Source organism: Phalangium opilio, unplaced genomic scaffold, assembly GCF_054372755.1.
Source record: "Phalangium opilio isolate 3A_F unplaced genomic scaffold, DU_Popi_V2 ptg000537l_1, whole genome shotgun sequence".
Lineage (NCBI taxonomy): Eukaryota > Metazoa > Arthropoda > Arachnida > Opiliones > Phalangiidae > Phalangium > Phalangium opilio.
Genome location: NW_028324243.1, coordinates 2,650,494 through 2,793,844, shown reverse-complemented (window position 1 = coordinate 2,793,844; position 143,351 = coordinate 2,650,494). Strand labels below are relative to the sequence as shown.

The window sequence follows — 143,351 nt, the reverse complement described above, 5'->3', positions numbered from 1 at the left end:
GCACTACATTCCCTCTCTGCGATGTCTGAAGAAAAAACTACATCCATGACCACGGCCACTAGAAACGACGCCGAATGTAGAATCCTAAGATCCTACATCCACGATGGCTGGCCTAAACACAGGCAAAGGGTACCAATAGCAATCCAACAATACTGGCCCCATCAAGAAGAAATCTACGAGGAGGACGACTTACTCTACCGAGGCAACACCCTCATCATCCCAAGATCACAACGCGCAGACGTAATGAAACAGCTGCACATGGTACACCAAGGAGCAACATCATGCATAGCTAAGGCTAAATTACATGTCTTTTGGCCACAAATGACATCCGACATAACCAACTACGTCGCACAGTGCTCAGTATGCCGATCTCGAGATAGGATGAACATCTCCTTGCCAATGACGCCCCATCCCATACCAACGTTACCTTTCGAGGTAGTAGCAACAGATCTTTTCCACCTAAACTCTAAGAATTACGTGATACTGGTGGACTACTATTCCAAGTACATCGAAGCGCAAGAACTACCGAGCACGAACGCTGAAGCTGTAACAGAGTTCCTGGCCTCCAACTTCGCTAGACATGGTATACCTCGACAGCTGATATCCGACAACGGGCCACCGGCCACCCTACCAATCACACACCTTCAAGACATTCATGGCAAAATGGGGAGTACAACACACCACCTCAAGCCCGTACTATCCTCAATCCAATGGACTAGCCGAACGCAACATTCAAACCTTAAAGAACCTGATGATAAAAGCGAAAATGGAAGGGAAGAATCTGTACGACATTCTACTCGAGCTCAGAACAACTCCAATACACCAGCTCGGGTTCACTCCAACAGAAATGCTTATGGGGTGAAAGATTCGCACGCACCTCAACACCTCAAACCAAGCGCTACAACCATCATATCCAACGACAAAGTTCGAAGAATCGCTCCTTGCCAAACAGAAAAACATGGTCCAAAACCAAGCACAACTAAAGAAGGAACCAGAACCAATGCGAAAAGGGGACAAGATCTATTACAATAACGGACCACGTACTTGGCTCCCGGGAACAATAATTGCCACGGCGTCAGAACCCCGGTCGTACATAATCGAGACTGAGAACTTAAAGACAACAAGACGAACGCTACAACACATAAAACCAAGAGCGGAAGGAAGGACACCAAGCCACCAACCACCCCTCACAGAGCCAAACAACATTCCAATCACGCGCTGAAACCTGGTGACATTGAACACCGGCAGTCCAGCCGTCACGTATAACAACCGACGGAGAACACCTATCACACTACAGAACGTCCCTCTTCAACCTCAGCCACGACCTAGGGAAGCCGACCTAGTTCCACGACAAAACACTAACCATCATGAGAGAACCACTTCCCCGCATCAAGAAGACCAAACTTCACGGAACGTCACGGCTACGACACCCCCACCACTAAATCAACGAACCACGCGTACCGGAAGAATCATCAGGAACGTAAATCGATTGAACTTGTAAAAAAAAAAAAAAAAAAAATAAGAAAGTTGTATAAAGATCTCTCCCACTAAAAAAGTTAGGCCTACAAAAAACTAATCTAGCATAAAAGATAAAAAACAACTTCACCTAAAACAAACCATATATAAACTAAACGCAAGACAAAATTAGAACGAATTGCTATGAGATGACTCGTCCTTAAATAAAGTTTTAAACTCTCGACTCAATTGACTGTTTTTAAAACTATAACAAAATGGTACCAACATATCTATGATTTTAATATTTTCATTTTTAAAATGCAGAAAAATCCTCCGACTGGAAATGGAAAGATGGTGTCGACAAGACTGACACGATAACAGTTACGCCAACGACCACAGATGATCCAATCTCAACTACCGACATCACAACTCTATCGGACAATGCAACAGCCCTAGTGACAGACGTAGTCGAATTATCCCATATCAACAGCAACGATACTGTACCGATTAACGGTACTGACGCCGATGCCTACGACTCAACTTCCGACATAACCGGAAGAAGCGCCGGAAGTTTCGGACTAACTCGTCAAGGTCGAATCGTTAACGACAGTGGGAAGAAACTGAACATCAAGGGTTTCATTCCAATTGTTACTTTGGACGACGATGACGACGATTACAGGGGAAACCGTAAACTAGAAGACCAAAGTCAAAGTCAAACTCACTCCGGACCCTATCCCCCACAACCAATTCCTCAAAGACCGTCCTAAAAATTGGTAGATGAGAGGCAACAGTCATCTTCTTACCAACAATCATCGTCTTACCAACCTTAACCTGTATACAAACCGTAGTCTCATGACAAACCCACTGTTTCTTACCCCGCTCCGGCACCATCCGTTGTTCAAAAACCAGTGGACGGATACCAAACTTTATCATCAAGTTTTTCGTCATTTAAACCAGTCAATAGCGGATCCAACTACCAGTCTGATCAGTCATACGGAACTAGAATGTCTACTTCTCAGGGACACTACAAACCTCAAACTTAGGACTCGAGCAATTACCCTGCAAGAACCGTAGTTTCGTCTCAAAGCTCACCCGGATACCAAAGTTCTCAAGGTTAATACATCAATGGTGCCAGTTACCCGCCACAACGTGACGTCAAGTACGTCGGTGTATTGTCGAATGTGCAATCGAATGTACAATCGGTGTCTCCATCAGTGTCCAGACCAGTTTATCAAGACCAGAGGGCTAAGGGTCCAGCACCGTCAACCTCATCGGACGGACGACAATACTATCAAGGTCAAGATGGCATTTATGAAGTAGCCAATACCGGACACGTGCAACAACAGGAACTCTTCGACTCGAAGGAGCCTTGCATTTGTGTACCATTTTAATTGTGTAAGGATGGATATTTGAGCAATTCCGCCAAGGAAAGTGATGGTCCGGCTGTAGACATTGATGAACGGTCTGCTAGGAAGTCTAATGTTACCAGAAGAAGTTTTCCAGCTAATGACGTAAGTTTAACGGCTAAATTTCTTTTTTTTTTTTTAAGTTTATTCAATACCTTGTACTTAGAGATGTTTATGATTCTTTGAACATACTTAGACTGAAATACCAGCTTACGCTAGAGATGTCATGTCCCGTTTCGTTGGAGGATCCAACAGTTGCGGTCTTCTCCGAAGGTGCTGCAAGGTCCCACCGTCTGGAGAGTTTGAGAACCTACCTAATGGCTTCCAAGGAGGCGTTCCACAAGGATTCCCTCAAGGTTTTCCACAAGGCGGCTTCCAACAACATCAAGGATCTGATGTTCAGAGCGATTTCCAACACGAGTACGTCCCCGTTCAAGAGCACAACCAAAACCAACAACATGGCGGCCCCGTTTTCCGACGACCCTTACCCGATCACATTGTTGGCATTCAATCTGGTGGACACCCACCACATCGACCCGGACAAGGCATCTCGATTAACAACTTCCCTCATCGGCAACCTCAACATATCCAACACGTAGATCAAGTTCAAGGAAGTTACAACCAACACCACCAACAAAATCAACACCAACAGAGCATCAACAGACCAGTTTACGAATACGCAAATTCCATTCAGAGACCCATACCTCAGTTCATTCAAGATGATAAAATTCATTGTCCACTCATATCCACTGCTGCCATTGGACCAGGAGCTCGACAAGGTCACGTTAAGCCTTACCAGAAGTCCATTAAATTAGCCTAGATGGGGTGGTAGAGGCGGTAGATGATGTGGTTGTTTCGAGGTGTGGAAAGTGGTTAGGGTTCCCACTGCCACAAAAACTGACGGTGTAGTATTCGCGCGGGTGTGTAGAGGCATCTAAAGATGATAGTGCACAGGCTTTACCATAAGTTTATCATGCCTCTAAGTAAAGAAATGGCTGCTACTCCTATGGCAATGGTGTTTGTCTGGCTCCCTTTAATGAAACCCTATACTCTCTCCGTATCATTTACCACCTCAACTTCAATACAAAATTGTACTGCCTAGCCTAGCGTTTCTTTTATCCCTTTTAGAATGTATCAGGGCTGAAACCGCTTCTATCTCACGAGAGAGAGGGATTTTAGGGGTTGCTTAAGTAAAATTCGCCCCCCCCCCAATGCCTGCCTATACGAAGCGTAAAAATCTCCTTTATTCCATTGGATGATTTTTTTTCATGAGACCAATTTAGTAATCGTCTCGACCGCTTGGTGGCTGCACCACGACAGAAATTTCAAAATTTTCTCTCTTAGGATCTTAGCGCTATACGAGTTCTGACGTCACAGTAGCCTGCAGAAGATGCCCATTTGTAACCCATATTTGTGTACTTATAGGCATGATAAACTGTTGGAAATTGTTGGCGATGAACATACAGTACATTAAAAATAGCTTTTAACCCAGAAAAAATTGAAACAAAGCTGATAATTTCAGACCTTATAGATTTTTGGGCACTCTTTAACGTAGTGTGGTCTCCCACACTATCCCATTGGTGGAATTTCCGCCATATTGGAAAATGGCGGACAAAATCGAGAAAACGTTTAATAACTCTGGTTCTACTCAACCGATTAACACGTAACTAGGCTTCAATTGCAGATTAACTTCAAAGACATATTTCATCTTTTAAGATATTTTGCCCTACAACTAACCAGAAGTTCACAATCTGACCCTGAAGATTAGCCTCATATAAAAAATGGGAATTTAAAGCATTTTATGGTTTATTACAAATAAATAATTCTGACAAGAGTATATTTGCTGAAGTGTTTTATTTTGGGAAGAAGCGATATATCTAAAATGGTTGATAAATAGAACAAATTGTACGTTTGACCATAAGCATATCAAACCACCCGTAAGCGTGAATTCACAATAAGACCACGGGTAATCACCATTGTACAAGGGCGCCAGAGAGAAATTTGAGATTCTACGCCACCTAGAGGGAAAACGAAGCAATTCTCTCCTTCCCGATTCTCCCTACCACCTAATAACCCGGAAATCTAAGCAGTCGTCTGCTTCTGCAATAAATGGCAGCGGTAATTAGTACGGGCTCTTAAGACTTACGTTGTTTGTTTAAGATTAGGAACAGCAAATTATCTCGAATTTTTAAAGAAAATTTGAAAAACTCTTAGTGATAAGTGTAGACAATACAACAGGTTTCTTATGAATAGGATAAGTACAAAAGATAAACGTGTAGGTTGCCGCATGCCTTTATTACGCGAACTTCAAAATCCACGTTTTAGCCCCACTAGCAGACGACAATGTTTGTTATGATTACAAGTATTAATAGAGGTAGAGCTTATAATAGGTAAGAATAAGATATATATTAATCCTTGTATTTATTCCCAAGCTTCCGGTAGCATCCCTTGCGCGATTTGAATAAAGTTTCCCTTTTGTGCCACCAGGAAGACTTGTCTCCCGAGTTTTACCTAGACAATGCCTGTGGCTAATTTCCCGCCGATTCACGCTTACGGGTGGTATGATATGCTTATGGTTTGACTCAAATGGGTTTGTCATCTAAAGGTGTAATTCATAAACGTCGGACGCAACGAAATTTAGTACAGGCAAAGGCAGGGCGTCATGCGCAAACTTCCGCCTTTTGCGCACGACGCCCTGCCTTTGCCTGTACTAAATTGCGTTGCGTCCGACGTTTATGAATTCCACCTCAAATCTTTTCCATATTCATCATTTAAAAATGTTTAGAATTTGGGTAACTGTCACAATAAATCGAACTATCGCCTCCAGTAGCGTTTAAAGTGCTAAGTTTATAAGGTTTCTTTTTGGTAAAGGTTTTATCCATTATTTGTCCTCCTCGGACTCGGACTTGCAACTAGTGGCCCGTGTTGCAACCTGTTTTAATAGAAATTTGCAGGTTCTTCCGAGTCCAGCGCAAGGCTAGTAACACCATAGAGACTAAACCCCAAGGAGTGGCAGGAGTGCCTCAACTTGTTGCCCCTTAAACCGGTTTTTCCTGGTACAAGGCGACTTCCGCTAAGCAAAATTAAACGGGCCGGAAGCTCTCGTGTACCAATTTAAGAGCAACATCATTATTTGCGCTTGTAGAGCGGGGGACCTGCCACTCCTTGGGGTTTATAGTCTCTATGGTAACACTACTAGACGAGTCCATTTTTCCCCTATGCGAGTCTTCTTTTTTTTTTCTCTCTATAGTCCCGACTCGCGTTTACACGAGACACTTTGAAACCGTTTTAGAAAGTACAAAAGGAATATTACGCTGTTAAAAGCAGAGATCTTTCACGTCAAAATGCAAATATTACTTTTCAAAAAAAGTTAGGCCTTTCCAAAACGGTTGAAAACGGTTACAAAGTGTCTCGTGTAAATGCGGCTTATTTTTGTTGGGCAAGTGTATTTCTTATTCGCGAGGGATCAATTAAAGCAGAAATATATAACCTTACACGAAGTTCACTTCAATAATGGTTAGTACCGTGGACATCATCTATGAAGAGAAAACCCGAAAAAAAACCGGTTTTTTCAATTCCGGAGCACCGGTTTTTCCCGGTTTTTTAATTCTTCGGTTTTAATCGGTTTTTTAAAATAAAAACCGAAAACCGAATCGGTTTTTATTAATTCTCAAAATTAAAAGTTTTCCATTTTCGTCACTTAATATTACTTAGCTTCGGTTGGCTGCTAACTATCTACCACCATGGAGCAATATCAAAGGAGACATAGATGCGTATAATGCAATTTTAATGGAACTTTCGTTCTCACTCCAAGAAAATTACTCCAACTATCGAGTAATTTTTCATTGGCCTATTCTAGAATGCCAATGGAAAACGGCATTAGTTAACACCTATTGGTACTAACTACTCGGTACTAACATTTGGTCTTTGATTTTACGTTGGAGTATCGCATTTTTCAACATTTATCATGAACGACCGGTTAAAAACCGGTTTTTTGAAAAACCGGTTTTTTTGGCCAGTTTTTTGAATCGGTTAAACCGGCCATTTAAATATACCGGTTAACCGAAAACCGGTTTTTTTCTGGGAAGTTGACATCCCTATTTGCAATAGTGAAGAGGCGTGAATTATTTCCCCCTCCCGACGCGCGCTAGTCGCGAAGGGACCATTTTTCCCTCTCTCGAGAGAACTGTGACGATTGGCCACAGCCAAGATAATCTGACGTTTCCTAGAAACGGCGGGATTCAACTGTATTTCGAGCAAGTGAGAAGCCGCTGCATAAGATACAACCATGATTCGATTGTAAGAAAACTGGTTTTACGCACATTTTTCTCACTACGCGACGCTAGTGTTTTTATTTTCACTTCTCTGCCTCGCTGTTCGGGAGGAACGGTCCCGTTTCTAGCCTGTAAAAATACTTCATAGATGATGGCCGACGCGAGGTAGGAAGAAGTGAACTTCGTGTAAGATAATATATTTCTGACTAAAGCAAGCTACACGATCGGAAGTAAATAAGTGACTATTTAATTTAGACTCATAGGACTCAGTAAAAAATTTTGGACTCGCATTGGACTCGATTAACAATTTTTGAGTTTTTGGAGGACTCGCTAGAACTGGAAACGTGGACTCGAGAACTTGGGAGTACTGGAAAATTGGACTCGAGAACTCGCGAGTACTGGAAAATTGGACTCGAGGACTCGCGAGTACTGGAAAATTGGACTCGAGAACTCGCGAGTACTGGAAAAATGGACTCGAGGACTCGCGAGTACTGGAAAATTGGACTCGAGGACTCGCGAGTACTGGAAAATTGGACTCGAGGACTCGCGAGTACTGGAAAATTGGACTCGAGGACTCGCGAGTACTGGAAAATTGGACTCGAGAACTCGCGAGTACTGGAAAAATGGACTCGAGGACTCGCGAGTACTGGAAAATTGGACTCGAGGACTCGCGAGTACTGGAAAATTGGACTCGAGGACTCGCGAGTACTGGAAAATTGGACTCGAGGACTCGCGAGTACTGGAAAATTGGACTCGTGGTCTCGCGAGTACTGGAAAATTGGACTCGAGGACTCGCGAGTACTGGAAAATTGGACTCGAGGACTCGCGAGTACTGGAAAATTGGACTCGAGGACTGCGAGTCCAGTTTTCCACGACTCGCACTTGGACACCCAAACCTATAGTTCTAACATATTTAAATGCATACGTTGACGACGTAATCTTTCAGCAGCTTGTTCTCTCTCGTTGCATTTGGTTTTGTCGCCGACGTTTTCGACTTAAGTTGTCATGCAGCAGTTCCATATTAAAATAACTAGGGTCACTGCGCCGTTTCTCCCTACGTATTCTTCGAGTCATGTTGTCACGCAGCTTTTCCATTTCACGATAATTAGGGTCATTACGCCGTCTTTCTCTTCGACGTTCAGCATCACGCTGTCCCTTTGACTTACGAGCGTGTATCTGATTAGCAGCTTGACCTTGTAAATTAACGTCAGGCAAACTTATTGGTATGTGTATTTTGCCTATACATTGACATAGCGTTTAGTAACAATGGTAGTCACTAGGTGGCGCGTAGATAGTATAGAAAGGATGTAAATTCTTTTCTCCTAACTGCGTAGTAGAGTCTTTTTGTAAACACATCGAAGTAGATGTAAAAGCCCTATCTTCTTTTTATTAAATATTTTTCTAAGTCGAGAACGAGTTTATTTAATCTCTAAACCACACACATATAACAACAATGGTAGCAGAGCGTGGTTAACACTTAGTTAATAATTTTATTTAAATTATTTGAATTATAAACTCAAACATAAGTATAAGTCAAAGGCTTAGAAGAATGGCGGAAGGAGGCTCTCTTTTCACACTGGGGCAAGTAACAAAGTTAACATCTACAAATTATCGGACATGGAAATTCGAAATGGAAATGGTTCTTCGCGAGAGAGGTGTTTGGGGAATCGTAACTGGAGACGAAAATTTACCTATAGGAGCAACACCAGCCGATCAACAGTCATTCACATTGAGGGAATCAAAGGCTTATTCATATATCGCCATGGGTCTGAGTGAAGACATGAGGCATGTTCTTGAAGGCTTTGATGACGCTGAAGATATATGGAATCATCTTCAAACCATATTTGAACCGAAGTCAAGAGCAAGAATTTCCGTTTTGCGCCAACAGTTTTATTCAATGAAATATACACCCGAGGTTGGCATTCCTAATTATATTGGACAAATAATGGATCTACGTCGACAGTTAGAAGATGCTGGACGATCGGTAGATGACGATGAAGTTTCTTATCAAATGATAGGATCTTTACCAGAATCTTATGAAGTAATAGTACAAGGATTATATCACGCACCTGATACTCAATTTACTCCAAGTAATATCAAAAACTTATTAATTGCCGAGTATAATCGACAAGAAGAAAAAGAAAAACAAAAGGATACGGTGACCGCTTTCACAAGTCAAACAAGGTACCAAAAACAACCCCAAGAAAGGAAACGTGAAAGTAAACAATACGAAAAGAAAACCTTTCAAGGAACCTGTCATCAATGTGGACAGAAAGGGCATAAGCAAAGGGATTGCCCACATGATAAGTACAAAAATCAACAGAAAGTAAAGAAGAAACCTCCAACAGAGAGAGGAGCATTTTTAGTTGCATGTTATCCTACAGAAGAAGCATTAAATGAATGGATTATCGACTCTGGAGCTACTCACCATTTCTGCCGACATAAAGAATGGTTTAGCACCTACACATCTGTTGAAAAGGAAATCAACCTTGGAGAAGGAAAAACCCTAGCTCAAGGATTTGGTAACATATGGATTAGAGTTGAACATGACAACAAAACTGTTGAATTATGCCTTAAGGAAGTATGGCACACACCAAATATGGGGAAAAACCTAATATCTACACGACTGATGGATGTTGCTGGTTATAAAGTAATAGTGGAAAAACAAACGTTCATTGCATACTTTCCTCCACCACAAGGACAAATTGCCTTTAAAGCTAAATTGCGCAATAACTTTTACATACTAAAAACAGAAATTTTCAAAAATGGACCAGAAGCACATCAAACCACACAAGCACCTAGCAGTCACAATATAGAACTGTGGCATCAACGTCTAGGACATGTAAATGAACAGGATCTTAAATACATGGGACAACACGAGATGCTGCGTGGAATAGATGTTTTAAGGGACAGTTAACGACATGTAACCCGTGTAAAGTCAGTAAAAGCACAGCGCAATCTCATAAAAGCCTTACTGGAATTCGAAGCACAAAAATTTTGGAACTCATCCATTCAGACGTTTGGGGTCCCGCTCCTATTACATCATTAGGGGGAGCGAGGTATTATGTATCATTTATCGATGACTACAGCCGTTATACACGAATTTTTACCATGACAAGAAAAGACGAAGTTCTCAAATGTTTGGAACTATTCAAGAAACAAGTGGAGAACTCTACCGGAGAACGTATTAAAACAATTCGTACAGATAATGGTATGGAGTTCTGTTCCTCCAAATTTGAAGAATATTGTAACCAAAATGGAATCAAACACGAGCGCACCAACGTATATTCACCCGCTATGAATGGCGTTGCAGAAAGAATAAATAGAACCCTGATTGACATGGTCAGAACTATTTTGGAAGAAACCAACTTGCCAAATACATTATGGGCAGAACTTGTTCATACAGCTGCGTATTTAAAGAATCGACTGAAACATTCTCAATTAAAAAATCAAGTACCATTAGAGCTCTGGACTGGCAATAAACCCAGTGCAAGACACTTAAGACGCATTGGATGCCTAGCTTTTGTACATATTCATAAGAAACAAAGAAAACACAAGTTCAATAAACGGGCGAAAATGGGTGTTCTTATTGGCTATGCATCACAAACACAAGGATACCGTGTATGGAATCCAGAGGATAAGAAAGTCACAGAAACGAAACACGTAGTATTCGATGAAAACATTCTAGGAATGACTAACTTTCCTCAAGTTCAAATCCATGACAACCTAAGAAGCACTCAATGGTATATGTTTAACGATGAAGATAAAGACAAAGAAGAACAAGTTGTTACAACGGATACAATAAATGAAGCACCCCAACCACCAATTGACAATGATGATCAGACACCTCAACCAGTTGATGACCAGATACCTAACCAAGATAAACCGTCTTTACCTCCAGGTTGGTCACAGGAAGTGGTTATGCGAGCATCTGGCGCAACTGCAGGGCAATTGGACATATATTATAGAAATCCGGAAGGAAAACGACTACGTTCTACACCAGAAGTTAGAGAATATTTACGAGAAAACAACCTGACACATGACATCAAACTTTTCAGTTTCTCTAAGAAAGATTTACAAGCTTCAATGAATACGTATCTACATGATGACGAAGATGAGGAAACGGAAGAATTCTGTGAAGCTTTATGTGCTGACATAAACATTCCCAAGACGTATACAGAAGCGATTAATTCTCCACAAAAAGACCTTTGGGTTAAGGCAATGGAGGAAGAAGTTCAAACAATCAAGGAGAGAAATGTTGCAGAAACTGTACTTAAACCCGAAAACACAAAAATTACTGGCTGTCGATGGGTCTTTGCTATTAAGAAAAATCAAGCAGGTCAAATTGTACGTCACAGAGCACGATTAGTCGCTCAAGGTTTTGATCAAATACCAGGCTTCGATTTTGAAGACACATTTGCACCAGTCATACACTTCTCACTTATTCGTCTATTTATGGTCATTTTCATTGTACTTTTGGGTTGGAAACATTGTCACATTGACATCAAAAATGCTTACTTATACGGACAATTAGATCACGAAGTATACATGAAATTCATTCCTGGATTTGAATTTGACAATCCACAGACTCATTGCCTCAAATTAAACAAGGCACTATATGGGCTTCCTCAAAGTGGACGAAAATGGTTTGATAAACTGGACACAACCTTTAAAACATTTGGTTATCAGAAAATCAAGGGAACCAATTGTGTATACTATATCCCAATGGAAGCAGTAATACTGGTTTACGTTGATGATATCGTGATATTTGCAAGAAACGACAAGATTATACAAAAATTATATAACCAATTAGCAACAGTCTATGAAGTAAAGTTTCTTGGCCCTCTTCAGAAACTATTAGGAGTTCAAGTAGAAGAAACAACGGATGGTTTAACATTACATCAAGGTCAATTTATCGAAGACATCGCCAAAAGATTCAAAATCACCAGTGAAATCCCGGTATCATTACCCTTAATTCCGAGTGCAAAACTATCAAGAAATGAATGCCCGGTTGATTCATCAAAGGAACAAGAAGAAATGAAACAATATCCGTATAGAGAACTCATTGGATCACTTTTATTTCTGGCGCAAAGGACGCGTCCAGACATATCATATGCCATAACAGCATTATCACAATTCAGTTCTAATCCTGGATATACTCACTGGTAACGTCTTTGTCAATTAACTCGTTATATCATAACTACCAAAGACTACAAATTACGATATCACAAAGAAAAAGGACCAACATTGACCCTCTACTCGGACAGTGATTGGGCAACTGACACAGATTCAAGAGTATCAACATCAGGATACATATGCTACTTGGGATCATCTCCTATATCTTGGAGATCAGTTAAACAAAAACAGTCACACTATCAACAATGCATGCAGAATACATAGCACTCACAGAAGCAGTCAAAGAACTTTTATGGCTATCGCCTATTCTGAATGAACTCAAAACCGCATTTCACTTAAACATCGAAAAACCAACTTTTTTTTGTGATAACGAATCAGCGATATTTTATACGAAGAATGCAGCGGAAACACAACGATCAAAACATATTGACATAAAATATCATTTCGTGAAAGAACATTATGAAGATGGTTTATTTAATCTGAAGTATGTGCAGTCAAAAATGAATGTTGCTGACATCTTTACCAAGGCATTACATAAGATTAACTTTTTAAACCTTATCAGTTTACTTAGATTGCGTTAAAATATGTTTGTGTTAACTATTTTTTTGTGTTTATTCTTATTATGTAGTTGTATATAGAGTAAACGGTATGTCAAAGTGGGGGAGATTATTGGTATGTGTATTTTGCCTATACATTGACATAGCGTTTAGTAACAATGGTAGTCACTAGGTGGCGCGTAGATAGTATAGAAAGGATGTAAATTCTTTTCTCCTAACTGCGTAGTAGAGTCTTTTTGTAAACACATCGAAGTAGATGTAAAAGCCCTATCTTCTTTTTATTAAATATTTTTCTAAGTCGAGAACGAGTTTATTTAATCTCTAAACCACACACATATAACAACAAAACTATTGGACGCGTCACTTCTCAAAGTGCAATTGCTTTCATTAGTCTCTATATATTGTAAGGTAACATATGGCAATATAATCGAAGTGTCACTTCTCCAAGTGCAATTAGATTGATTTGTATCTTGACCTTGTAATTTAATTTCAGGCAAACTATTTGACGTGCCACTTCTCAAAGTGCAATTTCTTTCATTAGTCTCTTTTTCTTGTAGGGTAACATTCGGCAATTTACTCGAAGTATCACTTCTCCAAGTGCAATTTGATTGAGTTGTATCTTGATTTTCTAGTTTAACGTCAGGCAAACTAAATGAGGCTGACTTGTCACTTGTCCAAGTGCAATTTGATTGAGTTGCACCTTGATTTTCTAATTTAACGTCAGGCAAACTAAATGAGGCTGACGTGTCACTTCTCCAAGTGCAATTCGAGTGACTACCATCTCGATCTTCTATTTTAACCTCAGGCAAACTGTTCGACGCGTCATTGGCATTTTTCGAAGTGCAAATTTGCTGGTTCGTCGTATTCATTGCTACAAACTTCATCAAAGCGTTTTTCTTAGCGGCGTATAGTAACCGTCTTCGTTCATTCTCTTTCTTTCGAAATTCAGGATTCATTCTCAGCCGCCTCATTCTATGGGCTGGGGAATCGTTTTCAACTGACATTTTAGTTATATTTCAGTTATTTTCCTCGGTTGACACATTTGATTGTTTGGGGTAATGGGGTTTACGCGTTTGAGGCTTATAGCTTTTACTACCGCCGTCGATTTGCCAGAACGTAGCAGACGATATGAACAAAAAAAAGAAACCAAATATTTTGCTGGACTCGCGACGGTAAAATTGTCAAAATTGCTTCCAGACTAATGAAAAAAAATGTTCGTTTTAGAACTCAACGGCTTTAACTGAAAAATGCATTGAGAAATTTATGATAAATTTACAATAATTAATCGAATTAAATTTATCTTTCCAATGAACCTAATTTCATTTAAGAGAGACAACTCCTTCATATTTAAATCAACTAATGAAGTTAGAAGGAAAGTACATTATCTCGGAAAAATGGGAGGGGGTAAAAATATCTCGCCCCCCTCAAGGTGAAATCTTTTAAAGGAAAAGTAGGTAACATGACATCATACCTTAAAGGGACGGCCTTTTTCTATGTATAAAAGCAAAAATATTAAAAAAATGATTAGCGTTTAATTAGTCTTAAAAACGTGGATTTCTGCGCGGCCATTAGTTTAGTGGCGTTTGTTAAATCGAACCACTTACCCCTATTGGTGTAACGGAATTGGTGGAATTTTCACAGGCTGAGAGAAGTAAGGGGTAATCTAAAAAACCACTCCGTCTGTTATTACTAATTATTATTAAAAGACCTGGGAAACTCAAGGAAGTTTATGGAAAAACCCAGGAAATGTATGGAAAAAAAGCCTGGAAAACTCAGGGAAATATATGGGAAAAACCTGGAAAACTCAGGGAAATCGGTTTTCCAAAAGTTATATGAACCCTGCATTCAGTCGTTAAATCGGGATTGCTTAATAAACATCCAAACTCACAAGCTTCTACATTCCTAATATTTGTAGGTTTCGTACACCGGTGTATTGCAGGTAGAAGTTCTACAGGGTTCGATAGTAAATACATTATTAGTTACCCCTGCAAGTTCGGCACTACAAATTTGGCGCACTTTTCGAAAAACTACGCGTCCATTTTTGAACACATTTAAATATTGGTAAATTCCGCACGCTTTAATAATTGACAGCGTTACGATTCGTGACAGTCGACAAAATTCACGAATGCGGTAAAAACAATGCCGCATATAAAACGGCAGCAAACCGTAGTGAAACTTGAAATATGAATAGCGCGGGCTCGTGGAGACCATGGATTAACTAACGCTAGGGATTGTTTGCTCCCCCTAAAAGATAAAGCATGCGTGTTCCAAACGCCTCCTAGCCGTAGCTACATTCCCTAACAGGCAGTTATATGAAAATTAGACCAAATATCACGTGTCCTATAACGTCAAAATTAAAATCCAGCCTAAATTAGAAGCCGCCATCTTTAAAATCCACAAAACCGATTTATGTTGCCTAGAGATGGCGCTATATCTACATCCGTTTTGGTCCAAAAAATTGAGGAAATGAAGAGGGGAATCAAGGAATGATTCGCAACATGTAGTTGGCGACAGTATTACATGGGAAACACTGTTAGTGAACAATCCTTAGCGTTAGTTAATCGATGTGGACCAAGGCTTAAAGTTTATGTTGAAAATGCACCAATAGAAACCAATAGATTTTCGAAGACTTCATGGTCTTTGTAAAAACGTTCGCTTTTATCATATAAATAAGGATTAAATCAAACAAATTAGTTAACTATACAACACAAACGCCTTCAATTAAAAAAATGGCGTCGAATAAAACATGTCGAAAGTTAACCAAAACCAAGCCTATAACCAAAAATAATTATTTATAACGTCACGCATTCGTTGATTCCTATTGGCCAACGCTTTCCTTTCAAACAGTGAAAACCAAGCGTAAGAAAAGAAAACAAATGCATCAAAATGAAATGAAACACAATGTGAAAGAAAATTATTTACTGAGTTTGTTTTTCTGTACAGTCAAGTTAATACACGCTATTTTCAGTTTTTTTTAAGTAGAAATGAAACACTTTTTCATTCGATCAAACCATTTTTTTTTGCATCGATAGACGATTGCGGAAGACAAAATTAAAACGTTACTTTATTTGTCCAATAAATTCGTTTTACCAATGCATGAATGGGCAGTTGCGAAATAGATTTACTTAAAATATTTTACCAAAATACTCGAGGCACAAAGACAAAGGCCGACGATATTTTTGAAAGTGTTATTTCCTTTAATTTTCCTATTTACTGTTTCACCGAAACATTCCTGAGTCCCGGTGACTTCGATACCGAACTATTTCCCAACACCTATATCGTACATAGATCTGACAGAGACACGCACGGCGGTGGTGCACTCATCGCGATTTCACGTGACTTAAAGTGTCTTAGAAGGACTGACTTAGAATTAGACTACGAAGCTGTTTGGCTCGAATTTTTCTTACCTGATAATCGTAAACTTTTACTGGGGAACATATACTTGTGCCCCAATTAGGGCTGTGCGAGCCTTGAATTTTTGGTTTCGAGTCGAGTCTCGAGTATTGAAATTTTCCCTTATCGAGTATCGAGCCGAGTCTCGAGTACTCGAATCGAGTATCGAGTAGTTGGAAAATTTGTTTCGAGTATTTATCGAGTAATTGGGAATTGATTTTGCAGTATTTCAGCACTTTCTGTTAATTTATCGCTCTCATAATATACATTTAGTGTAATTTTGATCATCGACAACTACTTCAAATAATTCCCGGACGGTATTAGTCTTCTTCCCTTTAAATTTAACAAACTTAATTCCTAATTTTCATGTTCTTCGCAATCTCATTCCTCACCGAAGTCACTAGCCATTGTTATACTTCGAGCAAAGTCTCAAACGAAAATTACTAAGCTGAATTTAAAAATAAATAAAATAAAAGAACAATAATAATAGTCAACGCGCCTTTAACTGTATTTCACTACTTTTACTTCCACTGTTGAACCAGCCAGGAGCTACTACCCCATTACATTACACTGGCATTATGATCTAAACTACCCAATCAGCACTGACTTGCGTCTGTTAACCATAAAGAGTGACTTTCTAGTAGATTTTTAATTTTTTATAGCTACTACACCCCATTTTCAGAGCTAAAGGCCTTCCAAAAGCAGGTTCGAGTATTTATCGAGCCTTGGCTTGATACTCGAAACTTTTTCGAGTCTCAGAAAATCTCTTATCGAGTATCGAGCCGAGTACTCGGCTCGATACTCGATCGAGTACTCGAGTCTTATCGAGTACTCGCACAGCACTAGCCCCAATACACCCGTCATTAAATACGAACAATTAGCAACATTTTTAAAGTCTAAACTATCGTCTTTTGATGGCGACTTAATATTTTTGGGCGACTTTAACGTTGCCAAGGTTGACTGGTCGCAGTTTTCTGTCAATCGTTGCGCCTTCTATACCAAACAAAAGGCTGAATTCCTTATTGACCTTTTAAATCATTTCAACTTATTCCAAATTAATAATGTAAAAAATGTACAGGGTAATCTTCTAGATCTATGTCTGGTTAATAATTATAGTACAACTGTCGAAAGCTGCTGCCCTGTAGTCAATATAGATCCGTATCATCCCGCATTCTGCATCACATATTATGGCAACCTCGATTACGCTCTTAAAACCCCTGGCACATTCTACGATTATAAAAAAGGTGACTATCTTAGTCTTTACCAGTTCGTCGCTTCTTTGGACTGGTTCTCCTTATACTCCAGTACTGATGTGAATGATTGCATCGATATTTTCACACAAAAATTACTATCCGCTCTGGACCATGCCGTTCCCAAAAAAACTATTAAAGCCTCTCGCGTGCCGAGTAATAAAACCACCCAGGCCTATCCACACTGGTTTGCCGAAGACACCATTAAAGCTCTTAAAAAGAAAAAATATCTTCACCGCAAAATGAAGCTCTCGCCTGGCAGCGCTGCGACCATCAACTTTCGACTTCAACGTACCTTAACCAAACGCCTAATCTATCGCGACAAATCAACTTACACTAACCACATATCGGGCTCTGTCAGTAGAAACCCTAAGGTATTTTGGGAATATGTCAACCGCCGAAGGAAAAATCAACGTCAAACGATTACGTTAGTTAAAAACGACACGACACTTACCGATAACAATTTAATCGCGCAAGAATTCGCTAGTATCTTTTCCAACGTCGCCATCGACACATGCACAACTGATACACCTATCAGTGACAATCCCCTAGTGAATAACTTCTTTAAACTTCATATAACCGATGACGACGTTACTCGATCCATTAAAAAACTCAAACCTAACACATCATCGGGGTATGACGGCATACCCAATTTTCTACTTAAAGGCTGCAGCGACCTTCTAATCAAACCACTTTCCTTCATCTTCAATCTATCATTGTCCTCTGGGGTATTTCCAGCCGCCTGGAAAACGGCCATATTATCACCCATACATAAGAAAGGTTTCAAAGGTGACCCGAAGAACTATCGACCAATATCCGTCCTGACGTCTCTCGCCATGGTCTTTGACTTCACTATGGAACGTCATCTCTACAATTGGTTTAAACCCCATATACCCGAAAGCCAGCACGGTTTCGTAAAAGGCCGCTCCGTCGAAACGAACCTTATGTCATTCGTTAACTATGTTGATCCCTTGGTCACTAACCGCGGCCAAGTTGACACTGTATATATAGACCTATCAAAAGCCTTTGACAGGGTATCGCACCCCCGTCTTATCCAGAAATTGGAGTACCATGGTCTTTCCGGTTCCATCTTGCGCTGGTGCAAGGATTACTTATCCAACCGTGTTAATTACATCAAATGTAACAATGAGTTGACGAACGTTCACTTCGGTGTCAAATGCGGAGTTCCCCAGGGTTCATCCCTGGGCCCCTTGTTGTTTAACGTATACATTTATGACATCCTATCTGGCGTTAAGAACGCCAAAGTACTTCAGTTGGCCGACGATCATAAACTTGCACAAAACATTCGAACTATATCCGACTGCACTTCCTTACAACAGGATCTAGATTCCCTCCATTCATGGTGTACCAAAAATAATATTCCGATTAACGCCGAAAAAACCGTTGTTATGACCTACACTAAAAAACTCACACCAATTTCCTTTAACTACACCATAGACGGCGTTCCACTTAGTCGCGTCGACACTGTCAAGGACCTAGGTGTTCACTTCGACAGAAAGTTACTGTATCAAGAGCATATCACTCAAACAGTTGCCAAGGCAAAAAGGATACTGGGCGCCTCCTATCGCATCACACGCTTACTACGTTCGAAACACTGCTTTCTTACTCTGTTTAACACACTAGTCAAATCTGTCTTAACGTACGGTTCAGTGATCTACAACGACACTTGTGCTACTAATATCGGTAAAATTGAGACTGTGTTTCGCAAATTTACTCACCTATACAAATGTTTTAGCAATCATAAGCTCTCCGATGATTATTACAATAACCTTTCATCCCTGGGTCTAAACTCCGCCCGCGTTACCCTTGTCAAAATCGATATAAAATTTTTACATAGACTATTCACTTATAAGATAATTTGTACAGAGCTTTTAGAATGCCTAAACTTAAACACAACCAACTTATGGTCAAGACGTAGAAACCTATTCTATATTAGAACTAAAACCTTACGAACTATTAATAGACTGATGGACAATTATAACAAATTTGGCTTTCAAAATGACCTCAATACTATTACAAAATTGCAAAATAATAAAATTATTTTATCAGGTCTTAAATGACCATTTTACATGTCAGTCGCAGTCCCTAATAACAATTTAATATAATCCTTCGACTCGACTTGACTTTGACTCTTACAGATTTTTTTTTTTTTTTTTTTTGTATTTCAATTATTTTATCATTCGCAAACTTGACTCGTGTGGCTCAACTAGCTGATACCTCTGTATTGTTTTGATCCACATTAAAAATCTATTCTATTCTATTCTATTCTATTCTAAATGTGCATAGCTTTTTTTTTTTTTAGTTTTCTTTTATAATTTTCCGTATGATCTATTATCGTTTTATCAATGTCTTTTACAATATTCTATTCTAAATATCCGACAAATCAAAACGTCTCTAAAAGTTTCTTAAATTACTAAGCTCCATGTTTTTTCTAGCTACTAGCGTCGCGTTCAATTATTTTCACACTAAAATTTTAATTTAAAAAATAACCACCGAATTGTCGGCTTTAATGCTTTAATTTGATCAAAATTATTAATTCCTGAACATTAATTGTTTTTTTTTTTAACAAATTGAGTTTACAGTTGATTTGAAAATTTTGGTTGGGGGGAAAAAGCAACAAATAGAAAATAATAGAACTTGAAATATTGTACTAAAATTAAAGGGTCCATAAAATTAATTGGTTTTACTATTTATAGTACTAAATTAGTCCCAGATCTAAGTGAAATAGCAAAATAACTACTTTCAATGGCTCAGCTAGTACATTTCAGTCGTTCTCAGGTAACATACAGCGCCATCTCTGAAACGCGTCAACAAGTAATTTTTATCATGAGCGTAAACCAAAATAAATCAAAATATTTATCAAATCACATTTGGAAATAGGAAATTTTGATGCCTCATGCTAAATCAGAATTTTTAAATTTGATTATTTAGTTTAACATAAGTTTAGAAGTTATAAACTTATGGTTTAAAGGGGATGTAAAGTGGCATCGGCGGGAGGGTAAAAATTATTTGAAATACGTCAGAGGCACCTAAAATAATAATAACCTAAAATAAAACCCTTGATTGATTGGAAATAACGAAGTTTAAATTAAAAAGTGATTAAGTATGGTAGGGTACTTAAATGGGTAACTATTTTTGTTGGGCAAGTGTATTTCTTCTTCGCGAGGGGTCAACTAAAGCAAGCTACACGATCGTAAGTAAATAAGTGGCTATTTTTAATTTAGACTCATAAGACTCAGTAAAAATTTTTGGACTCGCATTGGACTCGATTAACAATTTTTGAGTTTTTGGAGGACTCGCTAGAACTGGAAAAATAGACTCGAGAACTCGCGAGCACTGGAAAATTGGACTCGAGGACTCGCGAGTACTGGAAAATTGGACTCTAGTCCTAACATATTTAAATGCAAACGTTGACAACGTAATCTTTCAGCAGCTTGTTCTCTCTCGTTACATTTGATTTTGTCGCCGCCGTTTTCGACTTAAGTTGTCATGCAGCTGTTCCATATTAAAATAACTAGGGTCACTGCGCCGTTTCTCCCTACGTATTCTTCGAGTCATGTTGTCACGCAGCTTTTCCATTTCACGATAATTAGGGTTATTACGCCGTCTTTCTCTTCGACGTTCAGCGTCACGCTGTCCCTTTGACTTACGACCGTGTATCTGATTAGCATCTTGACCTTGCGAATTAACGTCAGGCAAACTATTGGACGTCTCACTTCTCAAAGTGCAATTGCTTTCATTAGTCTCTTTATCTTGTAAGGTAACATTCGGCAATTTACTCGAAGTATCACTTCTCCAAGTGCAATTTGATTGAGTTGTATCTTGATTTTCTAATTTAACGTCAGGCAAACTACATGAGGCTGACGTGTCACTTCTCCAAGTGCAATTCGACCGACTACCATCTCGATCTTCTATTTTAACCTCAGGCAAACTGTTCGACGCGTCATTGGCATTTTTCGAAGTGCAAATTTGCTGGTTCGTCGTATTCATTGCTACAAACTTCATCAAAGCCTTTTTCTTAGCGGCGTATAGTAACCGTTTTCGTTCATTCTCTTTCTTTCGAAATTCAGGATTCATTCTCAGCCGCCTCATTTTATGGGTTGAGGAATGTTTTTCAACTGACATTTTAGTTAGACTTTAGTTATTTTCCTCGACACATTTGATTGTTTGGGGTTTACGCGTTGGAGGATTTATAGCTTTTACTACCGCCGTCGATTTGCCACAACGTAGCAGACGATATGAACAGAAAGTAGAACCAAATATTTTGCTGGACTGGCGACGGGAAAATGGTCAAAATTGCTTCCAGACTAGTGAAAAATAAAATTTTGGTTTAAGAACTCAACGGCTAAAACTGACAAGACGGCCCAAGGGCTCGTAATAGTAGCCATATCGTACGAGTGAATAGCCCCTCTATACCCTACCCTAATGAGTGGATAACCCCTCTATACCTTACCCTAATGAGTGAATAGCGCTATCTTTTTCAATGCTTAAATGATTTACCGTGCATAAAATCAGAGTGAATAGCCCCTCGATTCCCTACTCTAAACAGTGATTAAATTATAACCGTATAAATTTACTTATGCTGTAATTCTAATATTCCGGCGAATCGAAGAACAGATAGTTTTAGTAATAATCCCCTCGATGAGTTTACAACATAGACTTATGCCGATGCACACTTATCGCATCTTATAAATTTCTAACAAGGACTTATGCCCAGAAACTTTTGAAAGAGAAAGTTTAGTTATAGTGATTACGCATTTTAGTGATTATCCCCTCGAATTACCTTTAGCAATGCTAAAATGATCAAACGCATAACGCTCATTTAACACTATGTTAGCTCTATCTAAACCCACATTTGAATTAACCGCCAAAACGTTCCAGTCAAACATAACATACATGACGATAGCTACCGAACGAGAACGAAACACATGAGGAGCGCGGTAGGAAACGGGGAAAATCGTTATCTATTTAATTAGCACATACATAAAAAGAAAATAAATATAAAAACCCCAAGCATTCAAATTCATAAGTATCCGACCCCACAGATAAAAATTCAAAAGTTTCCGACCCCACATATTAAGAGGTACCCCACCCCACATCAACCCGACATTTTAGAGATAAGAATAAATAATAAAAAACTCGAGGTTTCTATCAAGTCTCTATGGATCATTGGTAGAATGACTGTCTTCTACGCCAGCGACCCGGGTTCGATTCCCGGATCTGACCTGAAAAAATTTTAATTAAAATTAAATCTCTAACCGGGCCCAGTAACCCCTATGGGTGGGTTGTGGTAATATAAAGTTCCTTTTAAGCTAAAATCTGACGATAACGAAGCGACAACCCCGGCCACTACTACTACTACTACTACGGACGGCTCGGGTCAAACTAAGAGCCTATCGTATACTACGATATGGCTAAAATATGCATTGAGAAATTTAAAAAGAAAAATTGAACATAACAAATTAAATTTAATGAAAAATGGAGAAAAAGTTGAAAAACCCGAAATACATGGGAGAGGTAGTAAAAAAAGGGTATGTATCGTCCCCTCACGGTGAAATCTTTTAAAATTTACAATAATTAATCTAATTAAATTTATTTTTCCAATGAACCTAGTCTCATTTAAGAGAGACAACTCCTTCATACTTAAATTACCCTTACGAAAATAAATCGGTCTAAACATGGTCTATTCTTGCACTTTAAACACTAAAAGAAGTCTTATTTTGTTCTTGATTAGTCTAAGTTAAAAATAGGGATGATCGAAGGTTTATTTTAGGCTATTATAAGACCTCTATTTAGCTTTAGTTTTAAGATGGTCTAACTTAAGATCCATTTTAGGCTTATGATACGTCTTTGCACGGTCTTAGCCAAGAGCAATTCTGGATTCCCTAAATTACAGACCAACATAGAGGTCCTACTTTTTCCTTTTTCCAAGAGGTTCTTTAGTCCAGTCTAACATTAAGATGCTTAAGACGTCTTAAAGACGCCCATGTTCAGGGTTAAAGATGACATCTAAAATCGATTGCCCTTATAGACCAACTTAGAGGTCTTCATTCTTCCTCTTTCCAAGAGGTTCTTCAGTCCGGTCTAACATTAAGATGTTTAGACGTTTTAAAGACGCCTATGTTCAGTGTTAAAGATGACATCTAAAATCGGTTGCCCTTGTAGACCAACTTAGAGGTCTTCATTCTTCCTCTTTCCAAGATGTTCTTCAGTCCGGTCTAACATTAAGATGTTTAGACGTTTTAAAGACGCCTATGTTCAGTGTTAAAGATGACATCTAAAATCGGTTGCCCTTGTAGACCAACTTAGAGGTCTTCATTCTTCCTCTTTCCAAGAGGTTCTTCAGTCCGGTCTAACATTAAGATGTTTAGACGTTTTAAAGACGCCTATGTTCAGTGTTAAAGATGACATCTAAAATCGGTTGCCCTTGTAGACCAACTTAGAGGTCTTCATTCTTCCTCTTTCCAAGAGGTTCTTCAGTCCGGTCTAACATTAAGATGTTTAGACGCCTTAAAGACGCCCATGTTCAGGGTTAAAGATGACATCTAAAAACGGTTGCCCTTATAGACCAACTTAGAGGTCTTCATTCTTCCTCTTTCCAAGAGGTTCTTCAGTCCGGTCTAACATTAAGATGTTTAGACGTTTTAAAGACGCCTATGTTCAGTGTTAAAGATGACATCTAAAATCGGTTGCCCTTGTAGACCAACTTAGAGGTCTTCATTCTTCCTCTTTCCAAGAGGTTCTTCAGTCCGGTCTAACATTAAGATGTTTAGTCGCCTTAAAGACGCCCATGTTCAGGGTTAAAGATGACATCTAAAAACGGTTGCCCTTATAGACCAACTTAGAGGTCTACATTCTTCCTCTTTCCAAGAGGTTCTTCAGTCCGGTCTAACATTAAAGGAAAGCGCGGCTCCGTTGATGCCCCTTATAGATGGCTTTTCTGCTACACAGTGACTAAGCTTGCTGAAGGCTAGTTAAACCAAAGGCAGGAACCAATGGGAACTAGTGCATTAGGTCTGATTGGTTCCTGCCTTTGGCAAGGTAAAATTTGTGTGCAGAAGATTAGCCAGAATGCTAGGGGTAATCATGGAGCCGCGCTTTCCTTTAAGATGTTTAGACGTCTTAAAGTCGCCTATGTTCAGGATTAAAGATGACATCTTAAAACGGTTGCCCTTGTAGACCAACATAGAGGTCCTACTTTTTCCTCTTTCGAAGAGGTTCTTCAGTCCGGTCTAAGATAAGATGTTTAAAGAAGTCTTAAAGACGCCTATTTTCATGATTAAGGATGACATCTAAATTCTGTTGCTCTTGTAGACCAACATAGAGGTCCTACTTTTTTCCTCTTTTGAAGAGTTTCTTCAGTCCGGTCTAAGATAAGATGTTTAAGACGTCTTAAGGACGCCTATTTTCATGGTTAAGGATGACATCTAAATTCTGTTGCTCTTGTAGACCACTTTGAGATTTTCATTCTTCCTCTTTCCAAGAGGTTCTTCAGTCCGGTCTAACATTAAGATATTTAAGACGTCTTAAAGACGCCTATGTTCAGGGTTAAAGAAGACACCTAAAATCTGTTGCCCTTGTAGACCAACTTAGAGGTTTTAATTCTACCTCTTTCCAAGAGGTACGTTTTTCAGTCCGGTCTAATATTAAGATGTTTAAGCAGTCTTATAGACGCTTATGCTCAGGGTTAAGGATAACGTCGTAAGCTGCAAGTCGTTATAGACGCAGAAAATCATGATCTACATTTTCAGACGTCTATGTTTATTCATGATCTTAACAATGTCATTTAGAAAAATATCATCCCCAACCCAAACAGAAGTCTGATGCGAATTAATATTATTGACAGAAATTATTTCTGTGCCATCATTTCTAGTGTAAACAACCATTTTTATGGGATGTCGATTTAAGAAGGCTAGGTCTCCGTTGTAAAGCAATCATCAACTATCAGTTTCTTAACAATAGCAAAATATTCTGGGGTTCGGTTGAAGAGGGGGGGGGGGTTCGTGTTTAAGAAAGAAATAATTTATCCTTAATCTAAGCCACCGTCGCTATTTTGGTATGCAATGAAACAGTTATTTCTTTTCATTCTTAGCAGCGTTAAACTCGTATAAGTTTTCCGTTCGAACAGTTTAAAATTTCTAAAATAAGTACCTTTAAAAGGGCAGACTGTAGGTCTAGAAATTAAAGCTTGAGACTTTTTGCTTAAAGGAAAGCGCGGCTCCATGATTACCCCTAGCATTCTGGCTAATCTTCTGCACACAAATTTTACCTTGCCAAAGGCAGGAACCAATCAGACCTAATGCACTAGTTCCCATTGGTTCCTGCCTTTGGTTTAACTAGCCTTCAGCAAGCTTAGTCACTGTGTAGCAGAAAAGCCATCTATAAGGGGCATCAACGGAGCCGCGCTTTCCTTTAAGTTCCAAAAATAAGAGGTTTTTAGCCTAGAAACAGCCAGGTTGTGTAAGAAAAAGGCGGGAAATGAACATGCAGACTGTAGAAGGTCAAAGGAAAAAACATGAAAGCGTGAGAAGGTCTAAAAATAAGAGGTTTCTAGCCTAGAAACAGCCTGACGCATGCGTGGAAGTATAATAAAAAGGCGGGAAATGAACGTTCGAGCATCGAGCCACAGTCGGGTGAGAGCCTGTCGGTTATGTACATCACGGTTTTTTCACGCTTCCATATATCCGTTTTTAAAAGATCTGTCAGGTATCATCGGATTAATTTGCATACTAAACCTGCATCGTTTGACTAAATTGTACCAAGTAAATATTTTATGCTGTTTTAATAGTAAACAGGGAAAAGTATACTTAATATTCTATTTGTGGCATGTAAATATTTATAGATTTTACCAACGACGCCTGAAATATCTGAAATGGCCAACTTAATTGAGACTATAAACAACGAAAAATGGTAAATCTAAAAAAAAGATTTATTCTTCTATGGTGTTCTAAGTTTTAAATGATAGTGAAATAATTCCGATTATTGTAGCCATGCAGCAGAGCAGATGATTCAAATGAAGAGTGACATTGAAGGAAATGTGCACGAAGACATTATCATTTAAATAAAAATACCTAAAATACTTAAACTAATTGTGATGATTGAAAAAATATTATATACGTTTATTCCGTGACTCAGCCCGAATTTCTCTTAAACATCAGACGACTTGAATTTATCCTCTAATCAGACGTCTCGAGAGCATCTTCCAATCAGGCTTCTCGAGAACATCTTCCAATCAGGCTTCTCGAGAACATCTTCCAATCAGGCTTCTCGAGAACATCTTCCAATCAGGCTTCTCGAGAACATCTTCCAATCAGGCTTCTCGAGAACATCTTCCAATCAGGCTTCTCGAGAACATCTTCCAATCAGGCTTCTCGAGAACATCTTCCAATCAGGCTTCTCGAGAACATCTTCCAATCAGGCTTCTCGAGAACATCTTCCATTCAGGCTTCTCGAGAACATCTTCCATTCAGACTTCTCGAGAACATCTTCTATTCAGACCTCTACAGAACATCTTCTATTCAGACTTCTCGAGAACATCTTCCATTCAGACTTCTCGAGAACATCTTCTATTCAGACCTCTACAGAACATCTTCTATTCAGACTTCTCGAGAACATCTTCCATTCAGACTTCTCGAGAACATCTTCTATTCAGACCTCTACAGAACATCTTCCATTCAGACTTCTCGAGAACATCTTCTATTCAGACTTCTCCAGAGCATCTTTATTCAGACTTCTGCTGAGCATCTAATATTCAGACTTCTACAGAGCATCTTCCAATCAGACCTCTCAGGGACATCTTCTAACCATACTTTTAACAGGGCTATTCTAAACAGAGGTCTGTAGACCATCTTAAAATCAGACTAAAAATGGTTTCGCGCAGGTGCAAATTATTAAGAGGTTTAAGACCTCTTCTAGACGTCTAGAATACTTCTAAAAGACCTCAAATAGAAGTATTCTAGATGTCTACAAGAGGTCTTAAACCTCTTAACAACGTGAAAAAAGCAATTGGTCTAAACTGCTCCTAAATGAAGACCCATTATTTTCGTAAGGGTAACTAATGAAGTTAGAAGGAAAGTACATTATCTCGGAAAAATGGGAGGGGTATTAAAATATCTAGCCCCCTCAAGGTGAAATCTTTTAAAGGAAAAGTTAGGTAACATAACATCATACCTTAAAAGAACGGCCTTTATCTATGTATAAAAGCAAAAATATTATATGAAAAAAATTATTAGCGTTTAATTAGTCCTGAAAACGTGGATTTCTGCGCAGCCATTAGTTTTGTAGCGTCTGTTAAATCAAACCACTTACCCCTACTGGTGTAACGGGATTGGTGGAATTTTCACAGGCTGAGAGAAGTAAGGGGTAATCTACAAAACCACTCCGTCTGTTATTACTAATTATATTTAAAAAAACCTGGGAAACTCAAGGAAGTTTATGGAAAAACCCAGGAAATGTATGGAAAAAACCCTGGAAAACTCAGAAAAATACTTTGAAAACTTGAAATTTGGGGGCAAAAATAAATTTGCGGAGAAGATTTTTTTGAGGGTTTTTCTCCTTGCTACGTCACTCACGGCATCTGGGAAATGGGAAAAACCTGGAAAACTCAGGGAAATATATCTGGAAAAAAGTGGAAAACTCAGGGAAATCGGTTTTCCAAAAGTTATATGAACCTTGCATTCAGTCGTTAAATAGGGATTGCTTAATAAACATCTATACTCACAAGCTTCTACATTCATAATATTTGTAGGTTTCGTACACCAGCTGGTAGAAGTTCTACAGGGGTCGATAGTAAATGCATTATTAGTTTTACTCCTGGAAGTACGGCACTAGAAATTAACGCATTTTTGAAAAACTACAGCCTATTGGCCAACGCTTTCCTTTCCGACAGTGAAAACCAAGCGTAAGAAAAGAAAATAGATGCATCAAAATGAAATGAAACACAATGTGAAAGAAAATTATTTACTGAGTTTGTTTTTCTGTACAGTCAAGTTAATACACGCTATTTTCAGTTTTTTTTTAAGTAGAAATGAAACACTTTTTCATTCGATCAAACCATTTTTTTTTGCATCGATAGACGACTGCGGAAGACAAAATTAAAAACGTTATTTTATTTGTCCAATAAATTCGTTTTACCAATGCATGAATGGGCAGTTGCGAAATAGATTTACTTAAATGTGCATAGCTTTTTTTTAGTTTTCTTTTATAATTTTCCGTATGATCTATTATCGTTTTATCAATGTCTTTTACAATATTCTATTCTAAATATCCGACAAATCAAAACGTCTCTAAAAGTTTCTTAAATTACTAAGCTCCATTTTTTCTAGCTACTAGCGTCGCGTTCAATTATTTTCACACTAAAATTTTAATTTAAAAATAACCACCGAATTAGTCGCCATTAACGCGTTAATTTGATCAAAATTATTAATTCTTGAATATTAATTGTTTTCTTTAACAAATTGAGTTTACTATTGATTTGAAAATTTTGGTTGGGGGAAAAAGCAACAAATAGGAAAAAAAAAAACAGAACTTTAAACAAAAATTTTGAAATATTGTACTAAAATTAATGGGTCCATAAAATTAATTGGTTTTACTATTTAAATTAGTCCCAGATCTAAATGAAATAGAAAAATAACAACTTTCAATGGCTCAGCTAGTACATTTCAGTCGTTCTTACGTAACATACAGCGCCATCTCTGAAACGCGTCAACAAGTAATTTTTATCATGAGCGTAAACCAAAATAAATTAAAATATTTATCAAATCACATTTGGAAATAGGAAATCTTGATGTCTCATGCCAAATTTGAATATTTAGTTTAAAGGGGCTCTAAAGTAGGCATCGGCGGGTGTGTAAAAATTGTTTGAAATACGTCAGAGGCACGTGACCGCTGAGGGGCGTGGTTCAAAGCAGCTTAGTTTTATTACCACTCCAGGGAATTGGCGCTGCAATCCGGCGAAAAACGAGGACTAGATGTTTAATCCCACTCCATGAAGAGTCTTTGTATCTTGGTGCCACGTGATGCCTGTGACGTATTTCAAATAATTGTACCCAAAAGCCGATGCTTACCTCGTAGTCCCTTTAAAGGGCTGTAAAGAGGGCATCGGCGTGTGTGTAAAAACGTGGTGCCTGTGACGTATTTCAAATAATTTTTATCCAAAAGCCGATGCCTACCTCGCAGTCCCTTTAAAGGGGCTGTAAAGTGGGCATCGGCGTGTGTGTAAAAACGTGGTGCCTGTGACGCATTTCAAATAATTTTAACCCAAAAGCCGATGTCCACTTCGCAGTCCCTTTAAAGGGTTAAAGATACTCTAAAAAACTAACGCTGTCGTAATAAATTATCCCTTAAGATTTGATAAAAATTTTAAAATAAAAAATACTTGTTGGACGTGCGTTTTGAAGTATTCACATCATCGGATACTGTTCAAAAATATCTAATTTCTATTTTCAACAACAATCTGGCATGGGTAACGAGGGAAACCAGTAAAAAAAAAAACAACGTAAATTCTTCTTCGTTTCCAGCTAAGTAGCTTCGTATTAAAAATAAAACAACGCAAGAATAAGTTAATAAAATAATAATAATAAAAAACCTAACAACAGAAAAAAAAATGTTTGTATCTGCCCCATGGGAATTTGTTTTTTATGATTTAATAATACAATGTAATTCGAACAATCCCATCACTCCGAGACACGCGTTGTTCGAAGTTCAATGTTACGTTTTAACAATGAACTCGATAACGGTATCTCGAAATAGGATTGTCTTAAGGCATTAAGATGACACTTTTAAACGTTATTTACATGTTTTAACCCTTTAATTTGGCGAGTCACTAAAAATTTAGGCTTCGTTTTTAACCTTTGGAAAGAAAAAATTTAAAAATTATTTAAATGGAATTTATTTTTTTTTATGTAAAACTAATTAATATATTTTTTTTTTGTTTGGAATGTATCATAAAAATTATTCTTTTTAAACCCACAACCATTTAGTTTTTTGCGTAGATTTCAAAAAGGGTTATTTAATGAAAATTAAGAGGTGAAAATTCAATTTTTTCGCTAATTTTACTTTAAATTCGAAGTAATTTAAGGTAACTTCAATTACAGCCCTTTAGGATGAATTACATTGTTTATAGCGGTAACTTAACACAGTGCAATAATCTATAGTAATTTATCATATTACGATAATCGATTTTAATTTTAATTACCATATTTTGGTAATTTAGTAAGAATTTTGGTAATTTAGTAAGAATTTTGGTTATCTAGGGATATTTAGTACATTTTGTTAATAACTTAGCACGTTACGATAACTTATCTAACGCTTAATAGTTTTCTAAAGATGATTTTACCGGGCTAGAAAATATAATACTTCTAAAATCACCGAAGACTAATAATGAGAAAGGATGGAAACTTAAAAATCGGCAAATTAAAATTACTAGCAATTAGGATCAGGTAGAATTACACAGATCAAGCCTAAGTTACGTACCCAGCGCCTAGAGATGTGAAATTACCATAATTTTTGAAAATGGTAATTTACCGGGTAAATTACCGATTAAAATTTTGTTAATTTACCGGGTAAATTACCGAAAAATTACCGGTAAATTACCGATTAAAATTTTGAAATTACAAAAATTACCGTAATTTATAATATTTTATGTTTTAACAGGCTTATTATCGCCGTAATTTTGTAATAACCGGTAATTGTAAAATTACGGTAAGATATAAATCGGTAATTTACGCGGTATTTGGTAAATTATCATTTTAAAATTACGGTAAGATATAAATCGGTAATTTACGCGGTATTTGGTAAATTACCATTCTAAAATTACGGTAAGATATAAATGGGTAATTTACGCGGTATTTGGTAAATTACCGATAATTTACGGCCGGTCATATCTCTAAAATTGAAGTAAATATTAATCCAAGTAATATTAATAAAAGTAATTGAATTTTCATCTCGTATTTTCCACCTTAATAACACCTTAATGGTTTTTGTTATCTATTGCTTAGTATACATTTGTTTCTTCAACATCAGAGATTCATTTTGTATTTTTTTTAATTAATTAATTACACCTAAGGAATGTGTTAATTAGCTTTTTTTTCTATATTTTGTGGTTATTGAAATACAATTATTTTCTTTAAAAAAAATTTACACATCAGCTGCCTCGTTAAAAAAAAACCTCTGCATGGTACCGAAACAAATTTTAATTTAATTTAATTTAATTTAAAATTAATGAGCAATTAAACACATACCGCATGCATGCACAATTCTGTAATAAAAAAAAATGGAAAAAACAAATATTAAATAAACACCAAATCTATGTGACCCATTTGACATATTATTTAAACGACTAGTTCCTTGAAATTTATTTTTTTTTTAAATTTTACGTATGTTTATATTTTATGCCGTAATTGTTTACACTTTAAACATTTGCTGTAAAAAAAAGTCCTTGACTTTTCAGGCACCTTTTTTTTGTATTTTATTTTCATGTTTATGTTTATTTGTTTATTTGTTTATGTGCGGAGATATCGCATCTATGTAAAGGCAAGATTATAATAAAATAATTAACAAATTTCGTATCACAATTAACCATCACCACTCTAAATAAAAAAATAATAATAGGGAACGTTAAAAATTATATTTACAAAAGAAATTTAAAAAATACTTGTAAGCACCAAAATATTATTATTATTTAATTAATTAAAAATAACCTAAAATAAAACCCTTGATTGATTGATTGATTGATTGGAAATAACGAAGTGTTTTAATTAAGTATTGTAGGATTCTTCAATGGGTAACGAGTTAATTTTAATTTGCAAATTTATTTTATTTCATTTCAATGTTAAATAAAATAACATTAATTTATTTAGAGTTAATTTTGATTAAATCAATTAACTCGTTATCCATTTATAAAGGGTTTTTGGATACAAAATATTTCACGTGTTTGAATAGATTTGAAATTGTACGCTAAATTTAATGGCCAAGTCTAAAAAGTTGGAAGTACGATTATTTGAGGTTAAATAATGTTTTTCTAATACGATAAGCACTTAATTTTAATTAAGATTATTATGGTATTGCCAACGGAAATTGTCATAAAAGAAAATTGGTAGTATAAAGCTGAATAAAGTGGAAAAACATGAATGAAGTTACACTTAGTCAAGTAAAAGTTCAGTTCATATAACATTATTCCTTAAAAGAACGGCCTTTTTTTCTAAAAATAAAAGGAAAAACATTTAAAAATATATATATGATCACTTATTATAAAATAATTGGCATTTAATTAGTCTTAAAAATAATCAAGGACAACTGCGCCATCCGCCATTGCTTTAGTGTCGTCTGCTTAATCGAATCTGTTAAGCGCGTGATCGAGTGGGCTATGCCTACATTCCTCAGGCTGTGAGAATTCAACCAATCACGTAGTGGTTCGATTTAGCAGACGCCACTAAAGCAATGGCGGATGGCGCAGTAGTCCTTGATTATTTTTAAGACTAATTAAATGCTAATTATCATATTGTAATAAGAGATAATTTGTTTTATTTTTAATATTTAATTCTTTTTATAATTAGAAAAAGCAGCCGTTCTTTTTAAGGATATTATGTTACGTTAGCTTAACTTTTCTTTTAACTGTAGAATTTGCATAGAAAAATGACCAAAGCGCACCAATAACTAAATTTTAAGCTGTTTAATGCAATCTTTGAAATACGGTGCAGCGGTTTCGCCCAGAAACCGTTGCAGACGACGGAGGGGGCATTCTATTACAACGGGCAATTTCGAAGGACGACTCAAGATTGGTTGCAGCCAGCGTGGGAAATAAGGCGGTGGCACAGGGCAAATGACCAGTTTAAAAATTTCCTGGACCAGATTAAAAATTAAATCGGAGGGGGGTCAATGGTCCACAGGACCACTAAGAAATTTCAAGGGTGTCCAGAGTCCAGACATTAGCTCATATATTTTAATTATCCACTTGTTCAATTTAGCAGACGACGCGCTCTGGCCAGTGGTCATGGACCAGTTTATTTATTCCAGGTCCAATGTCCAGTTTAAAAAAATCCTTATTTCCCACCCTGGTTGCAGCAATTACAAGTCCATTAAAGTATAAAAGGGTTAATTAAAATAGGTGAAACGATATTTATTTAACATTAGGGTGTCTGCATGTTAATAATGTTTTAAAATAACTGGATTTCATTGTTGGTCAACTAATAACTAATAAGTAAGCTTCACTGGTATCCAAAAACCCATATATTTTAAATTATACCTAACAACAGAAGAGGGGCAGCTAATAGAGTAGTGGCACTCCATGTTAACTACCCATAGAGCTTAATACAGTCAAGGCAAGTAGGTGCCATTACTCTATTAAGGAAGGAATATTATAGTTTAATTGTTATTATAAATACTAAAATACTAAATAAGACGATCGAGGGTTTATTTTTCGTTACGATCAAGACATCTAGAATAAAATAACCGTTACAATTAATTTACATTTTTAACACATAAATTAAAAGTTTTGTTTTAAAATTTAATAGAAATTGAGTTGTTTTTAACTGGTTTAGTTAATTAACCCAAAATAATAATGAATGAATGAATGAATGACTATTTATTGTGCATATAAAAAACCACGAAGGTTCACGAGAATATACACAGTTGTAATAATATCATATTTGCATTTCCTAACTGTTAAGAATATCAAATGGAAGATAAATTAAAAACAAACCAAGTGAAACCTTGTTAATCCAGCTCCTTGTATTTAACATTAAATATATCAAAATTTTCGCCAAAACTGTTAACTGTAATTTGCATTCTTTTAATTGGATTTAAGTGGTTAAGAGATTCTCTAAATGTTTTCCTAAACCTTCCAGACTTGGGGACTAGAAAGTCCAACCGTCCTAGCAAATCTGGAAGAGTTATCCTATTATTAATTAATTTATGTAGAAATTTAACGTCGTTAATAAGGAGAATGTGAGCTATAGTAGGAATGTCCAAATACCCTAGTAAAATATGGTAATCATATGGAGCCTTTTTCATGAAATAAGTATGGCAATATTCAATAAACTTCCGTTGCACATTCTCAAGTAGTACCTTTAGATATCTACTACAACCACCCCAGGCCAAGCCACCATACAGGACCCGTGATCTCACTAGGGCTTGATAAAGGAGACGGAAATGGTCTAGGGAATTCAATTTCCTACACATCTTCATGCAAACAGCTAGAGTACGGCGACTTAAAGCAACGCATTTATGTACTTGCTCGGTAAAATAAAGTCCTCTGTCAAAGATCACGCCAAGATCTCTCACAGTGGACTTAAGGGGTATGTGAGCGCCCTCAATGGTATAGTCGTTGGAAATTTCTCTAGCAATTCGCCTTGTAAATGTGACATGCACGGATTTAGTTGGATTTACTGGTATTTTATTAAGAGAGCACCATCTTCCTATAGAGTCAAGGTCAATTTGAAGTAATTTACCGTCTAAGTTAGAATTAATACTTTTGAAAACTTTATTGTCATCAGCAAATTGAAGAATACGAGAATGTAAAACCGAAAATTGTAAATCGAAAAGATACATATTAAAGAGTAATGGTCCAAGAGATGATCCCTGTGGAACCCCACAATTAACTTCGTATGTTTTCGATGTGATTATGCCATTGCATTTCAAGACATTGACTCGATTCGCCAGATAGCTAGCAATCCATTCCAAGATATCACCCCCCAATCCAAGGGCCTCTAACTTGTCATGAAGGTAAGAGTGGGAGACGCGGTCGAAGGCCTTGGCCAGGTCAAGGTATACAACATCGACCTGGCCCCGGCACTCGACCTCAGGAGCCACGTAATCCATAAAGGAAACGTGGTTCGTTTCCACACTCCTACCCGGAACAAAGCCATGTTGACAGTCGTTGGGTAGCAAGCTAAACCAACGCTGTAAATGTACGTGTACTACTCTATCAAATACCTTAGCAAGAACGCAAAGAAGGGAAATCGGACGGTAGTTTCGGACATCGCTGGATTTTCCAGACTTGTAAACCGGGACAATGACAGCTTTTTTCCAAAGCGTTGGGAATGAGTGAGTACGGAAGGATAAATTAAATATATGCTCCAATATAGGTAACAATATATCCCCACAGCCCTTGATAACAAACGACGGAATTTTGTCGAAACCAGTAGAGAGTTTGTTGGGTAGACGATTAATAGCAGCATATATGTCCGCTTGAGTTAGTTTTAAAGAGTTATTAGGCGTTGTAACTAAGGTAGAAGTATCAAAAGTGTATTTTGAACTAGTTTCAGTATTGTCAGTCGAAATTGTTGAGAAATGCGCCATGAATGTTTCCCCCAATTGCTCCGGATCAGTAATGATTGTCTTACCAATTTTCAATAATATATCAGAGTGTCTGTCTTTTAGATTACCATTGATAAAACTCCAAAATTTTTTGGGTTGGGACAAGGCGTCTCGACAAGCATTTACTGCCATAGCAGCTTTGTCCCTTACTGTAAGCCTTCTCACCAACGAACGGGACAGCCTAAAATTAGCTATGTCGGAAGCTAACCCCGACCTCTTTTTCTTATTAAAATAATATTTTTTGCGCTTGATAGCCTTTTGGAGGTCCAAAGAATACCAAAAGGGGAAGCCCCGATTATTACGCGGAATCTTGTTAGGGATCGAACTATCCATAGCTGACGTTATATATTCCGTTAATGTCTGGACACAAAAATTAACATCCTGCGAATCCAAAACCACCGACCAATCTGAATCGCGTAAAATTGAGTAATAATAATAATAATAAAAATAATAATAATAATTAAAATTAATGGAATGTTTACAGCAATTTCACCATCATTTTCCTTTATTTATTTAGTTTTTTTTTTGATATTAAAAATTATTAAAAACAAAACCTAATTGTAATTTCATTATCAAAAGCAAATACCTTGTTTCCAAAGATTGTCGATCTATTACCATATAATTTAAGTATCAGCCAAAATTTTTATCATTTATACAAAATGTTAGGATTTTTGTTTAGTTTAGTTTAGTTTATTATACATTAGGCGAATTATTTACGGCTACGTACCCTTCCGAATGAATGAGAGACTCGAGAAATATCTACGTTACATCTCATTTAACACTTTTACTTCTCAGATTTTTTTCATTCCGTTCAATGGTTCAAATAATTTTGGTTTGTTACTTAGAAACATTTTTTTTCGCGTAGCTAAGTTTTTCTTCGCTTAATTAGTTCCCCTATTTTTTATTTCATTTTGTTACGCTTAAATTATTAAAACTACTTGGGAAGTTAATTAAATTTAACGAAACTAGGCTAAATTAATTAATTAAATAACGCGATTAATTAATAGCTACGAAAGAAACTCATTTTCAAGTTCGCGAATAGTCGGCGCTCTTTGCGATTGTTGGTTTGGCCGATGCGCGGCGAGTTGCATGACAGCCGTGAGTGGTACGGTACCATCCTGGGATTGTCCTTCGACGGGTAAATCCAATAAGGTTTTAGCGTCAATCGGGTGAGGCCTAGGCCGCGATCTTTGTTGTAAACCAGGTGAGGGATGATGATAGGCCGTTAACTGACGCGTGGGAGAAGCCACGGGGTTTTTATCGTGATGGTTCATTACAAACCTGACTCGCGAATTCTCATCTCCACTTGGGGTCTCGGGTGTTGTTACCATTCGAAGTAGTTCCGTTGATGACAACGTGACCGGTATTACGCGTCAGCCATCTTTTCGGTGACGTTCGAGGCCCCTCGGAACTTTTGAATTTAGACACCACCGGAGAATGCGCGTGATGTTGATTGGGCGGGGCCGAGGAGTGACGGTATCGATAGTCTACGGTCAAGGGTCTATCGGTGGAGGCGTCCAGACTATTTTGTCGACGAGGCGTACCGGGATGGGAGCCCGAGTGATGTAACGGCGAATTAACTATTGGCGCGTAAACGACTCCTAGTTGCTGCTGCTGTTGGGTTAAAGGAGGGATCGGGGGCGGTTGAGGCGTTGGAGAGGACAAAACCACGGCGCCGCCGGGAGAGTTCAAATGGTCCATCTCGACGTTATCCGAATCTTCTACGTGAAAGGATGGATTGACGTTCGAAGACGAGGCGTTTGAGGTAGAGGAGACATTCGAAGAGGTTCGTCGGTGTCCAAACACTATTCTTTGAGGAGTTCTCGGTGCCGGTACTGGTGGGGCGCCGTTAGAGGAAGGGTTATCGTACGCGTGGTAATTTTCTTGAACCGGTATTCTACCTACAAATTCGGGATATATCCTTTCTACGTGAAATACGTCAGGCCTAATATTATCGGGATAAAATCGTTCGATGTAATAAGGCTGTTCGGAGGATGAAAGCTGACCACCGTTAGTGACTGTGGCGCCGGTTCCTCGATACTCTTGATAGTAGTATTGCAGAGCGGCGCCGCCGCTACTCGGGTCTTGTTGGTGAGAAGGCGAAGACCGTGAAAAATCCTGATAGACGGTGGTGGTAGAGGCCACTTGATTTTGGTAACTATCTTGTCGGAAATATTCTACGTATCCCGGTGGTGCCCTTTCCCCGATTGGCAGCATGCCAACGACGGGATGAGCCCCGCCAGAATTTGAGCTAACGTAACCGTGCTCGCTCTCGCTACTCGCCGTAGAAGATTTTCTTCTGGGACTCTGGATTTGAGAAGAGCCACCGGAACCTATGCTAGGATTATGTTGCGGTGACTCGGCGAACCTCATTGGCGAACCCATTTCGAAGGTTAAACCGGGCCTGTAATGCCTAGTTTGCCCGTGATAAGTATTATGAGGATAACCAGACACCGTAGAAAATTCATAATCGACCATCAAATAAGGTGATCCTGAAATGAAACCCAATCGAAATCTCAATGCACAGAGGCAACTATTACTAGAGAGAAGTGTACCACCACAAAGCGGGGTAAGTTAACATCATTCTTCCCAACATCATTTTACATTTGGAGTGCACAAGGTTACTAAACCGAATCACATACGCGATAAATAGTTCCCCCATCATTACTATATCTATTAGCGTTTAACAATTTTCCAAGGCGCATGCGCTTGTGTGTTTTTGTCTCACGTTATTGTTATTGTTATTGTTGAAGGGGGTGACGCGTCGCCGCGTCGAGCACCGATACCAAGGGTATATTGTGCGCCCCGAACTGGTTAGACTGCGAAGAGTCCTGTCGCCTCGATGAATCGGAGAATCCGATTGACCGAGACAGTAGAGAACTGGTGAGGTTCCATAGTATGCATATCGAAATGCTCAAACCTCATGGCCGCGAGATAGTCGCAGCAACATAGGATATGGGAGGAGGTTTCCTCTTCCTCCCGGCAGAACCTACAGAGTGGGTCATCAACGATGCCCAGTAGGTGCAGGTGTCTATTCAGCCGGCAGTGTCCAGTGAGGAGACTGGTGACCAGCCTAATTTTGCTTTTGGTAAGGGCAAGCAGTTCCTTTGCCCTAGTAATAGAAGGACCCGGGACAAACTCCTTGGCTTGTCTCTGCCCATCCATGTCTAGCCAGAGTTGCAGTTGAAGTGCAGACATCCGGCAGTGAATCCTATGGCGAATGATGCCATGGGGGATGGGAACCGCAGGCTCAGGTCCGAAGAACTTCGCCTCAGCCCCCCTTTTGGCATACATATCAGCCCTCTCATTGCCCAGGTATCCGCAGTGCCCTGGCACCCACAGCAATTGAACCTTGTTGCGGGCAGCCAAAGAACTCAGCAGATCCAGGCAGCTGAGCACCAGTCTAGAATCGACAAGGCACTGATTTAGCGCCTTGAGAGCGGCCTGACTATCCGAATAAATCTGAATCGTCCGTCCGCGGTAGTTTTTCTTGTTGCAGAAATCCACACATAAACAAATGGCCATGATTTCCGCCTGAAAAACGCTGGCAAAGTTGCCAAGGCTCTCGTAAAAACCAAACTTCTTGGTCAAGCAGTAGACCCCGGCACCAACTCCAGAGTCCGTTTTAGAGCCGTCCGTGAACCAGACGGACTCCCCCCCAGTTCCAAGGACTGGGGTGGTCTCCCAAACAGCGCGACTGGGAAAGTGCACGCTGAAGGGCTTGTCGAAGTGGTGTGATATAACAGACTTATCTGAGACCATCACAAGTGATGGCTCAGTACTGCTGTACTCACTGAAAAGCTTGGTGTGACTGAAGTCCCAGTGCTTGGGCTTCCACCAGCCGAGGTTGTTGAGCCTACAGGCTCCCATAATAGCTTCTTCCTCAATAAAGAGGTGAAGGGGAAGCATATTGAGAAGGATTTCCAGAGAGGCTGTGGGGGCTGTCCTCATGGACCCCGTGATACCGATGCACGCCAGCCTTTGAAGCTTGCGTAGTTCATCTTGGGCTGTCTTAAGGCGAACCCTGGGCCACCAGACAAGGGCTCCATAGGAGACCACTGGCCTGATGATCCTAGTATAAATCCAGTTTACAGCGCTAGGGCTTAAACCCCAGGACTTGCTGACTGAACTCCTTAAACGCCAAAATAGAATTTTGGCTTTCTTGATGCTCAGATCAAGATGGGATTTCCAAGTAAGCTTGGCATCAAGGGTCACGCCAAGGTACTTGACCTCGGAGGACTTCTTTAAAACCTGTCCAAAGAAGGAAATATCATTGAAGAGGTCATTAGTCCTTTTCCGGGTAAACGGTATAAGGACAGTCTTATTGGGATTGACGGTGAGGTTAACTTCCCTACACCATTCCTCAACATCATGTAAGACAGATTTCATCAGTGCAGCGATAGTTGCAGGGAACCTCCCTGTAACAATCACTGCGATGTCATCCGCATAGCCAAAGCAGTGACACCCCCCCTCCCCGAGTCGGCCCAGCAGCTCATCCACCACCAGGCACCAAAGAAGAGGGGAAAGAACCCCTCCCTGAGGACAGCCACGGTCGGTGGAGATCTCCAAGGATTCCCCGAGAAGAGACGCCGTCACCCTACGGTACGTGAGCATGGATTTTATCCAACGACACAAAGTGTCGTCAATACCAAACCGCTCCGCAGCGCGAAGGATAACTTCACTAGAGACCCTATCAAAGGCCCCCTCAATATCAAGGAAGATGGCCAAAGACATCTCCTTGAACTCGATGGCCCTGTCAAGGCAGTTCAAGATGCCATGGAGCGCCGTCTCTGTAGATTTGCCTTTCTGATAGGCAAACTGAAAAGTGGACAGGGGTGTGTGGGAAAGAACACCATCCCGCAAATACCTGTCCACCAATTTCTCTAAAGTCTTTAGGAAGAAAGAGGTAAGACAGATAGGTCTAAATGCCTTAGCCTCAAGATAGCTCGTCTTCCCAGGTTTGGGAATAAAGATAACCTTCGAGCGCTTCCAGATATCTGGAATATGCGCCAGAGCAATGCAGGCTCTAAATATCCTGCACAGATAGGGGCCAATGGCGTCTATGCCTTCCTGAAGGAGGGCGGGAAAGACGCCATCTGGGCCAGGGGACTTATAGGGCTGAAACGAATTTACAGCCCACTTAAGTCTAGAGTATGTAACTATCTTATTGGCGATGCCCCAGTCCGCCCTGTGTGCTCTTCGAAAGTGCACGGGGGGAGTGTCGGTGCTTGTGGGGTCAAAAGCCTCGGAGTCCGGAAAGTGTACCTTAAGCATATGCTTAAGGGTGTCAGTCCCTGACTTGGTAAACTCACCTTCTGCCACCTTAATGGTGCTGAGCTGGTGAGTGTTATCGTGAGCCAGGATCCTCATGATCTTGGCAGTAGCGGGGGCATCAGAGATGCTACCGCAGAAGTCCCTCCAGGAGTTCCTTTTGGCCTCCCGGATGGCTTTATTATACTTGTTAAGGGTCTGTCTATAAATAGTCCAGTCCCCAGTCCTCCTAGCCCTATTAAAGAGTTTACGAGTGAGCTTGCGAAGCTTGCCAAGTTCCGTATTCCACCAAGGAACGAGCCTCGGCCGGCTGGCAGGCTTCGCCGGACAGTTGTGGTGGTAGGAATTGATAATGGCTTGTTGCATGAGATCAACTGCCAAATCAAATTCCAGCACCGAGGAAAGCTTTGGAGCATTACCTCTGAGTAGGATGCAAAGTTCCTCCCTGTAGCCGGACCAGTCGGTCCGACGGGGATTACGCAGTTCCGTCTTAACCGAAGTTGACTTGACCGCGACCGAGAAGCAGATGTGCCTATGATCCGAAAGAGACGGTTCATTAGACACATGCCAGTTAGAAACCGACAGACTGATATTGCCTGTGGCCAGGGTGACATCAATGACCTCCTTTCTGTTAGAAGTAACGAAGGTTGGCTCATTGTGCCTGTTGAGAATATGCAGGTTCGTACCGACCAGATATTCTAGCAGTTCATCACCACGTCTGTTGCAGTCACTACTGCCCCACGTGACATGGTGGGCATTGGCATCGCAACCCAGAATGAGCCTGTCCCCCTGCCTCTCACAGCGGTCGACAAGAGTGACAACCTCCTGTGGTGGAGGGGAGCCAGTGGCATCATGGGGAAAGTAAGCAGACGCCATGATAAGGCCAGTTGCCTCTCCAGAAGAGGAGGGCATTACCTTAATCACAGCAGTATCCCTAGTGAGGTAGTTCGGAAGCGGAAGGATGTCAAGACCCTTCCTGGTCAGAACACACGCCCTGGGGTTGGGTGAGGTAAAGTCATAAGAGATATTACCTGCATTCTTTAAACCAAGGATTTTGCCATTATGAATCCAAGGTTCCTGAATGAGGGCCACATCCAGGCCCTCTAAGGCAAACCTCCGGCAGAGAACTGCCGAGGCTGCTTTGCAGTGATGCAGGTTGATCTGGATCACCTTGATGCTCATGACTTAGGGAGAGAGGCGGCCCCGGCTACCGCTTGGCGGTAGCGTGGAGTCCCGATCCAGGACCGGTATCTCCTTCGCCACCACCAGCAGCACCCTCGGCCCCCAGCTCCATCCCAGTAACAGGAGCGCAGGTCCTCTCGGTATCAGAGTCCTTCAAGAAGTCGGACTCTGTCCCGAGGTCAATGTCTGAGCTATCTGGAAGGGATGGCTCTAAATTAATACTAGCAATATTTGCTGCCAGCTCCCCACTCACGCTGGCTGCAGTATTACCCTCTTCTTCAGAAGCCTCAGAGGCATTCTGGAGAGGGTCCTTTGGCGCATTCAGGACTTTAAATGTCCCGACATCTACACCAGTAAGACCCTCGAAGCCGGCTTCCTTGATGGCCTCCATGGAGGAGCCATCAATTAGGAAGATCCAGCGTCTGGTGCTCTTCTCATCGAACGACTTCAGGCACCGCCAACAGTCGGTCAGAAACCTTCCATTGTAGGCCTTCAATCGCCGGAGAAGAGCCGCCGGATCAGTGGTGCGACGGTCCTTGGTCCGGAAGGACACCTTGAACGGCTTCGGGAGTTCACTGGCCTTCATCACTGAAAGCCGTGTTCCCCCTATGGCACGCTCATTATGGTGTAGCACCTTCACGAGCCATTCACTGGTCGCAGAATCCCCACATGAATAGATCATGGCCCCAGCCATGATGTGGAAATTGAGAGGACGTGGCAGCGAGCTTCCCGAAGAAAGCTCAGCGTCCAATGCGTCAAGTATAGCGGCCTGGATAGGAACGACGTCCTCCTCCGTGACCGCATTAGTCGGATAGCCATCTTTAACGATGGCCATCTTGACAATACTGGCGACGTCGCAGTAAGACTTGGTCTTCTTTGACGCCGCAGCTTGTAAGCTAGGCGAGGGATCAGGGTCCTCTGTCCTAGCTCTCTTGCCAGAAAGGGTGGTAGCTTCTCTTGCACCAGGCGTAGAGTCCGTACCCGGGACGTTTCTCCCAGCACCCGAAGGTACAGGAGTCACATCTCGGCCCGTATCTCCTGCACCCAGTGCAGAGTTCTGGCCACCTTTTTGGGGTTGTTTTCTTCGGCGGTTGGCCCTGCGCCTCCTATTTGCTTCACTCAACCTGGTGGAACCCGATTGAGGAGCAGGAGGCGACTTTTGGCCTTCCGCCGATTGCGGGTGGCTGCTGCCAGAGGCAGCATCTCGCCCAGAAGCAGGTTGGGAGTTGCCTCCTTCCCTGAGAGAAGGCTGGGTACCGGTAGAACCGGCTCCATGCCCAGGTTTTGTTTTGGTTTTTGTTTTTAAAGAATCCATAGAGATCCCACGAGTAATGAGGCAAATAAAAGGTCGCCACCCGGTAGTCCTCAACCCGGGTGGAAGGCTAGTTACAACGGGGTTTCGCCTGGTGCCCCGAGGGGATCGTTCGAGATACCGTAGATTAACTTCCCCGGTACCACACAGCCCTCAGCACGATACCTGCACACCTTGGCTTGGGAAGGGCGCGTATCAGCTCAGCCCACAAAACGCAGTGGTTGCCCAGCTCTCACCACCGAGGAGGTGTGATACAACGCACTGTTGAGGACCCAAGCTGGCGGTCGCGCAAGCGAAAGGTAAGGCTGAGCAGCAAAGCAAGGGGGGAAATTAAGCGCGCCATCCAGCTTGCGTCTCCAACTTCGAGAGCCTTGTCTCACGTTAAGACAATCAAGGTTTGTGGGTACTGGGTTGATTGCTGGGTATATAGTACCAACCAAACAGTATAGAATTCACCCTACACGGTGCGATGCCCATCTGAAGTTTGAAGAGCGGGAGAGCAAACAAAAAGGGCGAGCCCGGCATGAAATCCTGCCTAAATTGGGCAAAAATTATTTTGCCTAGAGATGGCGCTATATCTGCATCCGTTTTGGTCCAATAAATTGGGGGAATGAAGAGGGGAATCAAGGAATAATTCGGAACATGTAGTTGACGATAGCATTACATGGGAAACCCGGCTAGTGAACACTCCCTAGAGTTAGTTAATCCATGAGCCCGGGAAGAATGACGTTACATAACTAAAGTATTAAGAGGAAGCAGAGTGTCATCCTTCTTCTATTATCCCCTTCTGCTATGACTTACTTCTGACTAAACACTGTACTCGAATCAATATCTCTAAATAAACAGATGGAAATTCTTTACACTTATATTTCATGATTCAAGTTCCAAATCTTATCCAAAGTAAAAAGTTCAAAATAGGACTTCGAATGTCAACAATGAACTGCAACATAAGTGGCTAGTCCAAAAGTGTATAGATATATAATCAAAAAGTACACTTCATTAACAATTCCCTGCCTTTGGCTGTAGACGACACGTAAACTGAGAAGCAAGCAACCCTACGCTCAACCACCTACAGGAACTAACCAACAAGGGAAGAGCTTCTTGACGCCATAGGTTTATAGAAAGTTGTACATGATGCTGGCGATCCAAATGCTAATTTTTGGTACTATAGCAAGCCTATTCACGGCTTTTTCCCTGTGCCACGCAAAGAGGGCTCGACGCTATTCTGGGATAAAGTAGGGCTTCTCATACATCACTGCCTTGGGGGGGGGGTGGCAGTTAGGATTTCACAAATGGCACTAGATGTCGCTTTTCTGAGGTTTTAAACTGGCGGCAAATTCAAAACTATGGGAAATTGTTAGCAACGACGAAGTGAAATCTGCTAAGTTCGTCTCGAAAAAAGAAAGCAAAAAACCGGTCAATAAACCGGTTCATGCTGCTAAACGGTTTCCGAGTTTAATTCGCCTCAGAAAAGAGCCATCTAACGGTTACTAAGCGCAAATTCAAATGTCACATAAAAAATGCTTCTGTTGTACATTTCAAGGCCTAGTATTAGAGAAGGCAGTGCATACATAGTTTTCAAACTAGGAAGATTGATACCATTTACAAAAGGAGACCAGCTAACTACTTGGTGGACAAAGCGTAGTACCACGTAGCCTGGCGCCTCCTGGTGTAAATGGTACCAATCCTCCTAGTCTGAAAACTACGCCGCATATTACATGGCGCGGACAAGTTTCAACAAAGTGTACTTTTTGCTTTTAACTTATATACTTTTGGTTAGAGCCACCATCTTTTTCCAACTTCAAATAACAAATCTTATTTAAGAAAGTTCTTTACGTACAAACTGAGTGTTAAACACAGCAACACTAGTAAGGCTTGTGTCTTTGAATAACAATCAAAAGACGTTAGAAGTTAAGAACTAAGTTCACTAAAAAAGGCCTATTTTAGGATAAATTGAAATAAGTTCACTAAAGAAGACCTATTTTAGGATAAATTGAAATATATCGAGGCGACGTCATAGTAGCTGTTTAATGGTAAATATACTTAGTTCTTATCTTCGACTTCCGACTTAAGATAAAATTAAACTTTGTTAACTTTGAAAGTTTTTCTCTGATACACTATTTGCGTTTAACATAAGTTTATAAGTGATATGTTCCATAAAGATGACACTTTATATACTTCGTAATGTTAGGGACCTACAGCTCGAGCCAGTTCGAGAACGAGGAGCGAGAATTGCAGAACTACACTCAGTTAACTTTGTAGTCCATCTATTCCTATTTTGTATATACTAAGCCTTGGTCAGCGCCCCATTCACCAGGCGTCGCTTTACCCTGAATCTATGAAGTTTCACCTACGTCAGTCACTTCGTGAGAGCGACGGAAGCGAGAATTGCAGAACTACACTCGGTGGTTAATTTTGCAGTCGATCTAGTACCTATTTAGTCTGCAGCACTAAGCCTTTGTCAGCGCCCCATTCACCAGGCGTCGCTTTACCTCGAATCTATGAAGTATCACCTACGTCACTTCATGAGAACGACGCGAGAATTGAAGCCCTACAATCAGTTAATTTTGCAGTCCATCTAGTTCCTATTTAGTCTGCAGTACTAAGCCTTTGTCAGCGCCCCATTCACCAGGCGTTGCTTTACCCTGAATCTATGAAGTTTCACCTACGTCACTTCATGAGAACGACGCGAGAATTGAAGCCCTACAATCAGTTAATTTTGCAGTCCATCTAGTTCCTATTTAGTCTGCAGTACTAAGCCTTTGTCAGCGCCTAACCAGTCGTCGCTTTACCCTGAATCTATGACCTACTTAAATCACTTCATGACAAGCTCCAGTTTCTAAGTTACCAGTGACAAACTTACGGAGAACATATCTTATCAACTTATGGTAAATTTAACAAGAGCATTTTGACTCAGACACTTCAAAGCTATGACTTAAAACTTCAGTAGTGAATAAAGTCCAAATGACTTACCGAGTTCTCTACTTCCCCAGAGTCGTTTCTCTTCCTCTTCCTCTTCTATCCAGTGATTGGGTGATGGTGAAAGCCTGGGATGAATATTGGTATGCCTGACGAGCCGCACGTCAAAGCCAGCTCCGAAACAGGCCAGCATAGCGGTTAAGTTGTAGAGCACGGCGTCGACGTGCTTTCGCGTTAACGTTGTAAGTATTCTTTTAAGACTAGATCCAGGATCAGAAAGAGTTATTCCGTTTTCAAGGTGGCTATGTCTGGGAGAACCAAATGGCACATCGTTCCACGAGTCTTCCATTGCTAAAACACAAAAAACAATGTGAGTTATGCAAAGAAGGCACTGACGAAATTTCCAGGGAGCGCAGACGACGTGTTAAATTCCTTGTATAGGTATTATAGGAATTTGTTTCTGGAATTATATAGGATTTTATAGGAGAAAAAAATGTGTTTTTATAGGAAAATATAGGACTTAAAATGTGCATAAATAATACTACAGGGAGTCCAGCCAAAAATTAAAATTCCTTGTAAGAATAATTTCTGGACTTATAGGATTTTATAAGGGAAAAAATGTGTTTATATAGGAAAATATAAGGGAAAAAATGTGATTTTATGGGAAAATATATAGGAGAAAAGTGATTTTATGGGAAAATATATAGGAGAAAAGTGTGATTTTATGGGAAAATATATAGGAGAAAAGTGTGATTTTATGGGAAAATATATAGGAGAAAAGTGTGATTTTATGGGAAAATATATAGGAGAAAAGTGTGATTTTATGGGAAAATATATAGGAGAAAAGTGTGATTTTATGGGAAAATATATAGGAGAAAAGTGTGATTTTATGGGAAAATATAGAGGAGAAAAGTGTGATTTTATGGGAAAATATATAGGAGAAAAGTGTGATTTTATGGGAAAATATATAGGAGAAAAGTGTGATTTTATGGGAAAATATTTAGGAGAAAAGTGTGATTTTATGGGAAAATATATAGGAGAAAAGTGTGATTTTATGGGAAAATATATAGGAGAAAAGTGTGATTTTATGGGAAAATATATAGGAGAAAAGTGTGTTTTATGGGAAAATATATAGGAGATAAGTGTGTTTTTATGGGAAAATATATAGGAGAAAAATGTGTTTTTACAGGAAAAGATAGGAGAAAAATGTGTTTTTATGGGAAAATATATAGGAGAAAAATGTGTTTTTATGGGAAAATATAGGACTTAAAATGTGCATAAATAATACTACAGGGAGTCCAGCCAAAAATTAAAATTCCTTGTAGGAATAATTTCTGGACTTATAGGATTTTATCGGGGAAAAAATGTGTTTTTATAGGAAAATATAGGGGAAAAAATGTGATTTTATGGGAAAATATATAGGAGAAAAGTGATTTTATGGGAAAATATATAGGAGAAAAGTGTGATTTTATGGGAAAATATATAGGAGAAAAGTGTGATTTTATGGCAAACTATATAGGAGAAAAGTGTGATTTTATGGGAAAATATATAGGAGAAAAGTGTGATTTTATGGGAAAATATATAGGAGAAAAGTGTGATTTTATGGGAAAATATATAGGAGAAAAGTGTGATTTTATGGGAAAATATATAGGAGAAAAGTGTGATTTTATGGGAAAATATATCTGAGAAAAGTGTGATTTTATGGGAAAATATATAGGAGAAAAGTGTGATTTTATGGGAAAATATATAGGAGAAAAGTGTGATTTTATGGGAAAATGTATAGGAGAAAAGTGTGATTTTATGGGAAAATATATAGGAGAAAAGTGTGATTTCATGGGAAAATATATAGGAGAAAAATGTGTTTTTATGGGAAAATATATAGGAGAAAAATGTGTTTTTATGGGAAAATATATAGGGGAAAAATGTGTTTTTATGGGAAAATATATAGGAGAAAAATGTGTTTTTATGGCAAACTATATAGGAGAAAAGTGTGATTTTATGGGAAAATATATAGGAGATAAGTGTGATTTTATGGGAAAATATATAGGAGAAAAGTGTGAATTTATGGGAAAATATATAGGAGAAAAGTGTGATTTTATGGGAAAATATATAGGAGAAAAGTGTGATTTTATGGGAAAATATATCTGAGAAAAGTGTGATTTTATGGGAAAATATATAGGAGAAAAGTGTGATTTTATGGGAAAATATATAGGAGAAAAGTGTGATTTTATGGGAAAATATATAGGAGAAAAGTGTGATTTTATGGGAAAATATTTAGGAGAAAAGTGTGATTTCATGGGAAAATATATAAGAGAAAAGTGTGATTTTATGGGAAAATATATAGGAGAAAAGTGTGATTTTATGGGAAAATATATAGGAGAAAAGTGTGATTTTATGGGAAAATATATAGGAGAAAAGTGTGATTTTATGGGAAAATATATAGGAGAAAAGTGTGATTTTATGGGAAAATATATAGGAGAAAAGTGTGATTTTATGGGAAAATATATAGGAGAAAAGTGTGATTTTATGGGAAAATATATAGGAGAAAAGTGTGATTTTATGGGAAAATATATAGGAGAAAAATGTGTTTTTACAGGAAAAGATAGGAGAAAAATGTGTTTTTACAGGAAAAGATAGGAGAAAAATGTGTTTTTATGGGAAAATATATAGGAGAAAAATGTGTTTTTATGGGAAAATATATAGGAAAAAAATGTGTTTTTATGGGAAAATATATAGGAGAAAAATGTGTTTTTATGGGAAAATATATAGGGGAAAAATGTGTTTTAATGGGAAAATATATAGGAGAAAAATGTGTTTTTATGGGAATATATATAGGAGAAAAATGTGTTTTTATGGGAAAGATAGGAGAAAAATGTGTTTTTATAGGAACATATATATAGGAGAAAAATGTGTTTTTATCGGAAAATATAAAGGTAAAAAATGCGTTTTAGTCAGGGGAGAGTTGTTAATTTTTCGGTGTTACTTGGCGGAATTAGCCAAGTTTGATTTTATAAGTGAAATATGTTAAAAACATGATAAGCTATCGATTTAGACTTGTCTTCCAAATTTCATCAGCTGAAATTAATTAGTTTTAACTCTTTCAATTAAACGAAAAATTCACTTTTTTGTTGGTGGAACCTTGTGAATTCAAGAGATCATTGTTTAAGTTTGGAATATTTTTCAACATTTTTTTTATTTTGCACACATTACGAACAACTTTCCACGCCTATATTAAAATTAAATTTCAGCTAATCAAACAACTAATATGATACATTATACATTAACTAAACTGAAATTAAGTGAATAACTATCTCATTAAATGTTTAATAATCCAAAGAATGAAAAAATAGTTCAAAAACACCAAAAATGCTTAATAATACCCCCGAGTAAAATCCATTAAAAAAATACGAGTTTCAGGTGTCACCTCCATCACTTTTCAATCCCGACGGCACTATGTACATGCTAGGTAATAAACACGAACTTATAACGGAAATCTTAAAGCTGCCACTACCAGAAGTCCTAAACATCTATGGCCGTACACTTCCTGAAAGAAAGGTCCTCATTATTGATGCCATGTGCGTCGTGCAATCCTTCCAAAGCTCTAAGGATATTACCTCGGCACAAGAACTCTCAGATAAATTTGTGCAAAAAGTTGAGCGCATGGGTTTTATGTACGACGAAATAAGGGTACTGTTTGATCAATACGTTGTGGCTTCTTTGAAAGATGCAACACCTAAGAGAATTGGGAAAAATACAGCCGTCCACTACCACGTAAACGACGCAACCAAATTTCATAACGTGAAAAAATTTCTTCTCCATTCTGAAACCAAGTCCGAATTGACTTCTTATCTTTCGGATAAATTATTGTCTTATTTTAAAGACAGTGAGACGATCTTAGTAGTTTCTCATCATAATCTGATTTCGGCGAATCGTCCATTGGAAGATGTTTTTGCAAGCCAAGAGATGAGACACGGTCGTCATTCATTGGAAGAAGCAGATCAACAAATTATTCTTCACGCCCAAGACGTTGCGAGAATAAGTCCCAGAGGCACTCAACTGGATGTATATTCGCTAGACACTGATGTACTAGTGTTCCTCACAGGATTTTACAAAGATATACCAACTAGTCAACGATGATCCGAAACAAAGACCAATATAAAATTAACGACTTCTACTACAGACTAGGACCAAAAAAGCCTCAGCGTTGATCGGTTGGTATTGCTTTAAAGGCTGTGATAGTACTGGATGTTTCGCAACCATAGCTCTTAAATCCCACTTCAAAACCTTAATGGCATGTGATGACAGCATCTTGGAGGCATTTGCCCTTTTTGGAACCAATGCCCTTATATGTCATGAAATCGTTGCACAAATGGAAAGGTACGTCTTCCTTCTCTAGAAAACGAATGCAGATCATTCCTTTGAGTCTTTGAAAGACCTTCGTTGGGATATGTTTGCCAAATCCGGAAAGGAAGGAAGGCAACCACACATTAAGAGAGCTTATTTACAAAGCTTAGTGGTTAAAAAATCTAACACAACAACGCCAAACTTTCCCAAACCAACGGAGTTCGGTTGGGAGGAAAGGAATGGTGTTTTCCATCCAGAGCGGTGTACGTTGCCTCCAGCACCAGAAGCTCATTTAGCTTTGCGAAAATGTTCTTGCAAGAAAGGCTGTCATGGTAGATGTGGTTGCTTCAAGAACAATTTGAACTGTACAGACCTTTGTAGTTGCAACGAATCATGTCATAACAGAAAAATTATTCAAAATATTGAAGAAGAGACTTTTGCTAATTTGAACTTTTTATGAGTTGCATATTGTAATTTACCTGATTTAAACTGTTTTAAAAATTCACTTTCAAACATAAATAACCAAAAATATTGCATAAAATATGTTAAATATACTTTACTTGGATGAATTTAGTTTATTTAAATATAATGTATTAAGTTGCTTAGATTTTGTGGAAGATAGGTAAGTAGTGTTAAGCGTATGGGAAACGTAGCGAAGTTAAAACCTTTAGGTCTAAGAATCACAAAGTTCCAGCAACAAAAAGTGAATTTTTCGTTTAATTGAAAGAGTTAAAACTAATTTATTTCAGCTGATAAAATTTTGAAGACAAGTATAAATCGATAGTTTATGATGTGTTTAATCTATTACACTTATAAAATCAAACTTGGCTAATTTTGCCAAGTAAAATACAAGTGTCTCCTGACTATTTTTATAGGAGAAAAATGTGTTTTATAGGAAAATTAAAATGCTCGTATATAATACTGCAGGGTGTCGAGCCAAGTTTTAAATTCCTAATAGTTTTTCTGGAATTATGGGGTTTAATAAGAGAAAATAATGTGTTTTTATAGGAAATATAGGACTAAAAATGGTCATGTACAGGGAGTCCAGCCAAAAATTTAAATTCCTTATAGGGAAAATAGGACTTTTTCCCGGAATTATAGGATTTTATAGGAGAAAAAAAATGTGTTTTATGGGAAAATATAGGACACCTAAATGCTCATTTATAAAACTACAGGGCGTCCAGACGAAATTTTAAATTTCTTATATAGGAATAATAGGAGTAAAATGCTCATGTATAAGTAGTCCAGCCAAATATTCGAGATCCTTATAGGAATAATAGGAATTGTTTTTGGAATTATGGAATTTTATAGGAGAAAATGTGTTTTATAGGAAAATATAGGACTAAAACTGCTCATAAATAATACCACAGGGAGCCCAGCCAAAAATTAAAATTATTTATAGGAATAATAGGATTGTTTTCTGGAATTATAGGATTTTATAGGAGGATGTGTTTTTATAGGAATATATAGGACTAAAATGCTCATGTACAGGAAGTCCAACCAAAAACTAATTCCTTATAGGGAAATCGGAATTTTTCTGGAATTATGGGCTTTTATAAGAGAAAAAAATGTGTTTTAAAGGAAAATATAGGACTAAAAATGCTCATGTAACTATTTTGGCTTAAACTATGAAGAAAAATCCCAAAAAAATAACGAAATAGATTTTTCTTTGGAAAGAAGAACCTAATTAAAATATAATTTATAAAAAAATCCTGAGCCAGCAAAGTAATTTCGGTGACTGTCTAGTCAAATGTGATCTCGATAAAAACAGCTAAATTTTGATAAATTTGATGCTAAGCTATACAAAAACGTCGACTAAATCAAAAATATAGGATATTATAGGACCTGTCATGAAAATATAGGATATTATAGGACCCGTCTTGAAATTATAGGATGTTATAGGACCCGTCTTGAAATTATAGGATATTATAGGACCCGTCATGAAATTATAGGATATTATAGGACCCGTCTTGAAATTATAGGATATTATAGGACCCGTTTTAGCAGACGCCACTAAACCAATGGCGGATGGCACAATAGTCCTCGATTATTTTTAAGACTAATTAAATGCTTATGTTTTAAGTGATCATTTATTTTTAATTTTAATATTTAATTCCTTTTATATTTAGAAAAAGCAGCCATTCTTTTAACTATAATGTTACGTTACCTGAACTTTTCCTTTAAGATAATACTTCTAATGTAAATTAGTAATATTACACCACATTTACCAGTTAACAATTTAACGGTGATTTGAAGTTGGTGGTGAACCTACCTATTTCTTCAAGAACGCAAGTATTGGAGACTCCTCCGACCAAAGGATAAGTATTACGTTGAGATTTCTCAAGATTGGGAGCGCTCTTCGACCATCGCTTCGTATCGTCAATCAGAAGTTTCTGTCTCCCGTAAACCCGTTCTTTCTGATGAACTGAACTCGGACCCCACGTTTAACCTTTAACGCCATCTGTCGGTACTATTACGGGCAAAAATTATTTCACACTATTTCATCGGTAACAAAAAATTACATCATAAACCATTTTCCACAGCCAAATATACCCATAGAGTGTAGCGACTAGCTTGAACTAATTCTACTGGGCCGGTAGGCCCTTGTAGATATGACATGACACCCTTCCGTAATGTTAAAGAAAAAGTCACACCTTTTAGGGTTAGCGTCCCATAGAAAAAGCATTAAAACATTTTCGTTTTTTTAAGGCAATTGTGGCAGGCCATACGGAAAAAGTATAGCGAAGTTAGTTTTCGGAATACTTCTAAATTAACAAGCATTTATTAAACGGGAAACTTACCTGTTTCGATTTTTAATTAATGAATTCTAATTTTTGTAATTTAACTAATTAAGATAGTAAGTCAAAAAAATACTTTTGGATCAGATGTCAGCCTAACCTTATAGCGCGCTTAAACCTATTTTCTTCATTTCGTTCTCGTTGACAACTAGAAGGTCCTAGGTTTGTGGGTGCTAACAAGTTACGTTGACTAATTGTAAATGTTGGCTTTCTTGCTGATTTTCCTAATTTCTTAGCAGTAGACTCCAACAAATTACTTTGGTATTTTGTCCGAGCTTGAGCACCTTTATATGTATTTTCTAATTAACTGTAGCACCCTTAATAAGAAATAGGTCGTTATCAGGTCGAAGTAATTCAGGTAAATAATTACAGTTAATAGAGGTTTTTATATCATTTAAAGTAAGCTTTTCGACGTTCTTTACGGCCAAGGCTTAAGTTGTATTTTAGTTACTCTATGTTATAAAGTGTTTATAGTGTCTTTCCTTTTAAAGATTATAAGAAAGCTAATTTCCAGCTCTGTTTGGAATTACAAAATACGTAGTCTGCTTCGATTCATGCTACAAATCCCAACCCTAGGGCCAAGGTTTTACGCTTCTTGTAACTTAATACTGTATCTATGACAGTTTGTTGGCGCTTCTAGTTTTAAGTAAAAAATGCCATATATATCCAAATTATTATGGTTTAGAAATCAACGGTAGTGTTTTCACCCTGTGAAGAATTCGACTTCAAAATATTACAGGAAAGATGACAAAATTTCCAATTTGTTTTCCCTAGGGCAGTTAAAAGAGTGGTGTTAATGTTAGCGCTGTTAAGTCAACATTCTCATTTGAGGACTGGTATAAACGGTTTCATTATTTGTTAATCTCACTAAAATGCTACTAATTGTCAATGAAACTAAACCAATGTAGAGGACCAGATTATTCGTTAAAACAATTTTGATCCTATTGAATCAGTCATACGTTATCATTTTATAAACTACTTGTTACTAACAGTGAATTGTTTAATTCATAAGAAACAGTTGTGCTGGTTAATCCAGGAGGACAGTGTCGTTATATAATTTAATTAGTCAAATAATTTTCATGTTTACATCACAGATTCTCTCAACCTAACCACGTTAGAAACGGAGGGTTACGTTGTTTTCTATTTCCACAGTCCACATTGCCGTTTGTTTATTGGTTTAAATTGCTATGAATTGTAAAGGTATTTGATTTAATTACTGATATTAAAGCTAAACTATAGAATAACATCATTCATTAACATATTGTATAGATAATCTTTATGTTACCACAAACCTAGCTCAGGATATGATAAAAATTTAACGCAATTTGTTGGAAATAATCAAAAACTCCTCTAAACATTAGAGTTAATGTGAATTATTTTTTAAAAGTCATTTTATAAGCTTAATGAGCACTGACGACAAGTTAATTTCAACGTAATTAACTGTAATTAAGGTAAAATTAAACTAAAATATACATTTTTTGGATAAAGGCTCAAATAACTTTTAAATAAACTCTTTAATTTTGATTAAAACTACCCGAGCCATTGGTAAAGTCGAATATTTTCTATTTGACACTTAAGTTAATTTAAACTATTTTAAAGTACAATAATTGCCGCGAAATTCAAAAGTTTTGGGTTGAAAAATGAATTTGCGGAAAAAATATTAAACTGCACTAAACATTGCAATTAGGGTAAAAAAATTCAAATAAATTTTAAGCTTAATCCACTCTCACGAGAACCACGCTCAAATTAAGATTAAAACATCACAAGTTTTTCGTACAGCCACAGTAGTTTCCTATTTCACTTTCAAATTAATTTAAATGATCGTTAAAATACATCAGAAGCGCATACATTAAAATTTTAGGGTGATTGCAATTAAAGTTAATATTTTATTGAAACTTGTTTTATAAACGAAATCCACGCTAGATAAACAAGATAAGCCGTTAAATTAAACTTAAGTATAATTAATGTGAAATTAGCCCAAAACACGAATGTTTTGGGTAAATTCATGGATACCTTATAATTAGACTAACAAATTAAAATTGAAACTACACTTATCTTTCAACCAGCCTCCATTTTCCTGTTGAATTCTTACGATTAATTAAATTGTCATTTAAAAGCCGTTAAATTATACGATTAATTAAATTGTCATTTAAAAGCATTTTTCCCATTTTTAAAAGAGAGCCATTGAAAAGGCGCGATATTTAAAAGTTTTGGGGCAAAATAGTCATTGTTCCGCAAGAGTCAAACAGTCACTCCTCTAAAGTTTGCAATTTAGGAGAAGTTCTTATTCAAACTCGTATAATAAACTGCAATAACACTAATAAAAGAAGATAAGGCGTTAATTTCAACTTAATAACCATATTTAACGTGAAATTTATCGAAAACAATAGGTTTTTTGGGTAACTATAGATAACCTTTAACTGAAATAACAAAATAAGATTAAACTACGCGAGTTGTTCTTTCAGCCTAAACGTTTTCCTATTAAACACTGAAATTAATTACATTATCACTATAATGCATTTAATAGGCTCCAAATACAAAATTTTAGGGTTAGGAATGTGTCAAAATGTAACTTTTCCATTTAAATTTTAATATATCATTAACATAGTTCGCAAAATCACCAGCAACAATTTAATCTGGCAACATTCAATGCTGTTGGTCTGATCTCGACAATACTGTATGTGTATACAGTGTTACGAAACAAATATTTTTCTTCCATATTTCAAATACCGTCGTTTTTAAACTTCTTTCATAAATAAAGTACAACCATAAGTCTATTATGTAAGGTCCCCATAATAGACTTATGGTTCAACATTATATGCTTATCAAAATCAATGTTATTGGATATAAGTTAAATGTAATTAACGAAAATTAAGTACTTCTTTAAGCAATTAGAAATAGATCAACCCCAAATGTTTGACGGTAAAGCAAAAATAAAATTATTAAAATTTTAATTACATTAAGACTGAAGTGACAGATATTATGAAAAAACGTCTTGGTTTGGACCAAGCCCGAAAAAACAAACGATATGTGTGAGGTTTATCATTTGACTGAAGTTTCAGATATTGCAATTGTTTTAGTTATTTTTATCCATTTAATCCATCAATATTAAATTCAATCAACTGATTTTACTGTTAATCGATCCATTCCCTCTAAATTAATTGAAAAAATTACATATCTACGCTTTTTCAAGAACAATTACATTTTCCGAAAACATTTTATCATGAAATTAATTATTTTGAAGGGATTTCGTGTCGATGATTACTAACTTGAAAGCACATTGACGGTCATAGTTTTAATTAAGGCTGGCTTGACAAATTTTGAAGTTTGCAGCAAAATCTGTAGTAAGTTTCTGAGAAGACAGATGTTCAAGAAATTGATGATAAACTTATTTTGCTCAAACTAATTTATAAACTAATGTCGTCTTCTTAAGACAAATCAACAACGTTTATCCCGTGTGGTTTCTTTTAGTAGGTGGCACTCTGTAGCACACGAAAAATATATTATTTTATTTTAATGTATGCGCTTTTGATGTAACTCCCCCCCTTCCTCTATAATTCCAATATATACAGTTTTACAATCACCAGTGGTTCCAGTGTATGGGTCATCTGAGCCGTCGCAACACACTCAGCCAATATTATCATTTAGTTCGAGACCTTTTCACATTAGTGAACGGTACATGACTCTCCGGACTTGCCCGCCAACCTTAATAACCTAAAACTATAAAACATTCGTGTACATGAATGATTACGGTTCTGGCTTGACACTCGCTAGCGCCTGACGGACCGATCACTCATGTAATCGGTGTACATTTGTAAGTGAGTGCTCAGACCACTGAGGTGGTCTGAGGTGAGTGGACCATTTTGGAAATTACATACACATAACTAAAACACAGCGGTGATGCCACCATTGAGGTCTTCTCTCTCTTGCCTAGAAGCACCGCTATAGGCAGTGAGATTTGACTAGCCTCTTGCCTGTAGTGAACTTTGGCACAGTCTGGCGGTGACCCTTGGTGTGAGGGAGAATACCCCAATGGTGGCCTCGCCCCTGTGTGTTTTCCGAAATGGTCTTTATGCGTACTAAAATGATTACACGTAATACGTAACCGGTGTACAAGTAGCGCCAACAATGTAGAAAGGGGTGGTGACGTTTCAAATGAAGACTGAATTATGACCAAGAAATTCTAAAGCACGGAGAGGGAATTTACAGTGCAATCTTTTCTTCATAGAGGCGACAATAGAAATGTAGCATTTCGTTATACGAAATTAAATGTATAAATTCGTGCAACACCCTTGTTTGGCATCCACTATTAAATATTTACATTTTCCTTTCGAATTATGTCAAAGTTCATGTGCTCTTTTAAGAAAGTCAGTAGAATATTTCAAATATTCAATATTGACGCCTCAACACGTACTCCCTTCAAAATAATTAATTTCATGATAAAATGTTTTCGGAAAATGTAATTGTTCTTGAAAAAGCGTAGATATGTAATTTTTTCAATTAATTTAGAGGGAATGGATCGATTAACAGTAAAATCAGTTGTTTGAATTTAATATTGATTAAGGATTAAATGGATAAAAATAACTAAAACAATTGCAATATCTGAACTTCAGTCAAATGATAAACCTCACACATATCGTTTGTTTTTTCGGCCTTGGTCCAAACCAAGACGTTTTTTTTATAAAAATAATAGGTCCGTTAAAAAAATCTCCGTGAGATCATACCGCATATCGTGACATCGATGATACACCTGACAATGAATTTCAAAGTGGACATCGATACCCCATTACAACAACGACCAGCTTATGGTATGTTCAATTGAAATTTTTTTTTACAACTTGGTGGTGGTAGTTTTGCGGTTGCGAGATCATAGATGTATACTCATCTTATAGAAAATCTCTTGTCATTAGGGGAGGGGGTATTAAACACATTGTTGCATGGCATGGCCATAAGTTTGATTAAGTTCATGGTTAATTATGCGCTCGGCTTTTTTCTCTGGCGGCACTGAAAGTTTTAATACCCGGAGCGTGTACCAAAAACGCGTTATCCAAGATATGAAAGTCGTAATCCAGAAAACACATCTCCACTGACTAAAATGGTGGGGGAAAAACCATAAAACATTATTCTAGTTAAGTAAGATATCGTAGACTCTCGAATCTTACCACTTGCATCTTGTCGCTCTTTCCATTCCACGTTAATTCTTCGTCGAAATAAGGAAAGTCGTTAGTAGAGATAAAGAATGGTTCCCAACCAGTCAGTTTATTGAGTTTTGTCTTCTTTGTCGTCTTGAAGACGTCCAATGACCAATTATTAGAGCCGATTTTAAAAAATAACCATTTCTCTAAACCTGGTATCCGATGACAAATGTCACAGACGTATGTATGAAAACTGACCGCCTGTTTCGACTTGTACAAATCGAACAGTTGACTTTTATTAGTGGGAGGGGATGTCACGTGATTTTTGACTTCAAAAACAGGGAGAACGTACACTTCTCTTTTATTAATTTTAGCGCCTCTGTCCCGCACCATTTTGAGGAACTCTGGGATAATATTTAGACTGGGGTATAACTCGATGTCCGACGCGAATACGTACCTGGTCCTCACGTTCAATCTCGCGACATTACGCGCTACGTTTATTGGATACGCCAGTTTGAATCTGGTAACGTAACTATCATTTGATTGGATTGGTTCCCGGCAATCGCTCGCCATCCAATCGTCCCCGATGGCCGTGGGTCGGTGCTTCTCATCGTAGACTAAATGCCAAGTGACCCAATCACGAACGCACTTATCTTGCCCGCAATTTCTTAAATATCTCACGTGACTTCCGGCCAATTCAAAGTCCGAACCGGGAGCGTATACCGTAAGGGATATGGGACCTTGCCAACGTTTACAAACTTCCCGGATATGTATTAAGTATGTAACTGTTCCTTGAGTAGTTAAGGTAACGCTGTCGTTGAAGCGTACCACATTTTTAGCGCGAACGTAGTTGGGTATTTGGCAATAACCAGATCTGATGTCTTCCTTGAGGCAGTTGGGTCTTCCTCGAGAGTTGAATGATGCTTCAAGCGGAGATTGAGCCGAAACCTTAGTCTCTTCTATTTTTGATTGATTAACGTAACTGAACTGTATATAGGATGATTCTGTGGTGTATTTGCCGAAATAACCCGTTTCTAAATTTAGGGACATGAGATACAAAGCCGTCAGTAAGACAAGCAGTAATGCCATCAGTTTCATGTACAAGCGTATCGTGATTAATCCAGCCATCCTTTTGGGGTTTTCCAAAGATTTTTTAAGTAGTTTTTAACTACGACCACTAGTTTACGTCTCCAAGAACCTACAAAAATAATGGGATAAGTTAGCTTTGTTTCGCGCGCATTCAAACAGACAACTTAATTGTTAATAGTACGCGTAAGTATTTGTTCGGGTAACGCGGCTAAATTAACCTATTGGCATATTTGCCAGAGAGAATGTATTCAATATCCCTGAGAATAGCGGCGAATTTAAAATACTCGGGTCTTTTTAGACGTTTGTAGTCTTTCACGTTTCTTTCTTGGAGAATTTTTTCTTCGTTCGATTAGAAACTAGTCAAGTAGCCAACTTAAAAATTAAATCTATTGTTAACTCGCATAGTTAATACGTGTGTCAAGATAATTAAAGTCAAGCGTAAAGTTGAAATAAGAACATAGTAAACGTTTATTCGGTAAATCAGGTACTCGTATACATAATACTGTCGACGACCTAACCTCGCTCAACGCGAGAAAAAAAGAGAGTGCCCCTATTGAAATAAGAACATAGTAAACGTTTAATCGGTAAATCAGGTACTTGTATACATAATAATGTCAACGACCTAACCTCGCTCCACGCGAGAGAAAAAAAGAGTGCCCCACTGCCCCTATTGCCACGGACCTCTAGATATAACCTCGGTTCTAGGTAATCGTTCTAGACCCGCCATATATGATTCGGGTGTGTAACTAGTGCCATACACTATTATCTGATGCAGTTTCGCATTAACTGTTTATTTAGTATGGTATATTTTTATAAAACAAATGATCTCCCCATGCAACGGTGCGCATTCCCTTTTTTTTCTTTCAAGAAATAAAATTACACCAAGGGTATTTTAATGATGAATGAAACGCGCGTAATTTTTCAGGTGCTAGACCAAACTATAATTTATGTACCCCTCCACCAACCTGATGGATGTTGTACCAGAGCCGTCCGTTGTTGTTAAAAATGATTCCAGTTAGTTTTGGTCCTGACCTTCTCAAAGCCAGCCTTTTCTTATACAAGATTCCAGCTAAGATTATGTTTTTACAGGATTTGTGTCCGCCTACGAGATATTCCGTTTTATAAACTCTTCGGGTCTTTTGGGGTCAATCAGCTTTGGCAGTTTTCATAAATTATAGTTTTTTAACAACGTTCACCTCGGCGGGGCTCGAGACGTGAGAGGTTTGCCACTCTCCTCGATAACACAATGCGTCGCTTAATTTAAGCTGAATCTCTTTAACTTAACGCATTTGGGGTTAGAAAAAGGTTTTTCTCTTTTTTACATCGTTGGTTCTAATATTGATTGACGAGTGGATAAGATATTTAAGCTTTGAAGTCATGGACTAAAATTTCTCGTTCCGTGTCTAGGGTTAAAATTATTAGCTACGAGCCATTTTAATAAATTGGTGCATAAGATATGTTCCACCCATAAGTTTGTCACTGGTAACTTAGAAACTGGAGCTAGTAATGAAGTGAGGTAGTTCATAGATTCGTGGTAAAGCGACGCCTGGTGAGGCACTAAGGTTTCCCACAGTTCGGTTCAAATCGGTTTTGGACTAAAACTGAAACTGAACTGAAGCTTTTCAGTTAAGATTTTCAAGAACTGAACTACTAAACTAAAACTGCAACTAAGCGCCCTAGCCATTGACATACGTGTCTTTTTACCCCTCCGAGTGACGCATGTCACGGAGAGGTTCTAATTTCGACGTGCGTGTCTATCTGTCTGTCCGTTGTTACACCCCAGGGGACCGCGTTCGCAGTTTGCAAATCGGAGCAAACGTGTTCTCAAATTCCGGACCGCATTTTAAGTTCCAGGAAATTTGGAAAATTGTATTCCACTTACAACGGCTATTACTCCATTGCGTGTCTAACACCACCACCCTTTGGTCATTTGTCCATCCCACATGGACACCAGTCCGAACTTACTGGCTTCTAATCAACACCATCATCTGCTCTTTGTCCATCCCACATGGACACCAGTCTTTGCACACTGGCTTCTACACACCACCATCTTCTGATCTTTGTCCATTCCACATGGACACCAGTCTGCACACACTGGCTTCTACACACCACCATCTTCTGGTCATTGTCCATCCCACATGGACACCAGTCTGTACATACTGGCTTCTAAACACCACCATCTTCTGGTATTTTGTCCATCCCACATGGACACCAGTCTGTACATACTGGCTTCTAAACACCACCATCTTCTGGTATTTTGTCCATCCCACATGGACACCAGTCTGTAAACACTGGCTTCTAATCCCCACCATCTTCTGGTAATTGTCCATCCCACATGGACACCTGTCTGTAAATACTGGCTTCTAAACACCACCATCTTCTGGTCTTTTGTCCATCCCACATGGACACCAGTCTGTACATGCTGGCTTCTACTCCATCTTCATTAAGGTTAAGACGTACGCGGCGTTCGGCTAGGGTTACGAGAATCGTCTAGCCTTCCAATGGTGGGGTCTTCCACCAAAGGTTCACGCAATTGCGCTGTTCTTACCTATAGCTTCGATTCGAAACCTTTATATACTACCTATTTGAGTAAGGTGAAGCAGCAGTCGTATGCTTCATATCAAACGTCAATATTAGTCAAGTCTCTCAAGAATGTTTCATTTTTCTTTTTTAAAACGCTCAATAAGGCGAACAACTAACGAAGAAAATATTAAATATTAATTATATTTATTTTAATATTTAATATTTATTTATTTATTTATTCGAACTGAGGAATCGGGTCGCTAAGCCATGTCGGATTGTGTGCAATCCCCCAAAAGCATAAGGTACATTAAATAAAACAACCAACAACTAGAATAAAAAATAAGAATTTAGGAACTCTTTCGAATCCAATCCGTAATACTTCGACGGAAATGGACGGAACATTTTAAGGATAATAAGTCTTCTGGCAGCGAGTTCCAATCGTTGATTACCCTTGAGGTAAAATGACTAGCCTTAGAAAATGACTTAGCCACAGGTTTAACCAGTTTTGCATGATGTCCTCTTGTGCGTAAGTTCGTTGAAGGGACGAATAGGTCAGACATGTCGGTGTGAACATTGCCTCTGTAAATGTCGAAAACGTAAACCAGGTCGTTTCTCAATCAAAATTAATACGGAAAGAGTTAAAAAGCAGTCTATGTTTTTGTCTGTGTGTGTCCGTCCGTTGTTACACAAGAGCGCTGCGTTAGCAGTTCGCTTTGTTTTGTTGTGTAAAGAAATCCTACAGAACCTTAATATTTTCTTTTTCCATAATAAAAAGTGAATATGTGGAAATATTTTTCGTAATTATGATGCATTTAGTACTTTTGTAGCTTAAAAGCTCTCTTTCATTTTGATATTCCAAGGATATTTTTTAATATTATTATTTAAAATGGCTGCTTATATATTACTTAAGCTGCGATCCGGGTAACTACAGACCCATTTCTCTTCTCTGTGTCTTTGCTAAAATATTTGATATGGTTATGCATAGACATTTACAACAGTGGTTTAATCTTTTCCCAAACGATTGTCAGCATGGTTTCACACCGGGAAAATCAGTTGATACCAATCATGCTGCATTTATGCATTACGTGGCACCGGTGGTGGAAAGCCGTGGGCAAGTTGACGTTATCTATTTGGACCTCGCAAAGGCTTTTGATCGGGTGTCTCATAGCTTCTTGAGGGACAAGCTTAGCGCCTTGGGCGTAAACGGCTTGCTCCTTAATTGGATTTGCCATTATTTGAAGGATAGAGTTTATGTGCTCAAATGCAATGGGAAGCTAACATCAATTGAGTACCATTTAAGTTGTGGAGTTCCTCAGGGTTCTTCATTAGGGCCTTTGCTCTTCAATATATATATTTACGACCTGCATTTGCTTATACGTCACGCCAATCTCTTGCAATTCGCTGACGATAATAAGCTTAGTATGATCATTGAAAATGAAACTGATTGCTCCTTATTGCAAGATGACATAAACACTGTCTTTAATTGGTGCCGGCAAAATAATATTCCGGTTAACCCCGCTAAAACTGTCCATGTGACTTATACCAGGAGAGTTAGTCGTACAATTCTAAAATCCTATACAATAGACTCAAATTTAATTCGTTACGCAACTGAAACTAAAGATCTTGGTACGTTGTTTGACGCCAAGCTACTTTTTTCCAACCATGTACATAGGACAGTTAATCTATGCCGCCGTACCTTAGCCGTTTCTCTAAAGATATGTCGTAACATACGCTCTCTGCGTCATTTTCGGCAATTATATTTGAGCCTCGTCCGCTCGCGCTTAATTTTCGGATGGGTTGCATGGGCTAATTGTAGCCAATATCTTAAAAATAAAATTGAAGGCGTGCAACGTAAATTTATTGAGTTTTGCCACAGATTCTTTATACCCCGATCTACCTATAAGTATACCTTATTGTTAACCATTCTTGATATTCTAAAAATTGATGATTTAATTCGAATGAATGATTTTACATTTATCTTTAAATTGTTAAATAACAAAATTCCTCTCTCTGATCTTTTAATGGCCCTTCAGTTTTCAACCCGTAAATATTTACGTTCCCCAGACACCTTCTATCTCAGTCGTAACAGTTTAAACCCCATAGTCCGCATGGAAATTACATGCAATAAATTCGCTAACATAATTGACCTTTTTTCTGACAACCTACAAGACGCCAAGCGCTTAATTCGTCTAGAGTTGTTACATAATTACTAAATAAAACACTTAACGATACTAACTTAATGAGTTTCTCCTAGAATCAACTAATGTCGTGGCTTTGTATAATTTCGAATAACTTTGTTTAAATTTGTGTATATATCTATGTGATTTTGTATAATCTGTGTATGTATAATTTGTATAATTTTAATCTCTGTGTATAATCTCGCGAGTTGTTTTGCAACTTTTTTATGCACATTAAACTTCAATTTCATTCATACTACATCTGTACAGAGAATAATCCTTTCTTTAATGATTTCAAGAGGAAAGCCAAGACCTGGACTATGTCGGGCAGATCACGTGTTATCCCCTATCCGTAATAGGCTTAGTGAACCAAAGAGTAAATAATTGAGACCTGAGGTGAAGTAAACTTTGGGTTTTGATATTCGTGTCTGAAGGGACATTAACGGTTCAGAGTGAGCCGAAAGTTAAATACACGTTTAAATAATCAGGTTTAGATTTTATAATAGAAGAAAGCATCATGGTGGCAATTAGACCAGTGAAAGGGCTAATCGTTATCGGGTTATAGCTTCGAAGTTTTCATTCTTGTTATGGTGCGCATTGACTTTCAGTGCGTCTAAACACAATTCAGCTTTGGTGATATTTAACGTTAACACTCATGTTGGCAAACTAAGAATATCGTTGAGGTGAAACGAGACAGTAGTGTTTGTTGTCTCTATGTTGTAGCTATGAGAGGGAATATAGATATAACAGTTGAGGCGCAGCCAATTGGGCCTTTTCAAACACATAAAGGTTACATCAGGGATAAAGGAGGTGAGATGGATTGGAAATGATGAAGGGCGACCTGCGGCACCGTATCTCTCCCAGTGTACCTCGCGCACGCCCCTACCCTTCGGTAGGCGATTGCCAAGTGCGGCCGCATAGCGCCATTTCATATGTACGAGAACTAGCTTCTATTTTTAAGATAGAGGGAGCGTCCTTTACAATTTCATCGGGTACGACCCTACCTAAACGCTGAGGATGCTGGGAGGACTACGGTGCCGTAGGTGGGGGTACAGGGGCAAAGCCAAAGGTATGGGGGTTTCCACTCCATTCCTCTCTCCTTCAAGGTTATATATCTCTCCAAAATTTATACGCTTCATTTCCTATTTACTGATTTCCATGTGTCCAAGACATATCTTTATTGGATGTAAATGTCGTCGGCTTTACCGTATATTCGCCGAGTACTGCTTTAATAATTCGTAAATTTTTACTTCGAAAAATGAGAAATAATTCTATATCTAGGTTAGTAAGCCTTGACTCGGAGAGGTAATATTTGGTTTTTCCAACTTGTTAATATTTTATTTTACTTTAATGTGGTTCGACTGCAGTAAAATCATTTAAAAATATACTTTCAAGTCTTTCAGTAACTTTTATATTGTTTTCTTTTAGACATTAGGCCTTAAAGCCTCAAATTTGTTCACTAGTGCCAGGATCTATTACCAATGCGAGAGCACTTTACTTCTAGTCCGTTTTCTTACTTACTATAATTCATAGTTGTTCACGAGAAGTTTCAGAGTGTGTGTTCTTCAATCATTCATTTAACTGTTTTAAATTTAATCAGGTCATGACGGGAAGGACATTTGGGTTATGATATCAGATGCAGACAAGTGTATATCCGTACGAAACATTCAGGATCTCCAACAACTTTATCTTGCATTTCCTGGGTTATAGAAGCGCGCCACAATATCAGTTCCTTCTCTGTGAAACCAAACCGAGTTCGAGTTGCATTGGTAAAGCTTAGTGAAATTAAAACAGCTGACGCCAAAATGACTATGACCAGTAAAACATATTTCTCCTTCTTGGAATCTTTAATAGGTAATTTTCTGTCATGTGATATCGACGTAGCTTGCAACCTATGAGCGTCGAAAGCGAATGTAAACTAGTTCTCTTTTAACAAGGGATTCGCCATTAAAGGGACTGTAAAGAGGGCATCGGCGGGTGGGTAAAAATTATTTGAATTACGTCAGAGGCACGTGACCAAGGAGAGGCGTGGTTCAAGGAAGCTTAGTTCGTTTCATTTCGAAAACTACCACTTCATGGAATTGGCGCTGCAATCTTGCGAAAAACAAGGACTAGATGTACAGTTCCACTCCATGAGGAGTCTTTGTATCTTGGCATCACGAGATGTCTGTGACGTATTTCAAATAATTTTTACCCACCCGCCGATGCCTTCTTTGCAGTTCCTTTAAGATTCTGGTCCATTATATAGAAGGTTCGTGCACAGATGGACTGGAGTGGAGATACGGCGCTTGGTTCTTTTAGAGCAGCGCCACTCCGCTACCAATATTGAAACTTTTTCGACTCAAACCATAGCCATGACATGATCTATGAGTCGAAATGTTTCGGGACTCTGTCGCTAGGGGCGACGACTAGCGATGCTATTAGAAGAATGGGGGTTTTAGCTTGTCATTCCTACAGTTCATCAGTATTTAATGGTCTTAGGTCTATTGCAAACAAATTGTATTTCAACCCATTTACTTCTTGTGAATAGCCCTTCGATGTGCAGGATATAAGATCATATTTTCGAATAATTTTGCTTCGCATAGAACTAATCCAAATATAGAATTTGTTCAAAATAGACCTTTTCGGGAATCACATACAGAGAAACCAACAAACAGAGGCGAGGGCAATATTGCTTTGTGCATGAGCAGAGCCGGAAATAAGAAAAATTTCTTATACGACATGCGTCCAGTGATCACCCGTTTGACTGAAAAATTTATAATACACTGCCCACTGGAGTGTGCAAAAAAAGTGTCGCATCTAAATAGTCAAGCTATCTTAACTTCGGAAAATGTATTGGTCATAATGTCCAGTGACCCCCTTTCTTAATTGTGGAACATTTTAAAATTTTATTGGACAATGTTCAGTGTCCTGTGCTTATTTCCGGACCTGTGCATGAGTGCTTGATAAAACCCTGGAGGAGGAAAGATTGATTCTGGAGTAGAACTTAACATACAAGGACGTAAAATTTAACTGTAGGTTCTCGGTTCTTTGGCTGAGCATAAGATTTAGGTGCCACCTGGTTATAGCAACAAAAATATCTATTTGCACGTGACTAAGCTCCTACAATATTTTTATCTAGAGATGCCTGCACTGAATGAAAATCGACCAGCTCCGGACCATCACATACCCAAGAATAATTCCTAGATTCCATTGGTATTCCACAAAAAAAGAAGAAAACTCCTGCGATGGAACCACCCGAAGCAGATAAGATGAAGTCAGAATGATATATGCTAAAGTAGTGTCTTGGAAAAACTACTTCACCATGTTATTATTACCAAATGTGGATGAGAGGGAAAGTATGACAATGGCCATAGAGCCTGTGTTAAAAAACGCGGACATCAAAGTTTCGCCAATAACTACTTAGTTTACTAGTGACTGATGGACTTGCAAACTCGCGACTGAAAGTAGTTCAGACATTTATACTCCTTGGTTTAACCATAGCCCACTTGATCACGCGCATCACGACGCAAGCTGCTCGCGCTATAGCTAAATTACCGAGATTTGTTTTAAACGTATCTAGTTTATGGGCTCTTCTATTGCTTCACTAACCTTACTATAATCCATATTATACCTTCAAATACCTTTTAAAACATTACCAGCTACTCTGTCCTGACTACAAACACAAATCGAGGAAGTTCTTGCATACACAATAGCAGACGACGGTAACCGCGTAACCGCGAATTAACACAAAACCTATTTTAAGGGAGTGAACGGGCCCAGTATAGCTACGCCAATAAAACGGTCAACCACGGCGAAACTCTGATGACTCGCGACTTTTGGCCATTTTGATACTTTTCCTCTCATCCACTTTTGATATTACTAAATATGAGATGACTTTACTTTCATTCGATTTCCACTAGTGAAAGAATATATGGTGAATTATGATTTTAACACTAATTTTTCATAGAGTTGTGTATATTTTTAAAAAAAACATTCAACTATTTATACTTTAGATTTAGCGATTGAAACATATCCTTGTTTCTAGTAGATAACGAGAATTTTAATATTTTATATTGTTTTCTTTTAGACGTTTAACTACGATAGCTGTTCACGTGTTTGGTTCTCTATCCTTGACCAGGTGTGTGTGTGTGTGTGTTCTTTAGTTTCAATAAGTTTATGGATTATATAAGCAGAAGTTTAATGACTTGAAGTACTCATGTCAGAACATCATCTTACGAGGACTCTTCTGTTCCCTGCAGCCTATACTCTGTCGCGCCGCAATTTGTTATTTAATGAATCACTACCGCCGTGAAATCCTTTGTTTACTCTTAGTATGAAACAAAAGAATAGAGTAAGAAACGTCTCCTCGAAAAATATTAAAAATAAAACAAGTTGGGAAATAAAATAAATAGATATCCATTTGTATTTCTGCAACTCGGGAATGCGCATATACAACTCAAAGTTATTTAAGAAATAATACATTTATATCCTAAAGAGAACCGTCACAACTTAAGCCTTTTTCTTTCTTGGCGAAAAAATGCATTTTTCGCCACGCGAGTTGATACCCGCGAATAAAATGAGCGAATTTTCTTCTAATCGCCGTCAAGCGACTGTTCTTTTTTTTTTCGCTAAACGCTCGGCGAAAAAAGACTTCAGCCAATCAGGTTCAGGTAGTGGGAAGTGGGACGTCGCCAATTTTAAGCCTTGGTCACTTGGTGTACTGGTGTAAAATAACCATTGAGTTCTAATATATGTGTTCTGATCTCTATGAAAATAACAGAGGTAAGCCCGGTTCTCACTTGGCGAAAAAATGCATTTTTCGCCACGCGACTCGATACCCGCGAATAAAATGAGCGAATTTTCTTCTATTCGCCGTCAAAATCGCCACAAAGAGTCCCAAAGCGACTGTTCTATTTTTTTCGCTAAACGCTCGGCGAAAAAAGACTTCAGCCAATCAGGTTCAGATAGTGGGAAGGGGGAGTGTGCTACGTCGCCAATTTTAAGCCTTGGTCACTTGGTGTAAAATAAGTTAAATGACTATTGAGTTCTAATATATGTTCTGATCTCTATGAAAATAAGGTAAGTTTAGGCAAGTTTTCACGCTTCTAATTTAATTTTTTAAGATTGAAATACGTACGCTAGCTAAAATTGATTATGTTTCTATTAGATAGATATGGATGTGTCAAAAAATGATTTTAAGAAGGACAAGAAAATAACTTGGTTCATTATTAAATAGAGTACTTTACATGTTTGAAATTTAGGCTTAAGATGCGTAAAAGATCGCTCGGCCGGCTGAAGCGTTTTTAAAATTTCGCGTCCAGTGAGAACCACTACCCTAGCGACTAATAGCGAATTCCACTTACTGCTCTCGGAGCGCTCCCATGGAGCAATAAATATAGGAGACACTGATTTAGCAAAATCAGTCTTTAACGAAGCCGAGAACTACTTCTCCCATTTATATGGCTCCATGGGAGCGCTCCGCGAGCAGTCAGTGGAAATCGCTATAAAATATCGCCGGTTTTTTTCGCCACGCGAAAAATTAATTCGTCGCGACTATTTGCCAAGTGAGAGCTAGCCTTTAAGCTTAGGGATGTTTTCACGCTTCTAATTTAATTTTTTAGGAGCGAAATAAGTACGCTAGCTGAAATCGATTTAGCTAGGTTAGGTTATTTAATCACTTGCGCTGATGGATTGTGTGTGTGTCTTTATGACTTAACCCCGAGTACACGAAAAACAAGCGTGGATAGAAACCGATGAAGGAAAAATACACTACAACCTTCGAGCTTTTATAAAGAATGCGCGTGAGGAAATTTGTTTTCACGCTACAGGATAGGCAACTCCCAATCTCGAACGACAGTTTATTCTGTATATACTCTGTTACAGCATCGGTTGTGAGCACGCACAAAGCTAGGTGTCTATGTGACCTAGCTTTGTGCGTGCTGACCAGGCTGGGAAATAAGGATATTTTTTAAACTAGTTCTTGGGACCAGTGAGCCCCCCTAGTGGTCTAAATAATAAACTGGTCTCAGGACTGGTCCCCGCCTTTGATCTCCCATAGATTTACAATTAATAAACCGGTCCCGAAGACCAGTAACCCCCACTTTTTGAATTAAAAAACTAGTCCAAGCATTTAAAAAACTGGTTTTGGACCAGATGAAGTGTGCTATTTCCCAGACTGTTGCTGACAAGTGACAAGAGACAATAAACTTCAGGATTTAAAATATCCGCTAGTTTTTTAGCTCGAGTGCTCGAGTGCACGGACCTCTAGGTCTTAGTTTCAAATACCTGTGAAGTTAAATTGCCTACAGCCTACTACACGTATTTGAATCTACAGCCTGGAGGTCCGTGCACTCGAGCTAAATAACTCGCGGATATTTTAAATCCTGAAGATGTTTATTATCTCTTGTCAGCAAGCACAAACCTAGGTTACATAGGGAGTTAGAGACCTAGCTTTGCGCGTCGAACGAGTGAGCTATGTTGTAACAGAGTCAGCGTGGGAAATAAGGCGGTGTCACAGGGAAAATGATCAGTTTAAAAACTACCTGGTCCAGTTTAAAAATTAAATCGTAGGAGGGGGGGTCAGTGGTCCACGGGACCACTGGGTAACCAGAGTGTTCCAGACATCTCAACTATTTTAATTACCCACTTCTTTAGTTTAGCAGACGACGCACCCTGGTCAATGGTCAAGGACCAGTTTATTTATTCCAGGCCGGGGGGGGGTCGCTGGCCCAATGTCGATTTTTAAAAAATCCTTATTTCCCACCCTGAACAGTATTTACAAAATATGCTGTCGTCTGAGATAGGGAGTTGCCTATCCTGTAAAGTGAAAACAAATTTCCTCACGTGCATTCTCTTTGTCCATGTTATAGGTATAGAGTTTTCTACTCCACTCCTCTCTCCTTCCAGCTTGCATCACTTGTCCCAAGGACGCTCCTTACCCAATGGATTTAAGTTGTAATTATAAAAGGAGTTCTTGAGACCAGAGAGGCTCAGATTTTAATTAAAAAAAGGGTCCAACGAATTAAGAAACAGGTTTTTGACTTGCAAACTTCTCTTATATCGAAGCCTGATTGCCATTTGCCAGTTAAATTTTACCACCAGCGTGGGAAATAAGGCGGTGGCAGTGTGGCACAGGGAAAATGACCAGTTAAAATATTAAACTGGAGGTGGGTAAGTGGTCCACGGGACCTCTAAGGTTATTTATTCAAGGGTAACCAGAGTCCAGGCATTATCTCAAATTTTCAACTATTTTAATTATCCTCTTCTTTAGTTTAGCAGACGACGTGCCCTTGTCAATGGCCATGGACCAGTTTATTTATTCCAGGCCAGGGAGGTTGCTGGCCCGTTGTCCAGTTTTAAAATAATCCTTATTTCCCACCCTGTTTACTACCAGGGCTCTACACAAGGCACTAGTCATTAGTAGTAGCTCTTGGTAGTAGTCAAGGCATTTGACTACAAAAAAATGCCTTGACTACTAAAATAAATCGAAATCTGGGGGTTCACTAGTCAACTTAAAGGGGCTGTCCGACCCCCTCTCCTTTTTTACCCACCCGCTATGTTAAGCTCTATGAGGAAGATCGTCGTTTGTCCCACTCTCCGAACAGCCCCTTTAACTAATAAAAAAATGTCCCAAATATTCGTAAACCATGCGTCTCACTAGTCAGTGACTACTAAAAAAAATTGGGATAGGGGGGCTCACTAGCAGGGCTCTACATAAGGCACTAGTCAAGGCATTTGACTAGTAAAAAAAATGCCTTGACTACTAAAATAAATCGAAATCTGGGGGTTCACTAGTCAACTTGACTAGTAAAAAAAATGTTCCAAATATTCGTAAACCATGCGTCTCACTAGTCAGTGACTTCTAAAAAAAATTGGGATAGGGGGGCTCACTAGTCAGGCTGACTACTAAAAAAATATCCTTATGTAGAGCCCTGCTTACCACTGTACTTTAGAGCCGTCTGCTTAGCACACGTCTAGCTTCTTTTATGTTACTTATGTACAGCAGGCTAGGAAATAAGACAGGTTTACAGGTCAAAAACCAGTTTATTAATAGCTTGGACCACTTTTTTTATTCAAAACGCGAGGGTCACTGGTCCCAATGACTAGTTTATTAATTCCTACTTTTATTAAAAATTGATAAAGGGACCTCTTTAATTATTTTCATTTTAACATAAATTTCGACTCCAGGAGTCCAGTTGTGTATACAACCCTAAGCCGAGAGAGATTTTTTTAGAAGAGAGAACGACCACAAGTCCTGGGACCAGTAGAAAAATTAATAGGGGAAGGGTTACTGGTCCCGGGACCAGTTTCATATTTAAGACATCAGGGGTCACTGGTCCGGAGGACTAGTTCAGAAATAAACCTTATTTCCAAGCCTGATGTACAGCCCTGAATTTTTTTTCGAGGCGGCTAAAACACGGCCTACTAGGTACTGTATAAAATAACGCTTTACGCTTTAACCGAAGTTGGCCCAAATTACCAGACGACGCCTTAAAGGTTCTTTAAATTGGAGTGAGTTTCCAGTCCAGTCTTTTCTAAGGTCAAAGTACCTTCCTAATATGGCGTAGATTTGTTGAAATTTTGTTTTTAGTATTTTGTGTATATGTTGTATCAAAATAGGAGTGAGAAACAAAGCCGATTGTGATTCGGGGGAGTCCGGGAAATTGCACCATTTCAGTAAATGTATTAGAATAATTATTTTATTAGTTTTTCGATTAATTATCGGCGGCAATTTCGCTCATACTGTCGCGCGTAATATGCGAACTAAGCCTTGGTCTACGTTAGACCCCCTTGGAGGCTTGGACAGAGGTCTAAGCCTAGGCTTATCAGTCTATTAAAAGTAGTAAAAAGCGGCTAAAGTAGTGACGTAAATAATTTTTTAATTAGTTTTTCGATTAATTATCGGCAATTTCGCGTATACTGTCGCGCGTAATATGCCAACTAAGCCTTGGTCTACGTTAGACCCCCTTGGACAGAGGTCTAGGCCTAGGCTTATCAGTGTAAAAGTGACGTATTTCGCTCGCGGCGAAAAGTAAATGGCTTAGAAGCGTGTTTACGCGAAACAACGGATGCCTAGTGCCATTTCATTGTCCATGGAAGCCGCTCAAGTCGCAACGATACTAGTGAAAAATGGAGATCCCAACATCAGCAGCGGTGAAAGTAGCGGCGGCAATGACAGTAGGGTGGCGAGGATATGGACCGCGGTTTACGACTACGAAGCTTCCGGCGAAGACGAACTCTCGTTACGCCGGGGTGAACGCGTCGAAGTGCTTTCTCAAGACTCAAAAATATCCGGAGACGAAGGCTGGTGGACTGGTAAGATCGGTGATAAAGTCGGAATATTCCCGTGCGATTTTGTCTCGCAGGAAGAAATCCAAGATATCAACAAATCCCTCGGGGATGATATTAGACCTTTTAAAATTAAATTCAGCGAACTCGAATTGGAAGAAGTGATAGGGGTAGGCGGGTTCGGCAAAGTTTATCGCGGGTATTGGAACAATCAAGAAGTTGCCGTTAAAGCCGCTCGTCAAGATCCGGATGAAGATATAAGCGTAACCATAGAGAATGTTCGACAAGAAGCCAAGCTATTTTGGCTCCTCGATCATCCCAACATCGTGACGTTAAAAGGGGTGTGTTTGGATGAACCGAATCTATGCCTGGTGATGGAATACGCTCGTGGTGGACCGCTAAATAGGGTTTTAGCTGGGAGGAAAATTTCGCCCGATATATTAGTCAATTGGGCGATTCAAATTGCTCGAGGAATGAATTACCTGCATTCGGAAGCACCCATCTCACTCATTCATAGGGATCTTAAATCTAGCAATGGTGAGTATATTCTGTCGGGTTGAATTTAGGATGACTGGTTGAGAGCAACGTTAGCTTCTTGATCAGTGTGTCGTGAAGTAAAAAATACCAAAAAATAAAAAAAAATTAAAAACCGTCGCTTTCAAAAAACAGGGTTCATATAATCCTGGAAAACCTGGAAAAATCAGGGAAATAAATAGTTGACAAAATCCTCAGGGAAAACTCAGAGAAATTTAGAATTTTTAGTAAAGTTCAGGGAAAGCTCAGGGAAATTTAGAATTTTTAGTAAAATTCAGGGAAAGCTCAGGGAAATTTCGAATTTTTAGTAAAATTCAGGGAAAGCTCAGGGAAATTTAGAATTTTTAGTAAAATTCAGGGAAAGCTCAGGGAAATTTAGAATTTTTAGTAAAACTCAGGGAAAGCTCAGGGAAATTTAGAATTTTTAGTAAAATTCAGGGAAAGCTCAGGGAAATTTAGAATTTTTAGTAAAACTCAGGGAAAGCTCAGGGAAATTTAGAATTTTTAGTAAAATTCAGGGAAAGCTCAGGGAAATTTAGAATTTTTAGTAAAATTCAGGGAAAGCTCAGGGAAATTTAGAATTTTTAGTAAAATTCAGGGGAAGCTCAGGGAAATTTAGAATTTTTAGTAAAATTCAGGGGAAGCTCAGGGAAATTTCGAATTTTTAGTAAAATTCAGGGGAAGCTCAGGGAAATTTAGAATTTTTAGTAAAATTCAGGGAAAGCTCAGGGAAATTTAGAATTTTTAGTAAAATTCAGGGAAAGCTCAGGAAAATTTAGAATTTTTAGTAAAATTCAGGGAAAGCTCAGGGAAATTTAGAATTTTTAGTAAAATTCAGGGAAAGCTCAGGGAAATTTAGAATTTTTAGTAAAATTCAGGGAAAGCTCAGGGAAATTTCGAATTTTTAGTAAAATTCAGGGAAAGCTCAGGAAAATTTAGAATTTTTAGTAAAATTCAGGGAAAGCTCAGGGAAATTTAGAATTTTTAGTAAAATTCAGGGAAAGCTCAGGGAAATTTAGAATTTTTAGTAAAATTCAGGGAAAACTCAGGGAAATTTAGAATTTTTAGTAAAATTCAGGGAAAGCTCAGGGAAATTTAGAATTTTTAGTAAAATTCAGGGGAAGCTCAGGGAAATTTCGAATTTTTAGTAAAATTCAGGGAAAGCTCAGGGAAATTTAGAATTTTTAGTAAAATTCAGGGAAAGCTCAGGGAAATTTAGAATTTTTAGTAAAATTCAGGGAAAGCTCAGGGAAATTTCGAATTTTTAGTAAAATTCAGGGAAAGCTCAGGGAAATTTAGAATTTTTAGTAAAATTCAGGGAAAGCTCAGGGAAATTTAGAATTTTTAGTAAAATTCAGGGAAAGCTCAGGGAAATTTAGAATTTTTAGTAAAATTCAGGGAAAACTCAGGGAAATTTAGAATTTTTAGTAAAATTCAGGGAAAACTCAGGGAAATTTAGAATTTTTAGTAAAATTCAGGGAAATCAGGGATATTTGCGTCAAACCGGGGCCGAGTAATTAAGCAAAATGTTCGTAAACATACCCTCCATAGGATTAACATTACACTATACTTTGGAGGCTCATAACTGTGGTTCTACTAGAGATAAGGGGATGTCCTTTGAGTATGTTATAGTCCAATTTGCCCCCCATCTAACCATACTATGAACTTGGGCTTTCGTGAAACAGGGGCCGAGTAATTAAGCAAATTGTTCGTGAACATTCCCTCCATAGGATTAACATTACACCTAACTTTGGAGGCTCATAACTCTGGTTATATTAGAGATACGGGGATGTCCTTTGAGTATGTTATAGTCCAATTTGCCCTCCTTGTTAAAATTTGCTCCATAGGATACTCCATATACGGGAGAAACCTGGAAAATTCAGGGAAGAATATGGGGAAAAACCTGGAAAACTCAGGGAAATTTGTTTTCCAAAAGTTGTATGAACCCTGAAAAAGGAATAGTACATTCAAAGGAATGTTACATTGATATAAAATAGTTATATTATTATATCATAATATAATTGCGTAATAATTATAGTTTAATTTGTTGTTTTTAATAAATGGTTAGTAAAAAACTAATCACTAGCTCTTTCTCAATAGAGCTGTCTCAGAAGCCTTAGTGTGACGTCACCCATACTATTTGCCCATAGAACCAGCGTGGGAAATGAGGCGGCGGCACAGGGCAAATGACCAGTTTAAAAATTGCCTGGACCAGTTTAATAATTAAATCGGAGGGGGGGGGGTCAGTGGTCCACTTGACCACTAATAAAATTCAAGGGTAGCCAGAGTCCAGACAATATCTTAACTATTTTAATTATCGACTTCTTTAGTTTAGCAGACGACACGCCCTGTTCAATGGTCATGGGCAAGTTTACTTATTCCCGACCAGGGGGGGTCGCTGGCCCAATGTCCAGTTTAAAAAAAAAATCCTTATTTCCCACCCTGCATAGAACCAAAACGGTACCACTGGAGGAAGTCTGGGAAATAGCACACTTCCACTGGTCCAAAACCAGTTTATTAATTGCTTGGACCAGTTTTTTAATTCAAAAATTGGGGGTTACTGGTCCTCGGGACCAGTTTATTAATTGCAAATCTATAGGGGAACAAAGTCTGGGACCAGTCCTGAGACCAGTTTATTATTTCGGGGACTAGGGGGGTCACTGGTCCCAAGGACTAGTTTAAAAAATATCCTTTTTTCCTAGACTGGGTACCACACATAGCCGCCCACTGCCAAAACTAAGTCCGTGACGTTTATTTGGGCACTGACGTCACAATTGAGATAGCTCTAAGCAGAGCTGGAAATAAGCATAGGACACTGTCCAATAAAAATTTTAAAATGCCCCATAATTTATTCAAAGACTAAGGAGGTCAGTGGACATTTTGACCAATAACATTTTCCGAAGTTTTGATAGTTTGACTATGAAGATGCCACACTAATTTTGCACACTCCAGTGGACAATGTCCTATAAATTTTCTAGTCAAAAAGAGGGGGGGGAGGTCACTAGACGCATGTCCTATAAATTAAACTTAACAGAATTACAGACTATAGGGACTCGGCAGTAAGGGATAAACCGAGGGGTCGGACGTTCGACATTTTAGTGTACGGGATTTTGAGATTTCAAGATTTTGACAAAGATTTTGAGATTTTGGCCCAGATTTTGAGATTCTGACTCAGATTTTAGAAATCTGGAAATCTAGTCCAAGATTTTAAGATTTCGGGATTTTAAAGGAGATTTTCAGATTTTGAACGCGATTTTCAGATTTCGAAGAAGATTTCGGGATTTTGTTCAGGATTTTCAGATTTTGAAGGAGATTTCGGGCTTTGGAACAAGATTTTCAGATTTTGAAGGAGATTTTCGGATTTCGAGGAGATTTTCGGATTTCGAGGAGATTTTCGGATTTCGAGGAGATTTTCTGATTTCGAGGAGATTTTCTGATTTCGAGGAGATTTTCGGATTTCGAGGAGATTTTCGGATTTCGAGGAGATTTTCGGATTTCGAGGAGATTTTCGGATTTCGAGGAGATTTTCGGATTTCGAGGAGATTTTCGGATTTCGAGGAGATTTTCGGATTTCGAGGAGATTTTCGGATTTCGAGGAGATTTTCGGATTTCGAGGAGATTTTCGGATTTCGAGGAGATTTTCGGATTTCGAGGAGATTTTCGGATTTCGAGGAGATTTTCGGATTTCGAGGAGATTTTCGGATTTCGAGGAGATTTTCGGATTTCGAGGAGATTTTCGGATTTCGAGGAGATTTTCTGATTTTGATATTTTAGGATGAGATTTTGGGATTTTACGTTAAGATTTCGGGATTTCTAGATTTTAATGTGAGATTTCGGGATTTTTGGTGAAAACTTCGGGATTTTAGGTGAAGATTTCGGGATTTTCAGATTTTAAAATAGGGATTTCGGGATTTTAAGGTAGGGATTTTGGGATTTCTAGATTTTGACGTGAGATTTTAAAATTTTCAGATTTTGACGTGAGATTTTAAGATTTTTAGATTTTGACGTGAGATTTCGGGATTTCGAGATTTTAAACAGATTTCAATCGAAGTGTATGGGATTTTGACAAACGTCCGACCCCTCGGGATAAACCCTTCCTACAAAACGTCAGACCTCGGCTTAACCAATCATCTTTACTTCCCACTAACCTTTTTACTCTGTTAAATCCTCCACTATTTAGATGTAGATGGGAGGAGCCGTCTGAAAACCCGCCCCTTTTGCTGTTTCCCTATTTGATTTAAAACTATGCTGGTTCATGTTTAAGTTTTCTTATGAAAAAATACGTAACTAGAATGATTGTTCAACCGCCTTTAAGGCAAATGACGGCTCTTTTGGTGTCCTTAATATGCTGGCTAATCTTTACACGCTAATTTTACTTTTCCAAAGGCAGGAACCAACGAGAATTAGTCCATGAAGACAGAGCCAAAACTAGTCTTTGTCAAGCTTATAGCACAGGGTTCATACAAGCCTGGAAAACAGGGAAAAATCAGGGAAATAAATAGTTGACAAAAACCTCAGGGAAAATTCAGGGAAGTTACGATTTTTTAGTAAAATTCAGGGAAATTTGCGTCAAACAAAGGCCGAGTAATTAAGCAAAATGTTGATAAATCCCCTCTGTAGGATTAACATTACACTAAACTTCGGAGGCTCGTAACTTTGGTTATATTAGAGATACGGGGATGTCCTTTGATTATGTAATAGTCCAATTTGCCCCCCCCCCCATCCTACCATACTATGAACTTGGGCTTTCGTCAAACAGGGGCCGAGTAATTAAGCAAAATGTTCGTAAACATCCCCTCCATAGGATTAACATTACACCCAACTTTGGAGGCTCGTAACTCTGGTTATATTAGAGATACGGGGATGTCCTTTGAGTATGTTATAGTCTTATTTGCCCCCCCCCCCTCAAACGATACTAAAAACTTGGGATTTCGTCAAACAGGGGCCGAGTAATTAAGCAAAACTTTCGTAAACATTCCCTCCATAGGATTAACATTACACTATACTTTGGAGGCTCATAACTCTGGTTATATTAGAGATATGGGGATGTCCTTTGATTATGTAATAGTCATATTTGTCCCCCCTCCTTCGTTAACATTTGCTCCATAGGATACTCCATATACGGGTATATGGAAAAATCTGGAAAACTCAGGAAAGTATATGGGGAAAAAACCTGGAAATCTCAGGGAAATTTGTTTTCCAAAAGTTGTATGAACCTTAAAGCCTAGCAGGCCAGTTAACTCCAACCCTCGACTATGGGAGCATCTAGTATCATTTGTTGAAACTAAACCACATCTAAGACTTGCTTCAATAAAACCCCTATTTGACAGAAGTAACTGTTATTCGCCCTCATTTATGGGAAATATGGACTGTGGTTTAACTCAAGCATATGCCGCTAGATGGCTCTCATAGTTTAGGGGTGGAGTCAACTTAGACTTAGCAAAGAGTGACCCAGTCTTGGAAATAAGGATATTTTTAAACTAGTCCTTGGGACCAGCGACCCTCTAGGGTCCAAAATAATAAACTGGTCTCAGGACGGGTCCCAGCCTTTGTTCTCCTATAGATCTACAATTAATAAACTGGTCCCGAGGACCAGTAAGCCCCACTTCTCGAATTTAAAAACTAGTCTAAGCAATTAATAAACTGGTTTTGGACCAGAGGAAGTGTGCTATTTCCCAGACTGGGCCAAAGACTAGTTTTAGCTCTGTCTTCGTGGACAAATTCTCGTTGGTTCCTGCGTTTGGCAAGGTCAAATTGGTGTGCAAAGATTAGCCAGCGTGTTAGGGGCGATAGGACCCCTAAAAATGGCTTTTCTTAACAGGGTGGGAAATAAGGATTTTTTTAAAACTGGACATTGGGCCAGCGACCCCCCCCCCTGGTCTGGAATAAATAAACTGGTCCATGACCACTGTCCAGGGCGCGTCGTCTGCTAAATTAAAGAAGTGGATAATTAAAATATTTTAGCTAATGTCTGGACTCTGGAAACCCTTGAATTTTCTTAGTGGTCCCGTAGACAACCGACCCCCCTCTGGTTTAATTTTTAAACTGGTCCAGGCAATTTTTAATCTGGTCATTTGCCCTGTGCCACCACCTTATTTCCCACGCTGCTTTTCTACTACACAGTGGCTAATCTTGGTAAAGGCTAGTTAAGCCAAATGCAGGAACCAATAGACCTAGTGCATAATGTCTGGTTGGTTCCTGCCTTTGGCAAGTTAAAATTCGTGTCCTGAAGATTAGCCAGAATGCTAGGGGTGATCATGGAGCCGCCCGTTGCTTTAAGGGGCATAGAAGGCGATTAAAATTTTGGGTGCAAAATTGCGTATGTCGACACTTCTCTCCTTGCAACTTTTTCGTTAACTAGCTTAACATTCCTCTATCATCTGTTAAACATTGACTTTCTATGAGATGCCTTAAAGACATTTTATGAACGTAACTGTTCAGGGTAAAGCAAAAGTAGTTCTGCCGCTGACACAAATAGTTCGTTGCAGCTGCGAAGATTGTTGTGATACATTTATATGCTTAAGACATCCAACTTGACCCCGATAATAAAGCAAAGCTAGGGTCCAGGTGACTTTCCTACTGAACTCCGGCCGGGTTTCACTTATAAATCCCGCCCATAAATGCATCCTGTCTTCGCCAAGCCAAAACTGGACTTCGTAAGGAAAGTCACTTTGAAGGGCATCCGCGCTTTGCAACAGCCGACTCCGTTATCAACCAAAACTTTCCGGCTAACCTTCTGGACTCGAATTTTATATTGCCAAAGGCGGGAACGGGAACCAATCGACTTAGTGCCTTAGGTCCGATTGGTGCCTGCATTTTGCTGAGCTAGCCTGTACCAAGCTTACCCACTGTGTAGTAGAGAAGTCATCTTTAAGGGGTGAAGATTCGGAATCGTTTGACGTCGTAACACTCGGATTGTACATTACACAAAAAATATGACTTTCACGAAAAATGTCCCTAGCTGTTTGATACACCTTTAAAAAACCCAATTTTAAAATGTACTCTTTGCTCTTTTTCAGTTCTACTCAGTGAAGGTGTTGAAATGTCGACTCTTTACGACAAAACTCTGAAGATAACGGATTTTGGACTAGCCAGGGAAGTTTACAAAACGACGCGGATGTCAGCTGCAGGTACCTATGCCTGGATGGCCCCTGAAGTCATCAAGTCCTCAACCTTTTCAAAAGCTAGCGATGTTTGGAGGTAAGTTTCTCTATTTTATGTTGATGAGCGCGCCTAAGACCATAGAGCTGTCTCAGAAGCCTTAGTGTGACGTCACTCATAGCGGCACCAAACATGGCTGCTCACTGCCAAAGCTAAGCCCGTTAGCCCGTGACGTCACAACTGAGATAGCTATATTAAACACAGATGGACTGGAATGGAGATACAGGTGGCGCTTGGTTCTTTTAGGGCAGCGTCTCTAGCGCCACGCCGCGACCAATATTGAAATTTTTTCGACTCGAATCAAGGCTTGTGAGTCGAACCAAGGCTTATGAGTCGAACCAAGGCTTATGAGTCGAACCAAGGCTTATGAGTCGAACCAAGGCTTATGAGTCGAACCAAGGCTTATGAGTCGAACCAAGGCTTGCGAGTCGAACCAAGGCTTGTGAGTCGAACCAAGGCTTGTGAGTCGAACCAAGGCTTGTGAGTCGAACCAAGGCTTGCGAGTCGAACCAAGGCTTGCGAGTCGAACCAAGGCTTGCGAGTCGAACCAAGGCTTGCGAGTCGAACCAAGGCTTGCGAGTCGAACCAAGGCTTGCGAGTCGAACCAAGGCTTGCGAGTCGAACCAAGGCTTGCGAGTCGAACCAAGGCTTGCGAGTCGAATCAAGGCTTGCGAGTCGAATCAAGGCTTGCGAGTCGAACCAAGGCTTGCGAGTCGAACCAAGGCTTGCGAGTCGAACCAAGGCTTGCGAGTCGAACCAAGGCTTGCGAGTCGAACCAAGGCTTGCGAGTCGAACCAAGGCTTGCGAGTCGAACCAAGGCTTGCGAGTCGAACCAAGGCTTGCGAGTCGAACCAAGGCTTGCGAGTCGAACCAAGGCTTGCGAGTCGAACCAAGGCTTGCGAGTCGAACCAAGGCTTGCGAGTCGAACCAAGGCTTGCGAGTCGAACCAAGGCTTGCGAGTCGAACCAAGGCTTGCGAGTCGAACCAAGGCTTGCGAGTCGAACCAAGGCTTGCGAGTCGAACCAAGGCTTGCGAGTCGAACCAAGGCTTGCGAGTCGAATTAAGCTTCGAGACTCTCCCGCTAGATGCCATTAGAAGAACGGGGGTTTTAGCTTATAATTTTTCCAGTCATCTGTGTTTAATGGTCTTAGATCTCAGTAGCGTTTTGCATTGTAACTTGTTGCTTAATTGTTTTGTTTGGTTTCAGTTACGGTGTCTTACTATGGGAATTGTTGACTGGTGAAATGCCTTATAAAGGAATTGATACCTTGGCTGTCGCTTACGGAGTCGCAGTCAACAAATTAACTTTGCCTATTCCATCAACATGCCCACTGCCTTTTTCTCGACTCATGGAAGGTAAGATTCACCTTTTTTTACTAAAAATGCATTTTTAAATGTAATTTAATGATGTAGGGAGTATTGTTTTCTTTAAAATAAGACTAATCAGGGTTTCCACGGGTCAGGGAAAACCTGGAAAAATCAGGGAATTTTAAAAATGGGCCGAAAAGGTCAGGGAAAAGTCAGGGGATTTTTAAAAATTTCAGCTAAGTCAGGGAATTTGATTTTAGTGGGTAAAATTTCTGGGGATAAGTCTTTATTGAAAGAGTATAATGAAAGTTTCTCCTCCTCCTCTCTTAACACAAAAAAACTCTAGAGCAATCCTTAAAAATGTCTAGAATTGTTTTTGTAAAGTAAATGCCTAAAGTTATAAAAATCTCCTGGACTGTTATTTATAGTTAAAATGTTTCTTAATCATTTTGGTGCAACAAACACATTTGAAAGCTTAATGTAGAGAGTTTATTTCATTATAAGCACTTAAAACTTGCTGTAAACATTCACACTTTCGGCCTTAAAAGGTCAGGGAAAATCTCAGAAAAAGGTCGGGGAAAATCTCAGAAAAAGGTCAGGGAAAATCTCGGAAAAAGGTCTGGGAAAATCTCGGAAAAAGGTCTGGGAAAATCTCGGAAAAAGGTCTGGGAAAATATCAGAAAAAGGTCTGGGAAAATGTCGGAAAAAGGTCAGGGAAAATGTCGGAAAAAGGTCGGGGAAAATGTCGGAAAAAGGTCGGGGAAAATGTCGGAAAAAGGTCGGGGAAAGTCTCAGAAAAAAGGTCGGGGAAAGTCTCAGAAAAAAGGTCGGGGAAAGTCTCAGAAAAAGGTCGGGGAAAATCTCAGAAAAAGGTCGGGGAAAACCTCAGAAAAAGGTCGGGGGAAAATCTCAGAAAAAGGTCGGGGAAAACCTCAGAAAAAGGTCGGGGAAAACCTGTAAAAGTCAGGGAATTTGGTTCTGAAAATTCCGTGCCAACCCTGGACAAGTTTCGATAAAAGTGGTTGAGATTTCACCAAGATACAAACAAATGTTTTTATTAAGTCTATAAATGCGTCAATTCTTTATTCTTCATGATAGCGTGTTGGGACCCAGAGCCTCATGGTCGGCCGTACTTTGTGGATATCCTTCGAGAGCTGGAGGAGATTTCCCGATCGCCTTTCATGAACACTCCGCAAGAATCATTCCATACGCTTCAAGAAGATTGGAAGCACGAAATTGAAGAAATGTTTCACGAGCTTAGATGCAAAGAGAAGGAATTGCGATGCCGGGAAGAGGAATTGACGAAAGCCATCCTGCAACAGAGGATGCAAGAAGAGTTGCTGATGAAACGGGAGCAAGAGTTGGTCGAGAGGGAGTTCCATTTGCTCGAAAGAGAGCTCAATATTATGATTCAGCAACAGCAACAAGGTCGACCAACACCCAAGAAGAGGAAGGGCAAGTTCAAGAAGAGTCGGCTAAAATTGCTCAAATATGGAGGCCAACAAATCAGCATGCCATCTGGTGAGTACATTCATTTTATAGATTAATAAAAACAGACGAGAAAAAGTGAAAGATAAATCTAGAAAATTAATTGCCTGAAGTGACAGATATTCAAAACTTGCAGAGGTTAACGGTAATAGTTAGTACTAGCTGTTAGCCACGGCGTAGCTCGCGTGTAATAAGAAATTCCATCAAAATGATATAAAGAATGTGTAGATTTTACTGATGACTGATATTTTTGTAGCACCCTAGGTGCGAAGGCACTCGGCGTTGCCCGTCAGCCCGTCGGGACATTTTTTATTACTTTCCACGCGGACACTATTCCATAAAGAAGGGTTTTTAAGTTTTTGGCCGCCATTTAAAAAGATGGCAACAAATCGAACCCGAAAGACCATTCAGCCCGTCTATAGGTTAAAGGAAACCAGTGTACTAAATATTTGCGAAATCGGTTGAAACGCGCGGACTTTGTTGCATAGAGAAGATTTTTTACATTTCTGGGCGCCATTTATTAAAATGGCGGCGGATTGGAGGGAAATCTTTCTTAGTACGCGCCTACTACTTATGAGTAACGTTTCTGCAAATTTTCAGCCTTCTATGGCAAGTGGTTTGGGCTGGGCGTTGATTATCAGTCAGTCTGTCGGTCAGTCAGTCAATCAGTCAGGACTTTGATTTATATACAGGGTTCATACAAACCTGGAAAACCGGGAAAACCTGGAAAAATCAGGGAAATTAATAGTTCACAAAAACCTCAGGGAAAGTTCAGGGAAATTTAGAATTTTTAGTTAAATTTGTGTCAAACACGGGCCGAGTTATTAGTCAAAATGTTCATGAACGGTACCGTTCATAGGAATAGCATTACACTATACTTTGGAGGCTCATAACTCTGGTTATATTAGAGATACGGGGATGTCCTTAGATTATGTTATAGTCCAATTTGCCCCCCCCTCCTTCGTTTACATTTGCTGCATGGGATACTCCTTATAAGGGAAAAACCTGGAAAACTGAGGGAAGTATATGGGGAAAACCTGGAAATCTCAGGGAAATTTGTTTTCCCAAAAGTTTTATGAACCCTGTTCTGAGATAGCTCTATAGGCCGTGAGCCCGTGATGAAGGTATTAGAGTCGAAAAGATTTGTATCGTTTGATTGTGAACATTTGAACACTATACAATACGTAATTTTTTGAAACATTAAAAAAATTTAAATTGGTGAACAAATTTTGTTAAGTTTTCATGATGGTCTAGTTTCATTTAACGATCACTTAAATTAGCCTTATTCCTGATCAGCGCCATCTACCCATAGCGGTGACTTTGAGAACTACTGTAAGCGGCAAGCCAATTTATTCAGATGTCGCTAAAATCTGGTGACGTCATTTTTGGTAAGACCCGAGAGTGCCAGTCAGTGACGTCACCAGATTTTTAGCGACATCTGATTGGCTTGCCGCTTACAGTAGTTCTCAAAGTCGCCGCTATGGGTAGGTGGCGCTGATCAGGAATAAGACCGCTAATTAAAATGAAAATATTTAAATTTTTTAAAAACACTAAAGTGTACTTTTTTTTTCTTCAGATTTTCGTCACAACATTACAGTGCAGCAGAGTCCTTCGATGATTAGACCGGACATCAAAAGCTTACGAATGGGACAGGCCACACCGGAAAGCCCTCCCGCCTCACCCAATCTGGCCAGACTCAGAGCTTATGCCTGTAAGTTTGGACGAAAAGACAGGGGTACGTCAAATTAGTTAGAATTCTTAATATAATACTAAGAATTCTTCTCAAAAAAAAAAACACGTCAGAGTGTAGCGGCTTGGCTAATGTTTACAGTATGAAAGTTTAAATACAAAACGGTTGAAACGTATATTTTTTTAAAAAGAAAGGGTCCTAGAATGAAAAACAAATGGTACAAAAATTGCTTGCTTAATATAACATAACATAACGTAATTGAAATGCCTGGCTGATTGTGAAAGTCGTTCGTAGATTGCTTATTGCTAAAACGCATAACGCGGCTAAAATATATCATTTCGCATTGCCTAAAGATTATAAAAATTACTTTGCTCGATCATAAAATAAACGTGTTATGTAACCTAAACCTAAGACCATTAAACACGGATGGACTGGACAAATTATAAGGTGAAACCCCTGTTTTTCTAATGGCATCGCCTGTCAGCAGCGCCCCTAGCGGGAGAATCCCGAAACTTAATTCGACTCATAAGCCTTGGTTTGAGTCGAAAAAAATTCAATATTGGTCGCGGCGTGGCGCTAGAGACGCTGCCTTAAAAGAACCACCTCTATCTCCATGCCAGTCCATCTGTGTTTAATAGAGCTATTTCAATTGTGACGTCACTTGCTAACGGGCTTAGCTTTGGCAGTGAGCGGCCATGTTTGGTACCGCTATGGATCTATGAGTGACGTCACACTAAGGCTTCTGAGTTAGCTCTATGGTTATAGTTGCGCTCGAGAGGCGCTGTCCTATAAGAACCATACGCCACCCGTATCTCCATTTTTTAATGGTCTTAGCCTAAGCATTATCCTTTGATAAATTTTCAAATTAATTTCTGGAAATTATCATATTGTAAGGATGGGAATGTTGTTCAGTCTTGTACTGGTAAATACCTGAAAAGCGTGACTAATACCTTTTCGGTAAATGACGTCATACAATTACGTGTAAAAGATATTTAGAAGCGCTAACTTATGATTCGTAATTATTTCTGGCCTTAACCAAATTACTTTGGAATGCTTTATCATCGTATTAATATTTGCGCTCAGGGTTTGGTAGTCTTATTGGAGGTAACAATGCTTAAAGCAATTAAGTATCGGCTGTGGTTTAGTTTAATCAAATGCCACTAGATGCCCCCATAGTCGAGGGGTGGAGTTGACTCGCCCTCTAAGCTTGGGAAAGGCTAGTATTAACTCCACCCTCGTTGACGACCTTTGATTGCTTCCTTCCTGTTTTTGGTAAGGTTAATAATTAGTGTCTAGCATTTTAGGTGCGCCACTTAAGCTTTAACACCAAGAACCTATTTGCAAACATTGAATTTTTATATGGTTATGTTGGTGAAGGAATTTTTGACGTCACAATTGAGGGCAAGTGCGAGGAATCGTGAATTTACCTTGACCTATGATCATTAAACACAGATGGACTGTAAAAATATATGCTAAAACCCCGTTCTTCAAAGGGCATCGCCCCTTAGCGGGAGAGGCCCGAAACTTAATTCGACTCATAAGCCTTTATTATGTTATGGCTATGGTTTGAGTCGAAAAGTTTCGATATTGGTCGCGGCGTGGCGCTAGAGAGGCGCGGCCCTAAAAGAACCACGCCCCGTGTCTCCATTCCAGCCCATCTGTGTTTAATGGTCTAAGCCTTGACTTCTGAGCCGGAATTAGCTCATATAAAAATTACACCGTTCAAAATTGTGTGTAACTGGGATTTGATTGTAAAACCTTAATGGCAATTTCGGTTTATAATAAATTGACATAAAACATTTCGTCCAGGGAAACTTGCTTACAGCTGCGCAAAATTTAGCATAATTTAATTGAAATCGGAACCGTGAATTAAATTGCCAAATGTTTTTAATACACCGGGATTAAAATGTATGCCCTGGACATTTGGGTCAAATTCAAAGATGGGCATGTTCAAATTGGCGTTCAAATTAGACAATTAAACACAGATGAATGGAGATAGGACGGCGTGGTTCTTTTAGGGCAGCGCCGCTCTAGCGCCACACCGCGACCATTATTGAAACTTTTTCGACTCAAACCAACCAAGGCTTATGAGTCGAATTTATGTTTTGGGACTCACGACAGGTGATGCCATTTGAAAAACGGGGTTTTTAGCATATCATTCAAGTCCATCTGTGTTCAATGGTCTTAGATTTGAACTTGTTTTCCAAAATTGCTCAACTCATTTCACCCTAGACGAAGCGTTTGATAATTAGGCCTAGTTTAGGTCAAATTATTTTCATAAATAGTGGTTATTTTCCGTGTCCCTGACAAGCACCTTAATTACCGTCAGTAATTTACTTTTAATTTACCAAATACCGCGTAAATTACCGATTTATATCGTTCCGTAATATTGAAATGGTAATTTACCAAATAAAGCGTTAATTACCGATTTATATCGTTCCGTAATATTGAAATGGTAATTTACCAAATAAAGCGTTAATTACCGATTTATATCTTACCGTAATTTGGAAATGGTAATAAGCCTATGAAAATATAAAATACCATAAACGACGGTAATTTTTGTTATTCCAAAATTTTATCGGTCCTGGTAAATCACCATTTTTAAAAATTACCGTAATTTCACATCGCTAATCATGATAAGCAAGTAGTCCACTAAGCCTTGTGAAAACGTATCGTTAACGTGACGTCACGTATCCAAATACGAATATAACGTCATCTTTCTTAAACGATGCTTTCGGACTTAGGTAATGGGCGCCCTCTTTCGGATCATTTACGAATTTAAAACGGTAACGATACGGTTTTGCACGGCTAAGTGGGCTACTTGCTTTAGGCTTATTACGCAGAAACTTAATTACGTTGCTAGACTCATTCAATTTGTACTCGGATGACCCAAGCCTTGAGCGTTAATTGCTTGTACATTCAAAATTTGCACATTCTGCGTATAGTTAGTTATTTGCACTGAAACATACCTTTTATTAGTTTTGTAGTTACGTATCGTTCAGAGTTTCTCAAATTGTATCACTGCTGGCTGCGCATATAGATATCCGCTTTAGGGTTTATTAATTACAAAGGGATTAATTAATTATCTTTTAAAAGTTTCAACTTAAATTAAAACCAACCGCGAAATTGTATTGTTTTATTTTTTATTTACAACTGATTAAAGTATTTTATAATTATGCTCAAAATTGTTTATTTTTAATTATTTATTTATTTATTATTTTAATTATATCTTAGTGTTAATTGAAAAATGCTTTGGTTAGAAGTACAAAATGCAATGCCAGCAGTAATTTATATTTTTAATTATATTTAAATTATTATTAATCAGGGATAGATTAAATTTTAGAAGTAGGAATGGAGAACGGTTAGTATTTACTTCAGTGAGCCCAGTATAGAGCCCCTCCCTTCAACACTTAACGAAATTCAAAAGTTTAAATTATCTTATTGGTTGACTCACTTAAACTACGTTTTGATGACGTTGCTGACGGGGACGGCGAAAATACGTAATTCCTATTTACCTCTGTCACTATGACCCGCCCGTTCCGTGGAAGGGGGTCCGGGACTTTGACGCGCGCCCAGATTACTCTGTTCTCCATTCCTACTTTTAAAATTAAATCTATCCCTGGGTAAAATCATAAGTTTATAAGATATGTTCATCCATAAGTATGACACATACCTATACTTAGTAATGCTAGAGACTTACAGCTCGAGATAACTAGAACGACTCGGTGGTCAATTTTGCAGGACTTGCATCTTCCCATTTAGTTTGTACTAAGCCTTTGTCAGCAGCGCCTTACCAGGCGTATGTCGCTTTACCCTGAATCTATTACAAGCTCCAGTTTCAAAGTTACCAGACTTTAAAAACTTATGGATGAACATATCTTATGAACTTATAGTAAAATCAAGGCATAGGTTGAAGGGGTGTTGACAGGGTTTCTTTATTTCTCCTTGAGTCCTTATAAATGTACAGAGTAAACATTTTCTTTATGGATCTTAGAACATTTTATTGGCTGGTGACCCCTGGTGAATAAACTTTAAATAACTTAACACCACGTGGTAGTATAAGGTCGTGACCTTGCATCGAGTAGTAAGATTTTACAGTGACTGTTACGAATGGCCATTTGTCATTTCTCCAACTTCGTTTAACGAATATAGTTATTTATTTGCAGACAATTTTTGTAAGCCAAATTTTTACTTACATGAAAGATATGATTAGAAAAATGTTAAATGCGTACAAGCGTTAGTTACAATTTAGTTTATTATTAACATTAGCAGCTTGGTTTAATGGTTTTTTGTGAAATGTATCATGGCGCACTCTGTTAAAGCAGACCGCGGGTCACGTGGTTTCCCTACAAGTTGACGTTCCTTACGAACTCCAGTTTTGACTTGGCGAAGTCAGGAGGCATTTGTGGGCGGGATTTATTACTTATAAATCCCGCCCACTAGCCTTCGCCAAGCCAAAACTGTAGTTCGTAAGGAGAGAGTAAACTTGTAGGGGAAACCACGTGACCCGCGATCTGCTTTAAATCCAGGAATCGAAATAACGTTTGGTTTTTATGTTTATTACTTTATTATTTAGTTGAATTTTATTTAAAGGGACTGTAAAGCCGGCATAGGCGGGTGGGTAAAAATTATTTTAAATACGTCATAGGCACGTGACCGAGGAGAGGGAGTGGTTTAAAGAAACTTAGCTCGTTTTATTTTGTAACTTGGACCACTTTGAGCAGGGAATTGGCGCTGCAAAAAAAGGACTAGATTTCAACTCCCAATCAACGTGGAACCTCTGTATCTTGACGTCACGTGGTGCCTATGACGTATGGCAAACCCGCCGATGCCCACTTTACAGTCCCTGCAAAGAAGGCATCGGCGGGTGGGTAAAAATAATTTGAAATACGTCACAGACATCACGTCCCGATGCCCACTTTACAGTCCCTGCAAAGAAGGCATCGGCGAGTGGGTAAAAATAATTTGAAATACGTCACAGACATCACGTGATGCCAAGATACAAAGACTCCTCATGGAGTGGAACTAGTTAACATCTAGTCCTTGTTTTTCGCGAGATTGCAGCGCCAATTCCATGAAGTGATAGTTTTCGAAATAAAACTCACTTAGCTTCTTTGAACCTCGTCTCTCCGCAGTCACGTGCCTCTGACGTATTTCAAATAATTTTTACCCAGCCGCCGATGCCAGCTTTACAGTCCCTTTAATTAAGATACCTTCATTAGAGTAATGGCAGCCCTCTAGTTCCGACTGTATTAAGCTCTTAGGGGAAATACCATGCGGTGCCATTAGTCTATTAGTTCAAGCTAGTCGCTACACTCTATGGGTATATTTGGCTGTGGAAAATGGTTCATGGCGTAATTTTTTGTTACCGATGAAATAGTGTGAAATAATTTTTGCCCGTAATAGTACCGACAGATGGCGTTAAAGGTAAAACGTGGGGTCCGAGTTCAGTTCATCAGAAAGAACGGGTTTACGGGAGACAGAAACTTCTGATTGACGATACGAAGCGATGGTCGAAGAGCGCTCCCAATCTTGAGAAATCTCAACGTAATACTTATCCTTTGGTCGGTGGAGTCTCCAATACTTGCGTTCTTGAAGAAATAGGTAGGTTCACCACCAACTTCAAATCACCGTTAAATTGTTAACTGGTAAATGTGGTTTAATATTACTAATTTACGATGAAAAAGTTCAGGTAACGTCAAAAGTGGATGAGTAGAGAAGTATAAAAATGGCCAAAAGTGGCGAGTCATCAGAGTTTCGCCGTAGTTGACCGTTTTATTGGCGTAGCTATACTGGGCCTGTTCACTCCCTTAAAATAGGTCTTGTGTTAATTCGCGGTTACGCGGTTACCGTCGTCTGCTATTGTGTATGCTAGAACTTCCTCGATTTGTGTTTGTAGTCAGGACAGAGTAGCTGGTAATGTTTTAAAAGGTATTTGAAGGTATAATATGGATTTAAGTAAGGTTATCGAAGCAATAGAAGAGCACATAAAACTAGATACGTTTAAAACATATCCCGTTAATTTAGCTATAGCGCGAGCAGCTTGCATCGTGATTCGCGTGATCGAGTGGGCTGTGGTTAAACCAAGGAGCATAAATGTCTGAACTACTTTAATGAAGTCGCGAGTTTTCAAGTCCATCAGTCACTAGTAAACTAAATAGTTATTGGCGAAACTTTGATGTCCGCGTTTTTTAACACAGGCTCTATGGCCATTGTCATTTTTTCCCTCTCATCCACATTTGGTAACGTAACATTATCGTTAAAAGAATGGCTGCTTTTTCTAAATATAAAAGCAATTAAATATTAAAATTAAAATGAATGATCTCTTATTACAATATGATAATTAGTACATTTAATTAGTCTTAAAAATAATCGAGGACTTCTGCGCCATCCGCCATTGGTTTAGTGGCGTCTGCTAAATCGAACCTCTTACCCCTTACCTCTCTCAGCCTGTGAGAATTCAGCTGCAGTCTCGTAGGGGTAAAAGGTTTGGTTTATTATTAACACGAGTCACGTTATCTGAAAAAGTCTCAGTCATAGAGCCCAGCGGTCCTATAACTCCTATAAAATCCTATATTTTTCAACCTGTCTTATATTATCCTCTAATTTGATGACAGGGCCTATATTATCCTATAATTTGATGACGGGTCCTATATTATCCTATAATTTGATGACGGGTCCTATATTATCCTATAATTTGATGACGGGTCCTATAATATCCTATATTTTCATGACAGGTCCTATAATATTCTCTAATTTGATGACAGGTCCTATATTATCCTATAATTTAATGACGGGTCATATATTATCCTACATTTTCATGACAGGTCCTATAATATAGAATATTATAGGACCTGTCATGACTTAATAGTTATATGAGCATTTTTAGTCCTATATTTTCCTATAAAAACGCATTTTCTCCTATAAAATCCTATAGAGCTATTTCAGTGGGGGAAAAATTTCGTCTGCTACGAAAATTGGGCCTGCCTTTGAGTGTAGAGGGCGGCCATTTTGTGAGGGTTTCTCTATGGGCAAATAGCATTGGTGACGTAGCCATTACCCCCTCTGAAATAGCTCTATATTCTCCTTTATACACATATTTTCTTCTCCTATATATTTTCCTATAAAATCCTATGTTCTCCATACACATATTTTCTTCTCCTATATATTTTCCTATAAAATCCTATATTCTCCTTTATACACATATTTTCTTCTCCTATATATTTTCCTATAAAATCCTATATTCTCCTTTATACACATATTTTCTTCTCCTATATATTTTCCTATAAAATCCTATGTTCTCCTTTATACGCATATTTTCTTCTCCTATATATTTTCCTATAAAATCCTCTATTCTCCTTTATACACATATTTTCTTCTCCTATATATTTTCCTATAAAATCCTATGTTCTCCTTTATACACATATTTTCTTCTCCTATATATTTTCCTATAAAATCCTATGTTCTCCTTTATACACATATTTTCTTCTCCTATATATTTTCCTATAAAATCCTCTATTCTCCTTTATACACATATTTTCTTCTCCTATATATTTTCCTATAAAATCCTATAATCTCCTATAAAACACATTTTTTCCTCCTATATATTTTCCTATAAAATCCTATAATTCCAGAAACAAATTCCTATTATACCTATACAAGGAATTTAACACGTTGTCTGGGCTTCCTGGAAAGTACATGAGTACCTTCTTTGCATAACTCACATTGTTTCCCTTGATTTAGGAATGGAAGACTCGTGGAACGATGTGCCATTTGGTTCTCCCAGACATAGCCACCTTGAAAACGGAATAACTCTTTCGGATCCTGGATCTAGTCCTAAAAGAATACTTACAACGTTAACGCGAAAGCACGTCGACGCCGTGCTCTACAACTTAACCGCTATGCTGGCCTGTTTCGGAGCTGGCTTTGACGTGCGACTGGTCAGGCATACCAATATTCATCCCAGGCTTTCACCATCACCCAATCACTGGATAGAAGAGGAAGAAGAAGAGAAACGACTCTGGGGAAGTAGAGAACTCGGTAAGTCATTTGGACTTTATTCACTACCGAAGTTTTGAGTGTCTGAGTCAAAATGCTCTTGTTAAATTTACCATAAGATGATAAAATATGTTCTCCGTAAGTTTGTAACTGGTAACTTAGAAACTGGAGCTTGTCATGAAGTGATTTAAGTAGGTCATAGATTCAGGGTAAAGCGACGACTGGTGACTGGGGCGCTGACAAAGGCTTAGTACTGCAGACTAAATAGGAACTAGATCGACTGCAAAATTAACCACCGAGTGTAGGACTTCAATTCTCGCTTGACGTTCTCATGAAGTGACTTAGGTGAAACTTGACAGATTCGAGGTAAAGCGACGCCTGGTGAATGGGGCGCTGTCAAAGGCTTAGTACAGACTAAATAGGACTAGATGGACTGCAAAATTAACTGAGTGTAGGGCTTCAATTCTCGCTTCCGTCGTTCTCATGAAGTGACTGACGTAGGTGAAACTTCATAGATTCGAGGTAAAGCGACGCCTGGTGAATGGGGCGCTGACAAAGGCTTAGTACAGACCAAATAGGACTAGATGGACTGCAAAATTAACTGAGTGTAGGACTTCAATTCTCGCTTGTCGTTCTCGAACTGGAGCTTGTCATGAAGTGATTTAAGTAGGTCATAGATTCAGGGTAAAGCGACGACTGGTTAGGCGCTGACAAAGGCTTAGTACAGACAAAATAGGACTAGATGGACTGCAAAATTAACAGAGTGTAGTTCTGCAATTCTCGCTTGTCATTCTCACGAATTGATTGACGTAGGTGAAACTTCATAGATTCAGGGTAAAGCGACGCCTGGTGAATGGGGCGCTGACAAAGGCTTAGTATATACAAAATAGGACTAGATGGACTACAAAATTAACTGAGTGTAGGACTTCAATTCTCGCTTCCGTCGTTCTCGAACTAGCTCGAGCTGTAAGTCCCTAGCATTACGAACTATAGGAAGTGTCATCTTTATGGAACATATCACTTATAAACTTATGTTAAACGCAAATAGTGAATCAGAGAAAAACTTTCAAAGTTAACAAAGTTTAATTTTATCTTAAGTCGGAAGTCGAAGATAAGAACTAAGTATATTTATCATTAAACAGCTGGAATGACGTCGTCTCGATATATTTTTCAATTTATCCTAAAATAGGTCTTTTTTAGTGAACTTATTTCAATTTATCGTAAAATAGGTCTTTTTTAGTGAACTTATTTCCATTTATCCTAAAATAGGTCTTTTTTTAGTGATTTCTAACGTCTTTTGATTGTTATTCAAAGGCACTTAAACGCCTCGTCTATGGTGTATTGTTAATTACAAGCCTTACTAGTGTTGCTGTATTTAACACTCAGTTTGTACGTAAAGAACTTTTCTAAATAAGATTTGAAGTTGGAAAAAGATGGTGGCTCTAACCAAAAGTATATAGGTTTAACAACAAAAAGTACACTTCGTTGAAACTTGTCCGCGCCGTGTAATATGCGTAGTTTTCAGACTAGGAGGGTTGGTACCATTTACACCAGGAGGCGCCAGGCTACGTGGTACTACACTGTGTCCACGAAGTAGTTAGCTGGTCTCCTTTTGTAAATGGTATCAATCTTCCTAGTTTGAAAACTATGTATGAGAAGCCCTACTTTATCCCAGAATAGCGTCGACCCCTCTGCGTGGCACAGGGAAAAAGCCGTGAATAGGCTCATATAGTACCAAAAATTAGCGTTTGAATCCCTAGCATCATGTACTTCTTTCTATAAACCAATGACTTCAAGAAGCTCTTCCCTGATTGGTTAATTCGTGTGGGGTGTTGAGCGGAGGGTTGTTTGCTTCTCAGGTTACGTGTCGTCTACAGCCAAAGGCAGGGAATTGTTAATAAAGTGTACTTTTTGCTTTTATATCTATACACTTTTGGGCTAGCCACTTATGTTGCAGTTCATTGTTGACATTCGAAGTCCTATTTTGAACTTTTTACTTTGGATATGATTTGGAGCTTGAATCATGAAATATAAGTGTAAAGAATTTCAATCTGTTTATTTAGTGATATCGTGTTTAGTCAGAATAAAATACGTCACCCCATTATCCAAAGGAAGTAAGTCACAGTTCATAGCAGAAGGGGATAATAGAAGAAGAGTGACACTCTGTATCCTCTTAATACTTTAGATACATAACATGAATGATTCTTCCCAGGCTCACGCACCTTTTTGTTTGCTATCTCACAAAATCAAAGTTCAGATTGTAGGGTGAATTTTAGTTTTTTTGGCACTAAATCAAGCCACAAACCTTGATTGTGTTGACGTGGGACAAAGACACACAAGCGCATGCGCCTTGGAAAATTGTTAAACGCTAATAGATATAGTAATGATGGGGGAACTATTCATCGCGTATGTGATTCGGTTTAGTAACCTTGTGCACTCCAAATGTAAAATGATGTTGGGAAGAATGATGTTAACTTACCCCGCTTTGTGGTGGTACACTTCTCTCTAGTCATAGTTGCCTCTGTGCATTTAGATTTCGATTGGGTTTCATTTCAGGATCACCTTATTTGATGGTCGATTATGAATTTTCTACGGTGTCTGGTTATCCTCATAATACTTATCACGGGCAAACTAGGCATTACAGGCCCGGTCTAACCTTCGAAATGGGTTCGCCAATGAGGTTTGCCGAGTCACCGCAACATAATCCTAGCATAGGTTCCGGTGGCTCTTCTCAAATCCAGAGTCCCAGGAGAAAATCTTCTACGGCCAGTAGCGAGAGCGAGCACGGTTACGTTAGCTCAAATTCTGGCGGGGCTCATCCCGTCGTTACCATGCTGCCAATCGGGGAAAGGGCACCACCGGGATACGTAGAATATTTCCGACAAGATAGTTACCAAAATCAAGTGGCCTCTACCACCACCGTCTATCAGGATTTTTCACGGTCTTCGCCTTCTCACCAACAAGACCCGAGTAGCGGCGGCGCCGCTCTGCAATACTACTATCAAGAGTATCGAGGAGCCGGCGCCACAGTCACTAACGGTGGTCAGCTTTCATCCTCCGAACAGCCTTATTACATCGAACGATTTTATCCCGATAATATTAGGCCAGACGTATTTCACGTAGAAAGGATATATCCCGAATTTGTAGGTAGAATACCGGTTCAAGAAAATTACCACGCGTACGATAACCCTTCCTCTAACGGCGCCCCACCAGTACCGGCACCGAGAACTCCTCAAAGAATAGTGTTTGGACACCGACGAACCTCTTCGAATGTCTCCTCTACCTCAAACGCCTCGTCTTCGAACGTCAATCCATCCTTTCACGTAGAAGATTCGGATAACGTCGAGATGGACCATTTGAACTCTCCCGGCGGCGCCGTGGTTTTGTCCTCTCCAACGCCTCAACCGCCCCCGATCCCTCCTTTAACCCAGCAGCAGCAGCAACTAGGAGTCGTTTACGCGCCAATAGTTAATTCGCCGTTACATCACTCGGGCTCCCATCCCGGTACGCCTCGTCGACAGAATAGTCTGGACGCCTCCACCGATAGACCCTTGACCGTAGACTATCGATACCGCCACTCTTCGGCCCCGCCCAATCAACATCACGCGCATTCTCCGGTGGTGTCTAAATTCAAAAGTTCCGAGGGGCCTCGAACGTCACCGAAAAGATGGCTGACGCGTAATACCGGTCACGTTGTCATCAACGGAACTACTTCGAATGGTAACAACACTCAGGCGTCACCCGAGACCCCAAGTGGAGATGAGAATTCGCGAGTCAGGTTTGTAATGAACCATCACGATAAAAACCCCGTGGCTTCTCCCACGCGTCAGTTAACGGCCTATCATCATCCCTCACCTGGTTTACAACAAAGATCGCGGCCTAGGCCTCACCCGATTGACGCTAAAACCTTATTGGATTTACCCGTCGAAGGACAATCCCAGGATGGTACCGTACCACTCACGGCTGTCATGCAACTCGCCGCGCATCGGCCAAACCAACAATCGCAAAGAGCGCCGACTATTCGCGAACTTGAAAATGAGTTTCTTTCGTAGCTATTAATTAATCGCGTTATTTAATTAATTAATTTAGCCTAGTTTCGTTAAATTTAATTAACTTCCCAAGTAGTTTTAATAATTTAAGCGTAACAAAATGAAATAAAAAATAGGGGAACTAATTAAGCGAAGAAAAACTTAGCTACGCGAAAAAAAATGTTTCTAAGTAACAAACCAAAATTATTTGAACCATTGAACGGAATGAAAAAAATCTGAGAAGTAAAAGTGTTAAATGAGATGTACTGTAGATATTTCTCGAGACTCTCATTCATTCAGAAGGGTACGTAGCCGTAAATAATTCGCCTAATGTATAATAAACGAAACTAAACTAAACAAAAATCCTAACATTTTGTATAAATGATAAAAATTTTGGCTGATACTTAAATTATATGGTAATAGATCGACAATCTTTGGAAACAAGGTATTTGCTTTTGATAATGAAATTACAATTAGGTTTTGTTTTTAATAATTTTTAATATCAAAAAACTAAATAAATAAAGGAAAATGATGGTGAAATTGCTGTAAACATTCCATTAATTTTAATTATTATTATTATTATTATTATTTTTATTATTATTATTATTTTTGGGTTAATTAACTAAACCAGTTAAAAACAACTCAATTTCTATTAAATTTTAAAACAAAACTTTTAATTTATGTGTTAAAAATGTAAATTAATTGTAACGGTTATTTTATTCTAGATGTCTTGATCGTAACGAAAAATAAACCCTCGATCGTCTTATTTAGTATTTTAGTATTTATAATAACAATTAAACTATAATATTCCTTCCTTAATAGAGTAATGGCACCTACTTGCCTTTGACTGTATTAAGCTCTATGGGTAGTTAACATGGAGTGCCACTACTCTATTAGCTGCCCCTCTTCTGTTGTTAGGTATAATTTAAAATATATGGGTTTTTGGATACCAGTGAAGCTTACTTATTAGTTATTAGTTGACCAACAATGAAATCCAGTTATTTTAAAACGTTATTAACATGCAGGCACCCTAATGTTAAATAAATATCGTTTCACCTATTTTAACCCTTTTATACTTTAATGGACTTGTAATTGCTGCAACCAGGGTGGGAAATAAGGATTTTTTTTAAACTGGACATTGGGCCAGCAACCCCTCTGGCCTGGAATAAATAAACTGGTCCATGACCACTGGCCAGGGCGCGTCGTCTGCTAAATTGAACAAGTCGATAATTAAAATATATGAGCTAATGTCTGGAATCTGGAAACCCTTGAAATTTCTTAGTGATCTCGTGGACCACTGACCCCCCTCCGATTTAATTTTTAAACTGGTCCAGGAAATTTTTAAACTGGTCATTTGCCCTGTGCCACCGCCTTATTTACCACGCTGGCTGCAACCAATCTTGAGTCGTCCTTCGAAATTGCCCGTTGTAACAGAATGCCCCCTCCGTCGTCTGCAACGGTTTCTGGGCGAAACCGCTGCACCGTATTTCAAAGCTTGCATTATTTTACAGTTTAAAATTTAGTTATTGGTGCGCTTTGATCATTTTTCTATGCAAATTCTACAGTTAAAAGAAAAGTTAAGCTAATATCCTTAAAAAGAACGGCTGCTTTATCTAATTATAAAAAGAATTAAATATTAAAAATAAAACAAATTATCTCTTATTACAATATGATAATTAGCATTTAATTAGTCTTAAAAACAATCAAGGACTACTGCGCCACCATCCGCCATTGGTTTAGTGGCGCCTGCTAAATCGAACCACTACGTGATTGGTTGAATTCTCACAGCCTGAGGAATGTAGGTCATAGCCCACTCGGTCACGCGCTTAACAGATTCAACTAAGCAGACGACACTAAAGCAATGGCGGATGGCGCAGTAGTCCTTGATTATTTTTAAGGCTAATTAAATGCTAATTATCATATTGTAATAAGAAATAATTTATTTTATTTTTAATATTTAATTCCTTTTATATTTACAACAAAGGCCGTTCTATTAAGGAAAAATGTTACGTTAACTTAAAAATTGACTAAGTGTAACTTCTCCCATGTTTTTCCAGTTTAGTCAGCTTTATACTACCAATTTTCTTTCTTGACAATTTCCGTTGGCAATGCCATAATAATCTTAATTAAAATTAAGTGCTTATCGTATTAGAAAAACATTATTTAACCTCAAATAATCGTAATTCAACTTTTTAAGACTTGGCCATTAAATTTAGCGTACAATTTCAAATCTTTTCGAACACGTGAAATATTTTGTATCCAAAAACCCTTTATAAATGGATAACGAGTTAATTGATTTAATCAAAATTAACTCTAAATAAATTAATGTTATTTTATTTAACATTGAAATGAAATAAAATAAATTTGCAAATTAAAATTAACTCGTTACCCATTGAAGTACCCTACCATACTTAAAACTTAAAACACTTCGTTATTTCCAATCAATCAATCAAGGGTTTTATTTTAGGTTATTTTTAATTAATTAAATAATAATAATATTTTGGTGCTTACAAGTATTTTTTAAATTTTCTTTTGTAAATATAATTTTTAACGTTCCCTATTATTTTTTTATTTAGAGTGGTGATGGTTAATTGTGATACGAAATTTGTTAATTATTTTATTATAATCTTGCCTTTACATAGATGCGATATCTCCGCACATAAACAAATAAACAAATAAACATAAACATGAAAATAAAATACAAAAAAAAAGGTGCCTGAAAGTCAAGGACTTTTTTTACAGCAAATGTTTAAAGTGTAAACAATTACGGCATAAAATATAAACATACGTAAAAATTTAAAAAAAAATAAATAAATTTCAAGGAACTAGTCGTTTAAATAATATGTCAAATGGGTCACATAGATTTGGTGTTTATTTAATATTTGTTTTTCCATTTTTTTTATTACAGAATTGTGCATGCATGCGGTATGTGTTTAATTGCTCATTAATTTTAAATTAAATTAAGATTTGTTTCGGTACCATGCAGAGGTTTTTTAACGAGGCAGCTGATGTGTAGATTTTTTTCATTTTTTTTTAAAGATAATAATTGTATTTCAATAACCACAAAATATAAAGAAAAAAAGCTAATTAACACATTCCTTAGGTGTAATTAATTAATTAATTTAAAAAAAAATACAAAATGAATCTCTGATGTTGAAGAAACAAATGTATACTAAGCAATAGATAACAAAAAAACCATTAAGGTGTTATTAAGGTGGAAAATACGAGATGAAAATTCAATTACTTTTATTAATATTACTTGGATTAAAATTTACTTCAATTTTTAGTGCCGGTAGAGATGCGAGTCGGTAATTTACCGCGTATAAATTACCGATTTATATCTTACCGTAATCTTAGAATGGTAATTTACCGGTAAATTACAAAATTTCCGCGATAATAAGCCTGTTAAAACATAAAATACCATAAATTACGGTAATTTTTGTAATTTCAAAATTTTAATCGGTAATTTACCGGTAATTTTTCGGTAAATTACCAAAATTTTAATCGGTAATTTACCGGTAATTTTTCGGTAAATTACCAAAAATTTAATCAGTAATTTACCGGTAATTTTTCGGTAAATTACCAAATTTTTAATCGGTAATTTACCGGTAATTTTTCGGTAAATTACCAAATTTTTAATCGGTAATTTACCGGTAATTTATCGGTAAATTACCAAATTTTTAATCGGTAATTTACCAATAATTTTTCGGTAAATTACCAAATTTTTAATCGGTAATTTACCCGGTAAATTACCAAAATTTTAATCGGTAATTTACCGGTAATTTTTCGGTAATTTACCCGGTAAATTACCAAAATTTTAATCGGTAATTTACCGGTAATTTTTCGGTAATTTACCCGGTAAATTACCATTTTTAAAAATTACGGTAATTTCACATCTCTAGGCACCGGGTACGTAACTTAGGCGTGATCTGTGTAATTCTACCAGATCCTAATTACTAGTAATTTTAATTTGCCGATTTTTAAGTTTCCATCCTTTCCCATTATTAGTCTTCGGTGATTTTAGAAGTATTATATTTTCTAGCCCGGTAAAATCATCTTTAGAAAACTATTAAGCGTTAGATAAGTTAAGTTATTAACAAAATGTACTAAATATCCCTAGATTACAAAATTTCCTTCTAAATTTCACTATAGATTACCAAAATATGGTAATTAAAATTAAAATCGATTATCGTAATATGATAAATTACTCTAGATTATTGCACTGTGTTAAGTTACAACTTTAAACAATGTAATTCATCCTAAAGGGCTGTAATTGAAGTTACCTTAAATTACTTTGGACTTAAAGTAGTATTAGTTTGTAAAATTAGCGAAAAAATTGAATTTTCACCTCTCAATTTTCATTAAATAACCCTTTTTGAAATCTACGCAAAAAACTAAATGGTTGTGGGTTTAAAAAGAATAATTTTTATGATACATTCCAAACAAAAATTATATATTAATTAGTTTTACATAAAAAAATGAATTCCATTTAAATAATTTTTAAATTTTTTCTTTCCAAAGGTTAAAAACGAAGCCTAAATTTTTAGTGACTCGCCAAATTAAAGGGTTAAAACATGTAAATAACGTTTAAAAAGTGTCATCTTAATGCCTTAAGACAATCCTATTGCGAGATACCGTTATCAAGAAGTTATATCAGTATCTCAGAGAGAAGATATAAGATGCCTTTGTATTCGCGCGCCATAGTCCCAGTCCCCCTTTCAAAATACAAGGGGGGACGTAAAAGGAGGCGCCGGGCTATTTCGCTCTCGTCAGTCGGAAATTTTCCTCACTCGCGTCGTCGCGCTGACGTGAGTTTTCAAGAACCAATGAGATGCTGGTTGTAATTTAGAGACGGGGATTGACTGCGGACCTACGTTAGGACTGGAGATAAAGCTGGAAATCTGGCGAATTTATATCTTCTCTCTGAGATACTGATATAACTTCTTGCCGTTATCGAGTTCATTGTTAAAACGTAACATTGAACTTCGAACAACGCGTGTCTCGGAGTGATGGTATTGTTCGAATCACATTGTATTATTAAATCATAAAAAACAAATTCCCATGGGGCAGATACAAACATTTTTTTTCTGTTGTTAGGTTTTTTATTATTATTATTATTATTTTATTAACTTATTCTTGCGTTGTTTTATTTTTAATACGAAGCTACTTAGCTGGAAACGAAGAAGAATTTACGTTGTTTTTTTTTACTGGTTTCCCTCGTTACCCATGCCAGATTGTTGTTGAAAATAGAAATTAGATATTTTTGAACAGTATCCGATGATGTGAATACTTCAAAACGCACGTCCAACAAGTATTTTTTTTTTCTAAATTTTTTATCAAATCTTAACGGTTAATTTGTTCCGACAGCTTTAGTTTTTTAGAGTATTTTTAACCCTTTAAAGGGACTGCGAGGTAGGCACCTTACAGCCTCTTTAAAGGGACTGCGAGGTAGGCATCGGCTTGTGGGTAAAAATTATTTGAAATACGTCACAGGCACCACGTTTTTACACACACGCCGATGCCCTCTTTATAGCCCCTTTAAAGGGACTGCGAGGTAGGCATCGGCTTTTGGATAAAAATTATTTGAAATACGTCACAGGCACCACGTTTTTACGCAAACGCCGATGCCCCCTTTACAGCCCCTTTAAAGGGACTGCGAGGTAGGCATCAGCTTTTGGGTGAAAATTATTTGAAATACGTCACAGGCACCACGTTTTTACACACACGCCGATGCCCTTCTTTACAGCCCCTTTAAAGGGACTGCGAGGTAGGCATCGGCTTTTGGGTAAAAATTATTTGAAATACGTCACAGGTACCACGTGACACCAAGATACAAAGACTCCTCATGGAGTGGGACTAAACATATAGTCCTCCTTTTTCGACGGATTGCAGCGCCAATTCCCTGGAGTGGTAATAAAACTAAGCTGCTTTGAACCACGCCCCTCAGCGGTCACGTGCCTCTGACGTATTTCAAATAATTTTACCCTCCCGCCGATGCCTCTTTTACAGCCCCTTTAAACGTAATATTCAAATTTAAAAATTCTGATTTAGCATGAGACATCAAAATTTCCAATTTCCAAATGTGATTTGATAAATATTTTAATTTATTTTGGTTCACGCTCATGATAAAAATTACTTGTTGACGCGTTTCAGAGATGGCGCTGTATGTTACGTGAGAACGACTGAAATGTACTAGCTGAGCCATTGAAAGTTGTTATTTTTCTATTTCACTTAGATCTGGGACTAATTTAGTACTATAAATAGTAAAACCAATTAATTTTATGGACCCTTTAATTTTAGTACAACATTTCAAGTTCTGTTTTTTTTCCTATTTGTTGCTTTTCCCCCCCCCCTCAACCAAAATTTTCAAATCAACAGTAAACTCAATTTGTTAAAGAAAACAATTAATATTCAAGAAATAATAATTTTCATCAAATTAACGCGTTAAAGGCGACTAATTCGGTGGTTATTTTTTAAATTAAAGTTTTAGTGTGAAAATAATTGAACGCGACGCTAGTAGCTAGAAAACATGGAGCTTAGTAATTTAAGAAACTTTTAGAGACGTTTTGATTTGTCGGATATTTAGAATAGAATATTGTAAAAGACATTGATAAAACGATAATAGATCATACGGAAAATTATAAAAGAAAACTAAAAAAAAAGCTATGCACATTTAAGTAAATCTATTTCGCAACTGCCCATTCATGCATTGGTAAAACGAATTTATTGGACAAATAAAATAATGTTTTAATTTTGTCTTCCGCAATCGTCTATCGATGCAAAAAAAATGGTTTGATCGAATGAAAAAGTGTTTCATTTCTACTTAAAAAAAAAAACTGAAAATAGCGTGTATTAACTTGACTGTACAGAAAAACAAACTCAGTAAATAATTTTCTTTCACATTGTGTTTCATTTCATTTTGATGCATCTATTTTCTTTTCTTACGCTTGGTTTTCACTGTTTGAAAGGAAAGCGTTGGCCAATAGGAATCAACGAATGCGTGACGTTATAGCAAAAATAAATATTTATTTTTGGTTATAGGCTTGGTTTTCGTCAACTTTCGACATGTTTTATTCGACGCCATTTTTTTAATTGAAGGCGTTGTGTTGTATAGTTAACTAATTTGTTTGGTTTAATCCTTATTTATATGATAAAAGTGAACGTTTTTACAAAGACAATGAAGTCTACGAAAATCGATAGGTTTCTATTGGCGCATTTTCAACATAAACTTTAAAGGAAAGCGCGGCTCCGTTGATGCCCCTTATAGATGGCTTTTCTGCTACACAGTAGCTAAGCTTGCTGAAGGCTAGTTAAGCCAAAGGCAGGAACCAATGGGAACTAATGCATTAGGTCTGATTGGTTCCTGCCTTTGGCAAGGTAAAATTCGTGTGCAGAAGATTAGCCAGAATGCTAGGGGTGAACATGTAGCCGCTCTTTGGTCCACATGGATTAACTAACGCTAAGGATTGTTCACTAACAGTGTTTCCCATGTAATACTGTCGCCAACTACATATTGCGAATCATTCCTTGATTCCCCTCTTCATTCCCTCAATTTATTGGACCAAAACGGATGTAGATAAAGCGCCATCTCTAGGTTTTGTGGATCTTAAAGATGGCGGCTTCTAATCTAGGCTGGATTTTAATTTTGACGTCATAGGACACGGGATATTTGGTCAAATTTCATATAACTTCCTGTTAGGGAATGTAGCTGCGGCTAGGGGGCGTTTGGAACACGCATGCTTTATCTTTTAGGGGGAGCAAACAATCCCTAGCGTTAGTTAATCCTAAGATCATTAATGGTCTTAGGTTAATCCATAGTCGCCACGAGCCCGCGCTATTCGTATTTCAAGTTTCACTACGGTTTGCCGCCGTTTTATATGCGGCATTGTTTTTACCGCATTCGTGAATTTTGGTCGGTGAAAACCAGGCTTTTCAACTGTCACGAAACATAACGCTGTCAATAGACCCAAACAACAAATAAACAAGGGATAGGATCACGTGACTAACAAAGTTGGCTGTAGTACCATCTGTCGTTGAGCGACGAAAATAAATCTCTTATTTTTCTGATTGGATTAGAGTATGACTCTTGGGGTGAAACAGGTTCTGCTCATGGCAAAATCAAGCCAATCGGGTTATCCCTTTCTCATCTCAAAACCCGAGAATGAGATCCAAGCCGTTATAAAAATTCAAAAGATTTGTTGGTTGGTTCTATTATTAAAGCGTGCGGAATTTACTAATATTTAAATGTGTTCGAAAAGGGACGCGTAGTTTTTCGAAAAGCGCGCGAATTTCTAGTGCCGAACTTCCAGGGGTAAAATGTATTTACTATCGACCCCTGTAGAACTTCTACCTGCAATACACCGGTGTACGAAACCTACAAATATTATGAATGTAGAAGCAGGGAGAGAGGGAGATGCCGCGTGAATAGCGCGAGGTATCTCTCTTTTGGGTGGGGGAAGTAAATTTCCCAGCCAAAGGGGGTAGTATCGCCCGGGCCACCGCGAGCTCTACTGCGCAAAATCCAAATTTTTTATCTTTTGTGACGTCGTCATAAGGTTTGTTTACAAATTTAAAAACCAGCGGCGCGACTCACTAGAAAAGGTAGACCTTGGCCTGTGAAGAACAAAAATGGTTTCGGAAAAGGAAAGAACTTTATACCAATCATATATTCCTTGTGTGCAAATTTAGAATGGTTTCTACAACCATTATAACAACAGCCTTTTCTGGCATTATGCCGGACCTTTGCGGTGTTTAAATGGCGCGAACGGAATGGAAACCGAACGAGTAGCGACTATTCGTGATGTCACTTCGCGCATGCTCAATGATCCACCGAATGACCCTAGGTAGAGAGAGAGAGAACATAGTATTTCATACCCCCGTTTTCAACCCCTTCCCGCTAGATACGAGTTCTGTTAGCATTAGGCGGCTTCTCCCTCTCTCCCTGGTAGAAGCTTGTGAGTTTGGATGTTTATTAAGCAATCCCGATTTAACGACTGAATGCAGGGTTCATATAACTTTTGGAAAACCGATTTCCCTGAGTTTTCCAGATTTTTCCCATATAATTCCCTGAGTTTTCCAGGGTTTTTTCCATACATTTCCTGGGTTTTTCCATAAACTTCCTTGAGTTTCCCAGGTTTTTTAAATATATATTTAGTAATAACAGACGGAGTGGTTTTGTAGATTACCCCTTACTTCCCTCAGCCTGTGAAAATTCCACCAATTCCGTTACACCAATAGGGGTAAGTGGTTCGATTTAACAGACGCCACTAAACTAATGGCCGAGCGTTTTCAAGACTAATTAAACGCTAATATTTTTTTTCTTATTTTTGCTTTTATTCATAGAAAAAGGCCGTTCTTTTAAGGTAAGATGTTATGTTACCTACCTTTTCCTTTAAAAGATTCACCTTGAGGGGGGGGCGAGATATTTTACTTTCCTTCTAACTTCATTAGTTAATTTAAGTATGAAGGAGTTGTCTCTCTTAAATGAGATTAGGTTCATTGGAAAGATAAATTTAATTTGATTAATTATTGTAAATTTTAAAAGATTTCACCGTGAGGGGACGATATATACCCTTTTTTTACTACCTCTCCCATGTATTTCGGGTTTTTCAACTTTTTCTCCATATTTCATTAAATTTAATTTGTTGTGTTCAATTTTTCTTTATAAATTTCTCTATGCATTTTTCAGTTTTAGCCGTTGAGTTCTTAAACCAAAATTTTATTTTTCATTAGTCTGAAAGCAATTTTGACAATTTTCCCATCGCGAGTCCAGCAAAATATTTGGTTCTACTTTCTGTTCATATCGTCTGCTACGTTCTGGCAAATCGACGGCGGTTGTAGAAGCTATAAGCCTCCAACGCATAAACCCCAAACAGTCAAATCTGTCAACCGAGGAAAATAACTAAAGTCTAACTAAAATGTCAGTTGAAAAAAATTCCTCAACCCATAAAATGAGGCGGCTGAGAATGAATCCAGAATTTCGAAAGAAAGAGAATGAACGAAAACGGTTACTATACGCCGCTAAGAAAAAGGCTTTGATGAAGTTTGTAGCAATGAATACGACGAACCAGCAAATTTGCACTTCCAAAAATGCCAATGACACGTCGAACAGTTTGCCTGAGGTTAAAATAGAAGATCGAGATGCTAGTCAGTCGAATTGCACTAGCAGAAGTGACACGTCAGAATCATGTAGTTTGCCTGACGTTAAATTAGAAAATCAAGATACAACTCAATCAAATTCCACTTCGAGAAGTGATACTTCGAGTCAATTGCCGAATGTTACCTTACAAGATAAAGAGACTAATGAAAGAAATTGCACTTTGAGAAGTGACACGTCCAATAGTTTGCCTGACGTTAATTTACAAGGTCAAGATGCTAATCAGATACACGCTCGTAAGTCAAAGGGACAGCGTGACGCTGAACGTCGAAGAGAAAGACGGCGTAATAACCCTAATTATCGTGAAATGGAAAAGCTGCGTGACAACATGACTCGAAGAATACGTAGGGAGAAACGGCGCAGTGACCCTAGTTATTTTAATATGGAACAGCTGCATGACAACTTAAGTCGAAAACGTCGGCGACAAAACCAAATGTAACGAGAGAGAACAAGCTGCTGAAAGATTACGTTGTCAACGTTTGCATTTAAATATGTTAGGACTAGAGGTGTGGGAGTCCAAGTGCGAGACGTGGAAAACTGGACTTGCAGAGTCCTCGAGTCCAATTTTCCAGTACTCGCGAGTTCTCGAGTCCATATTTCCAGTACTCGCGAGTTCTCGAGTCCAATTTTCCAGTACTCGCGAGTTCTCGAGTCCAATTTTCCAGTACTCGCGAGTTCTCGAGTCAAATTTTCCAGTACTCGCGAGTCCTCGAGTCCAATTTTCCAGTACTCGCGAGTCCTCGAGTCCAATTTCCCAGTACTCGCGAGTCCTCGAGTCCAATTTTCCAGTACTCGCGAGTCCTCGAGTCCAATTTTCCAGTACTCGCGAATCCTCGAGTCCAATTTTCCAGTACTCGCGAGTTCTCGAGTCCAATTTTCTAGTACTCGCGAGTTCTCGAGTCCAATTTTCCAGTACTCGCGAGTCCTCGAGTCCAATTTTCCAGTACTCGCGAGTTCTCGAGTCCAATTTTCCAGTACTCGCTAGTTCTCGAGTCCAATTTGCCAGTACTCGCGAGTCCTCGAGTCCAATTTGCCAGTACTCGCGAGTTCTCGAGTCCAATTTTCCAGTACTCGCGAGTCCTCCAAAAACTCAAAAGTTGTTAAGCGAGTTCAATGCGAGTCCAAAATTTTTTTACTGAGTCTTATGAGTCTAAATTAAAAATAGTCACTTATTTACTTACGATCGTGTAGCTTGCTTTAGTTGACCCCTCGCGAATAAGAAATACACTTGCCCAACAAAAATAAGCCGCATTTACACGAGACACTTTGTAACCGTTTTCAACCATTAATTGAAAGGCCTAACTTTTTTGAAAAGTAATATTTGCATTTTGACGTGAAAGATCTCTGCTTTTAACAGCGTTATATTCCTTTTGTACTTTCCAAAACGGTTTCAAAATTTCTCGTATAAACGCGAGTCGCGTCTATAGAGAGAAAAAAAAGAAGACTCGCATAGGGGAAAAATGGACTCGTCTAGTAGTGTTACTAGCCTTGCGCAGGACTCCCGAGAACCTGCAAATTTCTATTAAAACAGGTTGTAACACGGGCCACTAGTTGCAAGTCAGAGTCCGAGGAGGACAATTAATGGATAAAACCTTAACCAAAAAGAAACCTTATAAACTTAGCACTTTAACCGCTACTGAAGGCGATAGTTCGACTTATTGTGACATTTACCCAAATTCTAAACATTTTTAAATTATGAATATGGAAAAGATTTGGATGACAAACCCATTTGAGTCAAACGTACAATTTGTTCTATTTATCAACCATTTTAGATATATCGGTTCTTCCCAAAATAAAACACTTGAGCAAATATACTCTTGTCAGAATTATTTATTTGTAATAAATCATAAAATGCTTTAAATTCCCATTTTTTATATGAGGCTAATCTTCAGGGTCAGATTGTGAACTTCTGGTTAGTTGTAGGGCAAAATATCTTAAAAGATGAAATATGTGTTTGAAGGTAATCTACAATTGAAGCCTAGTTACGTGTTAATCGGTTGAGTAGAACCAGAGTTATTAAACGTTTTCTCGATTTTGTCCGCCATTTTTCAATATGGCGGAAATTCCACCAATGGGATAGTGTGGGAGACCACACCACGTTAAAGAGCGCCCAAAAATCTATAAGGTCTGAAATTCTCAGCTTTGGTTCAATTTTTTCTGGGTTAAAACCTATTTTTCCTGTACTGTATGTTCATCGCCAACAATTTCAAACAGTTTATCATGCCTCTAAGTACACAAATGTGGGTTACAACTGGGCATCTTCTTCAGGCTACTGTGACGTCAGAACTCGTATAGCGCTAAGATCCGAAGAGAGAAAATTTTGAAATTTCTGTCGTGGTGCAGCCACCAAGCGGTCGAGACGATTACTAAATTGGTCTCATGAAAAAAAAAATCATCCAATGGAATAAAGGAGATTTTTACGTTTCGTATAGGCATGCATTGGGGGGGGACGAATTTTACTTAAGCAACCCCAAAATCCCCCCCTCTCTCTCTCTCTCGTCAGATAGAGGCGGTTTCAGTCCTGAAACATTCTAAAAGGGATAAATGAAACGCTAGGCTAGGCAGTACAATTTTGTATTGAAGTTGAGGTGATAAATGATACGGAGAGAGTATAGGGTTTCATTAAAGGGAGCCAGACAAACACTATTGCCATAGGAGTAGCAGCCATTTCTCTACTTAGAGGCATGATAAACTTATGGTAAAACCTGAGCACTATCATCTTTAGATGCCACTACACACCCGCTCGAATACTACACCGTCAATTTTTGTGGCAGTGGGAACCCTAACCACTTTCCACACCTCGAAACAACCACATCCTCTACCGCCTCTACCACCCCCATCTAGGCTAATTTAATGAACTTCTGGTAAGGCTTAACGTGACCTTGTTGAGCTCCTGGTACAATGGCAGCAGTGGATATGGGTGGGCAATGAATTTTATCATCTTGATTGAACTGAGGTATGGGTCTCTAAATGGAAGTTGCGGGTTCGTAAACTGGTCTGTTGATGCTCTGTTGGTGTTGATTTTGTTGGTGGTGTTGGTTGTAACTTCCTTGAAATTGATCTACGTGTTGGATATGTTGAGGTTGCCGATGAGGGAAGTTGTTAATCGGGATGCCTTGTCCGGGTCGATGTGGTGGGTGTCCACCAGATTGAATGCCAACAATGTGATTGGGTAAGGGGCCGCCATGTTGTTGGTTTTGGTTGTGCTCTTGAACGGGTACGTACTCTTGTTGGAAATCGCTCTGAACGTCAGATCCTTGATGTTGTCGGAAGCCGTCTTGTGGAAAACCTTGAGGGAATCCTTGTGGAACGCCTCCTTGGAAGCCATTAGGTAGGTTCTCAAACCCTCCAGACGGTGGGACCTTGCAGCACCTTCGGAGAAGACCGCAACTGTTGGATCCTCCGACGAAACGGGACATGACATCTCTAGCGTAAGCTGGTATTTCAGTCTAAGTATGTTCAAAGAATCATAAACATCTCTAAGTACAAGGTATTGAATTAACTTAAAAAAATGAAATTTGGGCGTTAAACTTACGTCATTAGCTGGAAAACATCTTCTGGTAACATTAGACTTCCTAGCAGACCGTTCATCAATGTCTACGGCCGGACCGTCACTTTCCCTGGCGGAATTGCTCAAATATTCATCCTTACACAAGTAAAATGGTACACAAATGCAAGGCTCCTTCGAGTCGAAGAGTTCCTGTTGTTGCACGTGCCCGGTATTGGCTACTTCATAAATGCCATCTTGACCTTGATAGTATTGTCGTCCGTCCGATGAGGTTGACGGTGCTGGACCCTTAGCCCTCTGGTCTTGATAAACTGGTCTGGACACTGATGGAGACACCGATTGTACATTCGATTGCACGTTCGACTGTACACCGACGTACTTGGCGTCACGTTGTGGCGGGTAACTGGCACCATTAAGATAATCGGGTTGTTTGGCGTCCTTGATGTATGAACCTTGAGAACTTTGGTATCCGGGTGAGCTTTGGGACGAAACTACGGTTCTTGTAGGGTAATTGCTCGAGTCCAAAGTTTGAGGTTTGTAGTGTCCCTGAGAAGTAGAAATTCTAGTTCCGTATGACTGATCAGACTGGTAGTTGGATCCGCTATTGACTGGTTTAAATGACGAAGAACTTGATGATAAAGTTTGGTATTCGTCCACTGGTTTTTGAACAACGGATGGTGCCGGAGCGGGGTAAGAAACAGTGGGTGTCATGAGACTACGGTTTGTATACAGGTTGAGGTTGATAAGACGATGATTGTTGGTAAGAAGATGACTGTTGCCTCTCAACTACCAATTTATAGGACGGTCTTTGAGGAATTGGTTGTGGGCGATAGGGTCCGGAGTGATTTTGACTTTGACGTTGGTCTTGGTTTCACAGAGAAGGAACTGGTATTGTGGCGCGCTTCTATAACCCAAATGCAAGATAAAGTTGTTGGAGATCCTGAATGTTTCGTACGGATATACACTTGTCTGCATCTGATATCATAACCCAAATGTCCTTCCCGTCATGACCTGATTAAATCTGAAACAGTTAAATGAATGATTGAAGAACACACACTCTGAAACTTCTCGTGAACAACTATGAATTATAGTAAGTAAGAAAAGGGACTAGAAGTAAAGTGCTCTCGTATTGGTAAATATCCTGGCACTAGTGAACAAATTTGAGGCTTTAAGGCCTAATGTCTAAAAGAAAACAATATAAAAGTTACTGAAAGACTTAAAAGTATCTTTTTAAATGATTTTACTACAGTCGAACCACATTAAATTAAAATAAAATACTAAAAATCGCATTATCTACAAGAGACATGGATATGTGGCAATCGCTAAATTTCACGTATAAATAGTTGAAATGTTTTTTTTAAATACACTACTCTATAAAAAAATTAATATTAAAATGTCAATTTGAAATATCCTCTTTCATCAGTGGAAATCCAATGAAAGTATAGGTTTTACCGCGTAATATGCAAGAATCCAATATCATATTTTGCAACTCTTAACGTGGTGAAGTAGTTTCTCTAAGACTGAATTCTTGTTTAGTTTATTTCATTATTGCTTCGTCTTATCTGATTAGAGTTCTTAATCCAACTCTGGTGGTTCCATCTCAGTGGTTTTCCTTATATCAAAGGATTCCGAGAATTCTTCTTTGGGATGGGTATGTGGTGGTTCTGAGCTTGGCGATAATGGTCTCGAGCTAGGCGATGACGATCCCGTTAATGTCTCTTCATTAAGGTGGATGCATACATACGCCGCTGAACCATTGCCGCCGGTGCGGATGCGCTGAACCATCTCGGTTCGGGCCGCGCTGTGTTCCGCTGCCCGCTCGCGAACCTTGACGAGAATAGGATATTTTTCTATTTTCGCCGAAGGTATCGGAACCACCTTAGCGTTGTTCTTGTAATCAGTTAGGAAGGTTTATGCTATATACATATGTAGTATAGCTTAAATAATATATAAACAACTATTTCAAATAACAATATTAAAAAATGTCCTTGGAATATAAAAATGAAACTGATCATTATAGCTACAAAACTACTAAAGGCATCGAAATTACGAAAAATATATCCATATATTACTTATAAATTATGAAAAAAGTAAATGGTAAGGTTTGTAGTATTTCTTTACTCAAGGCGAACTGCTAACGAGGTGCACTAGTGCGGACCCTACGTTAATCAAGGCCCGCGCATGCTAGCTTTCGAGGATTTATTTTTGGTGTTTTAGTTCGCCGCTTGGTGCGCTCTTAAGATTACGGGTTTAAATTTAAAATCTGCTTTTCGCGGGTGATTGCAACACGTGTCGTAATAAAATCATGTTTCGTATGGTGCTGGGGAGAGAGGAGAGAGAGAGAACAAACGGGAGACGCGTAAACTGCCTGGAGCGTTGCTTGGAGGAAAAGGACTAAAGGCTTGTTTTTCGTATAATAATAATTATTGTATTTCTAACAAACTTCTTTTTGCGTTTCTAACAATAATTATTTTAACTGTCTAATAACAATAATTATTTTAACAATCTAATAATAATAATTATTTTAACTGTCTAATAATTATAATGATATGGTTTTTATCTTTCTAATTTAATAATTAAAAATTTCATCTTTCTAATTTAATAATTAAAAAATTTCATCTTTCTAATTTAATAATTAAAAATTTTATGCTTCTAATTTAATAATTATTATAAACTTTATCCTTCTAATTATAAATTTTCTCTTTCTAAAAATAATTATTATAAATTTTCTCTTTCTAATAGTAATTATTATTATAAATTTTCTCTTTCTAATAATAATAATTATTATAAATTTTCTTTTTCTAATAATATTTAGTAGGGTTGTAAATTTTCCGGAAAAATAAAACGCGGAAAATTTTCCGGAAACTTTTCCGGAAAATTTTCCTCTTAGCGGAAAATTTTCCGCTAATCGGAAAAATATAAAACTAGCAATTATGTGAGCTTTGAGTCAGTTTATCTAACTTTTAAAGATTTAAAACATTCTCCAGTTATTTTGCCATCTTTAGTAGATCTATTAAAGTACCACCAAATATTAGTGGTTGATTTTCCCATAATTTGTGACTTAAAACAGGGTTAACAAACTTAATAACATTAACAACATAACACCTCGTTTCCCTTACAATGACGCAGACGATCACTATCCTTTATGCCTGATAATTTTAGTTTCACTTGGGTCTCTTAACGGTTAGGTCTCGACTCTCTAACGCCTTATACCGTCATAAGAGCAAACAGTAACCCTATGCATGCAAGCGATAGCAAATGAGTGAGCTTTTCCTATAGAGAATAGGGGTCACTAGACTCTGTGCCCTTGGACAATTTTTTACCCCTCCGAATTCACCTAAAACCAAATAATGAATGTTTTGAAAAGAAAGGCAATTGAAAAGTTTTAAAGTTTTAACTTTTTAATTGAAAAACAGGTAGCGGAAAAATACGGAAAATTTTCCGGAAAAATATAGCTCGGTCATTTTCCGGAAAATTTTCCGAGCGGAAAATTTTCCGCGGAAAATTTTCCGACTTACAACCCTAATATTTAGTATAAAATTTCTCTTTCTAATAATAATTGTAATAAATTTTATCTTTCTAATAATAATTAGTATAAAATTTCTCTTTTTAATAATTAATACATAAGAAATATATGCGTTTCCAATATTTAAATAAACATTTTAGTCCAAACATTTTTATGCATGATCCCTCAAATCTTCCCGCTTTACAAACTCAAATAAATGGATGATCCCTTCACAGAAAAAAAAGTGTTTAGGTTTGCAACATCTGAACATGTTATAAAGTTAAACATTGGTGTGAGTTAATGTTTATTGCTTCAATGTTGATGTCAAATTACATCTCTGTTTGTCTAAGGATCCTAAAAATGTGTTCCAACTAGAAACACTTCTTATTTAATCACGTTTAAGAGGTAAACATAGAAAAATCTTAAAGGCCGTCTTCCATCGAAAAGGGTTCTTACGAACTGAAAACCATGCATCGAGAGTAACAATGGAGCGACCGTGCCGATTTTCGAATCCCCGCTGGACAAAATTTTGAGGGGTTCATACGAACTGATAACCTTGATACGGGGGTTCTTACGAACTGAAGATAAACAATAGATATTTTCCTTCAGAGGGTCGTAAAAATCGGGAATAAAATATTTAAGAGACTTCCTATTGTTTATCTTCAGTTCGTGAGAACCCGCATAGTAAGGTTTTCAGTTCGTAAAAACCCCTCCAAATTTTGCCCCAGTGGGGACTCGAAAATTGGCACGGTCGCTCTATTGTTAAGAATCGATGCACGGTCTTCAGTTCGTAAGAACCCTTTTCGGTGGAAGTTGGCCTTTAACACTAAGCTAAACATCAACGCTTGCCAGGTGTTATTTAATGTAACATGTTTTTAATACGTTAGTATATGATTTAAATTTTTTAAATCTTTATTTTAACAAGAATTTTAATATTTTAGAAAAACAATTAAAAAGTGGAGGTATCTTTTACCACAAGGTGAATAATCTAACACCTTGTGGCTATATTCATAATGTAAGCCACAATGACTTTCATTTTATATTGAGAAAAGGACTTCCTTTACTCAAATTTTGAGCAAAATATGTTTAAAGTGATGGTTCAACATGAAGAATAAATGAACTTTCTTGGCTTTAATAATAGAACAACATTTCCAACAAGTCGGCTAGATTTGTCTAAATAGGTATATTCCCATTGCGCAGAATTCCTTTTGACCGTATCCCGCCAAAGTTTCTAATGAATTTAGCCCAACCGCGGGTTTGGTATTTACAATAGACCCAACCAACAAATCTTTTGAATTTTTATAACGGCTCAGATCTCGAGCTTGGGTTTTGAGGTGAGAAAGGGATAACCTGATTGGCTAGATTTTGCCATGCGCAGAACCCGTTTTACCCCAAGAGTCAGACTCTAAACCAATCGGAAAAATAAGAGATTTATTTTCGTCGCTCAACGACAGATGGTACTACAGTAAACTTTATTAGTCACGTGATCCTATCCCTTAGATCAGGAATACATAAATTTACTACTTGGAATCCTTAAGAGGCCATTTTATGGGCCTGGGTGTCTGACTGAAAGGGGAGGCGGTGTAGAAACCGTCACCGTTGACGTCATGCATAATTTATTGGACGTATTTTGCGACCTGCACCGCGACTTTCACGACCTATGCGCGGTGAACCCAAATGTAAACATGATACGTCGTCTGAACAAGTAGACCAAGGATTACGTTTCTAAAAAAAGGCGAGACTTGCTTTCCATTAAAAACTCGATATTACTATTCTCACAGGGTGGAGTAAAATTTAATTCCTTCCACTCTTCACCAAAGTTATACAAAAACAAAACATCAGTATCCCTATGCAAAGGCTTAGGGTTTAAGGGGAGGTAACGTCATCTTTTTTCGAAATTATTATAGCATTCGTTTTCAATACTGAATTTCGAGCTACACTAACTTCTAAATCGTCGACTTTAGTTACAGTTAGAGAAATTTCCGCCTCTAAAACGTCGTTAACGTCAAACTGTTCCAAGTTCTCGCACTTTCCGACCATTTCGGAGCCGAAACTGATGCAGACGACAGCTTAAAAGGTCATGATCTCGATCTGTCCCACACATTCGCTTAACCAATGAGACGCGAGGAAGGAGGAGCAGGTGGTTTAAAAGTTTTTGGCGCTTCCCTTCACAGTCAATCAGATATTTGTATGGGGTCTATGGCCACTTATAGATTCCAAGTACTAAATCTATGTATTCCTGCTTAGATGGAGACTAGACTAACCCAACTTGTTCATTTGTTGGTTGGGGAATAAGGATTATTTTAAAACTGGACAATGGGCCTGCAAGCAACCTCTGGTTCATGGCCATTGACAAGGGCACGTCGTCTGCTTAACTAAATAAGAGGATAATTAAAATAGTTGAGATAATGCCTGGACTCTGGTTACCCTTGAATAATCTTAGAGGTCCCGTGGACCACTTTATCACCTCCGGTCTAATTTTTTAACTGGACATTTGCCCTGTGCCACCGCCTTATTTCCCACGCTGGTGGTAAAATTTTTACTGGCAAATGGCAATCAGGCTTCGATATAAAAGAAGTTTGCAAGTCAAAAACCAGTTTCTTAATTTGTTGGACCCTTTTTTTAATTAAAATCTGAGCCTCTCCTTTAATAATTACAACTTAAATCCATTGGGTAAGGAGCGTACTTGGGAATAGTGATGCAAGCTGGAAGGAGAGAGGAGTGGAGTGCTGACAAGAGGCTAAAAAACTTCAGCATATTTTGAATCCTGAACATGAATATTTCATTCGCCTGTTGTCAGCACGCACAAAACTACGTTATATCAGGAGTTCATAATAACCCGAAGTACGAAACTGGTTAAAAAGCCCGTAACAACAAAGTTTCGCCGTAAAGCTCAGCGGATTCATACACCGCTTAACTCCCTAAGAAATAGTTACCCCATTTTTAAGCGCCCACGCGAATTAACTTACACACTTCCGGTTTAGCACTATTTTTATCTTGTGATTTTGGGAGCGAAAATGGCTCACGTCTGCTTCTGTCGGAACAGTGTAAATTAAGCCTTGGCTAAGAAGTTGGCTTTTAGTCGGAATTTCTAGTTTTCTACGAAACATTTAAACGATCGTCAATAATGTTTTGTTGTGATATGTGTGAATGAGAATTCCGTGGTTAAATTAAAACGGTTTGGACAAATTTATTCCCAGTATCTTTAATATAAGAATTGCAACTTGTTTCTACGTCCACCATATCGCCATTTTTCTTTTCGACGGAGATCCCAGCCAACGGAAGTTTTGGAACGAAAACCAAGGAGCATAGATACTACTATGATATACTGTAAGGTTGTATGTCCATAAACAGGCTAATCCTTTCTATGCGCAACGACAGAATCTTGTTGTTCGCGATTTTTACCATTAGCTCTATGGCCAGTTTCATACTTCCCCCCCCCGAAGTGGGGTTATTATGAACTCCTGGTTATATACAGAATAAGCTGTCGTTCGAGATAGGAGTTGCTTATCGTATAGTGTGAAAACGACTTTCCGCACGCGCATTCTTTATCCATGCCTATAACATGGACAAAGAATGCGCGTGAGGAAATTTGTATTTGTTTTTACTCTACAGGATAGGCAGCTACCTATATCAGACGACAGCTTATTTTGTATGCTCTGTTACATCATAGCCCACTCGATCCGCGCTCACGGACGCTGCGCTGCTCGCGACGCGCAAAGCTGGGTCTCTATGTAACCTAGCTTTGTGCGTGCTGACAAGAGATAATAAACTTCAGGATTTCTGTTTTATTAAAAATATATAGATTCATAAATCATTTCTCTTTATTTAACTGCTGTGGACATAGATTATTTCTTTATTATTATAATAATTATTCGCCAGGAATAAATAAAATAAAATATTAAATGGTAATAATCAATGAGATAGAATATATAGGGAGAGGGCGTTTGTCAGGGAGGGAAAGAACATCCGACGTCATTTTATACCTCTACATAGGGGAGCGTTTGTAGGTGCGGTACTGAAATTCCCCTGTTAGGGGGATGGAATCGAGGTAAGAGATATAATAGCGATTTCCACTGACTGCTCCAAAGAGTGCTCTCAAGGTTAGGATGACGTAACTGCCCTCAGCGAGTTTTGAAGAAAATAGTTTCGTCAGTGGAACACGATCGAGAGGTCCGAGCGCGCTCTGAATAATCAAAATTGGCGCCGGAGACGAAATTGTAATAAAGTGTGTATATCTTGGCGCAAATGAGCTGAAACCAATTAATAGACTTAACATTTCAATTAATTTACAAAAAATCTATTTTGAGTAATGATCGACAACGTCTCTGATATAATTATTGGTTTAAGGACGAGGCGTAATATCTTTAAAGTAATGATAAAACCTCGTATTCTTCATCTTCAGAACTTTCAGAAGATGATTCCAGAAATATATAAGCATAAGCGAGAGCCTGTCTTGTATGAGATACCGCGTGGTCCGCCATTTTAATTTCATTACGTCATACTCGAGCACCGTCGCTCCGTCGAATTTTTCAGAGCACGAAAGAGCAGTTCTCGGGCAGTTTTTGTGGTCAGTGGAAATGGCGATTCTGGGCGCGTGTTGCACTCGTGTTCCCAGTGGCGGACGAAAACGCGCCGAGAGTGCACTTAGAGTGCTCTAGTGCAGTCAGTGGAAATCGCTATAAGTCTATGACGTGGCAAGAATGGGTTTGCCCTGTCCCTATACAATAAACCTAGAGTCACAACGTGAGATCTCGAGATCGACGTTTCGCAATACACCTTTTGTCGAACATGAATCTTTATCAAATACAGGTGGCGCCACTTTTAGAACTTTTTTATTACCGTCTGCTGCTATAATCTGCGTAACAAGCTGTCAAGATAGTTTTTTAAACGTGTTAAATAAAATACGCGAGTTAAATAATAAAAACTCTAGTCCTTTTTAATCTAATAAATAGATGAAATAAAAATCATAACGATGTTTCTGATTGTAAATAAGCGACTAAAGTTGTAATAAGTTCCACTAGAGGCTCACAGATGGCGCTGTCATGTTTTGATAAACGTGCTTGGTAAAAACAATGTGTTTCGTGGTAAGCCGATTTGAATTGTAACTCTATCTATCTCATTGGTAATAATCTGTACTCTAAACGTAAGGTAAGTGAATCTTTTTACCTCTCCGTGTGACGTAGTCCAGGAGAGGTTCTGTAACGGCCGTGTCTGTGTGTGTGTCTGTCTGTGTCTGTGTGTCTGTCTGTGTGTCTGTCTGTCCGTTGTTACACCCACGTGACCGCGTTCGCAGTTTGCGTATCGGAGCAAACGTGTTCGCCATTTCCGAACTGCTTTCACAGTCACGGAAATGGCTCCTCTACTTGAGTTCTCACACCACCATCTTCTGGTCTTTGTCCATCCCACACGAACACCAGTCTGTACTTACTGGCTTCTAATCACCCCACCATCTTCTTGTCTTCGTCCATTCCACTTGGACACCAGTCTGTACATACTGGCTTCTAATCACCACCATCTTCTGCTGGTCTTTGTCCATCCCACTTGGACACCAGTCTGTACATACTGGCTCCTAAACACCACCATCCACTGGTCTTCCGTCTACTCCACATAGACACCAATCTGTATCATTGGCTTCTAACCAGGGCCGGAAATAAGCACAGGACACTGGACATTGTCCAATAAAATTTTAAAATGTCCCATACTTTTTTTAAACACTAAGGGGGTCACTGGACATTTTGACCAATAACTTTTCCGAAGTTTTGATAGCTTGACAATGAAGATGAGACACTATGCACACGTCAGTGGACAATGTCCAATAAATTTTCTAGTCAAATAGGGGGGTCACTGGACACATGTCCTTTGAGAAATTTTTCTTATTTCCGGCCCTGCTTCTAACACCACCATCCACTAGTCTTCCGTCTATTCCACATAGACACCAATCTGTACCATTGGCTTCTACTCCATTATCATCGTTTGGTTTAGGATATACGCGGCGATCAGCTAGGGTTACGAGAAACGTCTAGCCTCCCTAAGGTGGGATCGCCACCAAAGGTTTTCGCAATTGCGCTTTTTCCTTACTATTATATAAATCTAAAGAAAGCGGGCAAGAGGGGTACCCTTCACTTTAAACGTCAATATTAGCAAAGTTTGAGATGATAATAGGTATAACTTTATTTTAAACGATTTAACTATTATTAATGTTAATTATTGAAGATTAAAATAATTAAAAATAATTACATTTATTTAATTATTAAAGATAAACCTCTCGTGCAAAGAGAGAGATTATCATTGCCTCCTATATCTACCAAGGCCCGTGCATGCATTATATTTCCTTCATTGCCTCCTATATCTTTCAATGCCCGTGCATTGTGATATATTTCATTCATTGCCTCCTATATCTATCAAGGCGCGTGCATTGTGATATATTTCATTCATTGCCTCCTTTATCTATCAAGGCCCGTGCATTGCGATATATTTTTCAAAACAACAACAAAAATGGGAAGCTCCTCTCAGAAACATAATAATTTCTTTTCTCTGTATATGAAATGAAAATATGGATAATATTGCGCTCCTTCTTTAACGGTATGAATCCTTGCCTGTCTATTAATATTTTACGTAGGAGTAATACGTTTTTAGCGAAGTCTAGAGAGGATAAACATAAGCGAAATTGTTTCGAAAAAAAAATACTGCTTCCACTAATGGGTTTATACTCCTTGTTACTGTTGTATAGAGTAATCATGATAAAAGCTTAAAAAATACGAGAGGACAGACTTTTTTTATCCTCTTGTTTTATTCTTAATAAGAATATAAAACATTTATTTTTTGATGCTAAGATTGCTTTAAAAAAATCCAAACGGTTAGGCATTGGTAAAAAAGACAAATGATATTTTTCAAATCTAATGAGATAACGCCCACCTAGTTGAAAATTGGCCTTTTTTATCCGCGGGAGCCATTCTTAATGAGAATTTCGATGCTAGTAGGTTGTCAATTAAACTACTGGTATATTATTGTTGTTGGAAATTGGATATTAAGTCAAATTAAGTGGTTGTAAAGAGCCAGCAGGTTTTTGCCACTTCTTTTTGTGAGTATTTGATTTTTGTATGTAAAATGGAGGAAGATAATGTTGAGAGTAAGGATGAAATGCGGAAGCGCAAAGCGCGGGAAAGGATGAGGGCAAAAAGGTCGACGTTTTCATTGGATACTTAAGTTTATATAATCTTCTCGACACGGAGAGGTAATATTTTGGTTTTCCCAACTTGTAATAATTTTTTTTTTGTCCAACGCGAATTCTTTTATGAACGGCTAAATGTTCGCCTGTTTTTGTTAAAGGGGCTAACCGGCGCTGTTGTGGTGAAGTCCGGCCTTAGTTCAGGGGGAAAACACCCAGCTCTTTGGCCATAAGGAATGGCGCCACCGTCGCGGTGGGCGGTAAGCAATATGCTTACCAACAGTTTGACCCCCACTTCACCCCAACAGCTCCGGCCAGCCCCTTTAATATCAAGGTTTATCAACTGAGTAAATTTCCCCTTTTCCAAAATATTACTAAATTGGGTATGCTTTAACCCCTATATACTGCTGCTTTTCCAAATTATTGCTGCTAATTAGTTCATTTATTGTAACCCTATATTTTTATTTCATTTCTACCCTAAAAAAAAGGCGCACTTTTAGCCACTCGTAAAAATTTTATTAAGCCCAATTTAAATTAATCAAAAAGGTCTTGATTAGAATCAAGACCTAAAAAGTATCGATAAGACTGAGGTTATCATTTGTCTGAAGGATCAGATATTAATTTTTCTTTTTAATTGAAACTTAAATGCATGCTTAAGAAAAAACAACGTTCCATTACCGTTTTCCGTTGAAATAAATTATTTTACTGGTAATCAATTTCAAAAATTTACTTATCTCGGCTTTTCGACCACAATTCCATTCCCCGAAAACATTTTATCATTACATTAATTACTTTTGGGAGATAACGTGTCAAAATAACCTATAAAACAATAAAAGTACCTACAAGCACCCACAAGTACCTACAAGTAACCACAAGTACATACAAGTACCTACAAGTGCCCACAAGTACCTACAAGCACCCACATGTACCTACAAGCACCTACAAGTACCTACAAGCACCCACAAGTACCCACAAGCACCCAAAGGTACCTATAAGCACCCACAAGTACCCACAAGCACCCACAAGTACCCACAAGCACCCACAAGTACCCAAAAGTAGCTACAAGCACCCACAAGTAGCTACAAGCACCCACAAGTACCTACAAGCACCCACAAGTACCTACAAGTAGCCACAAGTACCTACAAGTGCCCACAAGTACCTACAAGTGCCCACAAGTACCTACAAGCACCCACAAGTACCTACAAGTGCCCACAAGTACCTACAAGCACCCACATGTACCTACAAGCACCTACAAGTACCTACAAGCACCCACAAGTACCTACAAGCACCCACAAGTACCCACAAGCACCCACAAGTACCTACAAGCACCCACAAGTACCCACAAGCACCCACAAGTACCCAAAAGTAGCTACAAGCACCCACAAGTAGCTACAAGCACCCACAAGTACCTACAAGCACCCACAAGTACCTACAAGTAGCCACAAGTACCTACAAGTGCCCACAAGTACCTACAAGTGCCCACAAGTACCTACAAGCACCCACAAGTACCTACAAGCACCCACAAGTACCTACAAGCACCCACAAGTACCTACAAGCACCTACAAGTACCTACAAGCACCCACAAGTACCTACAAGCACCCACAAGTACCCACAAGCACCCACAAGTACCTACAAGCACCCACAAGTACTCACAAGTATCTACATGTACCCACAAGTACCTACAAGTACCCACAAGTACCTACAAGCACCGACAAGCACCCACAAGTACCGACAAGCACCCACAAGTACCGACAAGCACCCACAAGTACCCACAAGTACTCACAAGTATCTACATGTACCCACAAGTACCTACAAGTACCCACAAGTACCTACAAGCACCCACATGTACTTACAAGCACCTACAAGTACCCACAAGTACCTACAAGCACCCACAAGTACCTACAAGCTCCGAAAAGTACCTACAAGCACCCACAAGTACCTTCAAGTACCCACAAGTACCTACAAGCACCCACAAGTATCTACAAGCACCCGCAAGTACCCACAAGTACATACAAGCACCCACAAGTACCTACCCAGCAAACGCATATGATCCGTTGGACATCCGTACAAACACCCTATAACCCGAATTTAGGATATCCTCATTGTATATTCCTTGAATATCCCACGGACATCCAGAAAAAGAAACCCAAAACCATATATACTTGGGAGGACCATGAGATGATCCGAGTGGGATATCCTAGTGATGGTGTGTTTTGTACCTCCCGTGGATATTCATACCAAATGTTAATCGTAGATAGATTTACCTCGATCCCTTGTATATCCCACTGAAGTCAGATTTATGTGAAAAAATTAAATGATATTTAAATTTTAATTGAAACTCCTTATTTTCTCCCGCAATGTGTGTTAAACGAACTAAAAAAATCAATAATGATTTTAATATAATTGCACTTTCTCTGAAATATTGGTAATTGAACAATTAATTAAGATTAAATTTGATGGTAGGGCTTAAAATCAAAAATTAACGACCCTTTAATTGGTTGACAATGATACTATTTTGTCTAACCATAACTATGCGACCATATATTGGACTTAAGTAATTCATTTAGACTGCAATTAATTTACGTCACTCATCTGCGTGATATATGTAAGTGCATACATTTCCTTACAGATGGCAGTGCTGGTTAAGATCTTATTTCGTTTTTAAATAATTTTTTTTAATTAATTAATTAATTTGCATTTGAACTCTTGTAGCACATCTGCTCTTATAATTTATCTGAAACTGGACGGATCTGAATATTAAATATTTAGTGACCGGCGCACGTTTACGCTAGGAACTCCAGATGGCGTACATGTCAGTACATATACATTTCCTGACATGGCAGTGGTTAAGATCTCATTTCGTTTTTAAATTAATTTTTCATAATTAATTTGCATTTGAATTCTTGTAGCATATCGATCTGCATGCTCTTATAATTAATTTGTCTGAAACTTGACGGATCTGAATATTAAATATTTATTGACCGACGCACGTTTACGCTAGGAACTCCAGATGGCGTACATGTCAGTACATATACATTTCCTGACATGGCATCTGCAGTGGTTAAGATCTCATTTCGTTTTTAAATTAATTTTTTATAATTAATTTTCAATTGAATTCTTGTTGCACATCTGCTCTTAAAATTAATTTGTCTGAAACTTGACGGATCTGAATATTAAATATTTAGTGACCGGCGCACGTTTACGATATGGTGCTCCAGCTAGATGGCGTACATATTTATTTAAATTATTTTTTACCTACAATTAAGCCTATGTTTTCATTTACTTATAGAGTAATGGCACCTCCCTGCCTTTGGCTACGTTATGTTCTATGAGAAATTAACATTTAGTGCCACTACTCTTTTAAATATTCATTAACGTTTCTTAATTTATTCATTGCAAGTACTTTTCATCAATCTATTAGTATTTAATTTTGAATAAGATAATAGACTTTGATTGATTTCAAATTTACATCTCCGTTTTCAGATGGCACCATGAAAAAGGTTTGAGTATGTTTATTGGATTTTTTTCACAAAAATAGTATGAACGTTCTCTTGTTTAAATAATTGGAAATAAAATGGATTGTTTCCTAAACATTTGCTACCATGAATCTATAGGGTCTTTGCGCGTGACGTCAAGTTACCTACCCCCTTTGCTCTCCCCTTGCCGGCTGCCCGCTCTGGCCACGTTAGGACGCCATGTTGACATGCCCTGAAAACCGGTTTTCGCCCCCTATTTCTTCTCCCTTTTTACTCTCGCGGAAACACCCTATACAATCTATATTTTCATGTTTGCTACGAATGATTATATTTTTTTAATATAAAATTCATATGATCATAAATTACAAAATTATTTCTCATCTTTTTTATGTAAGCCAAGAAACTGCAGAGAAAGACTAGCAACATGCCATAGAGTGCTGTCAGTTGTGACGTCAGATCCAAGGTTAAACGTCACGAGTCTGCCTTTAGCAATGGGCGGCCATGACAGTTACCATTTTTTCTCTATGGGAAAACAGCATGGGTGACGTCACACTGGCGCTTCTGACAGCACTCCAGCTAGCTTTTAGTTGTGACGTCAGACGGTCAGAGCCTGGGATAGATAGACTTCACGAGTTTGCCTTTGGCAATAGGCGGCCATGACAGTTACCTTTTATTACTTTATGGGAAAATAGCGTGGGTGCATGACGACACAATTAAATAGCCGTCTGAAAGCACTCTATATAGAATCCTTACTCCGTTCCATAAATACCAAAGATTGCCTACCCCCACTTTCTCTGGAGAAAAATTGAAAATTAGGGCGGGAGAGAAATTATTCAGAATGGCGGCTTGCCCCTGGAAGTTTGTTTCTCTGCATGTAATATTCGAATTGGTCTATTAAGGCGTGCATAGCAATCGTTATCTTGGAAAAGTTTATTTGTTTTTTTCTTTTTCCTTTTCTGGTTTGCCCCATAGCTAGGGGGTCCCATTCAAGGAAAGAGAAGGTTTACAATAGAAGGGAAACAGTTGATTCTTAGTATTTCACACGGAGTGGAAAAGTTTCAAAAACAGGTTTAAGGGGCTTGAACCCCTTCTACCTTGGTAGCTCGGTCATCTCTGATTGGAATGCACTCCCGGAATCAATAATCTCTATCACTATAAGGTCATAGTTCCGCGCTGCACTTTCCAAACATTTCCAATTGTACTATAATCCACTAGTCATTCCTACAAGCATTTTGTTAGTTTAAATCTTAAATTTGTTTACTACTCTCATGTCCAAATCATAAATTCCTAAATTAATTAATTACCTATAAGCGCTTGGATCATATAATTCTTAATCTTTGTTTACTATTATCATGTTAAAATCATTAATTAATTACCTATAAGCACTTAGTTCATTTAATTCTTAATATTTGTTTACTATTCTCATGTTAAAACCATTCCGTCCGTACCTCAAAAGCCTAAGACTTGCTTGTACATTTCTAGTCCAAATAAATAAATAAATACCCCTTTTTCCCCGAAATAAATAATTTCTGAATGGGCGCGAGGGAACTAGCATGAAGCCGATAAAGAAAACACGGTGCAACTTACAGTGTTGCCAATCTATACATCTTCAAAAACTTCAAAATAATGAAAAATTGCTTGTCCACTTAAGATAAATATAATTAGTCTTTGACGACTGTTACCGTTTTCCTACCCCCATTTATGGAACGTGACCTGACAATACTGCACTGAAGTTAAAGTGGAAAGAGAGAGAGTTGGAAATGTCTTCAACCCCAAAATCACTTAAATATATCTGAAGAGTTACTTTAACATTCAATGCAATTCCCATTGCCAATGGTTTAGTGATTAGCCCCTCCACTATCTTTTAAAATTTTCCATTATTTATCCAGTAGTTCCTTGACTCCTTTAAGAAGAAGGGCGTTCCTACCCTCCTGCCTACTACTACAAAAACCGCCCTGGTCAAACTAAAAGCCCATCGTTTCACAATCCCTTTAACCACTACTCATTATCGAAAAATTTAGCCGCACCTTTAAAGATTATAAGAAATAGCCAGTGAAAAATGCCACGGAATGGATATGGAGGGGTGGGAGTCTTCTCGGAGAAAAGACAATGCAAACGCCAATGAAAAATTCCAATTCTCTGTATATTCGAAATATAGAGTAATGGCACCTACTTGCCTTTGACTGTATTAAGCTCTATGGGTAGTTAACATGGAGTGCCACTACTCTATAGTATTATGAATTAAAATTTCGCATACTATTTTCAAAATCGGATGGTAGGAATGAAACGTGTGTATCACCAACTGAAAGTTAGCGAAATTTACCGAAAAAATGGTACAAGCCTAGACATTAAAGTGTGAATAAACGTTTTCCATTTGGGAAACTTATAGGCCTAGAAACTCGAAAACCCCTTTATGAAAATCCCCTGTAATAGAAGTGAAGAGAGAAGATAGAGAGGCTGGCGCACGACCTGGAATTCTAAGGGTATTATAAGGGGGCGTACAAAACGTCTTTTTTCAGGTTTTAACTAACTTTAATCGTGCTTAACTTAAATCTCGTGGCAGATTAAGAATGCCTCCAATCTTTAATCGGCTAAACACATTTTTAAGTACGCATGTACCAAGTTTCAAACTTTAAGCCTATAATGTGCATGATTTTTTTTAAATTAATATTTTGGCACTAGACTATTGAGAGTGAATTCAAATAAATATTTTAATAAGGCCGAATTCCTTTACGGGTTTGATTTATCTAAACCTTGATCTTAATTCTGGCCAACGTACGTCGGGCCCAAAATAAATCTCAAAGTCGTTAAAAAAGGTTTTATTGGAAACTTAGGCTTTCTGTTAAAAAATTTTCTTTAAATATAACAAAATGCTGGTATAATTTATAGGGCGGGTACAAAGACCATTTAGGGAAACACATTCTGATTTCAACTTATTTAAAATACCCGGATAGATTGGAGTAGCATAACTATTATTTATGAGAATTAGTCTCTTCGATTATATTCTACAGGGCTGGTAGGCCCTTACCCACACCCCAAACAAAACATTTATACTATGACTTGACCTACGGCATATATGGGAATGAATTGCCCCTCAAATATTATTTTTTATAGGCGCCGTGTATAAATGGTTTTATTGTAGACCCCGTTTAAAGGTTTAATTAGTTAGGAAGTCACAAAGCAATTGCTTTGACGAAAGCAAATGGTTGTAGACGTTCTTCACGGTAAACCAACTGTATCAAAAATAGAATGAGAAAATTAGCTTAGCAGACAACCCCCTGTACACCGATTACGGATTACGCGTAATCATTTTAGCACTGTCAAGGGCAGGGTTTTGAAAGATTACGCGTAATCACTTTAGTACAGTCAAAGGTACAATCTTGTACACCCTGGATGCTAGTTATTTCTGTTTTGGTGTAGGCCAAACGACGGAATTTGCTCTACTTTATAACTGACCACTTTTATTACGCCATGTGAAAGAAAGTACAGGTTATGCAGTAGTTGCTGTAAAATAGTTGTAGACGAAGCACCTTAAATGCAATAAGCTGTGTAACTTAAAAAAGTTTCGTCGAACTAGACCTCCAATTATATCTTCTTCCTTTAACCTTTTTAATATCTTCAGTAACATTTTAATGAGAATTTATAGTTTGCCAGTATTTTTTTAGAATTGTTCGTTTTCAAAAAATGGTATCCGAGAACCAAATTTTCTGCTCGGTCTAAACAAGTTTTTTAGAAGTTCAAAACCACCTGAGTTTATCCTTTTTCTACCATAACCTTTAGTCATGTCGTCGCGGCCACTATCATTAGATCTGAGGGGTCGGACATATGGTGTTTCTGTGTACGGGATTTTCAAATTTTAGAGAGATTTTGGGATTTTAAAGCGGTTTTTACGAGGGATTTTAAGATTTCAATGTTAATTTCCCATAGAACATATTTAGAGATTTTGGAATTTCGATGAAAGTGTACGGGATTTTTGGGTAGTGTCCGACCCCTCCTATAGATCCCACAGAATGATAGTAAGCATTTTACTTACAATAGGATCCAGGATAGGATAAGGTGGCATGACCTATTGCCCAAGCATGGAGCGATAAAACTTGGAGATGGATTTACCAAACACAAAGCTTTAACTGTAAAGAAATCTTCGACTCTAGATTTTATTGCTCCACTGGTGTAGCTAGTGCATGCTAAGAGTTTTCACCTATTGAAATTGACGAGAAAACTGGAAAATCCGAAAATCCACTCCCCTTCTCTCCCACCATAGGGGGGGGGGTGTAGGTTCTCTCAGTCACTCACTTTTTACCAGTGATAGAGAGAGGTTATTTTTGCAACAATATTTCTATTGTGAAGACAGTGAAGTGCTCGCGGATCACACCGGCGCCTCGAGTCCTCCTTGAAGTCCGCGAGGTTTATTTCACGTAAAAAGTTTAAATTGAAAATCCTCGCTGAAAATTCCAAGTGCATAATTAAAACGTTACGGCAGATTTGTAATGCGCGTCTGTGTTTTAGTGCGTGAACTGACGGAGCTGTATTTTTGGTGAGCGAAATTCTACTTCAGGAATTATTACAGTTCCACTCCATTATCAGATTAATAAGAAGGTAAGACACTTCCAGATAGTTTTATTTTATAATTTTTCGGTTTTATTCGAAAGAGCATATAAAATAATTAAGGCTATTTCCAAGAATACCACCCACCTCTCAGATTTTATTGTGTTTTGGTTTAATAATTAATGTGACAAATCCCCTATGGAACTAATAGCCCCATCGTAGTGGTTAATAATGCAGAGCTCAGCTTGGGAACTAACGCGGTTTTGTTAAGCTCGGAGTTGTGAACTAGTGAAGAAATTTAAAGCCTGAAGGTCAAAATTTATGCGTAGTATTATAGAGTGCTGTCAGGAGCGCCGGTGTGACGTCACCCATGCTGTTTTCCCATAAAGAAAAAACGGTAACTGTCATGGCCGCTCATTGCTAAAGGCAGACTCGTGATGTTTAACCTTGGATCTGACGTCACAACTGACAGCACTCTATTGCTTTGTACTTCGTTCATCATTTCAGTCTCTCAGATATATTATGGAATTTTTTTGGGAAATTTTTCCAAACAGGACTGCCCACTCCCTCTATAGAGACCCGAAAACACCTTTATGAAAGCCCCCTCTAATAGAAGTGAAGATTGTTGGTGCAGGGTTGGCGCATGGCCTGAAATTCAATTATAAGGGGGCGTCTAAAACGACTTTTACAAGATTTAACTAACTTTGATTGATAGAGCTCGGCATTATCTAACCGTTATCCGAAAATTAGTGATTAACCGATTATTTCAAACAAAACTGGCGGTTATAATGCGATTTAACATGGTACTTCTGTGGATAATTCTAGATTTCGGATAAAGATAAAATAAAGCGGATAATTTATTCGATAATGCCGAGCTCTACAGATTGAGAATGCAACCAATTTTTTATCTATGAAACACCTTTTTAAGTACACTATTATCAACCGAAAGTGAATACTTTAAACAAAAATTATGTTTTTGGCACCGGACTACGTGTTTCCACCTTATAAATCGCTCATCCTGCAATTGAGGCCGATCTAAAGCCAACCTGGGAAGAAGGGAGGGGTTTTTCCATATAATAGAGTGATGGCACCTCCCTGCCTTTGACTCACTGTATTACGATCTATGGGTATTTAACATGGAGTGCTACTACTCTATCTACACTGTCCAGTAATGGAAAGTGGTTTTTTGTCTCGCACGGTGTTTAGGTTCTATTGGCAAACAGCCAGCAGGAAATTCTTGGCTATCAAGATATAGAAATAAAACCAATTAATCAAATTACTCGTTTACGCGTAAATTTTTAAATCTAGTAATTTTTTATTATAATATAACCATTGTCCCCACTCTCTATATTGTCAAATAATCCCAAATAGGCCTAGTTAAAAAAAATAATTTTTTCGCCAATATAATCTAAGATTATATATTACATGAGTCATGACCCTTAAAACCATCTCGCCATAGCATATTAATGAATGGTCCCTTAAATCGTCGCCAGCTCAGAGCCTGAAAGTTGCAGTCCAGCTACGAGCGACTCCAGGTGTTCAAAAGTTGCAACTTGCTAGAAACTAATGAGAAAATTGTCGCGCGCACCGGCTTTATTATAGCCAAGGCCAACTTGAATCATCTCCTCCGTCGCCTGTAATAGCGTTTTCCTTTGGGTCCTCGCGGAGCGCTCCCATGGAAGAATAAAACTAGGAGATCCTATTCTTCAAAAACAGTCTTTAACGAAGCTGGAAACTACTACTACCATTTTTATTGCTCCTTGGGAGCTCTCCGCGAGGACCCAAAGGAAAACGCTATAAGGGACGATTTGGTCGGCCGACGGCCGGTCTATGCTAATACGAAAGTAGCTAGTGCGGCAATTTGCGGGTAGGGGCGCTCGCCTCCGGTAACACCGTCACTATGAGGAAACTCCTGCTTAAAACGGTACTCTTTTATCGGAATTTTGCTATATTTTATTAGATGTTTTTCGAATCAAAATTGTACATATATTGTAATATCAAGTAAGAGCTTTCTTTTGAAACTAATTTGATAGTTTTCCAACCATTAGTTTCGCTACAATCGTTATCGATACCTTCGAAGCGGATAAATTCGAAATTCGGCTTTCGCGGCTTGGAACGTCCTAAGCCTTGGTCATTACTATGTGTAGAAAGCCGAATTTCGAGTTTACCCGCTTCGAATGTTTCGATAACAATTGTAGCGAAACTAATGAATGGAAATTTATGAAATTAGTTTCAAAAGAAAGCTCTTACTTGATAATATAATATATGTAAAAATTAGATTCGAATAACACGTAAAAAAATATGACAAAATTCCGATGAAAGAGTGCTGTTTTAAGCAGGAGTTTCCTCATAGCAAAAGTAAATAGGGGAAGTACGTATCTCTAGCTTTAGCTAGTGCAAGTCGTCCCTTTCTGGTTGCGTTTTAAATTTAATTTGAAGAACTGATTACTCAAATTCTGTTGATGGTTTTGTTTTGTAGAAAATGCCCAAAAAAAACTACAAAACGTCGTTCATTTTATCAAGTCGTCAAAGGTCTAGAATTATATACTCCAATTTTCACCAAAGACTTCACAGAGCTGATGCACTAATTGATGATGAAACATCTACGAGTTCAGAGTCTAGTGTTTTAATAGCTGGAGAAAGTCAGTGTCATACTCTGCGAGATTACAATGTAATCGTAACAAATACAGACCAGGCGAAAGAATCTGTCCTGAACGATACTCAAAACGAATCTAATGAAATTTGCTCTTTTCACTTGGAAACTGACGAAACGCGAGAAGGAACGGTTCCTGAAGATGATATAGGAGAAGGAAATAAACAATTAGCGGAGGTTAAGAATGATGAGCTTAGCTTTCGCCAGAAATTAGCTTATTGGGCTGTAGATTGCCGTGTCACGAAAAATACATTGAACAAGCTTCTAGTAGTGCTTAAGGAAGAGTTCCATGACCATGATTTGCCCAGTGATTCCAGATCACTGCTTAGCACGCCAAGGTTTACTTCTGTAGAGCCCGTGAGCCCCGGGGAATATTTTCATTTTGGTCTTCGAAATGGGATAATAAACATATGCAGTGGCTATCCCGAGATAAGAATAGATATTGCAGATGTCTCTATAAATGTTGACGGGATTCCTATAGCAAATAGTACACTTAGTCAATTTTGGCCAATTTTGGGCAAGCTTAAATCTATTAAAGGCAGTTGTCCATTTGTTATCGGTATCTACCATGGTTGCGAAAAGCCGAAGGACTGCAATTCCTTTTTAAAATTTTTAGTGGAAGAATCTAAAATATTAATTGATGAAGGGATTGAATTGTATAATAGTGGTCCACGAATACCTGTAAAAATTTCTGCATTTATCTGTGACACACCAGCTCGCTCATTTATTTGTCAAACCAAGGGTCACACAGGATTTTATGGTTGTAACAAGTGCACTACTAGAGGAAAGTATCTCATTGGAAGAACCTGTTTCCCTGAATTAAATGCTCCTTTACGAACAAACGAATCTTTTCGTGGTAAAGAACAGAGAAGCCATCACATAGGGTTCAGCATTATAGAAGAGATTCCAAACTTGCTCATGGTAAGCGGCTTTCCGCTAGATTATATGCACCTAGTGTGCCTAGGCGTTATGAAAAAACTTCTGGTTTCCTGGATTGATGGAAAAACTGCGAAATTTAAACTACCACCCGTTCATGTTGAAGAAATGTCGACGATTTTAACATCATTACAAGAAGTAACTTCTTCCGAGTTTGTTCGCAAACCTCGCTCGCTTGTTGATATAAAACGCTTTAAAGCAACAGAATTCAGGCAATTTCTGCTTTATTCAGGACCTCTAGTGTTGAAGAAATTTCTACCCAAAAATTATTATACACATTTCCTTAGTTTACACGTGGCTATTCGTATACTTTGTTGTGATCAGCAACATTTAGAATTAAACCAATATGCTGAAGAGCTTCTAGCATACTTTACCAAAACCTACAGTGTGCTGTATGGTGAGCATCTTGTCTCATACAATGTCCATGGACTAATTCATCTAGCCAAAGACTCTGCAGTGTTTGGACCGTTAGACTCTTTCAGCGCTTTCGAATTTGAAAACTATTTGCAATCATTGAAATTGAAACTAAGTAACTCTGGGCGTCCTTTGAAACAGATAATTAACCGAATTAGTGAAGATACTAACATCAGAAAGAAAAATGGAGGGATAACACTAAAGAAAATGAAATATCAAATTTTGCATAACCATGGCCCTCTTCTTACCCCAAACAATAGCATTGATAAACAGTATAAGAAATGTACGCTAGATGGATTTGTGATTGGACTCAAATCAAGAGATCATTGCTGTTATTTAGCTAACAATTCTTACATCGTTATTGAAAATATAGCAACTTTGACCACAAAAGTTGGCATTGTTATTGGAAGACAATTTCAAAAGATAGAGAACTACTATACACGGCCTTGCAACTCAGATTTGACTGGTGTTGTTAAAGCGAGTAATCTAGCAACAACTTTAAAATCCTTCAACATAACAGATATTGTTGGCAAGGTTCAGAAGTATCCTATTGGAAGCGACTCGTTTTTACTTATTAAGATATTACACTCAATAAAAAAATATTAATTATGAACTATTTAAGACAAAACCGCATGGACTATAGGAAATCATGCAATAAGATACACTAGAATTTATAGCAATATAAAAAATTTTATCATTTACTGCCACAAATGCGCGTTTCAAGATATTTTTGCAATTAAATGTAGTCTATGCATGGTTAGGATGTTCAATGAATTTGAGTTTTATTGTATTTGCAATTTTATTCATTCAGACTGTTTCCAGTTATCTTGGTGCACTTGCAGATTGCTGTTTTCTGTACCATTTTCAGTCTCTTCAAATGTACGTATTTTTTGGAGATGCAATTTAATAATGATTTATGATAAGGCATGCCAAAATTTGAAAATCGATACTTTTAATTTTATGAATAAGCACTTGTATGGTCACGTGGATAAAATCATGACTAGTGAGAAGTACGTTACATTAGCTTTAAAGTTGGAGCATATACTCTCATAAATCAAATGATTCAATTATATTAACATATATGCAACTTGTTAAACGTATATAAATTTATTTATTTTCAGAAGAATGACCACAGAGGGATATTATTTAGTGGAATTTGATAGCTCATTCGAGCTTGCCGTTGTTCCGAAAGAATGGGTAGATTGCCATGGCCCTGAAAAAACGCTTTGTTCCTATCCAGGGAAGGAGAAGAATTGTACCAGGCTTGTTAAAAGGATGGTTCAATCTCAAAAAGAATGGAAAAAATTTCCAGTTGAAGTTTTGTTCACATGTGGTGAGTTTTAAGAAATATTTACATGAAGGAAAATGTATATCGCTAGTTTATTTGAAATATTTGATTTTTTAACAAATATGAAGTATTAAGAATCCGCTTGAAATTCTCTATTTGCAGAAACCTATGACGTTGCTGTGAAAAAATTGAGAAGAGAAATAAATGAGTCGAGCAGTGAAAAAGAGCTGGGACGTGGGCGTAGAAATAAACGAAAAACAGATTTTTTAATAAATAAATCCCAAGTCAATGGAGGCTACCATTCAAGTTCTTCAGACGAGACAGATGATGATCCTGAAATCCATTCACCGCTTGCGTCACCACCAAAATTATCATTAAAGCGAAATCTGTCGGATGCTTCTTCAGGTACAGGTTTCTTTGAAATAATGTATAATTGAGATATATAGTCATTGCATGCCGAATCTATGATGATAGGAGAGTACAGTATATCTTAAATTTATGCACTACCACATCTTTTTATTACAGGAATTTCAAAAAGTTCTAAGAAAGGGAAGGCATCTGAAATCAGAAGCATATCCAGGGATGCGAGAAATGGTGTTAAAAGTAGATCTCGTAAGTAATTTTGGAATTGAATGCTACTTTGAAAAACTTTATTATAATGGGTTTATAAAATTGAAGTATCAAAGACTCGGCAAGAAAAAACTGGAAATCCAATGGACCAACCAACTCATGGGTTATTTTCTGACTCAGAGGGTAATGTTAAAATATTTTGTATTCGTTACTTAGGGCTTTAGCTAAACGCATGCCCAAGCTACACCCTCCACCAATGTGGTTTAAAGCTAGTGCGATTGAAATCCATGTAATAGCTTGAATGGACTGTATAACGCCTATGAATCTTGCGAATCAAACCAATTAAAATAGCGAGAAGCAACTCAAAACGAAAGGGCCGTAAAAGCATTGAACGCTGTTATAGTGGACAGTAGAGTTTACGTTAAATATATTCCTTCTTTCAATGGGAAACAGTTTTTTGTATATAACCAAACTAGTAGAGAAATTCAGAAATCTGAAATTTTAAGAAGAATGAATTAACTTGACCTAAATTTTCTCACAACGGAAATTCTTAAAAAGAAAGAGGGTTATATGTGTCCAATGTTTCGTAGCCTCCATTCCTTCACATAGTTTATAATTACATGAAAAATATTGTTGTAAATTCTCGTTTTAATCTGAATATCTTTTTCTGAGAGTCGAAGCACGAGCAGTCCATCTTAAATAAATCTAGGTTTATTTATAATAAATATTCATGTATTTAATATTGAAATTTATTCTTAGCATCCAGCAATGAAAGCAATAAGGATGAGACGCATGAAACACAAAATGCAGGGGAAATTCTTAAAAGTATTAAATTTATATTATGTCATTAACTTCAACACAGTAAATATTTTAAAACCATTTTAGGCAAGCCTAGCAACAGTCAACTTGTTCCAGATAAAGGTGATAGAATTGTTTCAAATATTCATTTAATTGCACTGCAACAAACTAACAATGTAACTCTTTTAAAACCATTTTAGGCAAACCTAGCAACAGTCAACTTGTTGCAGATAAAGGTGATATAATTATTTCAAATGTTTATTTAAGTGCACTACAAATAGAATGGACAACGTATTTTATGAAAGTAGCTCATTTTCCCTCGATAATTGTTATCCGTGTGTTAGATTGCGGAATTAAAGGTCTAAGATTAAAGTTTTCTCAAATAAGATAATATCAAAACTCCCACTTATTAATATAGTTAATCATTATAGCATTGACCTTAGAACTAGTACTTGTAAATTTATTTTGTCCCTGGCTCTTTGTATAGATTCTCATGATGATATCCTCGAAGAAAGGGGTAATTCCAAATCACCTCAACCCGAAGCTAGTTCTAATGCTGATGAAGGTATGTCTATGATTAGAACGGTTAATAATTATGAATTTAAGTTTGTAATATAAAAATAAATAAGGTTTCCAGACGCCGAGAAACAAAGGCAACTCTGTGTCTAAATCATCGTCATCAAGTTTTATTGCGACTAGAACACCTAGTAAGTAGTGACGAATCAAGTTTTTTAGTGCCAGTCATCTAGCATTAACTTTTTAAACAGCTTCTCATCACGATGAAGGTGAAAGTCTGATCAGAAAGAACCGGATGGTTATGGTGAAAGAGAGTGAGTTTGAATATCACATAATCTTTTTATAGACTGTTAGTTTTTGGTTTATTTTTCTACACGTAGGCTGGGTAAAAGACGTTACTAGAAGTTTGGAAATTATAAAATATAATCAGAAAGATTTATTGGGCATGATAGAAGTTTTAGTCAAACGAGGATCATCATCAAATCCAGTAATTGATTCTGAACCTGCCAAAGAAAGCGATATTAGTGAATTTGGCCTACCACTATCAGACTTGGATCAATTATTGCAGCTTGAAGAAAATTTAAAGGAAGATGAAAAGAAGCAGAAATTGGTATGAAACAACAATTGGAATATTTATAGCATTCAAACACACCCTTTCATTTCAGCAACGAGGACTTCAACAGATAGGAGGAAGAAATGTCAAAGAGAGTGTGAAGCGTGTTTTTTCTCAAGCATTCTCTGACAAACTCGCAGTTCTTTACAACTGGAATGGTAAGAAAGGAAAACGAAAGCTCAGCGATCTTCGTATCACTAGTGTTATTATGGGTAAGTTGTGAGAAACTGTTTTCAGCATCATTCAAAAATTTTTTTTCACCTCAATCCTTAATTCATAAATCTTAATTTTATTTCTCAGATACTGTTATTTCAACTAAAACTTTTGATACTACTGCTTGTGAGATAGAAAATGAGATTAAGTCAAGGCTAAGGCACGCTTCCGACCGCATCAAATCTCAAGAATCAAGTATCAATCGCTAAGAAAACAAACTTTTGCTCATTAAAAGGAGGATAAAAGCAAAATGAAATGATTTTTTTAACTGATGTTCTTTATGGACGCACATGGATAGTGAAACGTTGAAGAAATACCTCCAAATATGTGATTGTAAATTTTAAAATAGATTTATATTTAATTGATGGTTTTAATTATGAGCTTTTTTCAATTTTTTAAATCTTTCAGAGGCATTGAATTTTGTATTGCACATACTCAAGCAAAACGAGTTTTCATTCTCTCTTTCAAAAATTTCAATACTTTTCATTGCGTCAAAAATTTTAAAGTATACCTTTTTAACACGATAAAATTTTAAAAACTAACAAAAAATTTGAATAATATTGCAAAGAATGTTTTCAATATGAAGTAACTATTTTTAATGTTAAAAAATTTAGATCTAACAAAGGAATTTTCTCGAATGTATCTGCATATTGTTTTAAGTAATTAACGATAGTCATAAAACTCTTTTGAATTTTGTAGAAAAAAATTAATAGAACTGAAGAACTGAAATCTTTAATAATTAAACTAAATAATTTGAACTAACAAGAAAAAAATCTAAATAATTTGAACTTTAACTAATTGAATGTAAGAACTGAAGATTTAACTGCGAGAAGAAAAACTTGAGAACTAAAAATTAAAAAAAAAAAAAATAGAAAGAACTTTATAGATCTCTCAACTTTTAGTTTAAGATAATTATTTCACTAACTAATGACTTCAATATTGTTTAAATAATATCTGCTTCTCTGTTTTAGTTTGAACATATGTATTTCAATGGAATGTCGACTTTTAAACACTGTTCTTATTCTGCATTAAACCATAAATTATTAAAATTAATTCGTTTCATTTGGGTTTTTTGCCTTGGTAAAGTATGGAATTTCCGGGTAATCTTTAGGATATTTGAAAATGATAAAAACAACTTTATGATCGTAATTATTAGAAGGCTCGTCTGAACAAGAGAAAAAAAACCCTGAAAAAGTAGGCGTTATTATAGAGCCAATTTCCTTGCTCAACTTGTTAAGTGGAACGGGGGGAGGGGAAAGCAGCATTGAAGGTATAACACAACCCCCCTCCCCCTCGCGCCTAGGACCACGCACCACGTAGACTAATGATTCCAATAAACAAATAAATAGTTTCTTTGGTCCTAAAGGCAATGTTTCATCAAGGAGGATTACCGGGAGGGCCGACTCAGTATGTTTTTAGGAAAGTGACTGGTAGCCCTGCTTACACTAGCGACCCTTATAATCGCCTGCATCGCCCGCCATTTTGAATTCCCCCGCTCCCCCACTTCCTCCTTCCTTCCAAACTACTAGTTTTCCGTAAATGAACCAGCTGGCAGCAGTACGTAAGTTGTTTCAAAAATTACTTAACACAAGAGTCCAATGGCTAAGTCTGCCCTCCCTGTACTCCTCCATGATTTCATTAAAAAAAGTTTCCTTATTGATTATCACGGGCTTGCGCCATCTTTCGAAGACACCCCATACTAAGTATGAAATAAGAAAACCGAGGCTCCATCTGGCGCATAATATTTTGAAAAAGAAAATTCCGTTGGACCAAGCCGCCATTACGATCGTGGATATAGGAAAATGTGATATTAAACTAGTTTTGCCGCTATTCTACCTCAAATTCATATATTTAGATATATAATTCAATATCCAGAATATTTTCACGCTCGTTAACTTGTCTAATAGTCTTGGTCCATAGCGAACTAACGCCGTCGCGGCGGCCGCTACACAATTTTCGGCGGCGAAACCAAGCGCCATTTTCGGAGGTGCAATGCTGCCAGTCATTTCTCCCTCACTTTTTATTTTCATTTTTGGGCTGATTTTCGTCGTCGGCTGCGTCGGCTGCTACAGTCTTCCTTCCCTTCCCGTATCCAGTCATATTTTTTCTTACCGAAGGTTTGTTTTAACAACAAGTTAATGAAAATGGAAAACATAATTCCTAAACGTGGCAGACCACCAAAGGAAAATAACAAAACTTCAAAGAACTGTTTTTATATAAATTGTAAGTCCTATAGTCGTAATGGAACAAGCCTTAGCGAGGTGGTTTTTACCGATCACAACTATCATATCCAGCCAAGCTCTATCAAATTTTACGCATTTCAAAAACCGTGCTTAAGATTTAGAAAAGGTGATCCAACACACGATGAATTGGTGTGTAATATTTGTTTAAAAGCCATAAAATGGCTCCGAAATTGTGGTAGGCTAGACACGCTAGATTGTATATCAAACAACAGATACGTGTGCTCGATTCATTTCAAAGATTCTGATGGCCCGACCAAAGATAATCCTTATCCTATGCCTTTCTCGGCAGCAGTAAGCCACCTTTCTTCTATTTTAAAATGCTAATAATTGTATTAATCTTTATTATATTAATTATTGCAATTAAGGTATTATGTTCTGATAGCAGCGATGAACCTACTGAAGTCAATATTGCCACTAATAATTTTGAGGAGCCTGTGGTAAGAAATATTTTCACACTTAACTCTAAAAAATAATTAAGCCAATAATAAATGTAATTTGTTCTTTGCTACAAACAGATAGAAACCAATATCAGTAACAACAATACTGAGGAAACAGAGGTAAGATCTCTCTATGACTAATAGTAATATTCCGGTTTTAATTAAATTGTTTTATTTCCATAGCTTTTTAGCGGTGAGAATTTGTACTCTGCTGCTACACGTAAAAGAAAACTTTATGTTGATGAAGAGACTGAAAATATACAGACAAATTTTGATGACACGGTAAGATCTTGTGACTAATGATACAGGGCAAGACTTGGATAATTAACCGATTAGCCACCAACTTTAAGATAACAGATGGATAATTCAGAGCTCTAGATGTAACTAATAGATATATGCAAGGCTGATTATACTGGTTTTTTTTTTTCATATTAAAGGAACTGTCTATATTTAATGATGAGCATTCCCCCGATCGGAAAAGGAAGTTAGTCGTTGATGTCCCAAGTCTACCTAAGTCATCTACACCTTGTAAAAACCACATTGCTAACTTCTCAATCCCAACAACTACGTCTGAGCAGTCATTCAATGATAATTCAACGCATACTAAAGACAAAAATCAGCGTATAAGATTTAAAAGTGTTGGGGTATCATGCAAGCCTCGTGTTAAAAATGCAAGCACGCATACTACAGTGAAAATTTTGAAGTCAGTGGAGAGCGAGTGCAGTATTCGATTAAAGGGAGCAGATAAGAATACACAAACAGGGAACGGATTGTTGGAGGAAAATAAGAAATTGAAGCTCAAAGTTGCCAGTTTGAATGAAAAGCTTGCAAACTGTATTTGTGGAAAGAATGGGAAAATGGCGAAATTCAACAATTGAAATACCTTTAGGGCTCCACACAACAAAGTCACACCATTCCCTCTCTGTAATGGCCATTTGCATTTGCATTTGGTAATAGTATCTATTATTTTGCTTTAGAACGAGCTTATTATTTTTAAGTGAACAACAAAAGCTATTTTTTTGGGATGGTTTCAATTGATCAATTTCTTCAGGCTTAATGTTTTCTAGGATTTTGGGACATTTAATTTCAACTATGCCTTCATTTGGTTGAGCAACGAGATCTTTTACTAAGCCATCCGGCGATGCAGCGAGACCTGGATATTTTGGATTTTCCCACAATCCTGTCTTTTCAATAGTTACTCCAAGTGGCGAGGTTTTCTCTTTCAGCCATTTTTCATATTCTTTGAGAGCCTTGTCTTCGTTTTTGATTCCATAAGTCATGGCTCTTGTTTGAATGAATTTTTCCGGCCACAAAATGCCTTTAACCAAATTGAATGTGGGCTTAAGATTTATGCCAGTGCAAATCATTCGCGAATAAACGTCTCTACATTTTGAGGCAGTAACTCTAAAACACCTTAATGACTTCCATTTGTCTGATTTGCTTTGATCCATAGTATCAGCCACTACAAATGGAACCTGACTTTCTTTGTCACATAAAATTTCCTTGTTGAAAAAATTAACTTTCTCCGCCAATAGTCTTAGTTCTGGGGTTGTCAAATCATAATCAGAGTAAACAATTTGTAGCAGCTGTTCCCACATGCAGGGAAACTTCAAATTTTCTGCAACAGTGGTTGCCTGCATATTTACTAAAAGAGCGTTAACCCTTTGATCATCCATTGTAGTTCGAATTAATTCCTCTGGTCGGGGCTCAAAGTTAGGTCTCTCATCCTTCTTCTTTTTGTTGTAGTTGGCTTGAGAAATTTCCGTGGGATCTCTTTTGGACTTACGTCCCTGGTTCCACGCACACAGCTTACTAGTACGACTTACAGGCTCGTATCCAAATAAATTAATATAGTCCTCCAATGCAAACAATAAAGCTGCAACATGATTGCATCGGGACATCGCAGAAGCCTTACAATGGCAACTAGCATCGACCACTTTCCCACAATTAGAAAGCATAATCAAAACTGTGTACGTGGTTTTAATATGATATGAAGACATAACTTCCGCTTTAATGCAATAATATTCCTCCCCATTGTTAATTAATTTGTCTTTGATATAAAGAACATTTCCACTTGCGAAATATATTCGTCCTTTTTTGAGGGGCTTTGAGGTGTGACCATCAATACCAATATCCTCATTATCACTGTCAGATAGCGTAGGTTGTTGGTCACTTATTAATAAGCTCGTCGCACTCGCAACTAAATGATGGTAGATATTATGGTATGAAAACTGCTTTGGAATGGATATTGAAGGAAAGGCCTTCCATCCTAATT

General features: G+C 38.1%; 10 protein-coding genes and 2 long non-coding RNA genes across 34 annotated transcripts; 7 read left to right on the top strand and 5 right to left on the bottom strand.

Annotated features, from left to right (window-relative positions):
- The first annotated feature begins 2,637 nt into the window (after nucleotides 1-2,637).
- Nucleotides 2,638-3,993, top strand: LOC149588829 (uncharacterized). The gene is made up of 2 exons (XM_089862204.1): nucleotides 2,638-2,966; nucleotides 3,058-3,993. The coding sequence occupies exon 2, from the start codon at nucleotides 3,088-3,090 to the stop codon at nucleotides 3,679-3,681; it is 594 nt and encodes a 197-aa protein (XP_089718330.1). The 5' UTR covers nucleotides 2,638-2,966; nucleotides 3,058-3,087; the 3' UTR covers nucleotides 3,682-3,993.
- A 33,106-nt stretch (nucleotides 3,994-37,099) lies between these two features.
- On the bottom strand, nucleotides 37,100-53,278 carry LOC149588826 (uncharacterized). The gene is made up of 3 exons (XM_089862245.1): nucleotides 53,108-53,278; nucleotides 46,546-46,842; nucleotides 37,100-38,299 (listed from the first exon to the last, which is right to left on the bottom strand). Exons 2-3 carry the CDS (start codon nucleotides 46,838-46,840, stop codon nucleotides 37,104-37,106), a joined length of 1,491 nt encoding a protein of 496 aa, XP_089718371.1. The 5' UTR covers nucleotides 46,841-46,842; nucleotides 53,108-53,278; the 3' UTR covers nucleotides 37,100-37,103.
- LOC149588828 (uncharacterized) lies at nucleotides 42,317-43,932 on the bottom strand. Its single transcript, XM_089862244.1, has 2 exons — nucleotides 42,514-43,932; nucleotides 42,317-42,455 (listed from the first exon to the last, which is right to left on the bottom strand). Exons 1-2 carry the CDS (start codon nucleotides 43,573-43,575, stop codon nucleotides 42,414-42,416), a joined length of 1,104 nt encoding a protein of 367 aa, XP_089718370.1. The 5' UTR covers nucleotides 43,576-43,932; the 3' UTR covers nucleotides 42,317-42,413.
- Nucleotides 46,597-51,392, top strand: LOC149588827 (uncharacterized). Of its 3 annotated transcripts, none has more exons than XM_089862249.1 (3): nucleotides 46,597-46,733; nucleotides 46,790-46,861; nucleotides 49,909-51,392. In XM_089862249.1, exon 3 carries the CDS (start codon nucleotides 49,945-49,947, stop codon nucleotides 50,626-50,628), a length of 684 nt encoding a protein of 227 aa, XP_089718375.1. In that variant the 5' UTR covers nucleotides 46,597-46,733; nucleotides 46,790-46,861; nucleotides 49,909-49,944; the 3' UTR covers nucleotides 50,629-51,392. The 3 variants fall into 3 exon arrangements, with proteins under 3 accessions (XP_089718375.1, XP_089718374.1, XP_089718376.1); XM_089862248.1 differs by having other exon boundaries at nucleotides 46,790-46,932; XM_089862250.1 differs by lacking the exon at nucleotides 46,597-46,733 and having other exon boundaries at nucleotides 46,746-46,861.
- Nucleotides 53,279-58,603: 5,325 nt separating the features above from the next.
- Nucleotides 58,604-60,206, bottom strand: LOC149588825 (beta-1,4-glucuronyltransferase 1-like). Its single transcript, XM_089862069.1, has 2 exons — nucleotides 58,796-60,206; nucleotides 58,604-58,723 (listed from the first exon to the last, which is right to left on the bottom strand). Exons 1-2 carry the CDS (start codon nucleotides 59,894-59,896, stop codon nucleotides 58,604-58,606), a joined length of 1,221 nt encoding a protein of 406 aa, XP_089718195.1. The 5' UTR covers nucleotides 59,897-60,206.
- Nucleotides 60,207-73,058: 12,852 nt separating this feature from the next.
- On the top strand, nucleotides 73,059-104,934 carry LOC149588823 (mitogen-activated protein kinase kinase kinase 10-like). Of its 4 annotated transcripts, none has more exons than XR_016379837.1 (9): nucleotides 73,059-74,364; nucleotides 81,381-81,561; nucleotides 82,730-82,878; nucleotides 83,929-84,351; nucleotides 85,895-86,053; nucleotides 91,415-91,612; nucleotides 93,752-94,048; nucleotides 96,563-103,446; nucleotides 103,802-104,934. XR_016379837.1 is itself a non-coding variant. In XM_089862219.1 (8 exons), the coding sequence occupies exons 1-8, from the start codon at nucleotides 73,608-73,610 to the stop codon at nucleotides 98,056-98,058; spliced, it is 3,636 nt and encodes a 1,211-aa protein (XP_089718345.1). In that variant the 5' UTR covers nucleotides 73,059-73,607; the 3' UTR covers nucleotides 98,059-104,934. The 4 variants fall into 4 exon arrangements, 2 of the variants coding, with proteins under 2 accessions (XP_089718345.1, XP_089718344.1); XR_016379836.1 differs by having other exon boundaries at nucleotides 103,695-104,934; XM_089862219.1 differs by having other exon boundaries at nucleotides 85,895-86,029; nucleotides 96,563-104,934.
- On the bottom strand, nucleotides 92,359-94,536 carry LOC149588824 (uncharacterized). The gene is made up of 2 exons (XR_016379854.1): nucleotides 94,120-94,536; nucleotides 92,359-94,028 (listed from the first exon to the last, which is right to left on the bottom strand). It is a non-coding gene; the product is annotated as an uncharacterized LOC149588824 (long non-coding RNA).
- Nucleotides 104,935-107,798: 2,864 nt separating the features above from the next.
- Nucleotides 107,799-110,002, top strand: LOC149588822 (uncharacterized). 7 transcript variants are annotated; one of them, XM_089862349.1, is made up of 2 exons: nucleotides 107,799-108,696; nucleotides 109,153-110,002. In XM_089862349.1, the coding sequence occupies exon 1, from the start codon at nucleotides 107,952-107,954 to the stop codon at nucleotides 108,627-108,629; it is 678 nt and encodes a 225-aa protein (XP_089718475.1). In that variant the 5' UTR covers nucleotides 107,799-107,951; the 3' UTR covers nucleotides 108,630-108,696; nucleotides 109,153-110,002. The 7 variants fall into 7 exon arrangements, with proteins under 7 accessions (XP_089718475.1, XP_089718477.1, XP_089718473.1 ...); XM_089862351.1 differs by having other exon boundaries at nucleotides 109,091-110,002; XM_089862347.1 differs by lacking the exon at nucleotides 109,153-110,002 and adding an exon at nucleotides 108,967-109,010.
- Nucleotides 110,003-110,091: 89 nt separating this feature from the next.
- On the bottom strand, nucleotides 110,092-117,257 carry LOC149588821 (uncharacterized). Of its 2 annotated transcripts, none has more exons than XM_089862343.1 (3): nucleotides 117,148-117,257; nucleotides 111,726-112,719; nucleotides 110,092-111,639 (listed from the first exon to the last, which is right to left on the bottom strand). In XM_089862343.1, exons 2-3 carry the CDS (start codon nucleotides 112,407-112,409, stop codon nucleotides 111,157-111,159), a joined length of 1,167 nt encoding a protein of 388 aa, XP_089718469.1. In that variant the 5' UTR covers nucleotides 112,410-112,719; nucleotides 117,148-117,257; the 3' UTR covers nucleotides 110,092-111,156. The 2 variants fall into 2 exon arrangements, with proteins under 2 accessions (XP_089718469.1, XP_089718470.1); XM_089862344.1 differs by lacking the exon at nucleotides 117,148-117,257 and adding an exon at nucleotides 113,771-114,109.
- LOC149588820 (uncharacterized) lies at nucleotides 116,793-118,664 on the top strand. Its single transcript, XR_016379902.1, has 3 exons — nucleotides 116,793-117,079; nucleotides 117,168-117,391; nucleotides 117,451-118,664. It is a non-coding gene; the product is annotated as an uncharacterized LOC149588820 (long non-coding RNA).
- Nucleotides 118,665-129,940: 11,276 nt separating this feature from the next.
- LOC149588819 (uncharacterized) lies at nucleotides 129,941-139,449 on the top strand. Of its 11 annotated transcripts, none has more exons than XR_016379826.1 (17): nucleotides 129,941-130,446; nucleotides 132,875-133,969; nucleotides 135,210-135,277; nucleotides 135,520-135,731; nucleotides 135,849-136,091; nucleotides 136,212-136,298; nucleotides 136,365-136,439; nucleotides 137,016-137,081; nucleotides 137,142-137,177; nucleotides 137,255-137,290; nucleotides 137,542-137,619; nucleotides 137,684-137,761; nucleotides 137,822-137,884; nucleotides 137,951-138,180; nucleotides 138,236-138,395; nucleotides 138,484-138,729; nucleotides 138,805-139,449. XR_016379826.1 is itself a non-coding variant. In XM_089862201.1 (15 exons), the coding sequence occupies exons 1-15, from the start codon at nucleotides 132,878-132,880 to the stop codon at nucleotides 138,603-138,605; spliced, it is 2,646 nt and encodes an 881-aa protein (XP_089718327.1). In that variant the 5' UTR covers nucleotides 130,464-132,877; the 3' UTR covers nucleotides 138,606-139,449. The 11 variants fall into 11 exon arrangements, 3 of the variants coding, with proteins under 3 accessions (XP_089718329.1, XP_089718328.1, XP_089718327.1); XR_016379832.1 differs by lacking the exon at nucleotides 132,875-133,969 and adding an exon at nucleotides 135,368-135,408 and having other exon boundaries at nucleotides 129,972-130,446; XR_016379827.1 differs by lacking the exon at nucleotides 129,941-130,446 and adding an exon at nucleotides 130,464-132,766.
- Nucleotides 139,450-140,296: 847 nt separating this feature from the next.
- LOC149588818 (uncharacterized) lies at nucleotides 140,297-141,954 on the top strand. Its single transcript, XM_089862112.1, has 5 exons — nucleotides 140,297-140,930; nucleotides 141,005-141,076; nucleotides 141,155-141,196; nucleotides 141,260-141,358; nucleotides 141,514-141,954. Exons 1-5 carry the CDS (start codon nucleotides 140,535-140,537, stop codon nucleotides 141,952-141,954), a joined length of 1,050 nt encoding a protein of 349 aa, XP_089718238.1. The 5' UTR covers nucleotides 140,297-140,534.
- Nucleotides 141,955-143,351: the final 1,397 nt, after the last annotated feature.

Coding starts and splice junctions, on each gene's coding strand:
- LOC149588829 (XM_089862204.1), top strand. CDS start 3,088: ATGTCCCGTTTCGTTGGAGGATCCAACAGTTGCGGTCTTCTCCGAAGG.
- LOC149588828 (XM_089862244.1), bottom strand. CDS start 43,575: ATGGATTCTTTAAAAACAAAAACCAAAACAAAACCTGGGCATGGAGCC. Junction 42,456..42,513: donor AGGGTAATACTGCAGCCAGC/GTGAGTGGGGAG, acceptor CATCCCTTCCAG/ATAGCTCAGACATTGACCTC.
- LOC149588826 (XM_089862245.1), bottom strand. CDS start 46,840: ATGGAAGACTCGTGGAACGATGTGCCATTTGGTTCTCCCAGACATAGC. Junction 38,300..46,545: donor CTGGGGAAGTAGAGAACTCG/GTAAGTCATTTG, acceptor GTTTCATTTCAG/GATCACCTTATTTGATGGTC.
- LOC149588827 (XM_089862249.1), top strand. CDS start 49,945: ATGTACATGCTAGGTAATAAACACGAACTTATAACGGAAATCTTAAAG.
- LOC149588825 (XM_089862069.1), bottom strand. CDS start 59,896: ATGGCTGGATTAATCACGATACGCTTGTACATGAAACTGATGGCATTA. Junction 58,724..58,795: donor AGAGCGACAAGATGCAAGTG/GTAAGATTCGAG, acceptor CCACCATTTTAG/TCAGTGGAGATGTGTTTTCT.
- LOC149588823 (XM_089862218.1), top strand. CDS start 73,608: ATGCCTAGTGCCATTTCATTGTCCATGGAAGCCGCTCAAGTCGCAACG. Junction 74,365..81,380: donor GGATCTTAAATCTAGCAATG/GTGAGTATATTC, acceptor GCTCTTTTTCAG/TTCTACTCAGTGAAGGTGTT. Junction 82,879..83,928: donor TTTTTCTCGACTCATGGAAG/GTAAGATTCACC, acceptor TCTTCATGATAG/CGTGTTGGGACCCAGAGCCT.
- LOC149588822 (XM_089862349.1), top strand. CDS start 107,952: ATGTCAGTTGAAAAAAATTCCTCAACCCATAAAATGAGGCGGCTGAGA.
- LOC149588821 (XM_089862343.1), bottom strand. CDS start 112,409: ATGACACCCACTGTTTCTTACCCCGCTCCGGCACCATCCGTTGTTCAA. Junction 111,640..111,725: donor GATGTTTTCCAGCTAATGAC/GTAAGTTTAACG, acceptor GAACATACTTAG/ACTGAAATACCAGCTTACGC.
- LOC149588819 (XM_089862201.1), top strand. CDS start 132,878: ATGCCCAAAAAAAACTACAAAACGTCGTTCATTTTATCAAGTCGTCAA. Junction 136,092..136,211: donor TCTGTCGGATGCTTCTTCAG/GTACAGGTTTCT, acceptor TTTTTATTACAG/GAATTTCAAAAAGTTCTAAG. Junction 138,181..138,235: donor ATGAAAAGAAGCAGAAATTG/GTATGAAACAAC, acceptor CTTTCATTTCAG/CAACGAGGACTTCAACAGAT.
- LOC149588818 (XM_089862112.1), top strand. CDS start 140,535: ATGAAAATGGAAAACATAATTCCTAAACGTGGCAGACCACCAAAGGAA. Junction 141,077..141,154: donor ATAATTTTGAGGAGCCTGTG/GTAAGAAATATT, acceptor TGCTACAAACAG/ATAGAAACCAATATCAGTAA. Junction 141,197..141,259: donor ACAATACTGAGGAAACAGAG/GTAAGATCTCTC, acceptor TTATTTCCATAG/CTTTTTAGCGGTGAGAATTT.